The sequence below is a fragment of the Adiantum capillus-veneris genome, chromosome 3 (genome assembly GCF_014529385.1).
Source record: "Adiantum capillus-veneris isolate H3 chromosome 3, ASM1452938v2, whole genome shotgun sequence".
Classification (NCBI taxonomy): Eukaryota; Viridiplantae; Streptophyta; class Polypodiopsida; order Polypodiales; family Pteridaceae; genus Adiantum; species Adiantum capillus-veneris.
The window spans coordinates 134,636,919-134,781,097 of record NC_140933.1 but is presented as its reverse complement, the minus strand read 5'-3'; the positions used below and the strand labels follow the sequence as shown (position 1 = coordinate 134,781,097).

At 40.7% G+C, this 144,179-nt stretch overlaps 2 pseudogenes; both read left to right on the top strand.

The window, feature by feature from the left end:
* Positions 1-45,499: 45,499 nt before the first annotated feature.
* On the top strand, positions 45,500-130,912 carry LOC147461755 (uncharacterized; annotated as a pseudogene).
* Positions 130,913-132,595: 1,683 nt separating this feature from the next.
* On the top strand, positions 132,596-142,186 carry LOC147461754 (uncharacterized; annotated as a pseudogene).
* The last annotated feature ends 1,993 nt before the right edge of the window (positions 142,187-144,179 follow it).

The window sequence follows — 144,179 nt, the reverse complement described above, 5'->3', positions numbered from 1 at the left end:
AGAGCAGACATGCTTGCGGCAGCTATGTCTCCCAAGCACCAAATGGATTAGTCATCCATCTTGGAAAGATGTCGTAGGGTAAAAAGGGATCCTCTACCCGCTAAGTAAAATTGACTAATGACTAAGGCTTTATCTCTTCTACCTCATAGTCGAGGACGACTATGATTTTAAGAGAGAGGTATTGTCATAAAATCTAATATCTAACCAACCCAAATGATTTTCTCATATTAAATTGATCACTTAATGTGGGAGAATAAACGGGAACAAGTGTTAAGATATAGACATGTGCTTATAGATCTATCTCAACACAGGGCCAATGGTAAAGGGGCCCAAATGAGAGATGGTCTATCAAAGAGCAAGGCTAACAAATGGAGCATAAGACCTTAGGTTTAGCTTCATTGAAGACCTCCAATAATGTGTGTAAAAGGCCTTTGACCTTAGGTAAGCTAGGGCTGAGCTTGAGGCGCGGGAACCCGACCCAGCTCGAGGTGCTTGTCCTGCTTGTCATGCTTGATGACTAAGGTGCTTGAGGTGCTTGAGATGCTTAATTATTGAGATGCTTGAGGTGCTTGACATGCTTGAGATGCTAAGGTTGCACTTGAGGTGAGAACCCACCAACCCAAGCTTAAAGTGCTTATGAGCCAAGCTTGTGATGGGAACTGGGCCTATGCATGAGGGACTTGAGGTGTCAAAAAGTCAAAGATTCAATCCCTACAAGGAGGGGGCGAGCCCTACATGAGGGGGGATGAGAGAGAACACCCACACACTCACACAAGGCATGCATGGTACAAATAAAGCAAAAGGGACACTTGTCAAGTTCCTCCTCATGTTGCCCTCATGGTGTGCCTGAAGCCTATTGGTTGGCCACCCAAGGGGTCCAATAATAATTTAGGAGATTTAATTAAATGATTTAGCATTTATCTAGCCCTCTCTCTCAAAGGGGAAAGGAGGACACTTGTCTCAAGGCTACCCTTGCTGCTTGTAATGCCTCCTGCTTGTGATTGGCTAGGCCTGGAGGGGTCCAATGAGCTTCAAGCATGAGCTACAAGGGGGGGTCGACCCAAGCAAGCTAGGGGGTTGCTTAGGGGGTATACTCACTCACACACACTCACAAACACTCTCATTGTGTGCTATGCAAAGTGAAAGAGCTCCCTCTCCTTCTCCAAGCAAGTAGAGGTTGAGAGCCTACACCAACACTCTTGGATATGGAGTGCAAATCCAACCAAGAGCCATGCTTCAATGCTTAAGCTTGCCATCTCCTTCTTCTTCATTACTATGCTATTATGTATGCTAGCAACAAGAGTTATGATAAGTGAGGAACTAATTCTTTCTCCTATGAAATGTTTCTTCTTCCTCTTCCCTACCCTCATTCCGTGCTAGCTCTCTCCACCTTCGAAGGTGTTTGAGGTCTTGGGACTGAGGTTTGGGATAGTTGAAGCTTTCTTCAAGTTCATGTTATGTTTGTGATGCATGAAGCTTTCCATCTTCATTGCATCACCTAGGTCACAAGGAACACAAAGATTGTATTGTAACAAGTCTCTCTTAATGGGAGAAATCATAATACAAATGCCTATTGGAGGGGGGACCGACTCCACATAAATCTGGTCCTCAACTATTGTCATGTTCTCTATTGCTATGATTATGTTGCTATCTTCAATTATGTTCACCCGCTATGCTGACAAAGTCATTTCTCAAAAGTACTCTCATTAATTTCCACTACTCTCAAATTAAATAGGCCAATTCCATTACACCATCACTCAACTTCCATGTATACAAGCAATGATCCTCCTGGATCCTTTCATACCCTTGGGACTGCATGTACTTGTCAAACTTCATGTACCACTACCTTGAGCCTTGTTTGAGGCCATACAATGCCTTACGCAATCTCCACACCAATTGTACCCTTGTTGGCTTTTTAGATTAAACTTCAAAACCGTCTAGTTGTTTCATGTAGACATCCTCATCAAGATCCTCGTGAAGAAATGTTGCCTTCACATGCATCTGGACAAGTTCCATGTCCTCAATGGCTACTAGTCTAAGAACGAGACACAATGTAGAAAATATTTCATAAAAATCCATGCATTTCCTTGTACTTAGTCTTGGGATCCTCTACCATGTACTTCTTGTACACTCATTTGGAAGGCAAGGCTTGTTTTTCCTTTGGCAACTTTGTCAGTTCCCAAGTTACATTAGCCATAATCAAGTTATACCTAGATTGCATTGCCTACACCCACTTCACACTATCTTCAATCTCAATAGCCTCTTGATAGTAGGTAGTCTCTTTGCAGTCAATGACCAATATGTAGTTTAATCCTGGGCCTTTGTTGAAACCTCTCAGGGGCATGAGATACACGTATAGATCTCCTCATTTCCTGATCTTGGACTTTACACTCTCAGGAGCATTGCTAGCTCTCTTTGGAGCACTACTAGTGGTAGGTACATCGCTAGTAGACTAAGTTGTTTGGGTAATTGGACTTGAGGCTACATCCTTGAATCTCACTCTGCAATACTTAACCTCTTTCAAGGGTTGTATGTGCATCTTTGATTCATTATAGATCACTTGTGAGCTACAAATAACTCTCCCAGATTTTGGGTGCCAGAGACAATAACCCATCTCTCCATCTACACCATAGCCAACGAAGATGCATTTGTGTGACTTAGGGTGGAGCTTCTTTCCAAGATCTTAGGCACATGTGAGAATGCCTCACACCCAAACACACATAATATGTCATAATTAGGCTTCTTCCTTGTACAACGGTGTATTAGGCAACCTATTGATTATATGCAACCCTGTCATATAAGCCTCTCCCCAAAACTCTCAAGCTAAATTTTTCATAGATAGCATGGTCGTGCCCTCCCCTGAATAGTCCAATTCATGTGAACAAACTTGATTTTGATTAGGTGTGTACAATGTAGTAAATTGACTCCTAATTCCTCGTTTTTTGTAGAAGTCCTTAAATCAAAAGGATACATATTATCCTTAGTTGTCAGTACACAAGGCCTTTGGCTTCTTGCCTAGCAACTGGTTTTCTATCATAGCCAAGAACTTTTGGAAGACACTAAAGACTTCTTCTTTCCTCTTCAAGAGGTAGACCCACACCTTTAAAATAGAGTCATCTATGAAAGTTAGGAAATATAATGCCCCCTAGATTAGACTTATGCAGCATAGGCCTGCATAGATCACTAGATACTTATGCGGCATAGGCCCACATAGATCACCATCATGAACCAAGTCTAGAGGATTCCCTAACTTTGTTATCAATGTCAAAGTGGTAAGCCTAGTACGTTTTCCATATATGCAATGCTCACACAAGCTAAAACTAGAATAGTTTAACACAAAGATAAAGCCAAAATCTTGTAATTGTTTCATTCCCTTTTGACTCATATGACCAAGCCGTCTATGCCACAACTCAATGGAAGGTAGCTCAGCTACATATATAGAGTTCTCTTTCACTAAGAGACATACAAGGAATATAATGAGAGCAAGACTTTTGGCCTTTGAGCATGACCAAGCTACCTTTTTGACCATCTAGAAATATTTGCCAAACATTGTAGCGTATCCAAGATCATCAAGTTGTTGTGCTGAAACCAAGCTCTTAGTTAGCTTTGCCATATGTCGACACTTGTAGCATGAACTCAATACCATTGAGCATACAAAATTTCACATCCCCATTGCCACATCTCAAGTTGATAAGAATCACCCAGATTAATTGAACAATGTGGAAGCATAATTGGAGAACCACTCCTTGTGAGGAGAAACATTTGCGTGTAACCTTTTTAAAAAACTAACAACACCTCTGGACTCAAATTAGAAGTGAAGACTAGTATATTTGATGGATGTGGCACGTCAAGGAAAGTATCAACATGTGGAGACTCAACAACATTGAGTTTCTCTATCTTCACACTACTCTTAGGAAATGCAAAACTTGCGACAATGAACACCCTTCTCTCTCTGCAACGAGCGGCAATCTTTCTTTACATGTCCTTTCTTATGACAATGTTCGATGTTCCTTGTGTCACGTCCATGGTTCTTGCTACATCCATTCTTGCGATTTTGACAATGACCATGACTGCGACTATAAGGACATAATTTTTTGGCGAGCATTTTTCGATGAGCACTTTTTTGGAATCCGACGAGCAGATTCCAAGAAGATTCTTTCTCCCTTCTCAGCTTTATCCTCTCTTGATTCTTTGTCGGTCTCTCTCTCTCATATATGTGTGTGATTTGATGATGGTTGTATGTGTGTTAAAAAATAGGTGGTAAATGGTTCTATCACTATACCACCCAAGATTCTTCTTCTCCATCATCATCTTCTTCTTCTTCTTCTTCTTCTTCTCTCTCTCTCTCTCTCTCTCTCTCTCTCTCAAACATTCATAATTTATGAATCTGTCTCTGTCACTATCCTCTCACTCATACATGCGACTTGTCTTCTCAAATGTTGTGGGCAACAAGATAAACCACCAACATGATAAGTTTCGTTCTATTTTGTCACACTTGTGAGCACTCGTACACATGCAACAAATTAATTTCAACGGCTTATCTCCATAAGAATGAAATTCAATTTATGAACAACATTTAAAGACTGCAATAAAAACACCACAGACTGTTATTAAAAGGGTTTAATGTACGCAACTTAAAACAAAAACTACAGTAAGATAGATATGGAGAAAAAATAGTACAATATGCTAATATGGTGTCAAAGCCTTATTTCTCCAACATTAGCGAGGAAAGGTGAGATCTAGTTGTTGTGTTATTGTTGGCTCCATTGGCTATTCCATGCCCGACAATGTATGCCATCCACACTTCTACCCAAGCCTCCACGTGTTGTTCAAAGGATGCACACTCTTGTGGGGTGCAAAAACCATTGATAGCCGTTTTTCGGCTTTCCATAATTTCCATAGTAAGCAACCTCACCCTACCAAAATCACCCAAACACTATGGCTATCCCTACCATTTCACTGTAAATAGGCGTGTGTGAGTTAGGAGACTTTTCCCATATTTTCTCAAAAACCCTAAATTAGCTAGTCACTGGGCTAGTTGAGTAAAAAAATAAAAAATAATAAAAATAATAATAAATATTATGGCCCATTTGTGTGTAAATATTTCATTATATATGTGGCCTAAATATAGGGATTTTTATAATTATTTTGATATTTATGTAAATATTTATACCTAGGTGTGTGTTTTATTAAATTTACCTTCTTTCATCCTCTTGCACCATAAGTATATTTTTTGCCAATATGTACATACTCTAATCTCATATTTTTCCTTTATATAAATCACTCCCACATTTTCACCCTCACCCTCGTGAAAACAAAAAATTGATTTCTACTCATTGGTCACGTTTATTATATTATTTACTTGCATACCTTTTTCTCTTTCACCCAAAATAATTCAAAGAGGGACCATATCATATGATTCCAATATCTTTTCATATCCATAACTCCTCCATATTTTTATTATTATTTTTACTCATTATTCTAACACCATGTGCTCATTGAGCTAAAGTCCATGAATAGTCCATACACTAGTCCCACCATGTATATATTTCTTTATTCACCAATAATCCTCCTCCATGCATGGGTCAAGGGCAACTTGGATGCTTTGTATTATGATATGACAAAGGAGGGCTCACTCTTGGATGCATTGTACAAATTCAACAAAGGAGGGGGCCACTAAAAGACTTTTGCAGGCATAAAAACAGGTCTTTTGGTGAGAATTTTGGCACCTATCTCCACTCTGAATTTGGAGTGGTGGTCAAAAGAGAAAATGTAGCCCACGCTCTGAATAATTACCTCAAATTTTTTCATGATTTTTGGAGTAACCACCGGTGAGATATGATTTTTTGAGTGGATCCCAGTCTGCCCACTTTTCTCACAAGTAGCCCATAGTCTTCTCTCACCTCTTTCCACACTTCTACACACACACACACACACACACACACACACACACACATTCCTCTCAATCCCTCACTCAAACCTGCACCTTCAATGGTTTCTCTCACCTTCTTCACCATTAACCTCCCCACTTACTTCCATAGCTCTCATATGAGCTCCACATGTACATACACCATCTCTATGCCTCTCTCTATTATCTCCAAAGTACAATTCCATCTTAACCCTATATATATACATAAATTCAGCGTGTGTACCATGCTTAAACTCTGCAAATCAAGAGATCTCATCAACGGAATTACCATTTTCATCACGATGATCAACCTTGGCGGCGGTGGCGTAAAGAAGAGAAGACGAAGAAGAAGATCGATAGTCATTTTGAGAACTTACACAAGTAAGTCCAAAACTTCTTCAAGCTTCACCATCACAAGGATTTGTTCACTTCATTCAACCATCTTACTCCAACCATCCACCCCATTCTACCCATTGTAAATATATCATTAACTTTTTAGTGATTACTAGCACTAACCACTAACATACTAACACAAAATAGCATTGACCTAACCATAAAAGACACCTCACCTCAAGACATGTACAAAGTAACTCTCTCTGTCTCCCTCCCTCTCTCTCCTTTTCCTTAAAACTCTACTTTCACCTTATTCACCATCAATAATGCTCTCTTTTGAGCCCACACCCATGACTCAAGCAGACAAAGAAGGCCTACAATGTTTTGATATTCAAAAAAATCATAATCCTGATTTGTTAGCTTGTAAATTAGGATTTCCAATAATCTTAATGAGGGGTCTCCAACCTATAAATAGGCCCCTCTCCTTCTTGTAAAACAACCTCCAATATCTCACATAGCACCCCAACACTCTATGCGTGAGGAGAGACTTAGGTGTAGCAACCACTTGTGAGCTTCACTCTTGGTGTGAGAGAAGCTTTCAAGCTACACATTGCAAGTGAGAGAGCGTGAGTTCCACAAATCTCAAAACCACTATTGTATATGCTCCTTCATCATCAATAAATTGAGGTTTGGTGCATCAAAGACGCGATTCGACGTTCAAATCTTCGTCCTTTCATTTGTGCAATACGGTTTGGTGAATTCAAGGTGACTTGTGTATTTTGAGTTTTTATCGGTTGATCTTGATTCTAGAAAGTGTTTTAGTGTGTTTTTCATTGCCAGTTTTGTGTCCATTGTAAGAGGGTATTGTGGTGAGAGGTCTCCCACACCCTAAGACAGTGTGTGTGTGTTTTGGCAATGTTTAGCAATCACTAAGCATTGAGTGAGTTTTGTACAAGTTCTACGATAGCATCATAACGAACCATCTCAATTTGCAAGTCACAAATAAGGTATTACGCAAGATCCTTTCCTCTCTCTCTTCTCTTTGCTCTAGCTCTCTCTGGTCCATTTCATGTGTGTCTTGGTGTGAGGTTGCTTGTGTGTGTTGTGTGGTGCATCTTCTTGGTTGTGCCAAAATCTCTCTTGCGTCCTAGTTCGCATACCTTAACTAGGTGGTGCCCCTATCTTGTTTGTGTTTGGCTGTGGGTTTGTTGTTGTGTTGTGCTTGTGGTTGCCCCAGCCCCAATTAAGCAGCACGGGAGCCTTGAGGGGTGTTTAGAGGTCGCCTCTCTTGTTGCCCGCCCCGGACCGCCTCAATTTTGGTGCCCCCACTGAGGACTGACTTTGTGCTTATTGTTGTTGTATTGCATGAATGCTTGAATTTCAGCATAATCAAGTAGATTATATGAATCATGAAAACATGTATGACCGAGTTTAATTTCAAGGAAACAAAAATTGATCTAGAATATGGTTCGGATTATGCATAGCATAAGAAAGGAAAAAAACATTTTCACATAAGAATCTAGAATTCATGCTGAAAGACCTTTCAAAACTTTGTGTAGTTAGTTGATGATTGTTTGGAACTAATCTTTGTGTGGTTCTAGCATTGAGAGACTATGACACGCTATACCTTTGTTGATATCCCAATCTTCTTCGGAAATCCAGAAGAAGATGTTGATGATTTTCTTGCTGATTTTAGAATGGTTTGTCATATCCTTGGTAAAAGGGATGACATTGAAAAAGGGGATTTTCTATTGCTATGCCTTAGAGGCAACGTTGAGCAATGGTTTTGGAGTATGTCTTCTCAGATTGAAGATGGATATATCCAAATTTCCAAAGCTTTGAAGGCCAGATTCTCTAAAGTTCCAACAACAGAGAAAGCATGGGCTTCACTAGGGAGACTTCAACAACATGGTGAAGACTACTATGCTTATGAGGATATTTTTTCTCGTCAATGGGAAGGATGTGGATTTAGTTCTACATTTCCAGATTATGTAAAAATGGATCAATTTATTTCGGGTTTGTCTCCTTTCCTAAAGACTAAGGTTACTTGTAGTGGACCCTGTACCTTTGAAGAAGCGGTCACTATTGCCCGAAGGAAGTTTCACAAGTACTTCTACATCAAAAATGGTTTCCATCATGCTGGAAGAACCAACCATCATGAAAGTGTTTCTATCAAGGAGTCATCTCCTTTGCCATACTTGTCTCCTTCTACTCCGACAAATGTTGAAGAAGTTACTTACATGCCAACTGATTATTCAAGTGCTAAAGTGCGTGGCCAAGATTCAAATGTGGAATCTCTTTCTTCTACCTTTATCACAAACATGCAAAAATCGACACAAGATATCTCAAATGGCATTGATGATTCAATAATGGATACATCCAACCTTTTGGCAGAGGATCAATTTCTAGTATGAGCAGACGAAGCTTTTGTGCAACATGACTCTATGGAGAATGAAGACCTTGAAGGTAACCTTGATCTTATGGAATTTTCTGAGAGTGTATCTTGCCTAAAAGAAGAGAGTGAAGAAGAAGATGAAATCATAGGTGGAGAGATCATAGACCACATTGATCATAAAGAGATGATTGTGTACATGGAATGCCAACTCCAAAACAAAGTAGAAGAGTGTGAGTTGAATCCATGTGAGGATAATCTTGAAGAAGTGTTTGAGGATGTTGAAAAGCATTGGTATGACCCATGTATGTTAAGCATGGAGGAACCTATCATGCAAGAAGCCAAAGTTTTCACAAAATCAAACAGTAATCCATCAACCTTTGAGGTGGTACGATGTGAGGAGTTACAACCTTGCCAAAGGGGGGGCTTAGAAGGGGATGAAGAACATGGGAGAGTAGTAAAAGATAAAATCATAAAAGGAAACTATCAGAAGGGTATCATTCTCTCCAATGGTGTTTTAGTGGGTGGCTCTTCATTCATGGGACAATCTCTTAGCAAGGAAATCCAAGATTTTGAAGCCCCAATCATCTTCATATTGGGTTTCACCTCTTCAAGGTCAACTTCTCCTCTCTTCACATATACCTTTCATCGGGGACACCATACCTTCTTAAGCGGAAGAGGACATGAATACTTGGTGATAAACGGATGTTTCCAAATCTTCTTCATTTGGTTCTTTGGTGTATGGAGGTCGCACATTGTGATGCTTCTGGTCTTCATCATAGATGAAAAACTTGTTGATTACTACATGTGGACATTTCATCAATCAGTACCAAAATCTATTCTCTTCCAATGTGTTGGAGGCAATAGAAACCTTCCTCTGTTATCTACCTATGTGGTAAACTATTTGCAATATCTTCCAATAGCAGCCGGAAGCATGGATCAAGCTTTCCTAAATCATGAAGGTCATAGAATTTTTTACTTGTTGATGAGCCTACCCAGGTTGAATGAATTTTATGAGCTACAGTTCATGAATTTTCTCATACAAGCTCTTGAAGATCGTAGCAGATACATCAACTTTACACAGGAGAAAGAGCAATCAATCTTTTATATCACATTCATAGTGATAGATGCAATGATGGACAACAGTAAAATCTACAAGTTTCTTCAAGATCTTTGATCCTGGGGGGTGCTTATGGAAACTTTCTCAATGGAGGAGGTTTGCTCCGTCACTTCATTACATCCTGCTATTGCCTCTGAGAACCTTCCATATCACACAAGGTTTTTAATCATACAACAAAGGTTCTTCAAATATGAGAGCAGACAAAGACAGACGTTACACAATCTACAGGTTGTATGGTCAGATAAGTGGTACATGAATGTACCATTATTTAAGGGGGGGGCTAATGATAGCCGTTTTTCGGCTTTCCATAATTTCCATAGTAAGCTACCTCACCCTACCAAAATCACCCAAACACTATGGCTATCCCTACCATTTCACTGTAAATAGGCGTGTGTGAGTTAGGGAACTTTTCCCATATTTTCTTAAAAACCCTAAATTAGCTAATCACTGGGCTAGTTGAGTAAAAAAAATAAAAAAAAATAAAAAATAAAAAATATTATGGCCCATTTGTGTGTAAATATTTCATTATATATGTGGCCTAAATATAGGGATTTTTATAATTATTTTGATATTTATGTAAATATTTATACCTAGGTGTGTGTTTTATTAAATTTATCTTCTTTCATCCTCTTGCACCATAAGTATATTTTTTGCCAATATGTACATACTCTAACCTCATATTTTTCCTTTATACAAATCACTCCCACATTTTCACCCTCACCCTCGTGAAAACAAAAAATTGATTTCTACTCATTGGTCACGTTTATTATATTATTTACTACTTCTTGTTTTGAAGTACTAAAGCCATTGAGTGGCTGCTTTCCCGTGGACGTAGCCCACATTGGGTGAACCACGTATATCGTGTGTACTCTCTCTCTCTCTCTCTCTCTCTACTCTATAATCTCGTGTATATAAATTTGTCTCTCTCCATTAAGTAATCTACTCAATTATCTATTTAGCTACGTCTTATTTACTAACAACTGGTATCAGAGCAAGGTTTGCTCGTAGCTAAATTATCTCAAGGAAAGGATTCCTTGAATTGAGTGGGAGTTATGGCGGAGGAAGGGAAGCTCAAGATTGAGAAGTTCAACGGCAAAAACTACCAACATTGGAAGATGCAGATTGAAGACTATCTCTACCAGAAGGACCTCTATTTGCCACTAGGCGGTCTTGCGAAGAAGCCCGCAACAATGGCAGATGAAGCATGGATTGTCCTTGATCGAAAGGCACTGGGAACGATCCGGTTAAGCTTGGCGTCAACGGTGGCCTTCAATGTTTCGGAGATGAAGACCACGGAGGACTTGATGAAGTCACTTGACGACTTCTACGAGAAACCATCGGCATCCAATAAGGTATTTCTTATGAAACGCTTGTTCAATCTAAAGATGGCAGAGAATGGTTCAGTTGCAGAACACCTAAATGACTTTAACACAAACATAAGTCAACTTCGATCAGTGAAAATCAATTTCGATGACGAAGTGCGAGCTCTCCTTATACTATCATCTCTACCGGATAGTTGGGACAGCCTTGTGATGGCTGTAAGTAATTCTATCTCTGGCACAAATACTCTTAAGTTTGATGATGTTGTGGGTGTTCTCCTAAGCGAGGAAATGCGAAGGAGAAGCACAGGAGAATCATCAAGTGCTGCACTATCAGTGGAAACAAGAGGAAGGCTTAAGGAGAGGTTCAAAAACCAAAAGGGTCGTGATCGCTCAAGGCGGAGCAAGTCACGCACAAAGTCAGTTCTTGAATGTTGGAACTGCGGCAAGAAGAGCCACGTCAAGAAGGATTGTTGGTCCAAGAAGAAGAAGGAGACAGAGTCTCAAGACAATAAGACAACATCGGAGGCCAATGTGGCAGGTAAAGTAGAGCAAGATGCTCTAATTCTCTCATTAGACAATGTGTCTAATTCCTGGATAGTAGATTCCGGGGCTTCATTCCATGCGACACCACACAAGCAACATTTCCAAGACTACACCAAAGGTAATTTTGGGTATGTATACTTGGGAGATGATGAAACTTGTGAGATTGTCGGCAAAGGTACAGTTTCTGTCAAAACTGCTAACGGAAATGAATGGAAGCTTAAAGATGTTAGGCATGTTCCTTCTCTTCGCAAAAATTTGATCTCTACAGGACAATTGGACGATGAAGGTCACAACATTGCATTCGGAAACAAACGGTGGAAGATCTCAAAGGGATCTTTGGTGGTTGCCAAGGGTGAAAAATTTGGTACACTTTACTTGTGTACTGTTAGCACGCAACCTTCAGCTTGTGCAGCAACTACATAAGTTGACAGTGCGGTGTGGCACTACCGACATGGGCATATGAGTGCCAAAGGAATGCAAATCCTTCAAACAAAGAAGCTTCTACCAAGTTTGAAAGAAGTGGACTTAGAGTTCTGTGAAGATTGTGTTTATGGTAAACAAAAGAGGGTAAAATTTCAAAAATCAGGAAATGAAAGAAAAAATAAAAAACTTGAGTTGGTTCATTCTGATGTTTGGGGTCTTGCAAGTACACCATCACTTGGTGGCTCATTGTACTATGTAACATTCATAGACGATGCGACTAGAAAAACATGGGTTTATGTCATGAAGAATAAATCCGATGTATTTTCCATATTTCAAAGGTGGAAAGCCTTTGTGGAGAATGAAACAGGTACCAAGGTTAAATGCCTCAGATCCGACAATGGAGGCGAATATTGCAGCCTAGCTTTTGAAAGCTTTTGTGCTAGCAATGGCATTCGGAGGCAAAGGACAACCCCAAGGACACCTCAACAAAATGGGATTTCGGAAAGGATGAACAGGACAACATGGAACGAGCACGAAGCATGCGGCTACATGCAGGCCTACCGCTTGAGCTTTGGGCGGAAGCTGTAAGTACGTCTGTGTACTTAATCAATCGGTCACCCTCAACGGCATTGGATGGGGGAGTTCCAGAAGAGGCATGGACAGGTAAACCGGTGAATTATGCATTTCTCAAAGTGTTTGGGTGTGAGGCTTTCATGCACATAGATAGAAGCCTAAGATCAAAGTTAGATGCAAAGTCCAAAAAGTGTTTCTTCATTGGCTATGGAGAAGGAGACTTTGGGTATCGCCTATGGAATCCTGAAGATGGTAAAATCTTAAGGAGTAGGGATGTAATTTTTAACGAACAAAATATGTACAAAGATTACTTGGAAAGAAAACAAACAAAAGAAACAGGTGATGAGTACATGGAGCTTGAGGACGGTGAAGACTCAAGGACTGCAAACGGTGACAATGTTCAACAACGTCAACCAAATGAGGAGCCTCAACCTATTCCCCGAAGATCTACAGGAGAAAGTAGACCTCCAAAAAGGTTTGTTCCTTCCTTCAACCATCTCTTGATCTCAGATTCTGGAGAGCCGGAATCATATGAAGAAGCTATGCAACATGAATCCAAAGAAGAGTGGACGAAGAGCATGCAAGTGGAGATGGACTCACTACATCGCAACCAAACATGGGAGTTGGTTGAGTTGCCTAAAGGTAAGCGGGCACTTCAAAACAAATGGGTGTACAAGATAAAGGAAGAAGAAGGTGGGAAGAAAAGGTACAAGTCTAGGCTTGTGGTAAAAGGTTTTTGTCAAAAGAAAGGTATTGACTTCAATGAAATATTTTCTCCTGTTGTAAAAATGAACTCAATTAGGCTTGTCTTAAGCCTTGTGGCTGCTCATGATCTAAATCTCGAGCAAATGGATGTAAATACGGCATTCCCTCACGGTGACTTAGAGGAGGAAATCTACATGCTTCAACCAAAGGGGTATGAAGTAAAAGGTAAGGAGAAAATGGTTTGCAGATTAAAGAAGAGCTTGTATGGTTTAAACCAAGCATCAAGACAATGGTACTTGAAGTTTGATCGATGGATGTTGGATCATGGATTCACAAGATGCAACTCGGATCACTGCGTCTACACGAAGAATTTGGGAGATGGGAAATTTATCATCCTAATGTTGTATGTTGATGACATGTTGATTGCAAGTGCTAACATGCAGGACATCAAAGACCTAAAAGAGGAGCTGTCCAAATCTTTTTCAATGAAAGATTTAGGTGCTGCAAAGAGGATACTTGGTATGAAAATATCAAGGGACAGGACGAAGAAGACAATAAAGCTATCTCAAGAAGATTACATCAAGAAGGTACTAGAAAGGTTTGCAATGCAAAATGCAAAACCAGTTTCTACACCTTTGGCTGGTCATTTTAAACTAACGAAGGATATGTGTCCAAAGACACAAGAGGAGATAGCCTATATGTCTAAAGTTCCATATGCTGCAGCGGTAGGTTCTCTAATGTATGCTATGGTCTGGACAAGGCCAGACATTGCACATGCAGTGGGAGTTGTGAGTAGGTTCATGGACAACCCAGGTAAAGAGCATTGGCAAGCTGTGAAGTGGATACTTAGGTATCTAAAAGGGACAACAACAAATGCTTTGTATTTTGGAGGAACTGATATTTTTCTAGAAGGGTATGCTGATGCAGATATGGCAGGTGACAAAGATACTCGAAGGAGCACTACTGGCTATGTGTTCACGGTTGGAGGCACAGAGTAAGCTGGGCTTCAAAGCTGCAGAAAGTGGTTTCACTTTCTACCACGGAAGCAGAGTATGTAGCAATGACGGAGGAAAGCAAAGAAATTCTGTGGCTTCACAGATTCTTAGAAGAGCTTGGATTCAAACAAGACAATTTTGTCTTGTATAGTGATAGCCAAAGCGCTATCCATCTTGCGAAGAACTCAGCCTTTCATTCAAGGACAAAGCACATTGAGGTGAGATATCACTTCATACGCACTCTTTTGGAAGAGGGACAGCTAAAGCTAGGAAAGGTGCATACAAGTGAAAATCCTGCAGACATGTTTACAAAGGTGGTCAACAAGGAGAAGTTGAGCTTTTGCTCATCTTCAATCGGCATTCAAGGATAAGAAGCCAGAATGGAAAGCAGTCACAGGTTTGGTTTGGAGATCAGTCTCCAAGTGGGAGATTGTTAAGTATGGAGCCTGATTTACCCTTGTAATTTTCTGTGGTAAAAGCGCACATTTGTAAGGCCCCCATTATGAGGAGAAGCCATCGTGCGTGAAGGAAAATCACTCATTGAAAACCAAAATTTTCACGGACAAGAATCAGGGGCAACTTTAAAGGCCTCGGGGGCGGAGGCCCCCGAGACTTTTTTTTTTCGCCGGAATATTATGGCCGGACGGTGGCCGGAAAGTGGTCGGAAAACAACCGGTCGGTTGGCCGGTGGCCGGTAGTCAATGGCCAATGGCCGGTGGTCGGAAGTCAATGGCCGGTGGCCGGTGGCCGAATTCAAAAGCGGACTTGTCTTCTCAAGGGCGGCCACACATGGGCGGATTGGAGGGTCCGATTTGGACTTATTCGCACAAGGGCGGCTACACATGGCTGTCTCTCATAAGAGAGGGCAGCCCTTTTGGCCTATAAAAGGAGGCCATTTCTACACACATTTCATAGTGTGAAGTTGATGCAACAAGGTGAGTGTGAGGTGGTGAGAGTGAAGCAAGGCGGGAGCTCCATTAAGGGTATAATCCCTTTGTAAACTACTTCTTGTTTTGAAGTACTAAAGCCATTGAGTGGCTGCTTTCCTATGGACGTAGCCCACATTGGGTGAACCACGTATATCGTGTGTACTCTCTCTCTCTCTCTCTACTCTATAATCTCGTGTATATAAATTTGTCTCTCTCCATTAAGTAATCTACTCAATTATCTATTTAGCTACGTCTTATTTACTAACAGAATTTCTTGCATACTGGAAAGGAGTCAAGTGGTTCGGGTGGCCGAATAGAAATTGGGTGGCTGCCCTCGCTTTGTCCAGTAGCAATGGATATGATTCACTTGAGACCTCAGGATCTCAAGGCTTGGGAAGGACTAGATCTCCATCACTCCAAGTGACGTTCAGAATCACCTCGCTCATAATCTGACCTGCCACCTTCATGTTCGCTCCTTTCACTCTGAAACTCCTCCAAGAACTTTGAAAAGTCACTGATGACTGGTTGTCCTCTCTTCTTGCCTTGTTTAGGTCTGGCCAGAGCAGTTTTTGGGCTTCGACGTCCCTTAGTCATGCTAGGGGAAATGGCATCGATGGGAGGCTGATTGATGGTGACACTTCTATTTTTGCCCTTACCCTTCTTCTGCAATGCTGCAAGTCCAAAAACAGTGAGGACACTATAGCAAATTAAACACATTAGTTGAACAAGAAAAACATTATTTACCGTTGTATGCTTCAGCTTCGTCTTTGGAAAATTCGCCATCCACATAGTCCAAAAACCATGGACACTCTCTCCATGTTTCCTTACCATGGAACTTCTCTATCCAATCGTTACGATAGAGACCACTTTCCTTTCTCTCAGACTCCACCCACACATTGCTTGGGCTATGGACTGCAAAAGCCTATTTTAAGGGCGCCCAACCACCATCTACAAAAAACAAGAGGAATAACTCCACCATTCATAACACACAATTTTAATATTATATAGTTCAATAACTGTATAGCAGACATCGGATAGTACAAGAAAAATGTGGTTGCTCCTCTGTGTTGTGGTAGCTAGTATGGTTTGCTTCCATCGCACAAAAGCCTTGCCAAAGTGCTTTTGTCGAAAAGCCTACAATGCATTGCTAAGAGACATGCCACAATCACGTGCAGCGCGTGCATGTAGCTTCTTTAATGTGGAGTTCTTGGACTCCATCTTTTCGGCCACACTCAATACACCCCTGCACATTAAGTGTTAGTAATGTGGCAATACTAAATAAGACCCCACACTCTAGTGTTAGTACACTCACCTTTCAAACTGCCACCAATATACGTGGATTCTCAACCATTGTGAGAAGGGCTTCTCCTACGTCGGAATAGATGCTTCCACTAATGACACATCACCCTTGGCCAATATATCGATCAAGCGACATTTTTTGCAATTTATAATTGGATAGCATTCTGAATAAATTATGGAGAACAAATACTGCTTTCAAAAGCAAATAATACTTACTCTAAAGGACTAATTCGCACCCGTGCAACCTCAGAGACTCTGAAGGTTGTCATTTTGCAACCTTTCTCTCCCTAGCCCACAAAAGAGATGCATTTTTGGAAAAAATATGTTCCTTTTTTGGGATTGGCTATGAGTGCTATCTCTAGCCCCTTTCGCACAAAAAAATTCTCGGTCTCTTTCACAATCAAATCATAGCTTGCCTTGTAATCATCTTCATGCATGTGGTACTCTCTACTCCCCTTCACTGGTAAATTTTGTGTTTTCAGCCGATACATTGCATCCAACTCTTCCTGCAATACAAGTCGCCAAATCAAACTCATTAAAAAAAAAAATCCCATGTCCTTATCTAATGCATGTGTATTATAAATTTACAATTACCTTCCACAGTAGTTGCGCTAGCAAAGACAAAGGTAGTCTAAGCCATTTTGAACGGTTCATTGCCGTCCCACGAGGTACCCTATAAGATTTTTCCCTATCTTCTTCATTGAATTTGTCCAATAAGGATTGTGGATCCGCAAGCGCTAATTTTTGCATCACAAATATGTCGTGTGTAGTGGTGTGAGGCACATAGACTCGTGTCACCCTAGTTTTAAATGAAACATTATATTAACAATTGATAATATCAAGTGCACCAATAGAAGTTTGAAGATACTTACTTGTTGATCATGCTGAGCACCAAGAGAAATTCCGTCATCTCAGCAAGGTTGCACTTCACAATCATGCACTCAATGTTTGGTGTAGAGAATTCATCCAACCGCTCCCGCAATGCCTAATCTTTCCATGCATGGAGCCTATGGTTGCTGTCCCAAATAATGAACATTTTCTCCTCCATGTAAGAGAGCTCAAGAATGTCTCTAATTTGGTCATCAAATGTGGCCGACATCACTAACTCTCTCCCGTAAGTGCCACACATATCAAATGGTATAGGATCTTGTTCGAGAAAAACTTCGGACACAATGAAGCGAGCCATCGTGGCCTGGTAACCTCTTTTGGCTATAGAGGTCGTTAACTTAGCTACACAATCATCATTCGTTCTAATGGCCGGGTTGGCCAAAAGACGACAAAGGGGGATGTGAGGCAACAAGTGATTGTATGGCACAACATGTGCATGAATCCAAACCGATGAGATGTGGCTATCAACCATGGGTCCAAAGAAATCGGTAAGAGGACCATTACCCATGTTTTTTGCAAGGATGATCATCGACGTGACTGCACTCGTCGGAGGAGGCACTTGCATCGTCGTCAAAATGGACGCTCTAACCACAAAACCGCTCTCTTGAGTGGTGTGCATAGGATTTTCTTCTTGGGTGATTTGAATCGTCATTTCTTTTTGGCGGTCTACATCTTTGGACTATTTTATTGTTAAAATTGACATCTTGTGTTAATTAGGGTGCTTATGGCTTTCAAAGAAATGATGCAAGGTGAAAGTAATATGAGATGTTTGAAGGTGTGGAAAGAGGTTTGCTTTTCTAAAAGATATAGATCACTAATGCTTAAGGAAGAATAGAACTATGAGGAAAAATAAAGAGTAGAAGAGTAAACTTTTATAGGCATTTGAAAGGGGGGGGGGGGGGGGGGGGACGCGGGGGGAGGGAGGAACGAGGGGGGCAGGGGGCGCGCACGATAGGGGCGCGAGGGAGGTGAGGGATGCGGGGACGTGCATGACAGGGAGGCAGGGGACGATGTAGATTCATGTGGAAGTCCACGTGGACTGCCACACGGCACTCTACTGTTTGCATGGCGTACCACACAGACACCACATTGCCCGTAGTCCATGTGGACTGCCACGTGGACCCCGCAGCATCCCCTGCCTCCTTGATCCCCCTTTTCATCCCGCGCCCCCCCCCTTCTTCTTGCCGTGCGCACTTTCTCCTATGCCCCTGTCCCCCTCGCCTGGCCTGTCACCCTTCTCACCCCCCTTAACCCTTGCATCCCCCCCTTGCCGCCTTGTGCGCCCCCTACCCCCTGCGTCGCCTCCCGTCGCCCTGCCGCCGAGAGAGAGAGAGAGAGAGAGAGAGAGAGAGAGAGAGAGAGAGAGAGAGAGAGAGAGAGAGAGAGAGAGACGTATAGCGAGTAGGATAGGAAAATGAAATTAAAAAAAAGTAATTTTAATATGGATTTCGAAAATTATTAAATATTACTAATAACTACTAAGATCAATATAAAATGCTTTTAAACCCTCTAAACGCAAGTGAACACTTTCACTCTCATCTTTTCAATCTCTTGCAAGAGATTTCTACTCGACTATCATGTCATGCACTATAGTCTTCCCTTTTTTCAAAGGGATTTTCCCTTTACCAATGGGAAGATTATCTTTGGGGTTAAATATCTACAGAAGCATGTTTTGCCACAAACGTTTTCTCCTTTTCATGCAATTGTCATGGTTGGGAGTGAAGAGTTGATAATACCAATGGAGAGAACAAGCAATTACTCTTGGGAGAGGAGTTTTATGTTGTGGATGAATCTCTTTCTACAAAGTTCGTGGTGCTAGTCGAAGATGACACAGTCTCAAATTCTAGTGGCATGACTACTTCATTGGTGGATGTTCCCTACATAGACCTTACAAGTCCAATAAAAGAACAACTCTTTGGAGAGCAAGCATTAAAAACTTTATCTAGGTAAGGAGTACAAATAGTATTTTGTCATTTTTTAATGCAATGACAAAGTCCAATACTTTGACGAAGCTTCTTTCAAAGATAATGGAAATCAACTAAGTGTCGAAAATACCAAAGGTGTACAATGGTAACATGGTGTGTGAGTTTCCATCGACCTTAGGAAAGGTTCATCCAATGGATTCTATGGGACATAAGTATGATCCACACCATTGGGCCAAATCGCAAGCCTCAAATATCGCATTTCCTGGAGTGTGTCGCAAAAATGAGTGTCCAGGTGCTCTAAAATGTCTCAATGAAAGTTGTCCCAAACTGGATAGTTTTGGGAATTCAAACACAATGCATTTCAATGGTAGCATACTAAAATCACCTTACATGGGTGAGTTTTGTGAGACAGACTTGGTGGCAAGCTTACTTGCCACTATTGCGATCAACCACCCATTTGTTTCCGTACACGTGATTGCTTCATATATTATGTCATACCAAGGGATGAGAGTATGAGCAGATTATTGGTACATCAAGGAACTCACCAACATGACATGCGGGATGGGTCATTAAAAGGGCTCACCGATAAAACCAGAGAAATGGTTGCACATGTTCTCAGTATGGATAGACATGCATACGCAAGAAAGGTACAAATGTGTGTGGCAAAGAAAGTTGATGACAACTTTGATGCAAGAGGGGGGCTCTGACCATGTACTTGGTGAACAAGAATTTCTAAATGTTGCTGAGACAATGGGTCCCTTGGTGGAGGACAATTGGTGAGGAAGCTTTCGTATTTCTCTTGTTGGACATAATATTTCAAAGTAATTTAACTATGAAATACAGGTTTTGAAGGTCCATGGCTGCAACTAGGAATGGGCCAACGAAGGACGACATTGGTGTTGACTCCTTGCTGTGGCTAAAGTAGCAGTGGTTCAATACTAAGAAATGGCATAAGAGCCAAATTTTGGACTTTGATTTCAGAGGAGGCAGCTAAGAAAATTGGTCTCTTTTTGTTTAAAGATTAAGGTGATTGAAGAGAAATGTATTGTAGACAAAGCACATGAAGTCTTCAAGGTTGAGCATCACGTAGTAGATAGACATGTGGGGGTATGTGAGGTGCACATCAAGGATGAGCCCTATTGCACATTCCTTGATTTCACAGATAGGGAGGCCAAGAAAAAATCTTATTTGTCTTGCAAGCACTTGTACTTCATTTTCTTGAGAGTTATTGGATTGAGTCAAAATGAAAACATGTTCATACATCAACCCGTGTTAAGCAAAGTACATGTTTACAATGCTCTTGGCCGTAAACGCACATATCCAAACTTAGAGTGAAGGTAAAATTTTGTAACACATTTTTTGCCATGTATTGTAGCTAGCATAGTTAATATAGATTGGGTAGGAATTGGACCTTTGGCAAAGATGTTTTGGATTATTTTGGGTTATACAACTTTTAATCTCTCTTTTTGTTAGCACTAATCTTGATGTAAATTGATTTAGGTGTGTAATTCTCCTTTTGTGTGTGTGTGTGTGTGTGTGTGTGTGAGAGAGAGAGAGGAAAACGGGTTATTGGGGTAGAGAGAGAGGGAGAGCGATAGAGAGAGAGAGAGAGAGGGAGAGCGATAGAGAGATAGAGAGGCAAAAGCAATGGTGACAATGATGTGGGATGGAGGTGTATTTACCAAGGAGAAAAATCTAAGAGAGAGAGAGAGAGAGAGAGAGAGAGAGAGAGAGATGGAGGATCACGAGAGAGAATAAAGTTGAGAAGAGAGAAAAGAATCTTTTTGGAATCTGCTCGTCGGATTCCAAAAAAGCGCTCACCAAAAAATATCCCCTTGACTATAACCTCTCTACCTTTGACTGTTCCATGGCTACTTCTACTTGCCATATATGCATCACCATTCTCACTAGTGTCAAGAGACCGATGGTGAATCTCTTTCGTGAGAAAAGGACCGGTAACATCACTAAAAATAAGCATGCCCTTAGGGACGGAGTTACTAATGGTAGTGTTAAATGTGCTCCATGATGTAGGCAATGAACATAGCAAGAAAATGGTTTTCATATCATCATAAAAATTAAGCCCCTTTGATATCAATTGAGTAAACACACTGTTAAACTCATTCAGGTGTGAGAGCAAGAAGCTCTCTTACACATTTTTATTCAATAGGGTATGCTTAAATACATTTTTTTGGATCAAGATAAATGTTTTTGCAATGAAATATGAGTTACACTTTTCATTAAATTGGGCACTCAAATTACATCTGCATTTCATTGTTAATCCAAGGGTAATTTTTTTGGTGACCATTTCACGGCGAGTACTGTTTTGAAATCTGGTAAGCAAATTCCTAAAAGATTCTAGAGAGAGAATGAGAATGTGTGTGTGTGTGTGTGTGTGTGTGTGTGTGTGTGAGAGAGAGAGAGAGAGAGAGAGAGAGAGAGAGAGAGAGAGAGAGAGAGAGAATATAAGACATAGGAGGATGGGAGGGGAGGGAATGAATTCCACAAAGGTCGTTCTAATTTTTTTTAATGCGTATCCCACTATCTTTCACCCTCTTCATTGAGAGAAAATGGGATGCAAAGAGAGAGAGAGAGAGAGAGAGAGAGAGAGAGAGAGAGAGAGAGAGAGAGAGAGAGAGAGAGAGAGAGAAAGACATAGATATAGAGACATGTGGATAGACCTTGGATAAAATACAAATATATTCTATGATACATGTACATTCTTTTCAACAGAACTCATATTTCTCTATTTCGTACTAATTGTACAATTTGATCAAAACATCAAAAAAAGAACATTCATTATTCATTGAAACCATTACATTTCATATTAATTGTAGTACACGCGGCATCGCATTATATGTTGCACCTGCAATCAGTTGCTCAACAAACCTAGTTTTGTAGTGTTGATCTTTTGTGTGGGCAAGAGATTATTCACCATGCACTCTAGCTACTCCTTTAATTTCTCTACGAATTTACCCTTTTTGTTTAAGCTTTGCAAATGAGTGCATTTTGAGCTTCGTGCACATTCGATAAAGGTCATACATTTCCACCATTGTTGTAATGGAAATGGCCTATGAACTTTGAGAGTAGCAGAATTAGGGAATTAGATAAAGCACTTTTGTGAGATTACTTTGTGAGCATAGAGGGTGAACTTAATTGATGGTAGCAACATAAACATGGTACTTAGTTAACTTGGCATGAACAATACTTTTGAAAGAGAGAGAGAGAGAGGGTTTAGAGAACATGACAAGAGTTGAGGACCAGATTCATACGGAGCCGATCCCCCCTCCAATAGGCATTTGCATTATAGTTTCTCCCATCGAGAGAGACTTGGTACAATACAATTTTTGTGTATCTTGTGACCTTGGTGATGCAATGAAGATGGAAAGCTTCATTCATCACAAGCATAACATAAACTTTATAGAAAGGATTAACGATCCCAAGCCTCAGTCCCAAGGCCTCAAACACCTTCGAAGGAGGAGAGAGCTATCGGGGAATGAGGGTAGGGAAGAGGAAGAAGAAACATTCCATAAGAGAAAGAAATAGTTCCTCAGTTATCGTCACTCTTCTTGCTAGCAGACATAATAGCATAGTAATGAAGATGGAGAAGATGACAAGCTTAAGCATTGAAGCATGGCCTCTTGGTTGGATTTGCATTCCATGGCCAAGAGTATTGGTGTAGGCACTCAACTTCTCAACAAGCTTGGAGAAGGAGGTGGAGTTTCTCTACTTTCACCAAGTGAGAATACCTCAAAAAATGAGTGTGTGAGAGGTGTATACCCCCCCAACACACCCCTTCCTTGCCTGGGGCGAGTTCTACTTTTTTCTCATGCTTCAAGCTCATTGGACCCCTCTCCCCCTAGCCAATCAAATGCACCATGCATTTCAAGTACATGGGTAGTCTTTGGACAAGTGTCCTCCTTACCCCTTAGAGAGAGAGAGAGAGAGAGAGAGAGAGAGAGAGAGAGAGAGAGAGAGAGAGAGAGAGAGAGAGAGAGAGAGAGAGAGAGAGAGAGCTTGAAAATATCTAGCTATTTGTTGAATGGAACTAGAAGCTCATTGGACCCCTCTTTAGCCCAACACATAGCATTCAAGCACACCATGTGGCTAAGCATAGGGAGAGTTTGACATGTGTCCCATGTGCCCCTTGAGAAAAGGGCTGCCCTTTGGGTGAGTGGAAGGTTAAGTCAAAGATTCTCCTAACTTTGGGGATTTCCCCCTCCTTTATAGGGTCTCTTTTTGACTCAAGCACCTTACCCCCCAAGCATGGGAAGCTTCTCAAGCACCTTTCTCATCAAGCATGACAAACACCTCAAGCACCTTAGTCATCAAGCAGGACAAGCACCTCAAGCACCTCAGTCATCAAGCACGACAAGCACCTCAAGCACCTCAATCATCAAGCACGACAAGCACGACAAGCACCTCAAGCACCTCAATCATCAAACACGACAAGCACCTTATTCATCAAAGCACGACAAGCACCTCAATCTTATATCGGGTTCCCAGCTCAAGCTGAGCCCTAGCTTGCCTAAGGTCAAAGGAATTTTAATACTAACCATTGGAGATCTTTTGAAGCTAACCCTAAGGTCTTTTAAGCTCCATTAGTTAGCCTTGCTCTCTTTGACAGACCAACTCTCATTTGGACCCCTTTACCATTGGCCTCGTGTTGGGATAGATCCGTAAGCACATGTCTATATTCTAACCTTGTTCCTATTTATTTTCCACATTAAATGATTAGTTTAATATGAGAAAATCATTTGGGTTGGTTAGATATTAGATTTTATGACATTACCTCTCTCTTGAAATCATAGTCATCTTTGACTGTGAGGTAGAAGAGATAAAGCCTTAGTCATTAATCAATTTTTCTTAGCCTGTAGAGGATCCCTTTTTACCCTACGACATCATTCCAAGATGGATGACTAATCCATTTGGTGCTTGGGAGACATAGCTACCGCAAGCTTTAGTCCATTTCATCCTCCCAAGTAGAGTGACAAGTTCTACTTGGTGTTTGAGAGACGTCATCATCACAAACATGATTCTTAGTATGCATACTACTTAAATTTGTGCACAATAAAAAGGAATAGTCTTATAAGACAAAACCATTGATCATTTAAAAGAAACATGTACATTTTCTTACTCTAATGTAGCATTGTAAGCATTGGCAAGGTTCATACTATCCTTAAACTCGATTCCTTGCATCCATCTAGCATCTTCAAAAGGATAATTTTTAAATGTAATAAGATATTGTCGCATAATCTTACCATATTGTAGTACCTTGTTTTCATGCTGAAGGATAGCTTTGGATTGTAGCACCTCTTCTTGGTCTTTGATTTTGGGAGGGTCTTCAATAATTGGTTCACTTGGTGACTCTTCTTTGTAGGGCTTAAGTAGGCTCACATGAAAAGCATTGTGTATGAGCCAATGGATGGGCAACTTGAGTTGATAAGCCACCTCATTGATTGGCTTCAAAATTTGAAAAGGACCATTGTATCCTTTTGCTAGTTTAGCATAATACTTTTGATGGCCCGTAGGATTTTTCCTCGTTATTTGCCTCAATCGAGCCTTAGGAAACTTAAGTAAGACCCAATCATTTTCTTTGAATGTTAAGGCCCTTCTGTGCTTGTCAGCAATAGCTTTTTGTCTTTGTTGAGAGATGGACATAGCCTCCTTAATATTTTGCAGGTCATGGCTATACTCATCGGCAGGCGAAGATCTTCCGATGTACTTTAAGTAGCAAGGGACTTTTAGGTCTTCCCTCTATGATTTCAAAAGGTGCTTTTCCAGTAGAAGTATGGATAGTATTATTATTATACGCATACTCTACAAGAGGTAAGTACTTTTCCCATTGTGAGCGTTGATCTACTTCTGTAACATAGGTCTTTAGTAGATCAAGAATCGTAAGATTGGCTATCTCACTTTGGTCATCCGTTTGTGGGTGATAGGCCAAGGAGAAATTCAATCTTGTACCTAGATTTTCAAAGATACCTTTCCAAAAATTATTGGTCATTCCAGGATCTCTATCTGACATAATGAATGTTGGCAATCCATGGTGTTTGAAAATTTGGGATATGAAGAGAGTTGCCGTTTGGTGTGCCTTAATAGTCTTCTTGACAAGAATAAAGTGTTCTTGCTTGCTAAACCTGTCAACTATTGTCGATATTCCCCTATTCCCATGATAGACTTGGGTAATCCAAAGATAAAATCCATGGATATACTCTCCCATGGTGAATTAGGGATTGTCAATGGCTCGAGTAATCAAGGTTGCTTCCCTCTATCATACTTGGTCTTTTGGCATACCACACATTTTGAAACATACTCTAGTATATCCACTTTCATGGTAGGCCAATAAAAGTACGTCTCTACTCCTCAAAGAGTAGGTTGAATGCCTCTATGCCTCGCATAGGGAGGAGAATGGGATTCATACATGAATTTCTCATGAAGGGAGTGGGTAACATATAGTCTATTGCCATGGAGAAGATAACCATCCTTCAAGGAGAATGGTTCCTTTTTCTTCCCCAAAGAAACGGCAGACATTATGTCTTTAAAGTAAGGGTTAGTAGCATACTCATCTATCATAGAAGATAGATCATTGTGAGTTGCTATATACACATCATTAACTTTTGGTCGTCGTGAAAGTGCATCGGCCACTTGATTGTGCTTACCAGCAAAGTGAGCAATATGAAAATTAAATTGTGAAAGAAAATTTTCGCATGTCATTTGTTTGTTGGAAAGCTTTGTTTGCGTCATGAAGTACTTGAGACTTTGATGGTCTGTTCGTAAAATGAATGGAGTCCCCAATAGATAGTGCTTCCATGTGTCTAGGGCATGTAGAACTGCTAAAAGCTCTTTCTCATAAATGCCTAAGACCCGTTCATCTGTATTGAGCCTTCAAATCTTGTATGCCATGGCATGCCCTTCTTGAAGCAAGATTGCTCCAAGGCAATCACCACAAGCATCACATTGGACCTCAAATGGTTTTGAGAGATCTGAAAGCATAAAGACTCGTTGGGAGGTAAGCTTCTCTTTGAGCTTGTCAAAAGCATTTTACTCCTTAGCAGTCCATGAATACTTAACGTTCTTCTTTGTTAAGTCATGTACTGGTCCTGCTATTTGAGAGAATTATGCTATGAAGCGTCTATAGTATGCACACATAAGGATAAAGCTTCTTAGCTCATGTAGATTCCTTGGATTAGGCCATGCTTTTATTACCTCCAACTTTGATGTAGCCATACGGATACCATCTTGAGAGATAATATGACCTAAGTATTGAATCTCTTGAAGGAAAAATTCGCTTTTCTTTTGATTGAGAAAAAGCTTGTTCTCCCTCAATGCTTGAAAAATCACTTGGAGATGTTGCTTGTGTTCCTCCAAGGACTTGGAATAGATGATGATATCATCAAAGAACACTCCATTCATTTATTTACAGTAGGGTCTAAAAATTTTCTCCATTAATTGATTGAATGTAGCTGGTGCATAGTCAAGCCAAAATGCATGACTAGATATTCATAAAGACCAAACCTTGTACGAAATGCGATCTTTAAGATATCTTCATTCACTATCCTTATTTGATGGTAGCCACTTTTAAGGTCAATCCTACTAAATTAGGTAGAGCCTTGTAGCTTATCAAACAGATCTTCTACCCGAGGTACGGGAAATTTGTTTTTGATAGTGATATGGTTAGTGCGCGATAGTCCACACACATGCGATATGTACCACCTTTCTTTTGCACTAAAAGGATTGGAGAACAAAAGGGAGAGGAGCTAGGCCTCACCATCCCTTTGTCTACCAAATCTTGTACTTGCCTCATAATCTCCTCTTGTTGAGCTTGGGAAACTGGATAAAGAGGCTTGTTAAGCGGTGAGATTCATGATAGGAGCTCAATTCGATGGTCTCATCATCCCCTCCTTTTGGAGGTCAGTCCATAGGGATATCATCGTGAACACATCTTCAAATCCTTTTAAAAAGTTAGACAAGTCTATCTCTTCTTGATTCCTACCATTTACATTTGATGAAACATCAGGACCTTTTAGGGACTCTTTGACAAAAATTATGTACGCAAAAACTGAGCTCTTCATTGATTTATCAAAAGCAATAGAATTTACAAGTGGTATAGTACGACCAGACTCACTAGCATCTATATACATGCTCTTTCCCTTGTAGGTGAAGTAGATTCTTCTGTCAGGGAACTTCATGTTGGCAGCCATGCGATTGAACCATGGTGCCCCTAGGATAGCATCCTCATGTTAGAGAGGAGAGATAAAGAAGTCTTCTTTGTCGACATAGCTTTGGACATGAATACGGCCATCTCTTCAGGTAATCCCGCATAGAATTCTTACTTTTGCTCGGAAAAGTCTATCTTTTGAAAGACAGTAGCCTTGAGATGTAAACCCCAAAACTTGTCCACTTATTTGTGGATAGACTCATGAGAAAGAACTTAGAAGCCTCAAACTCTGCCATTTGGTGAGAACTTTGTCCTTTGCATTGCTTGCAACGAATTGCTTCATGATGGAAACTCGTAGAGTTTTCTATGTCTTTGGGGCTTCGTCGTTGCCACGAAGGCTAGCCCACCATTGAGACGAGCCAATTTTTGGAAGTGCATAGCTACATTGCGTAGCTTGGAGGACTCCATGAAGCCCTTGTCTCCAAAGGCCGTATCAAATTGTTGGATGAAGGCCAATACTTTGTCGGTAGCACCAGAGGTGCCTTCATAGGTGAGAAAAGATATACTCTTTCCTCCCTCTTTGAACCTATTGAGCTTTTGTGACCTTTGCCATGTAGGATAAGATTTGCGATGTCCTCCCCTCTTGTATTCTCTAGGAGAATATCCATAGCTTTCATCGGAAGAGGAGGAAGAGGGTGTCCTCTTTCTTGCCCTTTTCTTCCTTTGTCTCCTCTCTTCCCTTTTGGAGTGACAAGGAGGACTGTGGGTTAACCGTTTCCTCTTGGGAGGAGTTGGTGATTGTTTAGTCCGCCGTCTCAGTGGAGCCACATCTTCGGAGGAACTTAGGGATTCATTACTTTCTTGTTCTTTGGATTTATTCTCTCGTATGGGAGAGAGTGTTCTTTTGGGGGTCTCATCAAGAGGCCTCCTAAGCTCTCTCTCCTCTTGGAGAGGAAAGGAAATCCCATAAGCACAAAGTTGTTGAGTAACTTCGGCTTGCAAAGCAAGGTTGCCATAGCTTGTTGCAACCTAGTAACAAGATAATTAACAAACATAGGGGCATCATCATTGACACCTTTATGTGAAAAATCAAAGTTATTAATGTTCATTCTACTCTCTTGGTTATTGTTAGCCATGTTAACAAAATTTGCATGTTTATTTAGTGTATCCTTTGGCAAGTCAAAACCTTAGTTGCTACTTCTCTTAGCCTTTGAAATGTGAGGTCCCCACCCTGCCATATCAAACAGCGGATCTGATGGTGAACCTGGTGGCCACTAGATCTATAGCGGAATCAAACAAAGTGGTTTAGGGTTCAACTAGCGAACGATCTCTCATCACAAAGTAAGTCGAGCTCGAGCCTACTAGCAATGAGATCTAGCTCCACCTTGCAGGGGATGCGTACTTAAACCATCTAGCGATCCTAAGACCCACCTTCCAAGAGGAGAGAAACCCCGAGTGCCTTTTTCCCCATGTTTCAGAGGCACGTACTCTCGAGATTTCACCGCTCTAGGGGCAATGAGTATTACTAATATCGAATTGAACACTATGGGGACAAAGAGTTCTTGACCAATCGGGACCACCCTTCTCATAGGCATTGGCAACCTGAGACAAGCCCCCACTTTCCACCCCCACACTCACACTTCCTTGTGTATCCTAATTACTACCACAATGATTGTTCAACATAAACATTCCTTGATTAGATTCCGAATCACAATGTTCGTTAAGACAGCCCTTCAAACATATTGCAAATCGGCACGAAGACATATTTCTAGTAAAAGTTCTACTCAAACTTATTCATTAAAATTCCAATGTTTTGGAGGTACAACATCCCCCCTCCAACGAGAGTTTACTCCTCCCGTTGTCGCCTAGCTGCCCATACAACTAGGTATGTCCACCGCATAGAAAGCACGACATGAAAATTTCCACTGCTTAACCAGCAGACGTGGGTTCCCATCGCTTAACCAGCAGTCATGGGTATCCACCGCTTAACCAGCAGTCGTGGATTCAGGAGCCCTTAACCAGGAACTCTGCCCCCTGTGATCAGGAGGGGCATCAGGACTAGTTGAACATTGAAAATAGAATGAACATGCCAAGCTAAATTTTCCCTAGCAGACATTCTTTCCTATTGCAAACAGTATATCCATCAACCATTCTTTCCTACTTAACTTTAATATACAATTGAATTCAAATGCCGAGGTTCCGTCGGATTTCTCCAACATGTTTGGGGATATGTTCTTTCCTAGCTAAACGTGTGCAATGTTTAATTAAACAAATTGAATAAAATTGTGACCTACCTCTTCCATTTCTTCATCAATGGCCCGTGAGATGGCCGGTGCTTGCTCGTCCATGGGAGCTTTTCCTTTCCCATTCACATTGCTCGTTCCCGCCTCGCGGTCGTGGGCTCCACCAAAGCGAGTTCTCTTAACCGGGGCCATTTTACTCACTACTTTATAAACTTGAAGAAAAGAGCTAAAGTCCGAGAGCATCATAACAACCAAATGGCAGATTAGAATTATTAAAGAATCCTCTTTAGGCAAGAGATTAGATTTTTTCTTCGAGACCTAGCAATTTTATGGGTAATTCCTTACTTACCCTATGGGAAATGGCTCTAAGGTTAATTACTTGGCTTAGATGATTAAGAAATTCAGAATTTTACTAATTGATTCACGAAAGAGATGAAGTAAGCAAGCTCATTCATTTTCCTAGAGCAATATGAAGATGCAGAATTGCCGTAGGCATGTGTGACATAAAATTCTCTTCTTAATGGCCTAATGACGGATTAATTTGCAGACTTAATCACATTTTAATGTGGGAGAAGATTGATTCTAATTTAATTACAACAATATTGAGTGGTAAAAGAATGAATTTCATCAAATCTACACTATTATTGGCTGACAATTTATTAACTATGCTGCCTAGAGAGAGAATCTTTCCTAATCATGCATTAATCCTTGGTTAAGGATGATGAATGGCTGCATAATTTAGCTAATTGAATGATGATTATGTAATGGAGTATAGCTATGGAGATTTAGAGAGCAGCTATAGGGAATTATAGCCAGGATTAAGCATAGTAAACGAGGAATCTGGAGAATAATGATGAGAATTAAGAAAAGCAGGAATTAAACCATGATTACCGTGATTAGGGGCTGAGAATCCTCTTGATTTTCTGATCCAATGAATCCTCAAGATGAGAATTTCGGCAGCACCTCCCTCCTTGCTTCTCCTTCAAAAACTGTGTGTGTACCGGCAACACCTCCCCAAGGTGTGTGTAGGTGTGTGTGTGTGTGTGTACTGGGTGTGTGTGTGAGCATGGGTGTGTGTGTGTGTGTGTGTGTGCATGCCTTTAAATAGGCCTCCTCAAGCTGAAAAATCAATTTGTGCTGTTATAAGCATCTGAGTGAGCACTCAGTCCTTGCATGGCAAGTCTAGTTGCCTACCCACCAAGTGTCCAGTTGGTTTAGTTAACTGGTTCTCACACTTAGTTGCAAGCTTGGAAACTTCCCAAAGACTCCCACAAGGCAAGAGGGGGCCCCTAGCTGCTAAAGATGGTATGGAGTGGCCTGGAACCTGTTCCCACACAGCCCCTGGCCCCCGGTGCCTCCCCGGACAATTTTATGAAAAATTGGTTTTAGGCTAAAACGGGCCATACGAGTCGGATTTTGATGCCGTAAATTGCTATAATGAGCTCTAACTAAGGCGTACTGGACCGAGTACCTGCCATATTTAGCAGCCCCCGGGGTCCGAAAATGCATTTTTTTCAAATTTGGAGTATGGGTGCAGTTTTTCGAGACGGTCAAAACTAGACGGGTCGGGTGACCAAAAACTTACTATATTTGGAAAATTTTCACAAAAATTATTTTAATTCACATTTCGAAGCTTTATAACATTCTAAACATCATGGAACTGATAGAATTCAGAAAACTGCTAAAAATAGTAACTTTTTTCCATTATGATCATTTCATGGTCAAAGGGTGCTCTTTTTGGTTGGGGTCAGAGACCTTACATGAAAATAGGCACTTAAGTATCTACACCCAAGGCTCAAAGTGGTTAATTATAGAGAGTAGTGGAGTGGGTCTAACATAGCAGAGCTGCGGAGAGATAGCTCCTTTCAGACTTCTTATGGCTCAATAATGGTAAAGCCGTAGGTAAGTCTAAAAAGTCTACATTATTAAGACCAAAGCTCCCAAGGTGTGCACCATATCCCACATAGTGGGCTCAAAAAATTTGATAATAGATCCCAATCCCACATACCCTAATATAATTAACAAAATCAACCATTAATAGGCTACTAAAGGACCTCTCTTCTTAAGCAAGAAAAGAGAAACCAAATGCTCTGATACCAATGTAATGGAAATTTCCTATGAACTTTGAGAGTAGTGGAATAGGGAATTAGATAAAGAACTTTTGTGAGATTACTTTGTGAGCATAGCGGGTGAACTTAATTGATGGTAACAACATAAACATGGTACTTAGTTAACTTGGCATGAACAATACTTTTGCAAGAGAGAGAGTTTAGAGAATATTGAGAGGCAAGCAGGTTGAGAATTTTGGTAACCTGAGTCTTGTGGATATGTACACACATTATATGCAATTATATGAGCAATCAAATGCTGAAAAAATATCATTTTATGGTTCACTCCTATGTATGCCCTCTTTTTTTACTATTGAGGATGTATGCGATGGGCTTGAAAAGTTGGCCGCTCCGCAAAGCGGGAGATCTTCAAGGTATCAAGCTAGGGATGTCAAGTGGACGGGATATTCTACCCACGAGTGGATGTGTAATATGTTCAACCTTGCACTTCAACATGGTATGGTTTATGATTGTAGTACTAATTGGGTCAAGACTTTGCATAAAGGATGTGATGTAAAGAATGTAAACAACTACTGGACTATAATGGTTGGGTCTCTTATAGAAAAGTTGTTTGGGTGCATAATGGAGATGAAATTGAGTGATTAGACTGAAGAGAATGACAAGCGTGCTAAAGGAAAAGTGGTTTTTTGTCGATGCCATAGCACCATTGATCATCTTGTCACTCTTCGTGTTCTCATGAAGAAGGCAAGCGATTGTATTGTTGTTTTGTGGGCTTTAAGAAACCCTTTGATATGATTCCACGTAACAATTTTTGGAGAAGGATGGAAGAACTCCAAGTGCCAAGTGAGTTTATGTTTGCGGTTTCTCGAATCTATGAGAAGGTGATGCGTCAATCGCGCATAAGAAGAGGAATTTTAAAAGAATTTGTAAGCACTATTAGGGTCAAACAAGGATGTCCGTTGTCATCGACTCTCTTTGGTCTATGCATCAATCAATTGGAACAAATGGTACTTAACTTTATGTAGGAAGAAGGCATTGAACATGTGACTATTTGCAATGCAGTAATCATGATTTTGTTGTATGAGAATTATGTAATGCTTCTAGCACACACTTTAGAAGATGCAAAAAATATTATGGTTGTCCTTGAGAATTTTTGCTTGCATAGTGGACTGATTGTGAATGAATCCAAAACAAAATGCTTGTAAAAATCAACCATAAAGAGAAGCCATGCATTGTGTACAACAATGAGACACTTGAAGTTGTTGAGAGCTTTAAGTACCTTGACCTTGAGGTTCTGTCCAATCACAAGTGGCATGAATGTGCTATGTGTCATTTGGAAGCAGGAAAGAGAGCATATTATGCATTTGAGAACATTTGCAATGCGGGAAATACCAAGTGTTGGGTTTTCAAGGAGTACCTTTTTGATGTATTGGTGACATCGGTTCTTCTTTATGGAGTTGAAGTGTGGGGCGGGAGCATCTCAAAGTCTACTTGGAAAGAGTTTGAGAATGTCTAAAAGCATTTTCTTACAAAGTTTCTCCAAGTTAAGACACAAACACCATATATGCTCCCAATTCTTGAGTCGAGATCTCTTCCAATTGAGGTTATGGAAAGGGTTGTGGAGTACATGATAAAGATGAGTCAAAACCCCTCACATCGACTTCCTACAATTGCATGGGAAGCAAGCAAAAGAGTTCAAAAGATGCACAAAAGCAAGATCTTGAGCATACGATGGATGCAAGACATAAAGAAGTGGTTTGGGAGATTTGATGCATTACACTTGATACATGATGCTTCAATTGACTCCCAAGTGAATGAAGATTTTCTACAACGCCAATGTATTACAGCTTGGGAGAAATCTGGTGGGTCACGCTTCATACATTACACCACCCATATTGCCCCCAACTACAAAACCATGTTCTTCGCTAAAAGAGAAAACCGTACTCACACTTACATGTTTGAGCCTATCTCCTTGTTAGCGATACGTACTATCGCAGCCATTTGGGTTAGCTCCCATTCCCTTCGATGCGAGACAGGGCGTTGGGGCAATGAAGAAGAGTCAAATCAACTGTGCACATTATGCTCATTGCAAGTTTGAGAGTGTGAATACCACACACTACTAGAGTGCTCAACTTTTGGTCACATCCGAACTTGCTTCTCTCACATTTCTAGCCACCATGACTTAGACCTACACACTTTCCTCTCCCAGCCATACTGTGGGCTCTCCATTGCGACTCTCATCACCACAATTTTGGAGCATCAAGAGTCACTCATAAGCCATCACATGTAACTTTGGTCCCATAGGTCATATTTGAACTCCAAGGACGATAATAAAATGTATCTGTGTGTGTGTGTGTGTGGACTTAACCATTGGTAGCTTGGTCTGCTTGGTGCTGTATGGTGTGTTGGAGTCTTTTGAGACTTAACTTGCCATTGCTGGATTGGTCTTACGGTTTGTGGAGAAGATAAGTGCTCCTTTTTCTTCCAAACCAATTTCATGCTAGGTTTCTTGCTCGGAGATGCTCGTCTGTGTTTTAACCCTTGGAACCTTCTTTTGTTTTGTCGGTGAAGTTTAAGGCACCCACATCTGGATTGGTTTATCCTTAAGCTATGCTTTTGGTACCCAAATTTGCCTGACTCCTTGCATGCTACTTGTAGCATTTGCTTGTTAAGGGGATGGAGAGGATTGACTACTTCATGGTTTGGCCTGCTGATTACTTCCTTTCCATTCCTCTTTGCTTGGTGCAATTGGAACAATGAGTTATCCGCCTTTAAGTGATAGCTTTAGCTGATTTGTATCCCAATCTGGTACTGCTTTGTATGTTCGCATCCAGGGATTTCCAAGAATCATTGTCTCATTATGTGTTCGTCTGGTAAGCATACAAACTGATGAGGACATGAACATTCATGTACTATTACGTTCAAGTTGACTACTCCCAATGTTGAGGTTGTGAGGTCCCCAACCCGCCATATCAAACAACGGATCTGATGGTGAACCTGGTGGCCACTAGATCTATAGCGAAAGCAAACAAAGTGGTTCAGGGTTCAGCTAGTGGATGATCTCTCATCACAAAGTGAGTCGAGCTCGAGCCTACTAGCAATGAGATCTAGCTCCACCTCGCAAGGGAAGCGTACTTAAACTATATAGAGATCCTAAGACCCACCTTCCAAGAGAAGAGAAACCCCGAGTGCCTTTTTCTCCATGTTTCAGAGGCACGTACTCTCCAGATTTCACCGCTCTAGGGGCAATGAGTATTACTAATATCAAATTGAACACTATGCGGACAGAGAGTTCCCGACCAATCGGGACCACCCATCTCATAGGCATTGGGAACCTGAGCCAAGCCCCCACTTTCCACCCTCACAATCACACTTCCTTGTGTGACCTAATTACTACCACAATTATTGTTCAACATAAACATTCCTTGATTAATTCCGAATCACATTATTCGTTAAGACAACCCTTCAACCAGTATTGCAAACAACACGAAGACAATATTCTAGTAAAAATTCTACTCAAACTTATTCATTAAAATTCCAATGCTCTGGAGATACAACATCCCCCCTCCAGCGAGAGTTTACTCCTCCTGTTGTCACCTAGCTGCCCATACAACTAGGTATGTCCACCGCATAGAAAGCACGACATGGACACTCCCACCGCATAGAAAGCAAGTCGTGGGTTCAAGAGCCGTTAACGAGGAACTCTGCCCCCTGTGATCAGTAGGGGGGTCATGACTGATTCAACATTGAAAATAAAATGAACATGTCGAGCTAAATTTTCCCTAGTAGACATATTGCAAACAACATACCCATCAATCATTTCTTTCCTACTTTAGAAATGAGTTCAGTGCCGAGGTTTCCGTCGGATTTCTCCAACATGTTTTGGGGATACGTTCATTCCTAACTAAACGTGTGCAATGTTAATTCAAACGACTTGAATAAAATTATGACCTACCTCTTCCATTTCTTCGTCAATGGCCCGTGAGATGGCCGGTATTTGTTCGTCCATGGGAGCTTTTCCCTTTCCATTGACATTGCTTGTTCCCGCCTCGCGGTCGTGGGCACCACCGAAGCGAGTTCTCTTAACCGGGGCCATTTTGCTCACTACTTTAAATGAAAAACTTGAAAAAGAGCTAAAGTCCGAGAGCATAATAACAAACCAATTGGCATATTAGAATCATTAATGAATCCACCTTATGCAAGAGATTTGATTTTTCCTTCGAGACCTAGCAATTTTTTGGGTAGCTCTTTACTTGCCCTTATGGGAACTAACTCTAAGTTAATCACTTGGCTTAGATGATTAAGAAATTCAGAATTTTACTAATTGATTTACAAGAGAGATGAAATAAGCGAGTTCAATCACTTTCCTAGAGAAATTTGAAGATGCAAAATTACCGCAGGCATGTGTGATAGAAAATTCTCTTCTTAATTGCCTAATGACGATTTAATTTTCAGCCTTAATCACATTTTAATGTGAGAGAAGATTGAGTCTAATTTAATTGCAATACTATTGAATGATAAAAGAATGAATTCCATCAAATCTACTTCATTACCGACAGACAATTTATTAACTATGCGGCCTAGAGAGAGAATCTTTCCTAATCATGTATTAATCCTTGATTAAGAATGATGAATGGCTGCATAAATTAGCTAATTGAATGATGATTATATAATGGAGTATGGCTATGTAAACTTAGAGAGCAGCTATTGAAAATTATAGCTAAAAGTAGGCATAGTAAACGAGGAATTTGGAGAATAATGATGAGAATTAAGAAAAACCGTAATTAAATCATAATTACCGTGATTAGGGACTGAGAATCCTCTGATTTTTCTGATCCAATGAATCCTCAAGATGTGAATTTCGGCAGCACCTCCTCCTTGCTTCTCCTTCAAAAACTGTGTGTGTACTGGCAGCACCTCCCCAAGGTGTGTGTAGGTGTGTGTGTGTGTGTGTGTACTGGGTGTGTGTGTGAGCATGTGTGTGTGTGTGTGTGTGTGTGTGTGAGCACACCTTTAAATAGGCCTCCTCAAGCTGAAAATCGATCTGGGTTGCTATTTGCATATGGGAGCCTCTCTAGTTAAGCATGGCAAGTCTAGTTGCCTACCCACCAAGTGTCCAGTTGGCATGGATAACTGATTCTCACACTTAGTAGTAAGCTTAGAAACTCTCCCAAGACTCTCACAAGGCAAGAGGGCGCCCCCTAGCTGCTAAAGCGGAGCTGGAGTGGGCTGGAACATGTTTCCACACAGCCTCGGCCCCCCGGAGCCTCCCCGGACAATTTTGGGATAAATTGATTTTAGGCTAAAACGGGTCATACGAGTCGGAATTTGATGCCGAAAATTGCTATAGCAAGTTCTAACTAAGGCGTACCGGCCCGAGTACCTGCCATATTTAGCAGCCCCCGGGGTTCGAAAAATGCATTTTTTCAAATTCGGAAAACGGGTGCAATTTTTTGAGACGGTCAAAACTGGACGGGTCGGGTGACCAAAAACTTACTATTTTTGGAATTTTTTTACAAAACTTATTTTAATTCACATTTCGAAGCTTTAAAACATTCTAAATATCATGGCACTGACAGAATTCGGAAAACTACTAAAAATAGTAACTTTTACCATTATATTCATTTCAAGGTACAATGGTGCTCTTTTGATCGGGGTTAGAGACCTTACAACCTCCCCAACGTGAAAAATTTGAGATGTCCTCATCTCAAGAATGTGCTTGGGTAATCTTTTATGAGTGTTGGTTCGTCCTCCCAAGTTGCATCTTCTTCAGGGTAATCCTTCCACTTTACCAGATGCTCCGTGATAGTTCTGTTGCGTAACTTCCTTTCCCTTGTTTCAAGTACATAGTCAGGCTGGAGGTCGAGAACTCCTTGTGCTGGCATGACTATCTGATCTGAGTCCAAGAATTGATCAGGGTTAGGAATATAGGGTTTGAGTAAACTTACGTGGTGAACCTTCAAGTTTGCAGGTAACTTTAGCTTGTAAGCTTGGTCACTCACAACCTTAATGATCTCGAATGGTCCACAATACCTTGGGCTTAGCTTCTTATATCTACCTAGAGATAAGTTGCTTTTCTTTGGTCGGACTCGCAGAAAAATCTTATCCCCTTCTTTGAAAGTTCTTTCTGAACGGTTCTTATCTGCATAGTGCTTCTGTCTATCCTGAGCGGCCTGAATGTCCTTCCGAATAGCTCTAGTCTGTGCTTCCATATCTTCTAACATCTTCCTAGATGCTTCTACCCTGATGGTTGGATCTAAGAAGTGCAGTGGTGCCAAACAATCCTGTCCATAAAGAGCTTTGAAAGGTGACATTCCAATGCTTCTATGTTCAGAAGAGTTGTAAGTATACTCCACCAAAGGTAGATATTGTAACCATTTCTTTGGCTCTTGCGAGCAATAGGCTTTGAGAATGTCCTGGATGACTTAATTAACTCTTTCAATTTTCCCATCTGTCTATGGATGATACGCTGTACTGAAAGCTAATTGTGACCCAATAGATTGGAAAAGAGAAGTCCAAATTTTGATGTAAACTTGGCATCTCTATCACTGACGATACGCTTGGGTAGAACATGTAGCCTAAAAATCTCCTTGATGAATACGCGACTAACATCTGATGCAGTAAAGGTTGTCTTTACGGTATTAGATGAGCCACTTTTGTGAGCATATCAACAACCACAAAAACAGAACCATAACCTCTTGTAGAAGGTAATCCTGTAACAAAATCCATACTGATGCATTTCCATTTCATCTGGGGTATGTCAAGAGGTTGAAGTTGTCCTGGTAATTTGACCCTTTCAGCTTTTATCCGCTGACAAGAAAGACATTGCCTCACATAGCGAAGTATGTCTCCTTTCATTCTAGACCAAAAGTAACTCCTCTTGACAGCATGAAGAGTCTTAGCATAGCGTGGATGTCCAGATGTAGGGCTATTGTGTGCTTCATACAGAATAGTCTTCTTTAGAGCTTAGTCTCTGGGTACACAGAGTCTATGTCTGTAGTAAATACCTCCTCCCATAAGAGAGTAATCTTTAGCTTCAGGCATCTTATTCTGCTGAACTAATGATACTATACGTTGGCACTTTGGATCCACCAAGGATGCTTCCTTGATTCTATCCCAGATAGGGTTATTTGGAATAGAGATAGCGCCGAGAAAAGATTTTCGGCTAAGACTATCTGCAACTGCATTTCCCTTTCCTGGTCTATACTTTATGTCAAGGTCATATTCCTGTAATAGCTCTATCCATCGTCGTTGTCGCATGTTGAGAATAGGTTGAGTAAAAATCCATTTTAAGCTCTTGTGGTCTGTAACCAGCTGAAACTTGCGTCCAAGAAGATAATGTCTCCATAACTTCAGCGCATGTATAACTGCTAAAAGTTCCAGATGATGAGTAGGATAATTCTTCTCATGATCTCGCAGCTTTCGCGAAGTATATGCCACCAGTCTTCCTTCTTGAGTAAGAACTCCGCCTAGAGCAAATTTGCTAGCATCGGTCGCTACTTCAAATTCCTTACTGAAATCTGGAAGCTTTAAAATAGGAGTTGAGACCAAGAACTCTTTTAGCTTAGAAAAGCTAGACTCGTGCTCGGTCTTCCATTTGATCCTCATTCCTTTCTTCAGGAGTTCCGTCAAAGGTGCAGCAATACGTGCATAGTCCTTGACAAAATCCTGTACCAACCCGTTATTCCAAGAAATCCTCTTACTTCGCTGACGGTGGATGGTTGAGGCCAATCAACGATGTCCTTGACTTTGTCTGGGTCCACTGAAATCCCTTCAGCTGATATGAAAAATCCAAGATAATTGACCTTAGGTGAGCAAAAGGTGCACTTGCTCTCTTTAGCGTAAAGTTGGTGTTCCCGAAGAAGATGAAGTACTTTGCGAACATGTTCTTCGTGATCTGCCTCGTTCTTAGAATAGATCAGAATGTCATCAAAGAAAACCAAGACAAAATCATCCAGGTAAGGTCTGAAAATATCCTGCATAAGTCGATTGAAGCTTGCAGGAGCATTTGTTAGACCAAAAGACATTACTGTGAATTCGTAGTGCCCATACCTAGTATTGAAAGCTGTCTTTGGAATATCTGATTCCTTGATCCTGATTTGGTAATATCCTGACCTTAGATCAATCTTTGTAAACATTTTGGCGCCGTGGAACCTGTCCAAGAGTTCGTCAATCCTTGGAATTGGATACTTGTTCTTGACAGTTACTTGGTTTAGTCCACGGTAATCTATGCATAACCTTAAGGTTCCATCCTTCTTCTTCTGAAAAAGAACTGGTGCACCCCAAGGAGAAGTACTGGGTCGAATGAATCCTTGCTCAATGAGTTGCCTAAGTTGTTCCTTGAGTTCGATGGCCTCTGGAAGTGACATTTTATAAGGTCTTTTTGAGATAGGTTCACATCCAGGGATAGTCTCAATCTCATGATCTACCTCTCTATGTGGCGGAAGATTCATAAGATCTTCTGGGAATACATCATCATACTCCCTCAACCAGTTTGGTCGAAGTGAGGTATCTGCTTGGTCTACTTTGTTGAGCTTTACCACATAAATTTTCTATCCCTTTCTTAATCCCTTCAAAAGTCTGCTGGCCTTAACTAGAGTAGCCCTAGGTCTCCCATTTCCCCCCTGGATTAAGGCTTCATTACCCAAGTTATCTGTAAAGGTAAAATTTCCTTTTGCACAATGTGTGTGGGCCCTATTTTGCTTTAGCCAAAGAATCCTAAGGGAAGGGTTCGAAATTGGGCAGAAGTTGGATGTCCTCTTAGATCAAAGTCGATTTTTCCTGTAGAATGTTGAGATACTACTTCCTTGCCATTTGCTAACTCCAAAAGTAGCTTGCTTGTTGGATACTTATCTAGCCTTAACTTCCTCATGCATCTGGGTGAAAGAAATGAAAGAGTACTACCACAATCTATAATGAAGTTAACTTGTTCACCTCTGAGAGATCCTGGTGTATGAATGACTGCGTATTGCTCGCAACCATTGGGGTTGTCAATTGCAGCATGAAGGGTTGCTCTCTCCACTGTTTCGTCACCCACAGTTGGTTGTACCACTGCTGCGTTTAATCTGGCGGTAGCTCCACGCCCTCGCCCTCTGTTCATCCTTCCACGTCCTCCTCTTCCATTAGCTTGGCCACACCCATGGGTATTCAAGGGTATGACATTGGCGTTGGTTGCCTGAATGTTCCTGGGGCACTTGGATCTATAATGTCCATACTCGCCGTAACCATAGCATCGAACATTTGGGAACTCCATGGTTGTGGTGGTAGCCACAATAGGACGCTGGTCTTATGCTTGGTTGGCTAGTCTGTTATTCGAAGCAGTTGTCCTTGCCCTCTTTGCCCAATGATTCCTCCTGTTCTGATTAACCTTTTATACTTCAAGAGCTAGAGGTTTGGCCCTCAACAAGGCATCCTATAGTGTCGTTGGCCTGAGAGCTTCCAATCGAGTATTCAAAGGGTCGATTAGCCCTTGGCAGAACCTCGCCACCTATTGTTCCAAGGTCATCTTAGGAGCGTATCTCCAAAGAGTGAGAAACTTTGCATAATATTCTTCGACAGATGAAGTCAGCTCTACCGAAGTGAAAGGAATTCATTCATCTTCAAGGTCCTATAGGCAGGTGGTAAATAACGCCCCATTATCGCAGCTTTGATGTCTTCCCAGGATTGGGAAGATCCCTTAATATCCAGGTCCCTGCAATGTTGCTTCCACCATATCTTGGCATCGCCAGTCAAGCGGAACATCGCAAGCATGGTCTGATTTACGTGTTGGGTCGCCGCAGCTTCAAAGTAGTCGTCCATGCTTTCCATCCACACTTCCGCATCTCTCTCCACATTTGCCCCCTCGCCCTTAAAGATCGGAGGTTGGGCTTGCTTAAGGAGAAGCTTCTTCTCTTGCGTTGCCGAGTACAGAGCAACATGTGGTGCCTACATGGGTTATACGAGATTCTTGATACCATTACTTGGATTTCAAAATAGACACGAGACTTTAAATAGAATTCAAGATACTACTTTATCAAGAGATAGAGATTCAGAGACAAAAAGCACTTTATTGATGAAAATTTATTACAATTGAAACCTCTCAAGGTTTAGGATAATTGATGATCGACTTATTACATGGCTTTTTGGATTGCGTATAAAATACGCCTAGGAGATGGTATTCACATGATGCACTACTTTTTTCGTGAAATAGTTCCTGTACGCATCCTTGAGTGGATAATAAACTAAGATATCAAGCCGGAATTCCGCTTTTGGTACTCCAAAAGTTTTGACTCTGTTTGCTGGGATCACCTCAGTGACCTTTTCCAAGAGCCAGTCGTTGATGGTTTGATTGGAGTTGCCTGAATGTTCGTGAAATAGTTCCTGTACTCATCCTTGAGTGGATAATAAACTAAGATATCAAGCCGGAATTCCTCTTTTGGTACTCCAAAAGTTTTGACTATGTTTGCTGGGATCACCTCAGTGACCTTTTCCCCCGGGGGATTCACTATGGATTTCTGTATGGTATCACATGAGTGTACAAGAGGGGGGTTTTGAGAGGTCAGACATAAGCGTATACAATAGGGGTAGCCCCCATTATTTCATGCTCATACCGTATGCATAAGGGAGGGGGGACCTACCCTGCGCCGGGGGTGGGGGTGGGGGTGGGGGGGAGGGATATTAAGTGCTTATGCCATAAGACACATGCCCTTACAAGCCAATTAAAGAATACTTTACATGAGGCTGTTGTTCTTGGTATTTCAAAGGGTTAATTTACTCCACTAGCAAACTAAGATAGCTATACCAATGAGAAGTTATGGTACCTCCCTGTCCTCTCCCTTAGCTAACATCTGTAAGACTTGTTCAACAAGCTTCTAAATTTGTTGGGGGTCAATGCTACCATAAACTTGACTAATCTTCTTCTATGTAGACACTAGGCATCAATATCTTGGACATCCAAACCCTCATTAGCCTCTTCAACATCATCATCATCAATACCACCATCTGCATAGCCTTTGTCTCCACATCTACACCCTCATTTTATTTATTGTTGTCTTCTTGCACATCATCCAAGTCACTCTTCTCTTATTCTTCTTCGTATGAAAACTCAATAGCAACACCAATGGCATGATCAAGAGCTTCTCCTGCACCCACGATAGAGGGGTATTTTGGTAACGTTCTTTAAAAATATACTGCAGCTAGTTTGTAATGCATGGCCGCCCACCACCAAAAAGTGAAGGGCAGGCATGTTTTCATAGCCTAACTCTGAAGAGTTTGAGGGCATGAAAACGGTAGGTAACAATATGCGAACTCAAGACAGGGTGAGGGTTCGATCCTACTTGTTGCTCCCCTTCTGGCGATGGAAGAAGAAGGGTAATTGAAGGGAACATTCCCAATTCTAAAGCTGGGGAGATGGGTTGTAGGACTCGTAGCCGTGCATTGTCTCCTTTGAAGCTGCAATCCATCAATCTCATTCCCAACATGAAGAGTAGCACTTGTCAGAGGGAGCTACAATCTCCGAAGACATGCTCTACTTGCATCTTGTTGACCAATCCCCTGCACATAATAGCGAGATCAAACAGCTCCTTGGCTTGCTTGTTATTTGCATATCCCTCTCTTTGTCTATGGTGGACCTTCCACAGGTAAAACCTCCATTCTGCTGGTCTTTATTGCTCGTCAATACTGCTATGGTGGAGCTTTTGCCAATACTGCTCGTCTTTACTTGAACCTGCAGGCAGGAGCTTTTTGGTCATAAGGATATTGTACTTTGCCTGGATTCTTCCATTTATTCTTCAAGCATCACTTTATTGGCTTTTGGGGGGAAGAATCATTCAGTATTGCAGTTATGCGGTGCTATTTTGTGAATTTTTTGGCAGGCTAGCCAAGCCTTTTGTCATTAATGCTCAAATCGTTTTCAGGTCAGATTGTGGAATTTCAGAATAGGACATTGTGTAGCCATTGCTGAGGGACATATGGCAGCTGTAGGAGCTCTAGCTTTCTCCAAGAAGACTAAAAAGTTTCTTTTCAGTGGAAGCAGGTACTTTTAGAATTGTTTTAGTAGAATTTGTTCCGAGAAGAATGCTGATATTTTTGCACATACCAGTGATCACACCATCAAAGTCTGGAGTGCCACTGGCTTTGAAGATAGGGCCAATAAATACTGGCCAATACTACTTTCATCACTAGCAACAGTTGCTGCCCATGACAAAGACATAAACTCCATAGCTATTGCTCCAAATGAGAGCCTGGTTTGTACTGGTTCACAGGTAAGGACACAACTACTTTATGCATTGGAATGACATTGCAAATTTTCAATCGTCACCGTTTCTTTGCAAATTGTTTTAGGATAGACTGCTCGCATATGGAGGCTTCTAGAGCTAGTCCCATGTGTCACACTGCGTGGGCATAAAAAGGGTATCTGGTAAGTGAAATTTTCTCATGTGGACCAATGTGTTTTAACAGCATCTGTTGACAAAACTGTCCGCATATGGGCACTCTCGGATGGGTCTTGTCTTAAAACATTTGAAGGCCACACAGCCAGTGTACTCAAAGCATCTTTTCTCTTGGGAGGAATGCAAATCATATCTGCAGGTAGTTTCTGACATGTTTTGTGGAAGGACATCAATATTGCGCATAATCTTTTGTGGATGACCTTCAACATTACGCACCATGATAATGTTTTGTGGAAGACCATCAACATTGCACACCATGCTAAGGTCTCACTAAACCTATTTATGAACTGATTGTAGGAGCTGATGGCTTGTTAAAACTGTGGACCATCAAGGCAAATGAGTGCATAAACACGTTTGATCGTCATGAGGACAAGGTGCATGTTCGTAGTTTGAATTTTTGGGCATCACTAGTGATAAGTAATTTAGTCGAGGAAAATTAGCTTCTTATTTTCTATTGTTTTTTAGATTTGGGCTTTAGATGTTTGTGCAATTGATGAAATGCTTGCTACTGGTGGTAGTGATTCAATTATAAACTTGTGGATGTACTCTACTCAAGAGGATGAAGAGGAGGCATTGTGCAAAGAGGTGCCAAGTCATCTCAACTAAGAGTTTAGGTGGTCGTGAAGCTTTAATTTCTAATCAATTTTACTTTTCTTTAGGAAGAACAGACCTTGAAAGATCAAAATTTGTCCAATGCTCTAGCAAATACTGACTATGCAACTGCATTGCAACTTGCGTTTGAGCTGAAACGACCTTTTAAGCTCCTAAATGTCTTTACTGAGATTTTCAGGTTGGTTCATACCTGGTCTTTGATGTTGTGGCCTCATTCCTTGGTCATGAATATCTGTGTTGGCATTGCTTTGTAGGAGCAAGCAGATGGGGATATAGGTACACAATGTTCTGAAGATAGGCCTCCCCTTCTTCTTGCGACACAGTCGATTCTTTCTACAATCGATGATGATTGGCAAGTGAAGCATAGGCGATGGAGTATCAAGATTATTGTTTCTCTTGTACATTAGCTACAGGGATATGGTGACACCTGCAAGAACTTCAGTACAGAAGTAACAATAGTTTGAGTTTGTGTAAGTGAAGATGCTTGTTGCTGTTATTTTTCTACTGGCTCGTTTGCTAGATAATTATCTTGACTTCTCGCGATGCTGAAGATTATTCCCATTATTTCCTCATTGTGTATTAGTTAAGAGGAGTTTTGAATATGAAGCCTTTTTCTAGTGTGGCTTCTAGTATCATGCCTTTTGTTTGTTTTTATTTGCATGGTTGTCCTTCAACTTTGGGAGTAAATCGCAGACAAACGGAAATTGTAGAAAAGATACCGATGAAGGATAGAAGACTCAAGCCAAGAATTATCGGAACTGGAGGATCGACTGTCCAGGGTATTGAAAAGGATACAGGATGTCCATTGAAGTTGGATGACAATTTGACAGCTGGGAATGGATCCTTCTTTGTGCGGATTTTTGGGAGCAACAGGGTGATAAAGGCTGTAGATGCTGTGAAGAGATTACTTGATGATGTACAGGATGATCAGAAGCCTCTGAGTGCACGCAAGTCACACGGGTCTCATAATCGCTCGTCAGATTCTCTTGCAAGATCTCATATGCAGCACATTGCCAGTCAACAAACTCAGTATGAACCAAACATGCAGCCTTATGCAGGATAAGAAGCTTCATATTATGATGAGAAACACAACAGCATGGACCAGCTAGAAGCAAGGCGCCAGTGGGAAACAAGGTGTCAAAATGGTGCTTTTGCGATGGCATACGGACTTAAAGGAGGTAAGTAATAGGAAAGGTGTTGGCTGTGGCCGTTTGGTGATTATGCATATTGTACTTTGTGATTTTCTCTCATCTTTTGAACTCGGTTTAGGGTTTTGAAAGGCCCTCAATATGACGAGAGGCGACTTTCAAAGGGGGTTTCTAAGGAGGGTGATCATGGTCAAGATGGTGACGCGGCTTTGATCAGCAGGGAATGTCCGCGACCCTTGAGGCCCTCGAGCGAAAGTTTGTGCAAGAGACAATGCAACTGACAAAGGACCTTAATGATGCAGAGGATAATGAGAATCCTAGGCATCGCCAGGTTGGCACTTCCTGTGCTTTAATTAGTGTTGTATTAGCCAAAGCTTGGAACTTCACTCATTCTAAATTCTTTCATGGGGTATTGTAGGCTATTAGAGAGATTCAAGAACAATATCAACAAAAGATGGCATCACTGAGAGCAACACAAGGAAAGCGCTGAGAGGAGTGTTTAAGGCATGAAGCACATTTTAGGCAGCGTCAAAGGATGGGTAAACTGTACTCGATACCATACCAGGCAGCCAAGAACATGATCAAATGGTCGGGGATGTACAACAACCATGGTATATCGGGCTGAGCCGGGGGCCCAACGAGCAACTAAGACGTGTGGTGAGATATGTCGGAATGAGTGGAACAGCATGTTGGGGCAGTCTATGGATGGCCGATGGGTTCAAGGTGAGTGCCTTTAAGATCAAGGTGAGTGCCTTTAAGATCTCACTCTATCGGTCTTTATTCTATTTTATTATGCGAAAAATTGTTTCGTCATGCCTTCTTTGCCATGTCTCCGATGTTACAGTTCCATTTATGTCTGGTATAATGATCCTGTTCTGAGTTTTTTTTATATTTGACAATGTAGCTAGCCTGTGTAATTGTCTTGTTTGAAAAAAATGTTCAGATCCGTCCTCATGAAGGTTTGAAAACAATGTTCAGATCTGTCCTCAGTGAAGGTTGTCAGGTGAAATTTTCACCGTTGCTATTCTAACTTCTCTAGCTTCCTAGTATCCCCCCTCACTTGGTAGAAATTGGCTTTAGATCTATGCTCACCACTCCCAGCCAGTGCTGGATTCCAAATTTGTTTCAAGTTAGCAAGGCTTTGCCACAAACTCTTTCTTCAATTAATGTTGATCTGTGAACTGTATACTGTTTCTATGCTTGAGATGTTTGTCTATACACTATGATGCAAGCTTCTGTAGTGGCAGAAGCTTCAATGTCTTCAGCATTGTGTCATTAATCCTACCGAACTGGTTGATGGTGTCTTGTATACCTGCAACAACGGTTTTTTCTTTTTGTTATAGCTACATCTCATAGACAAGCTAGCTTGAGTTTGCGTTCTCAACGGCTTCCTTGGGCCTCATTAAGCTTCCTCTTTTCAGACTTCTTCAGCAAGGATGATGACGATGCAAGGAGTTTGTGCTGACGTTCACGATGGGAGGCCAACACCTTGCAAGTGAAGCGATTGCCAGACGTAGGGTGAGTTCTCAGCTCACTTTACTCGTGACTCATTTTCGCCTGCTCAATGCCCTTAGGCTTTAGCTATGGTGTTCGAGTCCTGACCTGCTGATCAGTGACGCTTAGTCTTGATGTCCCAACCTGCTGGAGCTGGCGTCCGAGTCTCGACTTCTTCCACTGCAATCGCCAACGCTGTTGACTCCCTGAGTCTCTTTTTGTCTATCCAATGCACTAAATTGGATTTTAGATCATAGTTGGAAGCATCTATCGGTAGTTACACTAAATCTTGTCACATTTTGTCAAATTTTTTCAAGGCAAGCTCGAAATCTAGCTTAGATTTTGCAAGTTAGTGATACTCACAATTTTGGGTGGTAGTGTTGTATTAACTCAATAAAGAATGTACTTAATCTCAAACTGGATGTGTGACATCATAGCGTTAAAGATTTTAAGATCTTTAGTTTCTTTTACATGTAGTTATAAATTCTATAGTCTCAATTTTCCACATGGTCGTATGGCTTGATTGGGTGTGTTAACTTGAGCTATAGTTTCTTTCCAAGACACGTCTAGAATACCTTGGGTCTATGTGTCACACATACGCAATGTTTTTATTTTGTATATAATTATAAAGATAGATACGTCTAGCATACCTTGGGTCTATGTGTCACACATACACAATGTCTTTATTTTGTATATAATTACAAATATAGTTTCAATTTGTCACTTGGTCATATGGCTTGATCGGGTGTGCCATCTTGAGCTATTTATTATGACCTTCAGTTCTTCTAGCTATCCATATGGCTTGACCGGGTCTCTTGAGCTAACCATTTTTACCAAATGTGTAGTTGTGTCTCTTTTTACAATAAAACACGTTAAAGATTTTAAGATCGTTATTTTCTTTTACATGTAGCTACAAATTCTATAGTCTCAATTTCCCACATGGTCATATGGCTTGACCGGGTGTGTTATCTTGAGCTATAGTTTCTTGCCAACACGTCTAGCATACCTTGGGTCTATGTGTCATATCACCACTTTGAAGTTAGATTACTTTCACTCTATTGAAAATGTGTTTGATTTTAACGTGTAAGATAATCCTTAAATCCCAAGTGGGAGCCCAAGAAAAGGGTATACTGATTTTTTTGAGAAAGAGGTCGTCGTACAAAGGAGACTCTGGCGAAATTTTTAAGATTTATATTTTATGTACAAACTCAAAATTAAATACAGATGGTACTTTTTTAAAAGTTGCATTTTTCTTAAGCATAGACGTGCATTCATATCAAATGTAATTGTTTTTGTTCAAAAAGATTAATCTTTTAATGGGTTGTTTTGTAATGTGTTTTGATTTGATGAGTGAAGTTTTTCATGGTTGTTAAAGAGTATGTATTATTTGTTAGTTAGAAAACAATCCATTTCATCTGTGTGCTTTAAATCCCATGTGGGAAGCCTACTAAGTAGGTGGCTAGTATCATATGTTTTGAGATTGAGATTTGTATCAATTTACAAGACAAATGCTATTTGTTTTTTGACTAATTACATTGAAACGTTGGTTTATTTTAATTTAGTATTCATTATATTTGTTGCTTTTCATGGTTTGTTCTCTTAACATCTACTACAAATGAAATACACTACAATGTACACTTCTCTTCATTTGCAGTTCAACATGTATTTTTGCAAAAGCATGTGCTTCTAAAATTTTTATGTTACTAGTGTACATAAAATAGTGGGTCATTACATTCCGTACAAAATCCGTATAAGGGGGGATGGCTCATTGCGAGAATGTCCGTATCTTGTTCGTATGTAGGGGGGTAGGTTAGCAAGTAAGATACCGTACATAGGGGGCTTTCTCTACTTTTGATGCACGTAGGTAACATCCCCCCATTACTAATAGTGAATCCCCCGAGCCTTTTCCAAGAGCCAATCGTTGATGGTTTATTTGGAGTCGCCTGAAACAATAAGGTCTAATCGGGCACGCAGCAAGTAGAATAACTCCACTACCCTCAACTCTTCGCCCCAACGTATCTTCTTCAAATCGGTAGCCAGGCATCCTAGCTTCCAAGCGTTGATGTAGTAAACCCCTCTTGGAAATGTCCAATCAAGTTCCCATCCTCTATCAATGCGAGTGGATTGTGGCGTATGAGCCTTCATCAGTATCTCCATGACATCTCACCTGAACTGGTAAACTGGGGATCTTCGAGCTTGCTCATAAATAGGCTCAAACACTTGGAACTTCCGATATTCTAGCACGGGGTCTTCCTGCAACACCAATGCAAGGAATTCGGATCGGCTACTTATATACTTTCAGTTCCTTTTTAAATATTCAAACAGTACGACTTTATTTCCTTGCCTAACCTAGGCTCTGATACCAGGTGTGAGGTCCCCACCCCGCCATATCAAACAGCGGATCTGATGGTGAACCTGGTGGCCACTAGATCTATAGCAGAAGCAAACAAAGTGGTTCAGGGTTCAGCTTGCGGACGATCTCTCATCACAAAGTGAGTCGAGCTTGAGCCTACTAGCAATGAGATCTAGCTCCACCTCGAAGGCGAAGCGTACTTAAACTATCTAGCGATCCTAAGACCCACCTTCCAAGAGGAGAGAAATCCCCAGTGCATTTTTTCCCATGTTTCAGAAGCACGTACTCTCGAGATTTCACCGCTCTAGGGGCAATGAGTATTACTAATATCGAATTGAACACTATGGGGACAGAGAGTTCCCAACCAATCAGGACCATCCATCTCATAGGCATTGGCAACCTGAGCCAAGTCCCCACTTTCCACCCCCACACTCACACTTGTGTGACCTAATTACTACCACAATGATTGTTCAACATAAACATTCCTTGATTAATTCCGAATCACATTGTTCGTTAAGACAACCCTTCAACCAGTATTGCAAACAACACGAAGACAATATTCTAGTAAAAATTCTACTCAAACTTATTCATTAAAATTCCAATGCTCTGGAGATACAACATCCCCCCTCCAGCGAGAGTTTACTCCTCCCGTTGTCGCCTAGCTGCCCATACAACTAGGTATGTCCACCGCATAGAAAGCACGACATGGACACTCCCACCGCATAGAAAGCAAGTCGTGGGTTCAAGAGCTGTTAACGAGGAACTCTGCTCCCTGTGATCAGTAGGGGGGTCATGACTGATTCAATATTGGAAATAAAATGAACATGTCAAGCTAAATTTTCCATAGTAGACATATTGCAAACATCATACCCATCAATCATTTCTTTCCTACTTTAGAAATGAGTTCAATGCCAAGGTTTCCGTCGGATTTCTCCAACATGTTTTGTGGATATGTTCATTCCTAACTAAACGTGTGCAATGTTAATTCAAACGACTTGAATAAAATTATGACCTACCTCTTCCATTTCTTCGTCAATGGCCCGTGAGATGGCCGGTATTTGTTCGTCCATGGGAGCTTTTCCCTTTCCATTGACATTGCTTGTTCCCGCCTCGCGGTCGTGGGCACCACCGAAGCGAGTTCTCTTAACCGGGGCCATTTTGCTCACTACTTTAAATGAAAAACTTGAAAAAGAGCTAAAGTCCGAGAGCATAATAACAAACCAATTGGCATATTAGAATCATTAATGAATCCACCTTATGCAAGAGATTTGATTTTTCCTTCGAGACCTAGCAATTTTTTGGGTAGCTCTTTACTTGCCCTTATGGGAACTAGCTCTAAGTTAATCACTTGGCTTAGATGATTAAGAAATTCAGAATTTTACTAATTGATTTACAAGAGAGATGAAATAAGCGAGTTCAATCACTTTCCTAGAGAAATTTGAAGATGCAAAATTACCGCAGGCATGTGTGATAGAAAATTCTCTTCTTAATTGCCTAATGACGATTTAATTTTCATCCTTAATCACATTTTAATGTGAGAGAAGATTGAGTCTAATTTAATTGCAATACTATTGAATGATAAAAGAATGAATTCCATCAAATCTACTTCATTACCGGCAGACAATTTATTAACTATGCGGCCTAGAGAGAGAATCTTTCCTAATCATGTATTAATCCTTGATTAAGAATGATGAATGGCTGCATAAATTAGCTAATTGAATGATGATTATGTAATGGAGTATAGCTATGTAAACTTAGAGAGCAGCTATTGAGAATTATAGCTAAAAGTAGGCATAGTAAACGAGAAATTTGGAGAATAATGATGAGAATTAAGAAAAACCGTAATTAAATCATAATTACCGTGATTAGGGATTGAGAATCCTCTGATTTTTCTGATCCAATGAATCCTCAAGATGAGAATTTCGGCAGCACCTCCCTCCTTGCTTCTCCTTCAAAAACTGTGTGTGTACTGGCAGCACCTCCCAAAGGTGTGTGTAGATGTGTGTGTGTGTGTGTACTGGGTGTGTGTGTGAGCATGTGTGTGTGTGTGTGTGTGTGAGCACACCTTTAAATTGGCCTCCTCAAGCTGAAAATCGATCTGGGTTGCTATTTGCATATGGGAGCCTCTCTAGTTAAGCATGGCAAGTCTAGTTGCCTACCCACCAAGTGTCCAGTTGGCATGGATAACTGATTCTCACACTTAGTAGTAAGCTTAGAAACTCTCCCAAGACTCTCACAAGGCAAGAGGGCGCCCCCTAGCTGCTAAAGCGGAGCTGGAGTGGGCTGGAACATGTTTCCACACAGCCTCGGCCCCCCGGAGCCTCCCCGGACAATTTTGGGATAAATTGATTTTAGGCTAAAATGGGTCATACGAGTCGGAATTTGATGCCGAAAATTGCTATAGCAAGTTCTAACTAAGGCGTACCGGCCCGAGTACCTGCCATATTTAGCAGCCCCCAGGGTCCAAAAAATGCATTTTTTCAAATTCGGGATACGGGTGCAATTTTTTGAGACGGTCAAAACTGGACGGGTCGGGTGACCAAAAACTTACTATTTTTGGAATTTTTTTACAAAACTTATTTCAATTCACATTTCGAAGCTTTAAAACATTCTAAATATCATGGCACTGACAAAATTCAGAAAACTACAAAAAATAGTAACTTTTACCATTATATTCATTTCAAGGTACAATGGTGCTCTTTTGATCGGGGTTAGAGACCTTACAACCTCCCCAACGTGAAAAATTTGAGATGTCCTCATCTCAAGAATGTGCTTGGGTAATCTTTTATGAGTGTTGGTTCGTCCTCCCAAGTTGCATCTTCTTCAGGGTAATCCTTCCACTTTACCAGATGCTCCGTGATAGTTCTGTTGCGTAACTTCCTTTCCCTTGTTTCAAGTACATAGTCAGGCTGGAGGTCGAGAACTCCTTGTGCTGGCATAACTATCTGATCTGAGTCCAAGAATTGATCAGGGTTAGGAATATAGGGTTTGAGTAAATTGACGTGGTGAACCTTCAAGTTTGCAGGTAACTTTAGCTTGTAAGCTTGGTCACTCACAACCTTAATGATCTCGAATGGTCCACAATACCTTGGGCTTAGCTTCTTATATCTGCCTAGAGATAAGTTGCTTTTCTTTGGTCGGACTCGCAGAAAAATCTTATCCCCTTCTTTGAAAGTTCTTTCTGAACGGTTCTTATCTGCATAGTGCTTCTGTCTATCCTGAGCGGCCTGAATGTCCTGCCGAATAGCTCTAGTCTGTGCTTCCATATCTTCTAACATCTTCCTAGATGCTTCTACCCTGATGGTTGGATCTAAGAAGTTCAGTGGTGCTAAACAATCCTGTCCATAAAGAGCTTTGAAAGGTGACATTCCAATGCTTCTATGTTCGGAAGAGTTGTAAGTATACTCCACCAAAGGTAGATATTGTAACCATTTCTTTGGCTCTTGCGAGCAATAGCCTCTGAGAATGTCCTGGATGACTTAATTAACTCTTTCAATTTTCCCATCTGTCTATGGATGATACGCTGTACTGAAACCTAATTGTGACCCAATAGATTGGAAAAGAGAAGTCCAAAATTTTGATGTAAACTTGGCATCTCTATCACTGACGATACGCTTGGGTAGAACATGTAGCCTAAAAATCTCCTTGATGAATACGCGGCTAACATCTGAAGCAGTAAAGGTTGTCTTTACGGGTATTAGATGAGCCACTTTTGTGAGCATATCAACAACCACAAAAACAGAATCATAACCTCTTGTAAAAGGTAATCCTGTAACAAAATCCATACTGATGCATTTCCATTTCATCTGGGGTATGTCAAGAGGTTGAAGTTGTCCTGGTAATTTGACCCTTTCAGCTTTTATCCGCTGACAAGAAAGACATTGCCTCACATAGCGAAGTATGTCTCCTTTCATTCTAGACCAAAAGTAACTCCTCTTGACAGCATGAAGAGTCTTAGCATAGCATGGATGTCCAGATGTAGGGCTATTGTGTGCTTCATACAGAATAGTCTTCTTTAGAGCTTAGTCTCTGGGTACACAGAGTCTATGTCTGTAGTAAATACCTCCTCCCATAAGAGAGTAATCTTTAGCTTCAGGCATCTTATTCTGCTGAACTAATGATACTATACGTTGGCACTTTGGATCCACCAAGGATGCTTCCTTGATTCTATCCCAGATAGGGTTATTTGGAATAGAGATAGCGCCGAGAAAAGATTTTCGGCTAAGACCATCTGCAACTGCATTTTCCTTTCCTGGTCTATACTTTATGTCAAGGTCATATTCCTGTAATAGCTCTATCCATCGTCGTTGTCGCATGTTGAGAATAGGTTGAGTAAAAATCCATTTTAAGCTCTTGTGGTCTGTAACCAGCTGAAACTTGCGTCCAAGAAGATAATGTCTCCATAACTTCAGCGCATGTATAACTGCTAAAAGTTCCAGATGATGAGTAGGATAATTCTTCTCATGATCCCGCAGCTTTCGCGAAGTATATGCCACCAGTCTTCCTTCTTGAGTAAGAACTCCGCCTAGAGCAAATTTGCTAGCATCGGTCGCTACTTCAAATTCCTTACTGAAATCTGGAAGCTTTAAAATAGGAGTTGAGACCAAGAACTCTTTTAGCTTAGAAAAGCTAGACTCGTGCTCGGTCTTCCATTTGATCCTCATTCCTTTCTTCAGGAGTTCCGTCAAAGGTGCAGCAATACGTGCATAGTCCTTGACAAAATCCTGTACCAACCCGTTATTCCAAGAAATCCTCTTACTTCGCTGACGGTGGATGGTTGAGGCCAATCAACGATGTCCTTGACTTTGTCTGGGTCCACTGAAATCCCTTCAGCTGATATGAAAAATCCAAGATAATTGACCTTAGGTGAGCAAAAGGTGCACTTGCTCTCTTTAGCGTAAAGTTGGTGTTCCCGAAGAAGATGAAGTACTTTGCGAACATGTTCTTCGTGATCTGCCTCGTTCTTAGAATAGATCAGAATGTCATCAAAGAAAACCAAGACAAAATCATCCAGGTAAGGTCTGAAAATATCCTGCATAAGTCGATTGAAGCTTGCAGGAGCATTTGTTAGACCAAAAGACATTACTGTGAATTCGTAGTGCCCATACCTAGTATTGAAAGCTGTCTTTGGAATATCTGATTCCTTGATCCTGATTTGGTAATATCCTGACCTTAGATCAATCTTTGTAAACATTTTGGCGCCGTGGAACCTGTCCAAGAGTTCGTCAATCCTTGGAATTGGATACTTGTTCTTGACAGTTACTTGGTTTAGTCCACGGTAATCTATGCATAACCTTAAGGTTCCATCCTTCTTCTTCTGAAAAAGAACTGGTGCACCCCAAGGAGAAGTACTGGGTCGAATGAATCCTTGCTCAATGAGTTGCCTAAGTTGTTCCTTGAGTTCGATGGCCTCTGGAAGTGACATTTTATAAGGTCTTTTTGAGATAGGTTCACATCCAGGGATAGTCTCAATCTCATGATCTACCTCTCTATGTGGCGGAAGATTCATAAGATCTTCTGGGAATACATCATCATACTCCCTCAACCAGTTTGGTCGAAGTGAGGTATCTGCTTGGTCTACTTTGTTGAGCTTTACCACATAAATTTTCTATCCCTTTCTTAATCCCTTCAAAAGTCTGCTGGCCTTAACTAGAGTAGCCCTAGGTCTCCCATTTCCCCCCTGGATTAAGGCTTCATTACCCAAGTTATCTGTAAAGGTAAAATTTCCTTTTGCACAATGTGTGTGGGCCCTATTTTGCTTTAGCCAAAGAATCCTAAGGGAAGGGTTCGAAATTGGGCAGAAGTTGGATGTCCTCTTAGATCAAAGTCGATTTTTCCTGTAGAATGTTGAGATACTACTTCCTTGCCATTTGCTAACTCCAAAAGTAGCTTGCTTGTTGGATACTTATCTAGCCTTAACTTCCTCATGCATCTGGGTGAAAGAAATGAAAGAGTACTACCACAATCTATAATGAAGTTAACTTGTTCACCTCTGAGAGATCCTGGTGTATGAATAACTGCGTATTGCTCGCAACCATTGGGGTTGTCAGTTGTAGCATGAAGGGTTGCTCTCTCCACTGTTTCGTCACCCACAGTTGGTTGTACCACTGCTGCGTTTAATCTGGCGGTAGCTCCACGCCCTCGCCCTCTGTTCATCCTTCCACGTCCTCCTCTTCCATTAGCTTGGCCACGTCCATGGGTATTCAAGGGTATGACATTGGCGTTGGTTGCCTGAATGTTCCTGGGGCACTTAGATCTATAATGTCCATACTCGCCGCAACCATAGCATCGAACATCTGGGAACTCCATGGTTGTGGTGGTAGCCACAATAGGACGCTGGTCATATGCTTGGTTGGCTAGTCTGTTATTCGAAGCAGTTGTCCTTGCCCTCTTTGCCCAATGATTCCTCCTGTTCTGATTAACCTTTTATACTTCAAGAGCTAGAGGTTTGGCCCTCAACAAGGCATCCTAGAGTGTCGTTGGCCTGAGAGCTTCCAATCGAGTATTCAAAGGGTCGATTAGCCCTTGGCAGAACCTCGCCACCTATTGTTCCAAGGTCATCTTAGGAGCGTATCTCCGAAGAGTGACAAACTTTGCATAATATTCTTCGACATATGAAGTCAGCTCTGCCGAAGTGAAAGGAATTCATTCATCTTCAAGGTCCTATAGGCAGGTGGTAAATAACGCCCCATTATCGCAGCTTTGATGTCTTCCCAGGATTGGGAAGATCCCTTAATATCCAGGTCCCTGCAATGTTGCTTCCACCATATCTTGGCATCGCCAGTGAAGCGGAACATCGCAAGCATGGTCTGATTTACGGGTTGGGTCTCCGCAGCTTCAAAGTAGTCGTCCATGGCTTCCATCCACACTTCCGCATCTCTTTCCACATTTGCCCCCTCGCCCTTAAAGATCGGAGGCTGGGCTTGCTTAAGGAGAAGCTTCCTCTCTTGCGCTGCCGAGTACAGAGCAACATGTGGTGCCTACATGGGTTATACGAGATTCTTGATACCATTACTTGGATTTCAAAATAGACACGAGACTTTAAATAGAATTCAAGATACTACTTTATCAAGAGATAGAGATTCAGAGACAAAAAGAACTTTATTGATGAAAATTTAGTACAATTGAAACCCCTCAAGGTTTAGGATAATTGATGATCGACTTATTACATGGCTTTTTGGATTGCTTATAAAATACGCCTAGGAGATGGTATTCACATGATGCACTACTTTGTTCCTGAAATAGTTCATGGAGCTAGCGATGTAAATGAAGGGGGTGGGAAAGTAAATTTACCATTCATGACGAATGTAGACCCCATGCTCCTGGAGAGTGTGTATGTGTATACTCCATTCACTGCACTCCCTGACTGTACAGAGCAACATGTGGTGCCTAATGGGTTATACGAGATCCTTGATACCATTACTTGGATTTCAAAATAGACACGAGACTTTAAATAGAATTCAAGATACTACTTTATCAAGCGACAGAGATTCAGAGACAAAAAGCACTTTATTGATGAAAATTTATTACAATTGAAACCCCTCAAGGTTTATGATAATTGATGATCGACTTATTACATGGCTTTTTGGATTGCATATAAAATACGCCTAGGAGATGGTATTCACATGATGCACTACTTTGTTCGTGAAATAGTTCCTGTATTCATCCTTGAGTGGATAATAAACTAAGATATCAAGCTGGAATTCCTCTTTTGGTACTCCAAAGTTTTGACTTTGTTTGCTGGGATCACCTCAGTGACCATTTCCAAGAGCCAATCGTTGATGGTTTGATTGGAGTCGCCTGAAACAATAAGGTCTAATCAGGTAGGCAGCAAGTAGAATAACTCCACTACCCTCAACTCTTCGCCCCAATGTATCTTCTTCAAATCGGTAGCCAAGCATCCTAGCTTCCGAGCGTTGATGTAGTAAACCTCTCTTGGAAATGTCCAATCAAGTTCCCATCCTCTATCAATGCGAGTGGAGTGTGGCGTATGAGCCTTCATCAGTATCTCCATGACATCTCACCTAAACTGGTAAACTGGGGATCTTCGAGCTTGCTCATAAATAAGCTCAAATACTTGGAACTTCCGATATTCTAGCACGGGGTCTTCCTGCAACACCAATGCAAGGAATTCGGATCAGCTACCTATATACTTTCAGTTCCTTTTTAAATATTCAAACAGTACGACTTTATTTCCCTGCCTAACCTAGGCTCTGATACCAGGTGTGAGGTCCCCACCCCGCCATATCAAACAGCGGATCTGATGGTGAACCTGGTGGCCACTAGATCTATAGTGGAAGCAAACAAAGTGGTTCAGGGTTCAGCTTGCGGACGATCTCTCATCACAAAGTGAATCGAGCTCGAGCCTACTAGCAATGAGATCTAGCTCCACCTCGCAGAGGAAGCGTACTTAAACTATCTAGTGATCCTAAGACTCACCTTCCAAGAGGAGAGAAACCCCGAGTGCCTTTTTCCCCATGGTTCAGAGGCACGTACTCTCGAGATTTCACCGCTCTAGGGGCAATGAGTATTACTAATATTGAATTGAACACTATGGGGACAGAGAGTTCCCGACCAATCGGTACCACCCATCTCATAGGCATTGGCAACCTGAGCCAAGCCCCCACTTTCCACCCCCACACTCACACTTCCTTGTGTGACCTAATTACTACCACAATGATTGTTCAACATAAACATTCCTTGATAAATTCCGAATCACATTGTTCGTTAAGACAACCCTTCAACCAGTATTGCAATCGGCATCAAGACATATTTCTAGTAAAAGTTCTACTCAAACTTATTCATTAAAATTCCAATGCTCTGGAGATACAACATCCCCTCTACCGCGAGAGTTTACTCCTCCCGTTGTCGCCTAGCTGCCCATACAACTAGGTATGTCCACCGCATAGAAAGCATGACATGGACACTCCCACCGCATAGAAATCAAGTCGTGGGTTCCCACCGCATAGAAAGCAAGTCGTGGGTTCGAGAGCCGTTAACGAGGAACTCTGCTCCCTGTGATCAGTAGGGGGGTCATGACTGATTCAACATTGGAAATAAAATGAACATGTCGAGCTAAATTTTCCCTAGTAGACATATTGCAAACATCATACCCATCAATCATTTCTTTCCTACTTTAGAAATGAGTTCAGTGCCGAGGTTTCCGTCGGATTTCTCCAACATGTTTTGGGGATATGTTCATTCCTAACTAAACGTGTCCAGTTGGCTTGGTTTACTGACTCTCACACTTAGTAGCAAGCTTAGAAACTCTCCCAAGACTCCCACAAGGCAAGAGGGTGCCCCCTAGCTGCTAAAGCTGAGCTGGAGTGGGCTGGAACCTGTTCCCACACAGCCTCGGGCCCCCGGAGGCTCCCTGGACAATTTTGGGAAAAAATGATTTTAGCCTAAAACGGGTCATACGAGTCGGAATTTGATGCCGAAAATTGCTATAGAAAGCTCTAACTAAGGCGTACCGGCCCGAGTACCTGCCATATTTAGCAGCCCTCGGGGTTCGAAAAATGCATTTTTTCAAATTCAGGGTACGGGTGCAGTTTTTCGAGACGGTCAAAACTGGATGGGTCGAGTGACCAAAAACTTACTATTTTTGAAAATTTTTTACAAAAATTATTTTAATTCACATTTCGAAGCTTTAAAACATTCTAAACATCATGGCACTGGGACAAAATTCGAAAAACTGCTAAAAATAGTAACTTTTTCCATTATATTCATTTCAATGTACAATGGTGCTCTTTTGATTGGGGTTAGAGACCTTACAGAGGTTGGGTTCTTATTGCATCCTTTGATTGTCACTATTCCTGTTGTCAATGCTTGACTTGTTGCCTTTTTGTACGGGAATAACTTATTTCATTTACTCTAGCTCCTGTCTTGACCAAAGCATTGGTGCTATGATTGTTGAGCTGTACTTTGATACGCAGGTCCATTCCGTCTAACCAGTCATCATCTGTTGAAACTGCATCTTTTGGTAATTCCCATTGTCGGTCATCTATTTCTAGAGTGTTGATGGGAATTGGTATCTATTGATTCTTGAGAGCAGCTTTCCACTTGAGTACCCAAAGCCGAGCTTCCTCCTGGCTTCATCAATAACCTGCTGTTGTTTAATCTTCCGTTGCTTGGCTGCATGCATTCTTTCTAGCAATTCATTGGTTAGCAGCAAATTGTATTTCTTTAAATGACATCCACTAATCCAATTAGCCACTGGTTCACCATCTAGGGTGGACAATTTTACTGATCACTTGGAGATACATCTTCAATTATAAACGGTTCGTTTCCCTTTTTCTTAAACTTGGGAATGTGTTGCTTAAGGGAATAGACTAAAACTAAGTTCCCTTTTTTGAAGATTTTTGTGGTTAAGTGGGAATCAAAAAACTGTTTTTGTTTCCGCTTTTGTGCATAGATGTGAGCTACAGCAGTTAGCCTTTGCTCATCTAGCTTTTCCAAATCTTCAATTCTTTCTGACAATTCATGTCCAGTCCACTCAAAATTCTGTGCTACCCTTAATGTCGGCAATAGAAATTCTATTGGAAGTATAGCATCAAGACCATAAACAACGTTAAAGGGTGTAGCATTTAAAGCTATTTTGAATGAAATTCGATAAGCCCATAGAGTAGCATGGAGATTCATTTCCCAATGTGTCCTTCCTGAACTAACCACTTTAGTCAGCACTGAGCTAAGAATTTTGTTCGTATGCTCAGCTTGTCCGTTTGCTTGTGGGTGATAGGGAGCTGATTTGTTATGGATGACCATAAACTCATTAAGCAAATACTCGATTACCACATTGAGGAAATGAGTTCCCCGATCACTGACAATTTATATTGGCAGTCCATATCTCGTGAATACATACTCATATAAGAATGCAACAGTGGTTCTGACATCATTCTTTTGAGTTGCTTTAGCCTCGGCCCACTTGGTCAAATAGTTCGTAGCTACAATGATATATTGAGCTTGGGTTCTATAAGCATGTGGCTATATTGGCCCAACAAAATCTATACCCCATTTTGCGACTGCTCTAGCCCCCATTATTGGTCTTAAGGGCATGCTATCTACACGTGTTGGCATTTTTGCTCGTTGACAAGCATCACATCTTCAAACATATTCTTTGGTATCTGCAAAAAGTGTTGGCCACCATATTCCTACCATCAAGATTGCTCTTACGGTGGTCTCACTAGACCTCCAGCTAATCCAGCATGTGCTTGTTCTATAATCGGAATGTACTCGTTTTCATTTGCACAAAGACGCAAATGTTGATCTTTACCTCTACAATACTATTGGTTCCCAATAAGAGCATAGTCTCGTGCTTCAGTTTCAATTGCTCTTTGATGGAGTTTACTCATATCCTCAGGAAATGTTCGGCTCGATAAGTAAGTAACTAGATAATTACTCCACTAAGGAACATGTGACATTTGAAACAATGTTACATGAGGTATGGGTGTTTGTTTTTGACATTGAGGACAATCCTTTACAAAAGATCTAGCATCTCTCCTCATAGTCAGCCAAAATATTCGAAGTCTCAAGATTCGTTGCATAGTTTGGTCTTCCGCAAAGTGAAGTCCTACTATGGTAACATGTGCTTGACTTAGATACTGTTCTTTTTCTTCAGGATTAATGCATAAGAGCAATATCCCGTCTTGATTTCTTTTGTATAGCCTACCAACTAGTAATTGATACATAGCCGATTGCTCGATTAATCTGATTGTGATAGGAAGTGGTATTTGTGAATCCACTTGAGCTATTGTCATCAATGACACAATGTTTTCCGACCACCTAGGTATCATCTCCACGGAGAACAAGTAGGCATCTGGTAGATCATCATCTACCCCTTTAGGTGATTCTCCTGAAACAATCATTGACAAATAATCTGCTCGTTGATGTGTAGTGTCCTTTTTTACAACCACAGTGAAATCAAATTCCAGAAGAATGATGAACCATCTCACTATTCTTCCTGTGCTGCATGGCTTGTTGAACAAATACAACAAAGCTTGGTGGTCCACAAAGAACATAAACTTGTTGACTAATAGGTAATCTCTATACTTTTTAACGACATAGATCATTCCTAATCCTTCCCTTTCGGTGGTGGTGTAATTATTTTCCTCCATGTTCAATTGTCTGCTAGCATAAGAAATAGGAAAGTCAATTATCCCGTCTCCTCGTTGAGCTAGTATACAACCGATAGCAAAATTGGAAGCATCTACATGTACGTGGAATACCTTATTCCAATCTGGTGCTTTCAATATTGGAGCTGAGGTGCAAGCTTGCTTTAGCTTCATGAAGGATTCTTCACATGCCTCGGTCCATTCAAAGTGTGTAATCAAGCTATACATGGGTTTTGCAATTATAGCGTATATGTAGATGAACCGTCGGTAATATCCATAATGCCCCATGAAGGCTTGTAGCCCCTTGAGTGTTGTTGGTCTAGGAAAATCAGCAATGACATGAATATTCTCAATATCAGTAGTTAGCAATGCCATTTTTAAACACTATATATCCAAGAATTTTTCCTTGTCTACCCATGAATGTGTACTTTTCAAAATTTAAGCAAATTCTATAAAGTCTACATTTTTGAATACCTTTTTGAGGTGTTCAAAATGATTAGCTTGGATTGATGAATGTACGTATAGATCATTCATATATACTTCTAAGAATTTCCTAAGATATTCTTTGAAAGCATGGCTCATCAACCTTTGAAATGTGGCTGGAGAATTCATTAACCCAAACGGCACAACCCAATAGGCAAATATACCCATTCTGTTTGCAAAAGTAGTTTTATGCTGATCTTTTGGGTCAACCAAAAGTTGATTGTATACCAAAAATTTATCTAAGAAGCTGTAATCTTCTTTCCCCACAACTCGTTCTCAAACATGCTCAATTATCGGAAGAGAAAAGTTGTCTCTAATGGTAGCTGCATTCACCTTTTTTAGATTAACACACACTCATAATTTTCCATTCTTCTTGGGTACTACTACAATTGGAGACACCCAATCTGTGTGTTCAATTTTGTAAATGAATTCGACTTCCTAGAGTTTTTCAATCTCTTCTTCTATCTTCCTGGCAAGTGTTTCATTATATGTGTATGGCCTTTGTCTACTTGGTTTCGCATCATCTCTCATGGGTATGGTATGTTGACAGATTTCTGGATCAACACCCTTGAGATCCTTGTAAGACCAAGTGAAGATATCTCGGTATTCCTTTAACAAGCTCAGCAAGAGCTCTTCTTCTTCTTTTGTTAGGTCATTTGCAATGTAAGCAGGTCTAAGCTCTTCTCCTAGTTCAACCAAGTCTATCTTTTTAGCGTTTTTAGGCTCTTCATAAGATTTGCCCTGTTTCCGTAGTTCCCTAATAGGTTGTTCAACTATGATTTTTTGATCTTGGAGAGTATACTTTTTGTAATGGGAAGAAACACTCATTACATCCTTACCATCCTCTTCCGTGGTTTCCATTTTGGTCGTGTATATCTCCTTTAGAGCTTTTTTCAACTCTTGATATTTCTTTTTTCGCTCGACTCTGGTCATGAGTGGTTTCTTATGTTGTGGGTTTGTTTGAGTACCCTTCCTTGTTTTTCTCGATGTTTGAAACATTTCTGAGTTTTTGTTTGAAGGATATCTGTTAGTGATTTTGTCACAATCATTTGCATCTATTTGCATCAGAAATTGTGTTCAACTGGAGACTGATGGCATAGGTCATGTTTTCACAATTCTGGTGTCTCTTTTTCGTCTATACCATTTTTGTCTCCTCGATTTCTGGTTTGGAAAGTCAAAAAACTTTTCCTCTCCTCCTTTTAAGAGTAGCTTAGCTCTCATATGTTCTTTTTCTGACCCCGAATCTTCTGAGGTAGCTGAGTGTTCATCTAACTCATGAGTTGCATTGAAGTAGAGGTCTGAAAAGACTTGTTGAGCTTTCATTAAGTCCTTGGGTTCCTCATCTTCGTCTTCAATGTTAAGATTTGAAATCATTTGGATGGAAATTATGTTGTAGCCATCCTCATTGCAAAATTGAGTAGGCATAGATGTATTCACACATACATCCATAGTCGCTAAAATATGAGTCCACTCGAATGGCTCAAACAAATGCTCTAGAAAGGGTTCATGTACATAGGCTTCATCTGTGCAGTCCCTTTCTAGGATACATTCTTCTCGTCTTAAACTTCCATTTTTTAAAGCTTCGCACATCCAAATAGGAATGTCCTTGTTTAACCAGGATGGAAGCTTAGTTTCAGCCGAAGAGACTGAATCAAACTCATGTATGGGTGTTTTCAAGACATCTTTGTAAGTGTGATCTTTTAGATTTACTCTTGTTATAGATCCTAGTTGCTTCAAGTACAGATAATTGTTTCCCCAATCTTGGATAAGTTGTACCCGTCGCATGAAAGGTCTTTCCAATATGATTTCATACTTGAGTTTTTTCCCAAAGCCTACTATGGCAAAAGTGTGTTGATATTCAATTCCACAGGAATTGACTATCACTTTTTCAAGCAGCCCTAATGGTCTCTCAATGTGTCTGTCAGCCAATTGCAATTTCATTCGAGTTTGTCTAATGGCTGGCTGTCCCCAGGATTCCCATACTGCTTTAGTGGCTATGGCTATGCCAGCTCCACTATCCACTATTGCCATGGTTTCAATGTCATTGTATTCCACTGGGAGGGTGGTGTTTTCTTCTTCCCCTTCGTAATATTCTTCGACTTTGTTCATGGGAACAGATCGAATCTCTTTGTTGTCCATTTTCTTTTTCAATTTTCCCAATTTTTTTGAGATTAACCCTGTTATCCCCACCTTCTCTAGGGTTTTCTGTAGATCATTCCATAAGTATGGTCTGAGTTTTAATAGTTCTCCCAATGTAAGAGTGGATTGGATGGGTGTAGACATGTTTGAATGAATGTTGTCTACTTTGAGGGTATGTTCATCTCTTTTTACTTGAGTAGTCTTACACACTATGGATTCATCTTTGTTATCTCCCAAGTAAGAGGGTAATGTTTTCAATGTCAATGGTTTCGACATTCCTGATGCTTCAGATCCACAATCCTCGTACAAGGATTGTACATCCATGTTCACATCAGAAGGTAGGTTATCCAACCAGACTTCCTCTATAGGAGCTGACTTCAGAGTTAGGCTCCCATCATTGATCTCTCTCACTTTTTCCCATAAGTGTCTTGGCCAGTCTTCCTCTACGAATGGAATTCCGTCTAAGGCATCTTCGCTGTCAGGGACTATAAGCTATGGTTCTTTTGTTTCAAGGTGGGGTTCTGCAACCACATTGGATTTTTATTTAGTGTCTCTTACCACAAGCTCTTCGGGTTTTGCAATACTTTCAAGCTTGGGTTTTTGTTTTTCCAGCATTTCTTGCGTGATTCTTACCAAATTTTGATAAGCTTCCAGCTTAGCTGCTTCCATGTCTAGAGAAGGATAGTTTTTCCATTTGTTTTTCATGTTTTGGCTTGCTTTAAGTCCTGCTTGGTAGGCTTCCAAAGCGACATTAATAGGCTAAAATTTTTTATCAACCAGAATGGATCCTCCAGATTTCACGGTTGTTTCGGGTGTCACAAAGTGATGATGTGGCAATATCCCATAATTGAAGGACTTTTTCACTGCTGAAAGCCTGGCCAATAACAGTGATGATGTGGCAGCTGGTAAAACGCTCCACAAATCCCTCCGCAAATCACGAGCTTATTCGTACAGCTTGCCGCTTAGTAGGGACATCTTCTTTGTTAAAAATATCACAATTGTCTCCTAAGTCAATAGTATCTGACACACAATCTTCTAGGGTTGTATGCTTTTTACTATAGAGTATAGCATGAAGTTCTTTGTTTAGCACTCCCTTTGTTTAGTATCTCTAGCCCTGGGCATTTGACAATGTATTGTTTCATTCGAGTTGCACAATCCCTAACAGACTCAACATGTTTCTGTTTAAAGTTGTAGATTTGAGCTACCTTATTATGTTTGATCCCCATTTTGGAACAAGCAACTACAAATCCTTGAGCTAATGTGTTCAAGTCCATGATTGACCTTGGTGGAATATTCGGAACCATGTCAATGCTTTTTCTTCTAATGTCATTCCAAACCCGTCGAATTGAGTATGGAAATCGAATATATGCTTTGCTCTTAGCACTTGCTTAAAGCTTGCTAAGTGGTCGTATGGATCTCCTGATCCACTGTATTTTCTGACCCATTTCTGAAAATCTGATGGTCTGACATGTCTGTTTGGTTCAACTCTCGGTCTCTTGGCAGTTGGTTCTGTTTCGAGTCCTTCAAACCAGTCTGTTGAAAATAGTGACTCATGTAGCCCTGGACTGGCCTTAGTGTCACCCTGTTTTTTACGTGATGAGGTGGTTTCTGGTTTCTTTACATTACTCTCAGATGATCTCTCACGGTGTTCATCTCTTGGAATGGTTTCTGGTCCTTGTCCCAATATCCAATCCCGTATCAAATACCCTTGGTATTTGGTTTGTTCTACCTCCTTCGGAGTCATCATAACAAAGTTGTTGTTATAAAAATCCCTAAACAGGTAGGTTGGTAGGTCTGCTGACCCCTTATCTTTAATCTTGAAGATATAGATGATCTTCATGGCCATTAGTTGTCCTGGTTTGGCATGCAAAGTCCACAGAAGATCTTTTATGTTTCTATCTTCCCAACAATAGACTCCGATCCTAGGATTATTCGTACTAAGCCGTTTCAAAGGCTTCAAATCTACTTGATCGTATCCCTTGAATTCTAAAGTTGTTGGTCCTTCTTTTGTTGACATATATGGGATTATGGTGTTTACTTCTAACCCCCCTTTGTCTACCACATCAGGGTTTTCGACTTGTATATGTTGAGTTTCAATTCTGTCCATGTACATGTTTCCTTGCTTGTTTGCCCTAATCTCTTCTTCGAACTCAATACCATGGTCATCGATGCGAATAGCATACTCTTTGTCAGGTTCCAAGTAAACCTGGGCTCCATGATGGTTAGTCTTGTAAAAAGAGAGTATATGCTTATAGCGCATTGTCGTTTTGGTTTCCGAGTGAGTCGAGTAAGAAGACATTTTGGATGTTGAGTCTGAAAAAGTGTTTGAGACTTCTTCAATAATTGTGTGCAAGGAATTGCCTTGATTCACGCTTTCTTTGGTGGATACTTTACTGGAGGTTTCTTCGAGTATGCCCTGACTTCCTAGTACACGACCAGATCTAAGGTTCATATAGACTTATGAAGCCCTGGATAGAGTACTCACCTTTGGATTGACTTGTCGTCAATTTCCACTTGATTTGATTGCAACTTTCTATCAAGCCACTCATTCCTCGTTTGCAACCCGATTCTTGAACAATTTTGATCAAGTTAGCTATTCTTCTATAAAGACAATAGAGTTTTTGCTAACTGTCGTCATTGGTCTATGTGTATCACTTCAAATCGAGCTATGGGAGTCAAAATTTGACTTTCAGATTCGACTTTAGCCAAAAATCAAAGGTTTAATCTGCAACGAAGTGAACATGTAGCAGTTTTGATCCGATTGAACCCAAAATTGCCCAGTGGCTTTATATTATGTTGGTCTAGCATTGTATCATTTCAAAAGTCAAAATTGATGTCGCTGGATAGCGATAGTAAATAATCATGATTATTTACTTTTGTCATTTTTTACACTTTTTTGATTGGTTTGGCAAGTATACAACTTGTTAAAGTCCCTGGACAAGCTTCAACAAGTTTGGACAAAATCTGATCAAGTTTATCACTTGTTTTGTGTCTGCAGACTCTGATTTCCAGAATTTGGCTTAAGTCTCACTTTTTTGATCCAAATTTCACGAAAATTAATTTATGAAGTCTACTTAATGTGCTCGACCTTGTGGTATACTCACATGTGCAATTTTCTCAAGTTTTGAAGCAGATGTAAATAATCGTGATTATTTACTCCAATTATATTTTTGTAACTTTTTGCTCCAACTTTGACACAGATCTGTTAGGCACCTAAAGTTAAGGTCATTAGCCAAATAATATCAAGTTTGGACAATTTTTGGTCAAATGGTCATCAATTATCTGTCCGTAGACTAACTTTGCAATTTTAGTCACAATTTTCAATCCAGTGATCCAAATCTTATCAAATTTGGTTTCTGGGTTTTTTACAACATGTTAAAATTGGTGGTATGCTGACTTGGTAAAAAAAATTGAAAATGGGGCAGATGTCAATAATTGTGATTATTACAACTGGCAACTTTTTGCATCTTTTTGGCCAACTGAGCATGTACACATGTTTATCACGTCAATATAAGCGTGTGAATCAATTTTCAACAAGTTTGGACAAATTTTTTTCCAATTTACACTCAAGATTCAAAAAGTGAGTACAAACTTTAGTTTTTACCCAGTTTTTGCCAGTTTGCTGATCCAAATCTTTTGGGCTTTACAAAAGTTGTTTGTACACATGCAATGAGTCAATGGTATGAACCTTGGTCAATTTAGAGAAAAAAGTTAATAATTGCGATTATTAACTTCAGGCTTGAAATGAACACTTTTTTGCAATTTTTTCAAAGACAGTCTTTGCATGAGCTATTTTAAGCCTATGAATCAAGTAAAAACTTAATTTGGTCTAATATGTCAAGAAAAAGTAAATAATCTGAGTTTTAGCCAACTCTTGAAATTTATACCTCGAACTGTCTTTGAGCTTACCAACTGGTTCAGACAACTTTTAAGGTTACTCTCCAGTCGGATTGAGTGGTTTCGAGTCTTTTCGAGGTATTCCTAGCTGTACACGTGAAATTTTGCAACTTCCAATAACAACACACACTTGATTCTTTTAGAGAGAGCAATGTTCTGAAATCCACCTCGAATCCTACTTACTCTATTCCTAGATTCTCATGCAATGGGGTTGTAGAAAGTGTCCACAAACACTCGTTTTCTTGTTTTTTATGTTTTTCTGAGCACTGATCTTAAGACTTGTCTCGTCTAACAATCATTCTCAAAATCCTACTCTATTTCTACAATCCTACAATCCTAAAGGCACTCAGCAAGTACGATTACTTCCAAGCTACCTCTACACAGCAAAAGACGACAATCTTAAGCTATGCGGTTTCTAAAAGAAAGTTTTGAACTCTAGGCGAGCGAACATAGAGGAAGTTCAAGAACAACTTCACAAGACGCTCATGTTTTTCCCTAGTTTAGGTCTCTTCGATCCGCGGCAATGGCGCCAAATGTGGGATGCATGTCTAGCCTCACCATCCTATCTTATTGCAGTATTAGCGAGAACCACGATTAAATTGTCAATCCATGAGATGAAGCTGACTTCACTAGTGCATAGAGGCTACAAGAGGGTGTCAATCTCTCGGAAAACAACTAACAACTTGCATCTAACTCAAGCTACACTCAAGTGACTGTAATCACCAAAAGCCAATCGCTCACCGGTAAACAAATCACATCCGTTACAGCATCAAATGAAATCCAAACATAATGAAACTTCTAGGACATATTTATAAGACCTAAGCACACATGCTTATGGTCTCAAACCCCACTTTAGGTCAAGTTCCAAAATCATGATTATTAACAACAATGCATTTTTGACCTAGTGTTTTTGACCCAGAATGCATTGCAATGATGCCCCTATACCCTGCCTATGCCTAGTTTTTAATTTGAAAGTGTAAATTCCTAGTTATGATGAAATTAGGCCATGGGTCAGCGGCACCAAAAACTACGAATTACTATGATGTGTTGATGGGGGCTTTTCACAAGCCAAGCTCCCATACCCCTCTTCTCTCGTCCCCACCCCATGAAAACCCCCTCTTAGGGAGGGAGTGATAAAAGGCATTGGAAAAAGTAAGAAAAAAATAAAGTGTGATTATGTAAATATATGAGAAAGGTAAAATAGGCCACCTCATGCCTGCGGGGCAGCCCATCCCCACCTTGCCTCCTTTTTCTTCACTGTTGCCCCGCCGTGTGTCCCTTTTCCTCTCCTCCACTCAAAAGGTCAACCCCCTCTCTCTTCTCCTTGTCCTTTCTCCTTTCTCTCTCCCCTCAAGCTACCCCACCTCTCACCAATAATGCATTCTAACTCACCAATAATGCACCCTAACTCACATGCAACTTATCCTATCTTCCAAAATAGTATACCCCACCCCCCCTTTCTCTCTCCTATCATATCCCATGACCCAAATACCCCCCCCTCTCTCTAAAGGGCGCCATGTCTCTTGTCTTGTAGCTAAATAACCTCCCCCACACTCACACACACTCAGTTTCATTGAAAAAGGTGCCCACAGACCCATCCCCACCCGGTGGTTACCTGATTTTTCTTGTGTTCACACACATCTGCACACAGATTCACCTCTGAACACACTCCCCTCTCTCCCCTCTTGTAATTACTTTATTCTCCATGTCACCTCTCACTTTTTTTCATCAACCCATCTCTCTCTCTTAGTCTCTCTCTCATGAGATTGCTGGTCTGGCACATATACACACAGCCAGACAAGTGGGGCCCACAGTCACATGGCCTATGTAGATAATGATTTCTTCATTTCTAAATTCTAGAATTTCTCTCCCCTCCTCCCCTATATAAAGAGGGGTCACCATCACACTAAACACACACACAACATCACCAAAGAGTACACTATGCACTGTGTGTGCCTAGTGCACACACACACACCCACACCATCACCATCACCGCAATCAACATGCTCGTCTTGAGCATGACCTCTACACCCTGGGGCTATGGAAGATGAAGGGCAGCTAAATGAAGGATGATGGCCATAACCTTCGTGCGAGTCTTCGCCATCAGCTCCCACCTATCAGCCATGTGCTCTACCACTCTCTCCCTTCTCTTTCCCCTACCCTATGCCCCCCATTTCATCGCCATATTCTCTAAATAAAGCTTGAGGTTTTGTGAGTATGTTTTCTTGCAATGTTTTTTCCCATGTTAGGTGTGCAGAATCGCCACCTAGTCTTGTGTTTGGAGTAGCTTGTGTATGTGTGAAGGGTGTGCGGATTCGCCATCCTTCTGTGGTGCCTAAGTACTAAGCCGCTATACTCTCTCTCTCTCTCTCTCTCTCTCTCTCTCTCTTGATCTCATTCCCCTTCCTCTTCATCATTACTCCCAAGCATCCATCTCTCTTGGATGAAAAATTTGTTATGGTGGTGTGTTGTTTGCGTCCTAGCCGCTGAAGCTAGGTGGTGCCCCCTGTTTGCTTTACCATGACAGGCTCGAAGCGCTCCATTCGGTCCTCGGTGTTTTAGAGGCCATCGGGGGTTCGGGGTTCGCTTTGCTCCTGTCATTTGGTGCCCCCACTGAGGATCTTTTCATGAAACCCTTCAGTTTACAAGACTGAAACCCCTAAACTATTGTGAATGGATGAATGGCTAGCAGGATTTGCTAATTAGACGAGAGAAGAAGAAGAGCTCCAAGCACAACTAGACGAACTCCGCATCTCCATCGAAGCTCGAGTGCCAGGCGTAACGGTAATCGATTTGTAGTGGGAGAGTCAATCAACACGCCAAACCCAGTGGATATACATAGGCCAAGTTCCAAGAAGAAGAAGGAGAAGGTCGAAACCACGTCCGCAACCTACAACCAACCCACAACAACAAAATGGAAGGAGCTCTACACAATAGAGAATCAACACTATTCTACTTTGAGAATCGGGTAACTCAAGTCACCGAGGTAATTATCACAGTCAGTTTTCAAGTCGCACCTGATGCTGCAACACAGATAACGAAATCATTGGCTCACACTCTCACTAGAGAAACTAGGGATCTACTGAGTTTGTTTCAGGAAAGAAAACCACCCTCTCCCACAAGCTTGGACAGTGACTAAGCACCTCTAAGCTTCACATGAATCAGTACAACCTACCTCAAGACAAATCACACATACCAACACGTGTACGCTCAATCAAGGTAATACAGGACTTGAAGGCTCACTACCAGCACATCATTGACACCATGCTGGGTGGGGAGTGGTTTTTTGAGGTTCTGGCATCAGATCAACCATTTGTCTTACCTTTGGTACAAAGCAATGTACCGTTTGAAGTTTTAATCTATGTCCTAGTATAAGAGGGTATACACGCCTCCTTGTAAAGAAGAAAAAAACTTTTGCAAGTTAAGCAGTGTGTCTTTCTAGCTCTCTCTCAATAATCATGGCAAGTGTAGCATTTCCAACATTTAAAGGAAAGAAGGGGGAGGATTTGGTAACAGACTTCCTAGATGACTTTGAAGTAGCATGTGTAGTGAGCAACAAAGATACATATGAATCCTGGGTTAGAATCTTTAAGCATCTCATGAAGCTAGAAGCTAGATCATGGTACAATGCACTTCCACAAGCAACCAAGGATGACTGGGAACCCTTAAAAACCGCTTTTAAGAGGCGCTTTGGGGGAGGTACCACTTTAGAAAAGTTGTGGGACAAGTTGAGAGACTTGAAGCAGGAGGGTCTTTTAGAATATGCCACCTATGAGTCCAAATTTGTGGATTTGTGAGAATGGTGGGTTGAGTCACTGGCAAGGAGGGAAGCTGCACCCGATTTCCTAAAAAAAGATTGGTTCACGCATGGCTTATGGCCGCTTCTCAAGGAGAAGGTGAAAGGTAGATTCCCGGCTACGTACGAGTTAGCCGTTGAGATTGCTCGCCTTAAGGACAAGAAGCTGCGAATGAAAGCCAAAGAAACCGAGTCAACAGAAGCAGGAACATCGCGTCGACCAACAACTACGAAAATCACCATTCCACCACCACCACCGGCTCTTGGGGTAAGAGATGACCAACAAGATATGTTGGCCCATATTACTGACCAACTGCAGAATTTGTCTGTCCACTTAATACAGCAAGGGAGGAGTCAAGAAAGAGATCAAGACTCTAGAAGAACACGACGACTAAACAGGGAGTATCATTGCTACAACTGCGGAGAAGACGGTCATGGTATGTACTACTGTCCCAAACCACGACAAAACTATAATAGAGGAGGTAGGGGGAACCAATTGTCACCCCCTAGAGAAAGAACACCCCCACCCAGAGCACCACCACCACCAACACAAATTCTACGTCCACCCCAGACACCACTACAAGCATCCATTCCACCTCTTCCACCAGCCCCACCACCTGATCGCCCTGTAAACATCATAAGGCTAGAAGAGAAAGGAAAAGCTGTAGTAGTGGATCCACCCAGAGCAAAGGAGAGGGACAAGGGTAAGGAGAAGGTAACCTTTTTAGAACCACTTGAGGCCATGACTGTGAAAAGAGCTAGGAGGGAAAAAGCTACACAATCAGATGATGAGAGAAGCATGAGAGGAGAAACTAGCAAGAGGCCATCCAGGCCACGACAGAAATTGGGCATCACCGACTTCCAGCTAGGGGAAAGTTCTAAGCCCTATGATCTAACATTGGATGTGGCAGAGCAAGGACCGAAGATTACATGGCCACAGCTGCTACATCTTGCACCAAAAGCAAGGCGACAATGGTCTAAAATGGTAAGTACAAGACGCTCGAAAACAAAGGTAGCCGGAGCAATTTCGGGATGCATCATGGATGACATCCTTCCAATTGTCGACGTAAACATAAAAGGAAAGAGGGTTGGAAACACCTACATTGATGGAGGTGCACAAATCTGTGTAATGAGCGAAGCTATGATTCTTTGATTAGGGCTCGAGGTTGATAGGCCTTCTCCATGCAAGGCAAAGATGGCAAACAACGCAAAAGTAAAGTGTGTGGGTGTGGTAAGTGCCGTGAAAATAAAAGCTTTCAACACTGAGGTAGAGGTAGATGTTTTTGTAATGCCTACTAAGGGGGAGGGCTATCCACTAATCTTGGGAAGGGCATGAAGACAAAACAGGACTGGGGTACTGGCCTTCTACGCATGACCAGTAAGAAAGGGGAGACAATCTACTATGACATGAGGATTGACAAGCAGAAGCAAATGAATCTGGAAACATCGACAGATGAAACCACTAGAGAATCTTCCAGTTTTGAGGAGGAGACCACATCCACCAACAAAAGTGACAGTTCCATTGATGTGATGGGTATCATTATGAAGGATCCACAAAGGGTAAGCACAACTGGTGATCCATCACCAAAAGGGCAACCCAATGAAGAGGAGAGCAAATCACCTGGCCTAGGAGGAAGTAGGTTGAAGGGTATGTTGTCTACGGAATTAACACTTGAGGAGAAAGATAGTTTTTTGCAAATGTTGATGGGATTTCCTAACCTGTTCATTGACAACTATGAAAGAATCACACGCATTACAGTGGTGGAACATCATATTAAGCTGAAGGAAGGGGTAAAACCAGTTGTGCAAAAGCTACGACGACTGGGGGTCATACAAGAAAAGGCACTCTTGGCCGAGGTAAGGAAACTGCTGGAGGCGGGATTCATCTATCCTGTAGAAAACTCAGAATGGGTATCACCCGTAGTGGTGACGCCTAAAAAGAATGATAAGTGGAGGGTCTGTGCTGACTACAAACCACTAAATGCAGCTACAAAGAGAGACCACTTTCCTCTCCCTTTCTTGGATGAAACTCTGAATGAAATAGCAGGTTTTGAATGCTATACCGTCTATGATGGTTATTCAGGATACTTTCAAATACGCATAGCCTTGGAAGATCAGCTAAAAACCACTTTTATCACGCCATGGGGTTGTTTTGCATACATGGTTATGCCATTTGGTCTCACAAATGCACCTGCCACATTCCAAAGATATGTCACATATGTTTTTCAACCGTTCTTTGGAACATCCATAAGAGTGTTCATTGATGATTTTTGTATATATAGCTCCCGTATTTCACATTTAGAAAAGGTAACTGAAGGTTTGGCCAGGTTGCAGAGCCTAGGTGGGCAATTAAATGTGGATAAATGCCACATTGGGGAGAGTAAAGTCATTCTACTAGGCCATGAAATTTCAGCAAAAGGTATCAACACAGACCCAAGTAAGGTGTCCGCACTCATAGCCCTACCTTCACCAACGACCGCACATCAATTGGTCTCTTTTCTACAGAAGGTGAGGTACTTAAGTAGATTCATACATCTACTATCACAACTTGTTCTACCACTGCAACAACTCACTCAAAGATCAACTTTCACTTGGGACGAGGAAAGCGAACATCACTACAACAAGGTAAAGGAGGTCTTAGCCACTCTACCAACTATCTCACCACCTAAGTGGGATGAAAAATTCTATGTCACCTCAAGTGTTGGTGATGACTCATTGGGGGCTGTGCTACTCCAAAAGGATACGACAACATCTTTCATGAGGCCAATCTACTTCTCTAGTCGAATGATGACAGCAGGAGAGAAAGGTTTCACCCATGTGGAACACTTAGTCCTAGCTCTTAGATTTGCAACTACAAAGTTTAGGTCATATTTGCTGCCTAAGAAATTTGTGATTCTAACCACGGATGAAATATTTCCCTATGTTGTACAACACATGGATGTGTCTGCTAGAATTACTAAATGGCTAGTTCGTCTGAAAGAGTTTGACTACACAGTACAGGTAGAAAGCACGACAAGGGCAAGTTTGGGGGGACTCATGACCTACCAAGTCTTTGAAGGGAAGGAGAAGCAATCTAAGGAAGGAGAAGTCCGATTACCTCCAGTACCACCGATGGTAGAAGGAGCACACTCTCTCTACTTTGATGGAGCCTACAAGCGAGCGTCCGACAAAGCAGCTGCAGGCATAGTGGTCTTTGATGACAAAGGGACAAAGGTATTTTTGTTGGGCCAATTGTTAGATTCACATTATAACAATGAAGCTGAGTATGCAGCACTAACCAAGGGTCTACAATGGTGTGTCTCGTAAGGTGTACAACGCCTTAATGTATTTGGGGATGCTCTACTTCTGGTAAGGCAAGTAAATGGAGCATGGACATGCAAGAATCCTAGTTTAAGGACTCACTTAAGTGGTGTAAAAACCTTGTTGGGTAAGTTTCAAGAAGTTCAAATACACTATATCCTAAGGGCTCAAAACCAAGAAGCAGATGCCCTAGCAAGTGAAAGACTACAGGAAGTGGTGGTTGGAGCAATAAAACTAAAGCTCCCTCTATTTCAAGGTAGTGATGCCTTGCCTGACATCATGCATTTTTTGGAAACAGGGGAATGCCCATCAGATTTAACAAAGGGACAGAAGCAATGGCTGACGCGGAAGGCCACAAGGTATCGACTCATCAATGACGGTTTGTATTGTAAGGGTAAGGACCAAATACTCAGGAAGGTCCCTCTCTCTCAGGAAATCACGGGAGTAATTGCTAGCTGTCACGACGGGGTTTGTGGTGGTCACTTTGCCCTAGACATAACAAGTAGGAAAATCTTGCAGGCAAGCTTCATATGGCCTAGCCTCAACCGTGATGTATACTGATACTGCTATAATTCTAGACTTGTACTAGTAGTACTGGTTGTACTGGTATGGGTACTTATTGGTACTACTAAACTATACTGTTAATGGTACTTGTACACACACACACACACACACACACACACACACACACACACACACACACACACACACACACACACACACACACACACACACACACACACACACACACACACACACTCATGTGGCTGGTTTTTTGTGTTGCCATTTCCTTGGTATAATTCACTCGATTTTTTGGAAGGTTGTAGCTCGAATCATGCCAATTATATTAACCAATCATCATATGTAAAGAGTGTGCACCCTTTACCCACCATTATGCATGGACACAGTACCTGCAAATCTTTGCCTATAAAATTTTAAGAAAAACACGTATTTAAAATGAAGGAGAGTATGAGAGAGTTCTAGTGATGTGTGACATCGATAACAAGCGAGAAAAGCCGCTTGGATGCCTGTCACCCATTCACTGAAGGTCAGTTCTTACTAACAATCGGTAATGGTTGGTTGACAGGCATAGGTTTTTTTCCCTTCACAAAGCTAGGAGATTCTCATCTATGTTCCCCTCCCCCCTCCCTGGTGGCTTGTAATTCCAAATGGATGACTTAAATGATTATAATTGACAATTGTACTTGTAATTTTGAAATTCAAAAACCCAAATTATGGTTCATAATTGAGGGGATTTTTATATTATACTCTCTCTCTCTCCCTATATATATATATATATATATATATATATATATATATATATATATATATATATATATATATATATATATATATATATATATATATATCTGTGTGTGTCTCTCTCTCTCTCTCTCTCTCTCTCTCTCTCTCATAACCAATGGAGAGAGTGAATAACGGCGATTGTGTTAGATTATGGAAGGTGAGGTGGAGCTATGATTTTTTCCAAAAGAAGTGTTTGCTTTCAATCATATCTTTAGACTTGCCCTTGGTTGGTCTCTCTCTCTCTCTCTCACACACACACACACACACACACTTTCTCTCTCTCCTATCATTAGTGGGCCCTCTCTCTCTCTAAATCCTCTATTCTTTCCCTCCCTCATCCTCCTCTCTCTTTAAATCCTTTATTATATCTCCTCTCATGCCCTAAGTGGGTGCTTAGCGCCCACCAATGAGACGAGAGAGAGAGAGAGAGAGAGAGAGAGAGAGAGAGAGAGAGAGAGAGAGAGAGAGACTAAAATATATTGAGCAAAAGAGAAATTTTTAAAATCTCTCTCTCTTCCTCTCCCCTTCTCTTTGTCTTGCTCAAGTCGGTGACTCTATCTCTTTATCCCTATCTCTCTCTTTCTCTAGCCGGGATGTATGCGACATGAAAAATGTATGCACAAACAAGTCTTGGGCTGATGTATGTGGTAGCAATGTTGTTTCTAATTTCTCACTCATGCAAGATATGTCTCAAACAAAGAATGTTGAGAATGTGGATGTGGAGGAGTTGAAGGAAATGGAGCGACATTCCAAGAACATTGTTATTTGTGGAATTCCCAAAGAGAACCTAGAGATACCTCCTTCTCTTTCCATTGTTATTGAAGATTTATTCAAAACCCACTTTGGCATGTCCGGAGTTATGGTCTATGGAGCACATAGAGTGGGGAAGCAAGGAGATCCTCGCTTGGGAGAACGGCCAATTGTATGCACCATGCCGGATTAGACCAAGCGAAAGATTATCCTTTATAATAGTTGGATCTATTTGAGGGATACAAAATGTTTTGTATGTGAAGATTGCACTATTAAGCAACAAAATATGCGTCGCAAGGCATATGAGGAAAAGAATAAGAAAAACAAGGAGATCTCTCATGAAGAAAATGTGCCCAAGGAGGAGGCAAGTCCCTTGAACAAACAGGGATGCGTGACCTATGAGACCGAGTTACAATTGAAAATATGATTTTGGAATTGTAATGGATACCCATGGAATGCGGGGGTTGGCATTGATGAGCTAACAATCAAAGCCGATGTTGTACTTCTTATTGAAACTTGGGAGCATGATACACAAAAGATTAACGGCTTGGAGAATTACAATGTACATTCATTGATGTGGTCAAAGAATCTTAAGCAAAGAAGAGGACAAGGAGGGGTAGCATGTATGGTTAAGAAAGGATTGGAAGATTTTGTATCAATTGTGAAAGATGACAAGTACAAACGTTATGTATGGCTGAAAATTATGACACCAAAAAGAGCACCCATTTTTGTAGCCGGTTGCTACATTCCTCATCATGATTCTCCCTTTTATGCTTGCCTGGATAGAGATCAACCATTTTTTGATTTAGAAGAGGACCATGCTTATTTCAAAGGTGAAGGTGATGTTATTGTATTTGGGAATATGAATGCTCGCACAAAAACATTGCAATATGATACTCAACATTTTGATATGCCATACATTTCAAGGGAGTTGGAGGAAGTTCACTTGTATGATCATTCTTCAATGGATGAGAAAGAGCCGGATCACTATGGAAAGTTACTTTTACACATGTGTAATAGCACGGGTATGCTCATTGCCAATGGTGTATCTTTGTGGAGTGGAACCAATGGATTTACATGTAAGAGACATAATGGGGATAGTGTGATTGACTATATGCTACTCTCCGAAGCCATCATGTATAACATAAAGAGTTTTATGTTTGGCCAATGGACCCCGGAATCTGACCATTGTACCTTATATATTGACCTTCATGTGGAGAAACAACTAAGCATGATAATCTCAGCCAAAGGAAAGAGAAATTATCACTATGTATATATTTCAAACGGGCATCAATGTACATTGAAATGGTTGAGAAAAATTTGTGGATGAAGAAGCTTCAATATGATGCACCATTGGAAACTAAAGGGGAAGTTTTCAAGAAAGTTATTTGTTCTTGTGCCGAAGAATGATTTGCTATAAAGCATCTCCATGGTATCAACAAAGATAGATCACGCAAAAGGTGGTTTGATAAAGAATGTCAAGATGCTTGAAAGTCCTTGATAAAGCTTGATGCAACTATGGACAAAGACAACTATCAAAGTCATTTTCATACATACAAGGCATTGATTCAAAAGAGGAGAAGAAGATAGGAAGTAAAGCAACATCTTTTTCAAGTCCAAGAAAAGGCACATTCATGTGGAAGATTTTGGAGAAACTTGAGGGGCAAGTGGGTTGAGAATTTTGGTAACTTGAGTCTTGTGGATATGTACACACATAGTAGGCAATTATATGAGCAAGTAAATTCTAAAAAAAAACCATTTTATGGTTCACTCCCATGTATGCCTTCTTTTTTTTTACTATTGAGGATGTATGCGGTGGGCTTGAAAAGTTGGCCACTCGCAAAGCGGGAGATCTTCAAGGTATCAAGCCGGAGATGATCAAATGGACGGGAGATTTTACCCATGAGTGGATGTGTGATATGGTCAACCTTGCACTTCAACATGGTATGCCTTATGATTGGAGTACTAATTGGGTTAAGCCTTTGCATAAAGGAGGGGATGTAAAGAATGTAAACAACTATCGGACTATAATGATTGGTTCTCTTATGGGAAAGTTGTTTGGGTGCATAATGGAGATGAAATTGAGTGATTAGACTGAAGAGAATGACAAGCATGCAAAGGGACAAGTGGGTTTTTGTCGATGCCATAGCACCATTGATCATCTTGTCACTCTCTGTGTTCTCGGTTGAAAGGCAAGCGATTGTATTGTTGTTTTGTGGACTTTAAGAAAGCCTTTGATATGATTCCACGTAACAATTCGTGGAGAAGGATGGAAGAACTCCAAGTGCCAAGTGAGTTTATGCTTGCGGTTTCTCGAATCTATGAGAAGGTGATTTGTCAATTGCGCATGGGAAGAGAAATTTCAGAAATTTTTTGTAAGCACTATTGGGGATAAATAAGGATGTCCATTGTCACCAACTCTCTTTGGTCTATGCATCAATCAATTGGAACAAATGGTACTTGACTTTATGCAAGAAGAAGGCATTGAAGAGGTCACTATTTGTAATGTGGTAATCATGCTTTTGTTGTATGCGGATGATGTAGTGCTTCTAGCACACACTTTAGAAGATGCACAAAAGCTTATGGTTGTCCTTGAGAACTTTTGCTTGCATAGTGGGATGATTGTGAACGAATCAAAGACAAAGGTTATGCTTGTGAAAACCAACCATAAGGAGAAGCCATGCATTGTGTACAACAATGAGTTACTTAGAGTTGTTGAGAGCTTTAAGTACCTTGGCCATGAGGTTCCGTCCAATCACAAGTGGCACGAATGTGCTATGCGTCGTTTGGAAGCGGGAAAGAGAGCATATTATGCATTTGAGAACATGTGTAATGCGGGAAACATCAAGTGTTGGGTTCTCAAGAAGTATTTTTTTGATGTATTGGTGACACCGGTTCTTCTTTATGGAGTTGAAGTGTGGGGCGGGAGCATCTCAAAGTCTACTTGGAAAGAGTTTGAGAATGTCCAAAAGCATTTGAGAATGTCCAAAAGCGTTTTCTCACAAACTTTCTCCAAGTGAAGACACAAACACCATATATGCTCCTACTTCTTGAGTCGGATGTCTTCCAATTGAGGTTATGGGCATGGAAAGGGTTGTGGAGTACATGATAAAGATGTGTCAAAACCCCTCACATAGACTTCCTACAATTGGAGGGAAGAAAGCAAAAAAGTTCAAAAGATGCATAAAAGCAAGATCTCGAGCACGGGATGGATGCAAGACATAAAGAAGTGGTTTGGGAGATAGGGGTGATTTCACTTGGTACGTGATGCTTCAATTGACTCCCAAGTGAATGAAGCTTTTCTACAATGCCAATGTATTACGACTTGGGAGAAATCGGGTGGGTCAAGCTTCATACATTACACCACCCATATTGCCCCCAACTACAAAACCATGTTCTTTGCTAAAAGAGAAAACCGCACTCACAGTTACATGCTTGAGCCTATCCCCTTGTCGGCGATACGCACTATCACAGCCATTCAGCTTAGCTCCCATTTCCTTCGATGCGAGATAGGGCGTTGGGGAAATGGAGAAGAGTCAAATCAATTGTGCACATTATGCTCACTGCAAGTTCGAGAGTCTGAGTACCACACACTACTAGAGTGCTCAGCTTTTGGTCACATTCGAACTTGCTTCTCTCACATTTTCAGCCATAACTTAGACCTACACACTTTCCTCTCCTAGCCAAAGTGTGGGCTCTCCATTGCAACTCTCATCACCACAATTTTGGAGCATCGAGAGTCACTCATCACCCATACACATACTACATCACATGTAACTGTTAGGAAATAAGACGTAGCTAAATAGATAATTGAGTAGATTACTTAATGGAGAGAGACAGATTTATATACACGAGATTATAGAGTAGAGAGAGAGAGAGAGAGAGAGAGAGAGAGAGAGAGAGAGAGAGAGAGAGAGAGAGAGTACACATGATATACGTGGTTCACCCAATGTGGGCTACGTCCACGGGAAAGCAGCCACTCAATGGCTTTAGTACTTCAAAACAAGAAGTAGTTTACAAAGGGATTATACCCTTAATGGAGCTCCCGCCTTGCTTCACTCTCACCACCTCACACTCACCTTGTTGCATCAACTTCACACTGTGAAATGTGTGTAGAAATGGCCTCCTTTTATAGGCCAAAAGGGCTGCCCTCTCTTATGAGAGACAGCCATGTAGCCGCCCTTGTGTGAATAAGTCCAAATCGGACCCTCCAATCCGCCCATGTGTGGCCGCCCTTGAGAAGACAAGTCCGCTTTTGAATTCGGCCACTGGCCACCGGCCATTGACTTCTGACCACCGGCCAACCGACCGGTTGTTTTCCGACCACTTTCCGGCCACCGTCCGGCCATAATATTCCGGCGAAAAAAAAGTCTCGGGGGCCTCCGCCCCCGAGGCCTTTAAAGTTGCCCCTGATTCTTGTCCGTGAAAATTTTGGTTTCCGGTGAGTGATTTTCCTTCACGCACGATGGCTTCTCCTCATAATGGGGGCCTTACAAATGTGCGCTTTTACCACAGAAAATTACAAGGGTAAATCAGGCTCTATACTTAACAATCTTCCACTTGGAGACTGATCTCCAAACCAAACCTTTGACTGCTTTCCATTCTGGCTTCTTATCCTTGAATGCCGATTGAAGATGAGCAAAAGCTCAACTTCTCCTTGTTGACCACCTTTGTAAACATGTCTGCAGGATTTTCACTTGTATGCACCTTTCCTAGCTTTAGTTGTCCCTCTTCCAAAAGAGTGCGTATGAAGTGATATCTCACCTCAATGTGCTTTGTCCTTGAATGAAAGGCTGAGTTCTTCGCAAGATGGATAGCGCTTTGGCTATCACTGTACAAGACACAATTGTCTTGTTTGAATCCAAGCTCTTCTAAGAATCTGTGAAGCCATAGAATTTCTTTGCTTGCCTCCGTCATTGCTACATACTCTGCTTCCGTGGTAGAAAGTGAAACCACTTTCTGCAGCTTTGAAGCCCAGCTTACTGCTGTGCCTTCAACCGTGAACACATTGCCAGTAGTTCTCCTTCGAGTATCTTTGTCACCTCCCATATCTGCATCAGCATACCCTTCTAGAAAAATATCAGTTCCTCCAAAATACAAAGCATTTTTTGTTGTCCCTTTTAGATACCTAAGTATCCACTTCACAGCTTGCCAATGCTCTTTACCTGGGTTGTCCATGAACCTACTCACAACTCCCACTGCATGTGCAATGTCTGGCCTTGTCCAGACCATAGCATACATTAGAGAACCTATCGCTGCAGCATATGGCACTTTAGACATATAGGCTATCTCCTCTTGTGTCTTTGGACACATATCCTTCGTTAGTTTAAAATGACCAGCCAAAGGTGTAGAAACTGGTTTTGCATTTTGCATTGCAAACCTTTCTAGTACCTTCTTGATGTAATCTTCTTGAGATAGCTTTATTGTCTTCTTCGTCCTGTCCCTTGATATTTTCATACCAAGTATCCTCTTTGCAGCACCTAAATCTTTCATTGAAAAAGATTTGGACAGCTCCTCTTTTAGGTCTTTGATGTCCTGCATGTTAGCACTTGCAATCTACATGTCATCAACATACAACATTAGGATGATGAATTTCCCATCTCCCAAATTCTCCATGTAGACGCAGTGATCCGAGTTGGATCTTGTGAATCCATGATCCAACATCCATCGATCAAACTTCAAGTACCATTGTCTTGATGCTTGCTTTAAACCATACAAGCTCTTCTTTAATCTGCAAACCGTTTTCTCCTTACCTTTTACTTCATACCCCTTTGGTTGAAGCATGTAGATTTCCTCCTCTAAGTCACCGTGAGAGAATGCCGTATTTACATCCATTTGCTCGAGATTTAGATCATGAGCAGCCACAAGGCTTAAGACAAGCCTAATTGAGTTCATTTTTACAACAGGAGAAAATATTTCATTGAAGTCAATACCTTTCTTTTGAGAAAAACCTTTTACCACAAGCCTAGACTTGTACCTTTTCTTCCCACCTTCTTCTTCCTTTAGCTTGTACACCCATTTGTTTTGAAGTGCCTGCTTATCTTTAGGCAACTCAACCAACTCCCATGTTTGGTTGCAATGTAGTGAGTCCATCTCCACTTGCATGCTCTTCGTCCATTCTTCTTTGGATTCATGTTGCATAGCTTCTTCATATGATTCCGTCTCTCCAGAATCTGAGATCAAGAGATGGTTGAAGGAAGGAACAAACCTTTTTGGAGGTCTACTTGCTCTTGTAGATCTTCGGGGAATAGGTTGAGGCTCTTCATTTGGTTGACGTTGTTGCACATTGTCACCGTTTGCAGTCCTTGAGTCTTCACCGTCCTCAAACTCCATGTACTCATCACCTGTTTCTTTTGTTTGTTTTCTTTCCAAGTAATATTTGTACATATTTTGTTCGTTAAAAATTACATCCCTACTCCTTAAGATTTTACCATCTTCAGGATTCCATAGGCGATACCCAAAGTATCCTTCTCCATAGCCAATGAAGAAACACTTTTTGGACTTTGCATCTAACTGTGATCTTAGGCTTCTATCTATGTGCATGAAAGCCTCACACCCAAACACTTGAAAAATGCATAATTCACCGGTTTACCTGTCCATGCCTCTTCTGGAACTCCCCCATCCAATGCCGTTGAGGGTGACCGATTGATTAAGTACACATACGTACTTACAGCTTCCGCCCAAAGCTCAAGCGGTAGGCCTGCATGTAGCCGCATGCTTCGTGCTCGTTCCATGATTGTCCTGTTCATCCTTTCCGAAATCCTATTTTGTTGAGGTGTCCTTGGGGTTGTCCTTTGCCTCCGAATGCCATTGCTAGCACAAAAGCTTTCAAAAGCTTGGCTGCAATATTCGCCTCCATTGTCGGATCTGAGGCATTTAACCTTGGTATCTGTTTCATTCTCCACAAAGGCTTTCCACCTTTGAAATATGGAAAATACATCGGATTTATTCTTCATGACATAAACCCATGTTTTTCTAGTCGCATCGTCTATGAATGTTACATAGTACAATGAGCCACTAAGTGATGGTGTACTTGCAGGACCCCAAACATCAGAATGAACCAACTCAAGTTTTTTATTTTTTCTTTCATTTCCTGATTTTTGAAATTTTACCCTCTTTTGTTTACCATAAACACAATCTTCACAGAACTCTAAGTCCACTTCTTTCAAACCTGGTAGAAGCTTCTTTGTTTGAAGGATTTGCATTCCTTTGGCACTCATATACCACACCGCATTGTCAACCTCTGTAGTTGCTGCACAAGCTGAAGGTTGCGTGCTAACAGTACACAAGTAAAGTGTACCGACTTTTTCACCCTTGGCAACCACCAAAGATCCCTTTGAGATCTTCCACCGTTTGTTTCCGAATGCAATGTTGTGACCTTCATCGTCCAATTGTCCTGTAGAGATCAAATTTTTGCGAAGAGAAGGAACATGCCTAACATCTTTAAGCTTCCATTCATTTCCGTTAGCAGTTTTGACAGAAACTGTACCTTTGCCGACAATCTCACAAGCTTCATCATCTCCCAAGTATACATACCCAAAATTACCTTTGGTATAGTCTTGGAAATGTTGCTTGTGTGGTGTCGCATGGAATGAAGCCCCGGAATCTACTATCCAGGAATTAAACACATTGTCTAATGAGAGAATTAGAGCATCTTGCTCTACTTTACCTGCCACATTGGCCTCCTATGTTGGCTTGTTGTCTTGAGACTCTGTCTCCTTCTTCTTCTTGGACCAGCAATCCTTCTTGACGTGGCCCTTCTTTCCGCGGTTCCAACATTCAAGAACTGACTTTGTGCGTGACTTGCTCCGCCTTGAGCGATCACGACCCTTTTGGTTTTTGAACCTCTCCTTAAGCCTTCCTCTTGTTTCCACTGATAGTGCAGCACTTGATGATTCTCCTGTGCTTCTCCTTTGCATTTCCTCGCTTAGGAGAACACCCACAACATCATCAAACTTAAGAGTATTTGTGCCAGAGATAGAATTACTTACAGCTATCACAAGGTTGTCCCAACTATCCAGTAGAGATGATAGTATAAGGAGAGCTCGCACTTCGTCATCGAAATTGATTTTCACTGATCGAAGTTGACTTATGTTTGTGTTAAAGTCATTTAGGTGTTCTGCAACTGAACCATTCTCTGCCATCTTTAGATTGAACAAGCGCTTCATAAGAAATACCTTATTGGATGCCGATGGTTTCTCGTAGAAGTCGTCAAGTGACTTCATCAAGTCCTCCGTGGTCTTCATCTCCGAAACATTGAAGGCCACCGTTGACGCCAAGCTTAACCGGATTGTTCCTAGTGCCTTTCGATCAAGGACAATCCATGCTTCATCTGCCATTGTTGCGGGCTTCTTCGCAAGACCGCCTAGTGGAAAATAGAGGTCCTTCTGGTAGAGATAGTCTTCAATCTGCATCTTCCAATGTTGGTAGTTTTTGCCGTTGAACTTCTCAATCTTGAGCTTCCCTTCCTCCGCCATAACTCCCACTCAATTCAAGGAATCCTTTCCTTGAGATAATTTAGCTATGAGCAAACCTTGCTCTGATACCAGTTGTTAGGAAATAAGACGTAGCTAAATAGATAATTGAATAGATTACTTAATGGAGAGAGACAGATTTATATACACGAGATTATAGAGTAGAGAGAGAGAGAGAGAGAGAGAGAGAGAGAGAGAGAGAGAGAGTACACACGATATACGTGGTTCACCCAATGTGGGCTACGTCCACGGGAAAGCAGCCACTCAATGGCTTTAGTACTTCAAAACAAGAAGTAGTTTACAAAGGTATTATACCCTTAATGGAGCTCCCGCCTTGCTTCACTCTCACCACCTCACACTCACCTTGTTGCATCAACTTCACACTGTGAAATGTGTGTAGAAATGGCCTCCTTTTATAGGCCAAAAGGGTTTCCCTCTATTATGAGAGACAGCCATGTGTAGCCGCCCTTGTGCGAATAAGTCCAAATCGGACCCTCCAATCCGCCCATGTGTGGCCGCCCTTGAGAAGACAAGTCCGCTTTTGAATTCGGCCACCGGCCATTGAATTGAGCCACCGGCCACTGGCCATTGACTTTCGACCAACAGTCAACCGACTGGTTGTTTTCCGACCACTTTCCAGCCGCCGCCCCCGGCCATAATATTCCGGCGAAAAAAAAAAGTCTCGAGGGTCTCCGCCCCCGAGGCCTTTAAAGTTGCCCCTGATTCTTGTCCGTGAAAATTTTGTTTCCAGTGAGTGATTTTCCTTCACGCACGATGGCTTCTCCTCATAATGGGGGCCTTACAAATGTGCGCTTTTACCACAGAAAATTACAAGGGTAAATCAGGCTCCATACTTAACAGTAACTTTGGGCCCATAGGTCATATTTGACCTCCGAGTACGATAATAAAATCTCTCTCTCTCTCTCTCTCTCTCTCTCTCTCTCTCTCTCTCTCTCTCTCTCTCTCTCTCTCTCTCTCTCTCTCTCTCTCGTGGATACTTCTTGCCTAGTCTCCACGAGCGTGCGTGAGAGAGAGAGAGAGGGATAGAGAGAGAGAAATTGTTTAACACTTAACATTGTCAATTGATGGCATTTTTTTTAAATACTGTCACTGTCTCTCTCTCCTACTCTATCTCACCTTCTCCCTCCCTCCCCCCCCCCCCCCCCCCTCTCTCTCTCTCTCTCTCTCTCTCTCTCTCTCGTGTTAGTGGGCCCACTAATGCAAGAGAGAGAGAGAGAGAGAGAGAGAGAGAGAGAGAGAGAGAGAGGGAAAGGGTGAGATAGAGTATGAGAGATAAAAAAATATCTTATAATATATAGAATAGGTAAAAATAGTTTAATTTTTCTCTCTCTACTACTCTCTCTCTCTCCTTCTCCTGGTTGCGTGTGAAAGTTGAGCGCTTAGCACCCATTGCTAGCATGCAAAGGAGCTCTCTCCTTCTCCTGGTTGCGTGTGAAAGTTGAACGCTTAGCGCCTAGCACGAGAGAGAGAGAGAGAGAGAGAGAGAGAGAGAGAGAGAGAGAGAGAGAGAGAGAGAGAGAGAGAGAGAGAGAGAGAGAGAGATGGATAGATAGTTCTATTATCATCCTCGGAGGTCAAATATGACCTATGGTACCAAATGAACATGTCATGTGGTGTGAGTGGAGGTCATAAGTGACTCTCGATGCTCAAAAATGGTTGAAATGAGAGTGGCAATAGAGAGTCCACATCATGATTGGGAGAGGAAGGTATGTAGGGAGAGCTCATTGGCTGAATACATGGGGAAAAGAGGACCTAATGTGGTCAAAAGCTGAACACTCAAGTAGTGTATGGTACTCACTCTCTCACACTTGACGAGGGCATAAGGTGCAAAGTCAACGAGACTCCTCGCCACTGCCCCAACGTCTTGTGTCACAGCATAGAGAATGGGAGCTAAGATGAATGGAGGCAATGGTGTGGATCACACTCAATGGGATGGGCTCAAGGATGTAGGGATGGGTTCGGTTACCTCGTTTGAAGAAGAAGAGAGATTTGTAGTTTGGGGCAACGTGTGTGGTGTAATGGATGAAGCGAGAACCTCCAGATTTCTCCCAAGCCCTGATACATTGGCATTTGTAAGAAGGCCTCATTAGCTTGGGAGTCAATCGACGCATCCTTGACCAAGTGACATGCATCCCATCTTCCAAACCATTTCTTGATATCAAGCATCCACCCCAAACTTAGTATTTTGCTCTTGCATGTCTTTTTGGATCTTTTGACTTGCTTCATATGCGATTCTAGGAAGTTGATGCAAAGGGATACCTTGTGTCTTAAGCATATACTCCACAACCCTTTGCATGCCCAAGACCTCAATGGGAAGTGATATGGACTCAAGAAGTAAGAGCATATAGGGTGTTTGTGTCTTGACTTGGAGAAAGTTGGTGAGCAAACGCTTTTGGACATTCTCAAACTCTTTCCAAGTAGACTTCCTGATGCTACCACCCCACACCTCCACTCCATAAAGAACCACCGGTGTCACCAATGTGTCAATGAGGTACTTTTTGAGAGCCGAGCACTTGATCTCTTTAGCATTGCACATGTTCTCAAATGCATAATAAGCCCTCTTTCCGGCTTCCAAGTGACACATTGCACAACCCTTCCATTCATGATTGGATGGAACCTCAAGGCCAAGGTACTTGAAGCTATCTACCACTTCAAGTTGCTCATTGTTGTATACAATGCATGGATTTTTGTCATTGAGGGTCTTTACAAGCATAACCTTGGTTTTGGATCCATTCACGATTAGTGCACTATCTAGGCAAAAGCGTTCCAAGACACTCATAAGCTTTTTTGCATCTTCTAAAGTATGTGCCAAGAGCACTACATCATCATCATAAAGCAAAAGCATGATCTCCGCATTTCCAATCTTGACCTCTTCTATGCCTTCTTGCTGCATAAAATCAAGAACCATGCATTCCAATTCATCAATGAGTAGCCCAAAGAGGGTTGGGGAAAGTGGGCATCCTTGTTTGACACCAATGGTGCTTGCAGAAAATTCTAAAATTCCATCTCCCATACGTAGTCGACATATCACTTTTTGGTAGATGCAAAAGACTGTATGCATAAATTCTCTCGGCACTTGAAGGCTTTGCATACGTCTCCAAAAATTTCCTCGCGGTACCATGTCAAAAGCTTTCTTGAAATCCACAAAGCAACAATACAACTTTTTTCCTTTCAATCGAGACGCTTCCATAAGAACTCGAAGAGTGACAAGGTGATCAATAGTGCTATGATGCTTTCAAAAACTTGCTTGGTGAAGTGCAGGTTTGCCGTTTTTTTCAGCCCATTCACTTATCTTCATCTCCATGATACATCCAAATAATTTTTCCATCAAAGAACCAATCATTATAGTGTGATAGTTGTTCACATTGTTTACATCTCCTCCTTTGTGCAAAGGTTTGATCCAATTGGCACTCCAATCATGAGGCATGCCATACTAAAGTGCAAGATTAAACATATTACGTATCCAATATCGTGTTTTCTTTCTTGTCCATTTAATCATTTCAGCCTTGACACCTTGAAGGTCTCCTGCCTTGCGAGATGAGTAGCAAGTTTCTCAAGCGCGCGACATACATCTTCAATGGTAAAGGAGGGAGGCATAAATGGAAGGGAGCTACAACACATCTTATCAACATTGGGTTGCTCATAGAGGTTCTTGTAATGCGTATACATATCCTCAAGAGTCAAGTCACCAAAGCTCTCAACACGCTTGCCTTTTATATTTTGCCAAAACTTGCCACATGCATGTGCTTTCTCTTGTGCTAAAAGAAGTTGTTTTTTGACTTCCCACCTTCTCCTCTTTTTTGAACAAGTGCTTTGTATGTGTGTGAACGTTCCAAGTAAACTTCCTTATCTTTGCTTGCATCCAAACTTAGCAAGTGTTTTCGGGCTTGACTACATTTCATGTCAAACCATTTCTTCTTGGTTCTACCCTTCTTAGACCTTTTGCAAGACATGTGTTTCCCCGAAAAGAATTCCCTCGCACAAGAGAAAATTACTTCTTTGAAAACTTTCCACTTGCATTCTAATGTTGGGCTCTCTTGATGCTCTATCATGCTTAACATTTGGTCCAGCATATCAACATGTATAAGTGCTCGTTTGAAGTCTAGACGTAGGTTTGAATGATTTACATCATGATTGGAGGCTACATGCTCGAGTCTTTTACCACACTTGAGGTAAATACATAACATCCTATGATCCGATTCTGGATTCCATTCACCAAGTGTAAAGCTTTGTATGCATTCTAGAGTGGCTTCTGAAAACAACATATAGTCAATCATGCTATCACCATTGTGCTTTCTACATGTAAAGTCATTGGTGCCTTGCCATAAAGATACACCATTTGCAATGAGCATTCCGGTACTATTACACATATGTAGAAGTGACTTTCCATAGTGATCCAGTTCTTTTGCATCATTAGAACTTTGATTATACATGTATTAGTCATTCATTCTTCTTGAGACATGCGGCATGTCAACTTGTTGTCTGTCGTGTTGTAACATATTTGTGCGAGTATTCATGTCTCCAAAGACAATGACTTCACCCTAGTCTTTGTAATGAACAATGTCTTCCTCTAGTTCAACAAAGGGCTAATCTTATCCATATCCAAGCGAGTATAAAGGTTGGAGTCATAGTGAGGAATGTAGCAACCAACCACAAACATGAGTTGACCATTTGGTGGACTGATTTTTAGCCATAAGTAGCGTTTATACTTATCTTCTTTGACAATGGAAACATCCTTCAAACACTTTTTGATCATACATGCTACACCTCCTTGGTGTCTACATTGCTTTGCATTTTTGGCCCACATCAAAGAATGCACATCATATTTGTCAAATCCAAGAATTCGTTGCGCATCATGCTCCCATGTTTCGACAAGAAGTATCACATCGAAGTCATTGGTAAGCTCATCAATGCCAATTCCGGAATTCCATGGATACCCGTTACAATTCCAAAAGCTTATTTTCAAGCATGAGTTGGTCTCATAGATCATGTGTCCCTATTTGTTGCCTGGACTTGCATCCTCCTCAAGTGACTTTTCTTCTTGAGATGACATCTTAAGCTTCTTGCTTCTTTCCAGATATGCGTTGCGACGTGCATTTTGTTGCATAAGAGTACGATCCTCATACACATTAGAGAGAGAGAGAGAGAGAGAGAGAGAGAGAGAGAGAGAGAGAGAGAGAGAGAGAGAGAGAGAGAGAGAGAGAGAGAGAGAGAGAGAGAGAGAGAGAGAGAGAAGTGTGCCCATATTAATTAGAATATTTTTTTAATAAAATTCACTCCCTCATCTTCTATTTAATTTGTACACACTCTCTCTCTCTCTCCCCCCCCCCCCTCCCTCTCTCTCTCTCTCTCTCTCTCTCTTCGTTGCATATGTAGAGAGAGAGTGAAATATTTCAGCCTCTTTCATCAATTAAGAGTTGTCTTTTATTCAAAAAAAATTACTCCCTCTTTTTCCTACTCTTTCTCGTCCTCTCCTTATCTATACTTCAATCTCTCTCTCTCTCTCTCTCTCTCTTACCATTAGCATCTAGCTCTAGCATGCGACACACACACACACACACACACACACACACACACACACACACACACACACACACACACACACACACACACAGAGGAAGAGAAAAAAAGTCCTAATTTTTATGAAATATGGTTTTGATTGATCATATTAAGTTTGATTGATCGTATTAAGATAATTAAAAATTCTCTCTCTCATCTTTCTCACCTCTCTTTCCCTTCCTCTTTCACTCTATCTCTCTCACTCTACTCCACTTGTAAAACAAGTCCATGAGACAGACAAAGAGAGATAGAGTGAGAGTGAAAGGGGAAAAGAGGTGAGAGAGATAGTGGAGATAAGGACCGGGGGGGGGGGGGGGGGGGGGGGGGGGGGGGGGGGGTGCCTATATAATACATGGGAGGTGTTTTTTTACAAGTATCTCTAAAAATTTGCAGAAGACATTTTCGTAAAATTTGGTCCTCTCTCTCGCTCTCTTTATGTCTCAAGCAGCCTTACAAGAAAACCGGCTACAAAAAGAATCTATTAGTATCAAGGTTCAAATTGGGAGACTCCCTGATTCACAAAGTTGGAGAAACCACGACAGGTTAGCTCAGAACCTAAACGACTAAAACCCTTGGCAGATATTCTTGCTTGAAGGATATTATGAGCCAAAGGCTTATATGCTAATTGGTGGATGCACCACACAATCCATCTGCCGACATTAACGATGAGATCTTGTGTAGGGATGAACTGTAGCATGACCTAATCGTAACCCACAAAATTGTCAAATCGTGGATCGATAACCCGCCGGCTAGGGCATGGAAGCACGAGCCTTGGATGTATAGACATAGAGGATTCAAGGGATCCTTCTTCTCATCAAAGAGAGAAGCCATGGAAAGGGCTTCCTCTAATCAAACACACATTCCTACTCACTAATCACTTGCGCACAATCATGTGGTTGAAATTAACCTCTCACACCAATCACTTTTATTCACAACTACACAAGCATGCAATTAACATACCTACATTGCATTAGTGTGTCCATTCCGGCGCAACCCCTCAATGAGACTACGTATGCACACACACTAACCGCACCTTGTAGAGAGAGAAGAAGAGAAGGAAGGCACAACCCTCACAAACCATGGCCAATGGTGTGGATAGAATAGATTAACTCAAAAAAAGGATTAGAGATCTACCATCACACTAACACAATCTCACTCCACGTAATCAAACAAAGAGACTAATAAGAAAGAAGGTGTAATTGATTATTAGAAATCAAGAGCTACATGGGCATGGAAAGCCCATGAGCCTCATGATCATCCACTCTACACAGAGGAGTCCTCACCCAAGAATGACTACTCATTAAGCATAGGGATCTTTTATAGCTTTGGGCCTCAAACCCTTCAACTATGGGATAAAGTTGAGCTCTCTAGTATAGACTCATACAACTTTGGAACTCCTACATGAGCCCAAGCCCTATACAATTAAAAAGAAATATTGTGCACTATAGCACATCCACAACTTGGTGCATAATTGGTGTAGCCTGTGTTAGCCGCTGCTAACATTCCCCCCTTCCTAATTTGGCACACGTCCTCGTGTGCCAGTGAAGCAAGATACGGTGACATGGTAGAAAGCAAGTCCATGGAAGAAATGTTGAGCTGCAAAACATAAGAACAAGTAATGAGCATCAAAAGGCCACCAAGAATGAATAAAACATGAAGCACAAATGAACAATCATTCAAAGTGATTTTTGCTTTTAAAAGATGGGTCAATCATTGTGGAAAACTAGACAACATAAAGCAAAAAAACACCTAAACTATTGTGAAGATTAAACCACTTGAAATTTCAGTTTTATGCATGAAAAACAAGCAATCAATCATGACCCTAAGCTAATGCAAGTTCAAAAACCTACTAGCCTAAAAACTATGTGAACAATCTTAATAAATCATTCAAGTCTATCACGTCTACGGGCTAAAAAAAAGCTCCTAATCTATTAGGACATTGTCAAAGCTTTTTGAAGCTCATGGAAGTTTGTTTTTGTCATTCATTGAAAAAACTAAAGCACAATCACAAGGATACCACCCCAAGGCAAGTCTAGGTGCGACTCTCGGCCCCTTGAACCCTCAAGAAGGTGTTCCAAAATCCTACTAGCCTACCAAGGCAACGGCTAACCCCTGTCAGCCCAGGGAATCGGTTTAGGGCCTTGACCAAGCAAGCCAAGGTGATTCCCCTCGCCTGCCAAGTGCCAATAAAGTGTTAGGTCTCACATAGACACAGCATAACATATAAATTTTATTTTCATATGCCTAGTAGAATTTTTGCTACATTTTTTCTTGACACTTTTTTGCTTCCGATTGATTCATTTTTTTAGCAATTTTTTTATTGCTTCCAACTTGAGATGCTAATGGCAATTGGACTAAAGGACTAAAGCCTAATCATAGCCCTAGGTTATGTTAAAAATGAATGGAGTATTAAGACCATCACTAAGAGTCTAGGACTAATGAGAAAGGAATCTAAATCAACCTAAGGTCAAGGACAATTACCTATGATTAACACACATAAAACCTAATTTTTTGATGAGTTAATTTTCACAAAGCAAAGTGTTGAAACTTTAAAATGCCTAGATTTCGAACATGAAAATGCCTAGCTTAGAAGCAAAAATTACTTAAGCCAAGCATAGAGAATGAGAAGATGAACAAAAGAGCAAAATCATGGAAGAATTACACCTCTTCATGCTCTTTTGAGCATCCTTGAGCAAGCATCCCCTTTGTGTAGAGAAACCTCTTGATCTTTTTATTTGCAAAGGAAGTTGATTTGAAGCTAAGTGTAAACACAAGCTCCAAAGCCTTTTATTGAAAAGCCACACAAAAAACATTAATGAAAACCTAAAGCTAGGGTCTTGCATACCCAAATTTGCCAAAGGGAAAAAACCCAAGGGAAAAAAATGCCTTTGGTTATGCACATGATTCTCTTTGATAGCAAATTTATGCATACCTATCAACCATGAGAGATAAAATGGGCTTTTACATAAGCAAATTTTGTAATTTTTTCCATCTCTCATGCATGATTCAAAAGTTTGATTAATTTCTAGCTCAATGAAATATGAAAAAAACAAGCCAAGAGCTAAAATTAATGCAACTTTTGAATGAAATGAAGTGACTTTTGAAAGTCGAATTTTACAATTAAAAGCTTTGCAAGAAGTTGGCTAACAACTAGCTCACATGAAATTTTACATTTTTAGAGCAATCTATGAGCTAGAGATGACTTCAACTTGATTGAGTTGAAAATGAATGGCTCTCAATAGCCAAATTTGTACTTGAAAGCTCAAAAAAGTTGGTTAAACACTAGCTCAAAATGAAAAGAAATGCATTTTTAGACCAAGCTATGAGCTAGCATTACAAATTTAATCCAAACAATTGGAATGGCTCTAAATAGCCACATTTTACAATATTGCAATGATGACCCCTTTTTGGATCAATGAAAATCACACTCCTGTCACATCCTTCAAAATGAAGCTCAATTGTTAGTGCATGAAAGCATTTTGTCATTCAAAGTAGGCACTAAAAATGCACAATCACCCTCAACCCCAAAAGTTTAATGCTCATTCCCGGCTATCAAACTTAGATCAATGTTAATGCTTGCAATCGTATGATTATTTAACACGAGCACTAAAAATGTCATGTTCAATCACAAGCCCAAAAGTTTTACTGCCCTCTCATGGTCATTCAAGAAGCCCCAATTAGTGCTATGAAATGATTTTTTATTCAATTTAAGCACCAAAAAAGTATTGAGCAATGCCAAGCCCAAGTTGAATGCACACTCTTTGACCAAGCATTAGTTTTTGATCTAATGTAGCTCCCAAGCCCCATGCATGTCACAATGATTTTTTTTCATTTAGTGCAATGATAACTTCACTCAATTCAAGCACTATCATGCACAAGACAAAATTTGGTGTGATGAAAGTTCATATGTGCATAGAAGTGCTAACACAATCAAAGTACACATGAAGAAAATTCACGACTCTTGAATAGCCTAATTTTGCAGTACTCTGTATTGTTTACTCCCCAACATGTCTAATAACATCCCAAATGTCAATAACCTTTTCATAAAATCTCAATCATTAGTACAAAAGAAGACATCCATTCATCCCCAACACTAAACGGCGTGGTTAACCATGAGTAAGATCATTGTAATCCAAAAATAAATTCATTTTCAATCAACAAAGGATGCATAAGATTGGTGGACATATGCTCTCTCATAACATACAAAGTAATAAAAGAGTGTAAAGTCATTTTCCATAACACAATTTTCTTATTTCTTGAGTTTTATCTTGACCAAACACGTTGAGATCAGTTAAAATATACACAATTGAGTGACAAGCAATGAGTTTCATCTTTGACAGTTGATTTGGGTTCACAATTGAAATAGGATGTCAAGAATGTTTGATGAGGAACACATGTTTTGCTTTCTCAAAGGGAAGGGACATGGGAGGGAAGAATTCTCGTGGGAACATCCCTTGAAGAAATCAAAACCATTTAAGGCTTCTCTTTTTATTTTTTTAGAAAAGAAGTAGTTGCAATCGATTGCATGGTGGCAGCCTGGCAGGAAATGGGAGGCATGCGTGTGTGTGTTTGTGATTTGCTAAAGTGTGAGGAGTATTGTGAGTGCGTGTGTGTGATTATACTGGCAAGGTGGGCCAAGCTAGTGCTGCAAAGGTGGGGTTAAACCTGTATCTAGCAGGGCAGCGCGTGGGTGTGTGTGGTGCGCCGACTGCAGGTAGTAGAGGTGGGCTGGATGAATACCGCCACGCCCACAACGTGTGTGTGTGTGTTATGCTCTGGAATAATCCGAGCATAGCTGCAAACCAGGGCCAAAAAGTGAGGGTTGTCACAAGCTGCGGGGACGACTCGGGCTACTAGAGAGAGAGTGTAGATCTAGAGAAGGCCTGAAACCATCCAGGGTGGGCCACTGTGCCCTCATCTATGGGCAAAGACCAGATTTGCTCAGGGGGAGACTATGCAATATGTAGCATGGGCGAGTTGGCAAGAGCGCAGCAGGTTGCCAAAATCATGGTGCTCAGTGGCGCCTAAAAATGACCAGGGAACCAAGGTGGGGTGATGCAATAATCAGCACGAATCCAGGCAGCGGATTTGGAAATTGGGAGTGTGTGTGTGCGTAAAGCCAAAGCGTGGTGGGCCATAGGCATGATTGTGTGTGTGTGTGGGTACTCTCTGTGAGAGCGCCAAGCCAAAAATGGCGGGCCAACAGGATGCACGCATGTTACAAAAAGAAAATGAGTAAGTTGATATCAATTTTGAAAAAAATCCCATTAAGGGTCTTTTCCACGAGGCAATGAGCGATAAGCATTGTGACAATGATACACACCTTCAAAAGAGGTCATATTTGTTTTTTCACGCAAACTCTGATTCATATTGCTTCAAGTTGATGATTTTCTTGTGAACACATGCATTGGAAATTCCTTATGTGCATAAAACCCACTTTCAAATTAAATCAATGCACATCCAATTGGCGTGAATCCATGCTCAGTGAATGCACAAATATCCTCATTTATTTTTCTTTTACTCCCTTGATCCCACTTTAACTTGTTTACACAAATTGAAACATAATTTACGTATGTGGTGCAATGAAGAATTTAAGCCGCTTGATCATTGATTTGTGCACTATTCAGTCACTTTTGTTCCCTCTTCCATCCAATTGAAAAGTAGTTGGTGCACACTTTGATTTGGAATATTTCTATGCACTTAAATTGGTTTCAAATCCATCAATTGGAATGCATACACATCAATGGGTGATTAAATTTTTCTTAGCCAATTTAGACCCGCTTTGTAACCATTGCAAGCCCAATTGCTCGTATTAGGTAACCTTTATCAGCCAATCCCAACTGGGTTTGTCATTTGTACAAGCATAAATGAATGCATGCATGCTTAATTTCTAAAAAAAATAGCACTATTTTTACCCAATCAAGCAAGGCACACACTAAAAAATTAAGCGCAAAATTTCAAATTTGGCTCAATTTCCAATGCATTTAGTCTTACACCTAATGATTGCACACATTTTTTTATGATCATTTCACCATCAAAAACCATATAGGTGTCCTAATTGACCATCAATTATAGTAAATCAAGTGGTCTCGAATAGACACACACACACTCAATCCCAATGGAATTTAGGCTTATCCAAGGATTAAATTAGCCTAGCATACACATCATTTACATGATTGCATACTCATAAATCATTAATTCCATCACTTTTTATGTATGCACACATTCAAGATTAGGTGCACACACACTTGAAAAATTTGACATTTTTTTTTCCCTCTTTGGTGCATGCACACACACAATGATTTTTATGCACACACATGATTTTTTCTTGGGAATTAAGCATTATCTTGACACAAACATCATTCATTAGTCAAACTTGACCATAAATTTCATCCCAAAACAATCAAATTAGGTGCAAAGTGTAGGTCAATTTGTGTTACACACCTAATTTTAGCAATAAATTAGCAACACATTGGAACACATTGGAATCAAATTAGCAACACATTGGAATCAAATTAACCACTCAAAAATTGAATGGAGTAGGTCAATGCACTTACAATTGATTGCATCCAAGCTAATCCTTGCTCCACGTGACAATTCCATCATGCACACACATGTGTGGCTCTTCCAAATTAGCCCAAAAATTGACCATTTGTAGGTCAAAAATCATACACTCAAACAAATTAGGCATGGATTAGCACAATTAACTTGATAAAAGTGTTGAATTCCACCTCTTGCAAGGGGATTTAGCATACTTTACACTTCAAATGTTAGTGGTGGTTAGGTTAGCAAGGTTAGTAAAAATTAGCATGAAATTAGTAAAAATTAGCATGGAGAGAAGAGAAATTAGTAAGGGTTAGCATGAAATTAGTGAAATTAGGGGTGGAATTGGGGGTTTGGGGTATTCATAAATCAACATTAGCATCAATTTCTTGCACATCATCATCAAATCAAAACCAAAAATTGAGTTACACACACACACACACACACACACACACTAAAAAACCAACAAAATTAGTAGTGAAACTACTTTATTCTACACATCCTAAACTCACTAGCTTAGGTTATCGATCCCCGGCAATGGTGCCAAATGTAGGGATGCGTTGTAGCATGACCTAATCGCAACCTACAAAATTGTCAAATCGTGGATCAGCAACCCGGCTAGGGCATGGAAGCACGAGCCTTGGATGTATAGACATAGAGGATTCAAGGGATCCTTCTTCTCATCATAGAGAGAAGCCATGGAAAGGGCTTCCTCTAATCAAACACATATTCCAACTCATTAATCACTTGCACACAATCATGTGGTTGAAATTAACCTCTCACATTAATCACTCTTATTCACAACTACACAAACATGCAATTAACATAACTACTCCACATTAGTGTGTCCGTTCCGGCACAACTCCTCAATGTGACTATGTATGCACACACACTAACCGCACCTTGTAGAGAGAGATGAAGAGAAGGAAGGCACAACCCTCACACACCATGGCCAATGGTGCGGATAGAATAAATTAACTCAAAAAAGGGATTAGAGATCTACCATCTCACTAATACAATCTCACTCCACATAATCAAACAAAGAGACTAACAAGAAAGAAGGTGTAATTGATTATTAGAAATCAAGAGCTACATGGGCATGGAAAGTCCATGAGCCTCATGACCCTCCACTCTACAAAGAGGAGTCCTCACCTAAGAATGACTACTCATTAAGCATAGGGCTCTTTTATAGCTTTGGGCCTCAAACCCTTCAACTATGGGATAAAATTGAGCTCTATAGTATAGAATCATACAACTTTGGAACTCCTACATGAGCCCAAGCCCTATACAATGAAAAGGAAATATTGTGCACTATAGCACATCCACAGCTTGGTGCATAATTGGTGTAGCATGTGTTAGCCACTGCTAACATCTTACAAACTTGGAATCCCTTGCATTAGCAAAAATATGAACCCCAAAAGGGCCTTTAGGGTCAAAGATGCCTTTGGAATATACTTTTTACACCAATGAGCATGGGCTTGTGGCCATGATTCCACCAATTTTTGCATTGTTTTAAATGGCCATAGCTTGAGCATTTTAACTTTTAATTTGTCGAATAAGAGTGCATTTGGATCGTATTGTCGAGCTCTTTCCATATATATGTTACATGATATATTTTTGAGGTACATAGATATGGGATATCTATGCCCCCCCTTTTATGTCCTAATGTTGAGTGAAATCTGATTGGTTTCTCTTACAAGGATCTTTTGGGGTTCATATTTTTCCTAATGGTGGAAAGAACTAAATGATGAGCTTGAGGCAAAAATAAGAGACACTTGTTGGGATGACTTGTTCGGCAAAATGTTGTACACATGGGATGGAAATTATAGGTTGGCCGCATGGATGGGAGTTCTGAAAGAGAGTAAGTCGTCTTATTGAGAGGATAATATTACTAATGTTTTTGACATGATTATGATTTGTCTATTTCTATGACTTTAGGTGCTTCTTATGAGAGGGATGTCAATCTGCACTCGAGAGTTGGAGTCAAACTAGTGACAATCGACTCCTCGAAGGAGGCAAATATGTTGAGCATAGTTATGCGTACAAATAAGTAAGCTCCTTTGCTTGTTGGTACATTTGCAACTTTGAAAGTAACTCAAAACTTATGTTTTCATATCCTTGTACATTAAACAACACAAGTTACATGGCTACCTCCTACACAGACATGTTATGGATGGTGTGGGCTATGAGATTTGCTTCAAAAGAGGCTATCATAGCAAAGATTCTGTGTGTTGTATATAGCTATGGATGCAGGACTATATTGACAAGAGAGTTAGAAAAAAATCATGGTACAATGTTCTTGTTGCTCTAATGTCGCAGCTTTTGCATCCGGTAAGTTGCATTGAAGTGTCTTACAATTTAGAAATAGATCATGCCATGTCTAGTGGTGAATTGAAGCAATCTTGGAAATCAAGTATAGGACAAGTACGCTCTTGCTTTGAAAAATATTATGGTGAAGAAGGATACAATGCTGCCCTCATAGTTTCACGCCCAATGCAAAAAGGCATTCTTTGCAATGGACTGGCCTTCTAGAAGAATGATGGAACATGCATTGGCTATTGTTGATCCAACATTGGGAGATGATTGGTAGAGGTTAGTATTAGATAATTAGTTAATAGTATTTTGATACAGCCATGGAGTATAGATATAGTTGTAGACATGCATCACATTATGTACAATCAAGTGGAACAACCGACCAAAGTGGATGTAGGGAGAATGATTGTATGGGTTGGCTTGTGCAGATGCCCCTACAAGGAAAAAGACCTACTTCCTTCGGGTGATGGCTTCAAGTGATCCTACTGATGTGAAGAGTTTGGAAATCCCTCATTCAGGTGACTCCCCTAACTCCTACAACCTTTATGAAATTTGATTAGAGTTTGAGATTTTTCAAACCATGTGATGTGTGCTTGTAACAAGAGAATTGACTATCTTTCAAGGGTGGTTGTGGATTGAGGTTTTGTGGTTGTCTATTGAAAGAGAGGTCAAAATTGTATATATCTCTCTCAAGAGTCTACATTTGAAAGTGATACCTGGTTTAGACCTTGAGTCATTCTTTGACGATGCCAAAGAGCAGCATAGGGGTAAGACATTTGCTTACAAGCTAGGTCTAATGAATAAACGACCATTGTCTAAGGTGAGCAAGGTATTGGCAAACATAAGAAAAAGATGTCTATGCAGGTATGCCTATTGTATTGTTGTGTTAAGAATGAACAAGTTCTTTTGATGCTTATGATATACTTTGTTGTGTTAGATGGTTGCGTAAGCGCAACTTCAACATTAAAAGTACAAGAAGTTTGCACGCAATTCTTGATGGTATGAAAGTAGACTGCATTTTCAACCCAATGTAGTTAGCACATAATTTCCAAAGCACCACTTATATGAGTATGCCATGGTTCTTGGAGTATGGTGAGGGGTACTTCCCTCCCAATGATGAAAAGGCACACCATGACGCTGTGAAGGATAGGGAGGATGTCACTCGTAGAGGTGCACAGTGTGTGCCACAACGTGTATCTTCCCCATGGCCACAAAATCTAGTGTGCAAGTGTCTCAAAGAGAAGAGACTGCTATTTCATTAAAAAATAAAATTTCAATTTTATTGTAAAAGTTAGTATTTGATAGAAATTGTGCAAATGGAGAATTCCCACGAGGCTACAAGATCACAAAGATCTGTTCGTGCCAAGGGAAAAAGTAGGTTGTGTTACCGTTCATAAAAAGTAGAGGAGTTTTCATTGTTGCTATCTTTTTTATGTTGTTCAAAAAAAGGAATGGAATGTCTGTGAAGGAAATAATTGACTCTGCTACAAGTCTAGAAACAAAAATATTGGTTGTTTCAGACTTGCCAATAGTTACCTACTCATAAGACTTGCCAATAGCTACCTACTCATCATCTCTTAAGAAGTGGTTTTTAATTGTTGTGTGGAATAAGGTCAAGCTTGGTATAATGACATGGAGTGGTGTTGAGGATTATTGCAGATAGAAATGGCAATCGTATCTAGATTGCTCTTTTCAGTTTAAACAAGACAGAGGAGGACATAAAGGATGATCTGCTGAGCATTTTCAAGACACACATTGTGGAAAAATGCCTTTGTTTGCTCCATAATGGGTCGGTTGTTGAGTTTGCAGTGAATGCCTCTATTTTATTTCTACCAACCAATACTCCTGGGTATGGGCTATCAAAATCTGAGGTGCCGGATTTGAACAAAATGGAAGTATGCAAATGTGGACAACTCGTTTGACTTGCACTTGCACAACGATCAAAGACAAAGGTGTGTTTGTAGTTGTTTTCCAATCTGATAATTACGCCATGTTTCATGACATCTCTAGTGTTGATGGATGGTGTGAGGACCACCTAGACGTAGTGGTCTATAAGACACCAGTTTGCAAGAAATAAAGTAGGATTATGCGCTCATTGTTAGTGTCCGTAATGAGCAAAGAGCTTACTTCACCAACAAAACCCGTAGTTGTGTGAGGAAAACACCTAGTTTGATACATTGGAGGAGGAGGACTGGACAAAACAATAAAATGGCACACCATTACGAGGTACACTCTGGCATGTTGTAACTAAAAACGCAGTTTCACAACTTTGTTTGACCTTGTTTGGTTTTGCAGGAGGTATGGAATGTGGCATTGGTTTATCTAGAAATTGCTTGCACTATACACAAATGAGCATGATGTGGTTCAGTATGGAGGAGAATGTGGGGCACTGGCTTTTTTTGGGAACCAGATGGGTCATATGGTAACAATATTTGAGAGTAGTGAGAAATTTTCCATCAAACCATGCAACGTTTAGGACATGCAAGCCCTTTTCCTTAGAGAGATGCGGGAACATGGAAAGAGGCATGCAGATGAGGTGGATCATGCAACAGGGGAAGCATCTTTGGTGGGGCCGAAGCCGAACATTGTGGAGTTAGACCCAACAGCCCATACCTTAGAGTAGACAATGAACTTTTTTGTAAACAATGAACTCAAACAATGAATTTTTTTGTAAACCGTTATAAACAGTTGCTTTTTACATGAAATTCAATGGAGATATGTTTTTGTCAAGTTGTATGCTCTTGTAATTATATGGATTTCTTGTGTTCTTTTGAGCCTTTCTGTGGATTGTGAGAAAAAGAGAGAGAGAGAGAGAGAGAGAGAGAGAGAGAGAGAGAGAGAGAGAGAGAGAGAGAGAGAGAGAGAGAGAGAGAGAGAGAGAGAGAGAGAGAGAGAGAGAGAGAGAGAAGAGGGAGGGTGGGGTAGGGATAGATAGGGAGTGTAATATCATTGACACACAACCTTTTAATATGGAATTTTTCATTTGATAAATGATTTGTACAACTGAGAAAAATAGTTGTAAAAATTGATTAGAATGGATGGACAAGTTCACATTAGCTTTTGTTAATTTTCTTTTCAAGACAAATGTTTGTCCTACTTGCAAATTGTTGCCACGTGAAGGTAACCATGCCATTGCTTGTAAATGAATTGCCTTATGAAGGCTATGAGGCGTCTTTCAAGTTGTTTGATTAATAAAAATAAAAATAAATAAATCTAAAATATTGGATGGCTAATGAGCATTTATCTAACCTTAACACCTCTCACTATCATGTTCACATGTATTAAACAAGATTTATGATATTCTAGTGATTTATACTATTCTAGTGATTTATCAGTCAAAGGATATGTTTGTAGGTGTCCATAACTCTTTCTTTTTTAACTCTGGTGTATAAATTTTATCAGCTTTTAAAATGTTAATGTGCGGTTGAATTGTTGTCGAAGAAATCACTGTTAGTGCTTTGTCTTTGAGTAATACTTTTGTAGATAACACTAAACTACATTGCCACATATCAGAGAACCCCAAGGTATGAAATATCTTGATGCATATTGATGATATCCATCTAGAAAGATCATTTGAATCATCTCTAATGAGTAATTCTCTCTCTCTATGTATCTTTACACCCAGCTGCCATATATGGTACACCACCCTAATTCTTATTCTACTCCCTTCCTTATCTTAAGATCTCCAAATTTTGCCCCACCTTTTACAACATCCCTTATATGACAATCCCCCAGTTTAATATACTCGGTTCGAACAATGCTCATTTTATTTAATTTCTTTTAAGCGTCTCTCCTTACAGATATTTCCACAACGCTATACTCAAGCAATTTTCTAACAAGCTATTGGAATTAGGGTTGCAAGAAAACATGCATGGCTTGGAGAAGACAAAGGAAGCTCAAGGCACACAATAGAGAGTGTATTAGTTAGTGTGCAAAAGATAGATAGCCCTAGAATGATGGGAGTATATACAGTGCACAGAGGAAAAAACCTCCTAGTGAGGGAAAAAATGCCCCGGCAGTCCTAAGTGTGTTCACACAGTTCACACACATCACTACCACATGTATATGGTAACAAATCCTCCCTGGAGTGATGTGGTGAACGAGAGCTGGCACATGAGTAAATAAAAGTGCCATGCCCTGAGGACATGATCAGTCCACAAAGGGGAGTAAGACCAAAGATTTGCGGAAAGCTTGAACTTTTCACGAGACAATGCCTTTGTGAAAAGGTCTGCAAGGTTGTCCCGTGTTGGCACATAAGCCAAGCTGATCTCTTCTGCTGAGAGCCTCTCCCTGACATAGTGGTAATGCACATCAATGTGCTTTGTGTGAGCATGAAAAGGTCTGCAAGGTTGTCTTGTGTTGGCACATAAGCCAAGCTGATCTCTTCTGCTGAGAGTCTCACTCTGACATAGTGGTAGTGCACCTCAATGTGCTTTGTGTGAGCATGAAAAATTTGGTTCCTTGCAACTGCCAATGTGCTTTGATTGTCAGTGTAGATAGTGTTGGCAATGTCCTATCCAACACCCAAATCAGCCATAAGGCGTTTGAGCCATGCACACTCAATCGTAGCTGTGAAGACTTCCCTGTACTCAGTCTCACAACTAGAAGTGGCCACAATAGGTTGCTTCTTGCTCAACCATGATATACATGAACTGCAAAGCATGAAACAAAAACCATTTGCATGTCAAAACAACCAGCCCAATCTGAGTTCAAAATAGCATGTAATTTTGGTGGCAATGATCCCCCCTTGGGATAAAACAAGCCAAGATGTAGAGTGCCACTCAAGTAGCAAAAAATACTCTTGATTTCTTGCCAATGCTTAGACCCTAGGCTATGCATAAATCTCCTGACCTGTGAGATTGCAAATTGAATATCCGGTCTCCTGTCGCATACATAATGAGGCAACCAACATCAGTTGGTAAAGAGTGACATCAGCAGGATCACCAGCATCATGTAGACTCAACTTCAAACCTATTTCCATGGGAGTGGCAATAGGTTTGCAATCCTCAAGCCCGAAGCTATATAGAAATGTCTCTATGTAACTTTTCTAACACCACCATCACACTACTTAAACTGTATGCCCAAGTAATGATGCAATAGCCCCAAATATTTCATCATGAAAGTAGCATTCAAATTAGCCTTAAATTCAGCAATATGTGCCTCTTTGAGACCAGTGATCAACAAATCATCCACATAAAGAACAACAATGAGAAGTGCATCGCCCTCATGCTTGACATACAATGTGCTTTCTGGTGGACTGTTACAAAAGCCTTGTTTGACCAAATGAGTGTCAGCCTTCTCATACCAAGCATGAGGAGATTGCTTCAACCCATAGAAAGCTTTGTTACATTTGCACACCTTATCCTCTTGTCCTTTCTTGACAAAACCGCGAGGTTGCGTTACATAAACTTGCTCAAATATGTCACCATTCAAGAAAGCAGTAACAATTTTTGATTGATGTACATCCCAACCAAAATGAGTTGCCAATGCACATAGAAAATGCATAGTAGTCTTACAACAAGTGGGAGAAAAGTCTCTTCATAATCTATGCGTTTTTTCTGTGCATTACCCTTTGCAATAAGTCAAGCCTTATAGCAATCAATCTCACCATCCGGCTTGCATTTCAACTTGTAAACCCACTTTGTACCAATGGTTTTTTTCCCAGGAGGCAAATCACAGAAAGTCCATGTGTCATTTTCTATAAGTGCATCATATTCTGACTACATGAATGGTAGTCATCCAATGTTTTGAATTCTGTGCTTCATCAAAAGATAGAGGTTTCTCAACATCATGTAAGCTAGACACAACCAAAGCATAACAATCTGATGCATAAGATGGATGGCGAGAGCCTGAATGACTACGACTAGACAAACACGACATAAAATGCCAGATTCAACAATTTCATCATTGAAATCGAGATCATGTACTGTACATCTATCATCCACAAATTTGACTACAAGAACAAGTCTAACAAGTGCAGATATAGACAAAAGATTCTTCTTGATCCCAGGTACATAAAGTACATCAACAAGTGTGAAAGAACTGCCATTTGCAGCAATAAGCACAATCTTTCCAGCTCCCTGAACCGGATAAGAGGCATTGTTGGCACAAGTAACTGAATTCCCATGAGGGACAGACTCGAGAGGTGAACAAATCACGATGTGAGGTAATGTTCTTTGTAGCACCATTGTCAAAATACCACACATGTGAATATATAGCAATTGACATGCATGCATCATGGACATCAGGATTATAGGTACACTCTTCACTAAAAGCCCATTCTGCATCAACATCAACATCACAGTCTCCTTTCACAGAAGACTCAAAAATAGCTGCATTTGTGGTGGAAGTAGCATTTGCAGTGGAACCACCCTCTTTCTTCTTAGCCTCTTTGGGCTTCAACTTAGGACACTGCTTGATCAAATAATCATTAGCTTTACAATAATGGTGACGCATCTTCTTTTTTCCCTTATCACCAAAATTTTCAGAGGAATTGCTGCCAGCAGAAGCATTAGGAACATGTGATTTTCCATGAGCAGAAAAACCATAAGAAGTGGCTGCATTGCTATTATCACCCTTTCTTTGAGCATCAATAAAAGCGTGTTCAACTGCACGTCTGTCTAGTCCTGTTTGCTTTTGGAAAGTGACTCTTGCAACAACAATGTGGATAATGCATCAAACTCGACAACTTCCAGATTTCCTTGGGTCATAGGTCTCCAAGTACTAGCAAAAGCCTGGTAAGAATCTGGTAAGGCATCAAGAACAGTGTGCACAAGGAAACTGTCTGAAATGACTTCACCTGCAAAAATAAGTTTCTCATTGATATCCTTGACACCAGCAAGAAAAGTGTTTATATCATCTTCCTCATGCATAATCTTCGACTCCAGATCTTTACGCAACAATGAAATTTTTGCCTCATCGCGGCTTGCATAAAGACCAACCAGAATATCCCAAGCCTGTTTTGGAGATTTTGGTAATGAATGTGAGGAGTAATGGTGCACTTCATAGACAACACAATCAATGCATGAGCCTGCACATCCTTTACATCCCAACAATCTTGTTCTACCGTAGGCAAAACAACTTTAACAACAACAACCCTTGCAGCAAGATCTGCAACATCCTCAACATCGCCTACATCCTCAGAACTAGGACGTACATCAATGCCCTGCACAATATTCTGGATGCCCTTAAACACAAGAACACGTTGCATCATGTAAGGCCACATAGGGGTAATTATCCCCATCCAATCTATCCTCAGCTGCAAACACTTGAACATATCTTTGTTGTTATCAACCATGGTGAAAATTGCACGAAAAGAGGAGAAACAAAGCGGGAACAACACATGCTATATAGCACAAACCGTAGAAGACTATAAGGGACCTATTATGCAAAAAACGTCACTGACAGAAATTTTGCACAAAATGACAAAATAGCATGTGTAGTATTGCCCGTAGTGGAAACGGAGGCCGAAACAAGCCTGAATCAGAAATTTGAGCAGACAGGGCTCTACAAGCTCACCCAAAATTTTTGTCGACCTGCGAACGCTCACCAAAGCTCACTGAAATAGGAGAAAGTGATTCGGCGTGTGCTGAGCTGCTTGATGACTAAGCTTGGGAGGATGCAACCTGCTCTGATACCAATTGTTGGAATTAGGTTTGGAGTAAAACACACACAGCTTGGAGAAGACGAAAGAAGCTCAAGGCACACAACACAAAGTGTATTACTTAGTGTGCAAAAGATAGATAGCCCTATAATGATGGGCGTATTCACAATGCACGGGGGAAGAAACCTCCTACTAAGGGGAAAAATGTCCCGACGGTCCGAAGTGTGTTCACACACATCACTACCACATGTATATGGTACCACAAGCATGAATACTTTTGGATACTTTTATAAGACAAAGCTTCTTTCACTTGTTTACATTGTGGTAATAGCTGAAAAATCAATTATTTTTAATGTCATGGCTTGTACTTACATTGATTGGAATCTCTACTAGGATGATTTTTCTTACAAACACTTACATGAGCTCAAATGATTTGGGATGATTGTCAACATTTGGTACATACTTCATCATTTCAATCTACTCCAATTTGGAACAAGACAAGTAATAAATGTTTTGTGTTCTTAATACCTTGTTCAATCCATTGGTCACATGCACACAGATTTTTCGATTTGGGAAACACGAGTTATATGTGAAGATTTGCCAATTTAGGCACCACAAGTGCAAATTTCCCAATTTAGATAGCACACCAACAACATATTCATTAATGTAAACAATATCAAGTGCGAATCCATCACTTTAGGTAGCACAAGTGTATATTTTCCGATATAAACAATACAAAACTTAATGTGGATCCATCGGTTAGGTAGCATTAGTGCAGATTTTCTCATTGGTGTAGATTTGCTAGTTGAGGCAACACCGATCAAAAAATCATGCTACAATGGTTGGCCATCATTGTCCCTAGTATGGTTCTGTTACCCGAGTATATAAAATGAAAGAGATTTGGATTTGAAATTAGTATATGATGATTTTCTATCGGCAATGTTTATGAAATTGGACTTGTGGTTTGCGAAAATTGATTTTATGAATGATGAGAGTGACTAATGATATCCTGATTCATCAGGGTATGACATATACTTCTTATTCTAGTGGTACGAGTCACTATAATATGCAATATGTGGATGATAAAAAAGCATAAGAAAATGTGTTTGTTTAATTTCATGAAGTTTTCTTTCAATATATGATATTTTTGACACAGAATACTAACCATTGTTTTTGACAAGTATGGTTTGCATATTTTTATCTTTGCAAATGAGGGTAACTGGTTTCTAACAGAGAGGTATGTAATGAAAATTGATGTATAATTATTTTACAACATCTGACAAGTGGAAAAAGCATGACCGAGCTTATTATTCAAGTGCTCTTTATGAACTATGGCCATTTATGTCCGATCGGCCAATTTGAGCATTCAAGAAATCTATAAATAAATACATGCAAGAAGAAAATGCTCACTCTTGCACAGGGAGAGGTTGTACCCAGTGCCTGTGTCTGTGTGTGTTCTTCTCCTCTCCTCTCTTCTCTCTTGTAATGTCGATGTAGCACTCCTCTCTAGGAGGTGCATCAACACGTGTTCTCTTATTCTCTCTTGCGTTCTACATCTCTCTCATCACATATAGCTATGATTATGTGCTTTTAGATTATCCAAATTTGGAGATTTATCTTTTGTATAGGTTGCGTCATGTAGTTTTTGTTATTTTGTAGTGCCTTCCCCGCTTCTGGTTGTAGCATTATGCATTGTAGGACCCTCTGAGTGATTGTTTGAGGACAAATCGAAAGGGCGCCCAATTGGTCGGACACGTAGCCAAACACCACATTTGTACTCTATTAGTTTTCTGAGCTAGTGTATAAATACTCTGTTAAATCCTGATTACAAAGTAGTGAATCAATCCCCTGCGTTGTAATGCTGTAATGATATTTGTAAAGGTCCGTGTGAGCCGGCCATTGGCCATTTAGAAATCCCTAGATATAAAGGTCAATAACCTTAATGTGGAGGGAGGATTATCTTTAGAGAAGAAAGGGCTCTGCTGTACGTACACTCAAGCTATGAAGCTACTCCACCTTGTAATCATCGCAACTAATGAATGGGTAATCAGATTTCAGTTTTGAAACTTGCATTGTGTTCCTCTCTCTTTGCTCTTTCATTCAAGTGTAATTATTGTCAGTTTTGCTGTGGTTCGCGGCTACACGTTAGTGAGACTTAATTGTAGCTTTGAGTGCTTAAATTACTATTTATACTCATTTTGACCATAGGCGAGTGTTCCTAAACCATCATGGGCAACCTTTCTAGCATGTTCTATTGCAATTTTCAGGACCTTTTTCATGATGGATCGTGATTTCGGTACCTTGTTAGATTGCGAGACTAGAGTTGGTAGGATAGTGCCCCTAGGTGTCCTAGACCTCCTCCTAAAGTTTCATTGCATCTTGAGTCCGTTTGAGTGCCGAAATGGCGTGATGACCTAGAGCTGTGAGAGAGGACATAGGCAAATTTCCCTGATCATTGAGTGTTGGTTTGCTTGTAGAGTTGTTGTGTTTGCTTGTTAAGGTTCACTTCTTGAGATTGGCAATCTCAAAGAGTCTCCATGCCCCATCCAAGGCACTTCCCTGAGTATTGACATTATGTTAGTATCAAAAAGCTATGTTGCAGACGTCCGTCGTGGCGACCCACTAACATTGGCGCCGTTGCCGGGGATACGATCCTTAGATGGTGAGTGACGTGCGTATTTAGAGCGTTCTTTTCCAAAGATTTGTCTTCCATTCCATTTACACTTTAGCAGTGAAGCAGATAGACACGGGGTTTAGTGCTTAATAGAGTTTAGAAGTCGAGGACTTTCTAGATCTATTCTTGAGAAGTAAAGAGGGTTGTGAGTGAGATAGCCAAAAGCATTTCATTCTCCGATTTTCTCTATGCTTTCAGAGTGCTGTTCCATTTTTCGTTTCGACTTTGTTTTGTACCATTCTGTTTGTTTTTGTTTCATGTTTCATTTCAGTACTTAGGAGTAGGATAAGTAGAAACTACCACCATCAAATTTGGGCTAAAAGATTGAAGAAAAAAAAGGGTGAAAACCATATTTTGGCAAAAATAACCATAACTCCAAAATTTTGAAAATTTGATGGTAGAGACCTCAAAAGTGATCCAAATTCAAAAATTTGTGAATCAAAGGCATCAACATACTCTCTAAAAGCAACCAGAAAAGTTTGGCAAGAATCTGTGGAGGAACATGGATCGCAATCTGTTTGGAGGTGATAACAACATACAAGTGTCCACCTAGCCAAGGCGCCGTTGAGTCAGCCGGCCAAAGTTTTGATGTGGTCACATTATTTTTCCGATGTTTAATACATCAAACCCTGTAAAAGTCTAATGACAATCGTCTATGTCAAGTCTGAGTTAAAGATGTAATTTTTCCAATAATGTATGTAAAGGTCCATGAGAAGTTGGCCGCCAGCCACTTTAGAAAGCCCTAGGTATATAATACACTAAGGTTAGTGGGAAATGGAGATTATTTTTTTAAGATAAGGGACTACTGCGTTACGTACAGAAAGCTACCTCTTTGCTCCAACTTGTAATCATTGCTTCTGGGGCTATGGTAATCCAAATTCAGTTTTGTTTCTTGCATTGTGTTCCTCTTACTCTGCTCTTTCATTCAAGTGTAAGCATTCAAGATTCAGTGAAGGTTTCAAACACATCTGTTTAGGTCTTAAATCGCTGTTTTGAGTGTTTATATGCGTATTTTATGTTGTTTTGACCCTAGGAGAGGCTTTAGGGACCCAAAAATGACCCTTTAGGATCATCCATTTACTGTTTTTGCGAACTGTGGGACGAACGATCGTGATCGTTGTACCTCTCCAAAATGCTATGAAAGTGATAGGATATGTTCCTGATAGTCCCCTGTAGCTTTCCTTCAAGTTTCGTGCGATTCCGATATGATTTGCATGGTGAACGGGCGTGATGACTGTAGAGCTGTGTAGAAGGACATAGGCAGATTACTTGGCTTTAGTGTGATTGATTTTCTTGTAGAGTTAGTAGTTGCATCTCTTCGAGTTCACTTCATTAGGATTGACACCCTAGTGAGTTTCCATGCCTCATCCGAGTTGCTTCCCCTGTATCGATAATTTTATGTTGATGCTTGAGAGCTATGCTATGGACATCCGTCGCGGCGACCCGCAAACATTGGCGCCGCTGCCGGGGAATGAATCTTAGGTGATGAGTGACCGAGTGCGTATTTAGAGTTTTCTTATTGTTCCAAAAGATAATTTCCATTCCATTTACATTTCAGTGAAGCATCTAGACAGGGGTTTAGTGCTTACTGGAGTCTAGGGTCGGGGGACTGGCTAGATCTACTCTTGAGAGATATAGGGAGTTGTGAGTGAGGTTGCTTTAAGCATTTTTTCTCTTCAAATTTCTTTGTATCGATTGAGTACTGATCCATCATCCGTTTTTTATCCTGGTTGTTTTGTTTGATTCATTTTCTTATGTTCTTTCATTTCTGTACTTAGGAGTAGGATAAGTAAATCACATTCCAGTCAAATTTGGGGTAAAAGTTAGAGTCGAGAAACCAGAAAACCATAACTTTGGCAAAAAGTCCATAAGACTCTGAAATTTTGAAAATCTGACCAAACAGAGCTGAAATTGATTCAAATCACAAAGTGGTAGCACCAAACACTAGGAAACACTTGTCAGAGGGAGCAGACAAAATTTCATCAGAGCCTCTGTACTACGATCGCGATCGGTGTACCTCAGTGTCAGAATTGTACAAGATTCGACATGTGCCTTCCTGATAAGATTCTAAACAAGTTTGTCTAAAGCATCCACACCCAAAAATATCAAAAATCAAGGAAATCAGGCCACTTGGGTAAAACTAGCCTGACAGACCCAAAAACTGTAAAATCTTGACTTTTGGTGATCCAAATGCAAAAAGACTTGGGGGATAGCCTTAAAACATCAGTGTCTACAAGCATGCCAAATTTGGTCTAATTTGGGCTCCAAACTACGATCGCGATCGGTGTACCTCAGTCCCAGATTTTGACCAGATTTCATATGTGGGATCCTCAGGTGTATACAAACATAAAATTCTAAAGGACCTAGGGTCAAAAACCACAAAAAACACATCAAAACCACTGAATACAGATCCAAGTCAAAAACTGCTAAACTGGCATAGAAATTGACTTTTAGTAGACCAAAACACATCAAGACTGGGAAGAAACCATGTAGAGGGATAGCATGTTCACAGGACAACCCCAGATAGCTTTCAAATGCCAAAACAAACACCAAAATCAAGTCAAATTGACAGATTCAGGAAATCAGACACTTCAGACCAAGAAACTGCAAATTCTTGACTTTTTTGAGTCCAAATACAAAAGTGTCTAGCAGGTAGTCTTATAATAGCCTAGTGAACAAGCTGGTGAAGTTTCATCCAATTTGGGCTCAGAACTACGATCGCGATCGGTGTACCTTAGTCCCAGATTTTGATCAGACTTTACCCACACATACACCTAGGTTATATAAGATACCAGGAGTTTTCAAAATGAAAAAAAAATTACCAAAATAGCCAAAAACAGCAGACAGACAGGAAACCACTGTAGCAGACCAAGATTTGGTGAAAACATGACTTTTTCTTGTCCAAATTCAAAAAGATTTGGGGAGTAGACTATACACATCATTGTCTACCATATCCACAAGTTTCATCCAATTTGGGCTCAAAAGTACGATCGCGATCGGTGTACCATACTGACATTTTGAGTTGAGACTTGGTGAGTAGGTAGCTGATGACTAGACAAACAACTTTCTCAAAAGAACCAGGGTCAAAAAACCAAAAGATAGTTGTCAAATAGGGCAAACACTGATAACTGATCCTCCAGACCAAAATTTTGAGAAAATTCAAGTTTTTGTGATCCAAATGCAAAGTGGGTTTGGGAATAGACTAATCATACCCATGTCTATCAACTCCTAAAATTTCATGCAAAAAGGAGTTGTACGATCGCGATCGGTGTACCATACTGACATTTTGGACTGAAAATTTATGAGTAGGTAGCTAACATCTAGTGCAACATATTTTCCAAAAGGAGCAAGGTCAAAAAAGCAAAAGAAAGTGGTCAAAAGTCCCATTTACACAATCAAGCCAATAACCGCAGAACCACCTGGGATTTGGGTTTTCATTGGTCAAAACATCTCCAAATTCAAAAATATAGAGACACTTGGTATCAAGACATCAAGGGCTAGCTACTGTGCAAAAATCTTCCAGATCTGTGACATGGGGTCAATGATCGCGATCGGTGTACCTCTACATAGTGGGGGTATCTGACTTCATAAGTTTGTAGACCTACTTGAGTACATCCCAAATCTCAAGTTTGAGTAAAAAATACCCTCTGGAAGCCAAGATACAAGCCAAAGTTCCTGTGTTCTGGTCCTGAGACTGTTTTGAGTGCTGTTTCAGGAGCAGTTCACCAAAAGTGCTCTAACTTTTGATAGACAACTCCAAATTGAGTCAGGTATAGCTAGGAAGAAAGCTTGCGGGCAATAGCACACACTTGGTTTTGGTTTTAGAGCTGAATTTTTCTAGGTTTCCTAATTCCAAACTTTTAGGGTACCCCAAAACCAATGTCCAGAGACCAAAAAAGTCACAAATTCCTGACTTTTTAGAGACTTGACGAGGGGCAAAAAGGGATTGTGTGCACTAAGCCAAGGTGTTCTTATCAAGGACCATCTTGAGAGTATTGAGTGAGGCTTAATCATGACAACTCATCCATCATTAGGATTCCCCACTCAACTCAGAGCTATGCCACCTACACAAACAGCCAGAAATACTGCAACACCTATAACAAAAGGGTTGAGACAAGACCATGAGGCTTATCAATCATATCAAGCCAAACCTCAAGGCATGGCTTATGGAGAAGCATCCTCTAATCAACAAACCCAACGTGAGGTTCATCAAAACCAATGAAGCCACGAGAGTTCTAACGGATTACACTTATGATGGCCTTTATAGGTTACCTATTGGGGATCAAAACAACTTCTATAGATGTTTAAATTCCATCATTGAAGAGTTGACAGACTACAAGAACCTCTATGCCTTCACATACACAAATGACCAGGGAGTGCAAGTTCTAATGGTAGATAAGTATGGACGAGAGTACAAACTTATCAGCCCAATTGAGCTAGAAATATATACATACATGGGTACTCCAATCTCTGTTTACTACTTTCAACCGAGTGTAAGCGTACCAAGGTTTTTGGAGACTGATTTGCAAGAAGCTAACATTCAAACTATGGAATCAAATGGACCTCAAACATCCAGAATAGCTATTCACGGGAGTGTAGCTCCTACCTCATTGAGTGGAATCAAGAGACCACCAATTAGACTTATAAATCCATCAACATTTCCAAAACATGTCTCAAACGGGATTCCACGAGGATTTGCTCCAAGAAGAGAAGAAGGAACGAGGGGTGTCCTTGTGAGAGACCCCAACACGCTAAGATACATGGTTGAACCAGAACCAATGAGACCATATCAATTGACCAAATGTGTCAAGAAGAAGTATGATGGGTTAAGGGATCCATACGTACATGCATCCTTGTTCAAACAAGTGTTAAGAGCCGAACAAGTATTTTATTTTCATACACAGTATGAGGGATTTGGCTTAACCTTGGAAGGGATAGCATTGAATTGGTTCCAACCATTGGACAAAAATGCCTTCTCAAACGTTGAACAACTGTTGTAAGAATTTGTTGTGGAGTTCTCTAAAAGGGGAATCAAGCATAACACAGTGTCCCAAATCTATGCATTCAAGCAAAAAGAAGATGAGAGAGTGAAGGAAGCATCGCTACGCTTCAAACAATATATAGAGAGATGTCCGGAACGTGAGTTACCGCAGGATGAAAGATTATCAATTCTCTTCATAGAGGGTTTGAAAAATGAAACTCTCAAGAAAGATTTGCACTTAAAAGGATGCACTTCCTTTGAAAAAGTCACGAGAGAAGCGTAATACCTAGTTGACAATTGTAAAGCCTATGGCGAGGAAATTGGTAATACAAAGATCACTATGGATAATGCTCCTTTAGCATCTAGTGAAACCAACACAAGGCAAGTGGTTATGTCTCAATTAATGACCAACCTAGATGAGCTAGCAGTGCAAGTAGCACAACGAATAAAATGGTGTGCCATTGAGCAAAAATGGACCAATCATGAGATGAGTGAGTGCTACTATAATCAAACCTACACAAGGGGGATACTATTTGGATATCAAATAGAAAAAAAAATTCCATTAACAAATCATCCATTATTTCAAAATAGGATTGTATCAAGGGCTTCACAAAGAGCTGAGGTATCACAACCTAGGCTAGGGAAAGAACCTATGAGAAAACTCTATTCATTGAATGAGGAAACTCTGATGTTCATAGCCAAACCAGAGACCATTCTGGCTAAGCAAGAACAACCATCAATGGTGCCGCCAGTGACTCAACAAGATGGACCATGCTACAAGTGTGGAGGTAATCATTGGGCCAAGAATTGTTCTCGTGTAGAGATAATTGGATATTGTTCGGATTGTGCCATTACACACATTGTTCCAAATTGTCCAAAACACCCAAACAAACAGGAGAAAACAACAATGAATGTTGTGGGAGTGTTACCTTCTCCAAGTGGATCAGAGGCAGAACCCAAAATTCCTGTGAAGGTAGTGACGAGAGCACAAGCAAAAGAAAATGCTGAGGACCAAGCTAATGAGGAGAGAGATCAACAACCCAAACAAGGGGAAACAACTAGTGTGTCAGTGAGGACTAGGAGAAAATCCTGGAAAGCCAAAAGAGACAGAATTAAAGCAAAAACAATTACAAATCAAACTGCACTACAAACAGAATTACAAGAGACAAAGGAGCAGTTAAAACAAGAACGGGAAAACAAAACGGTGATGAGCGATAAGAAACCAAGGAAGGCGTCTTCCGGAGGATTTGTGTTGGTAGACAAATTCCTAGAGCCATTAGATGATGCATTGGAAGCATATGAGGCTAGATTGAAACCCAACCAAACCCTAGAGCAACGAGGGATGAAATATCCTCATGTTGAGGTAGAGACTGAGAGGTTGAAAATGTGTAAGGAATTGGTAAAAACTGCACAGGCAATGATGGAGCGTGAAGCACCAATTGCACCTCCAGAAACAAAACCAAAAAATGTTGGATTTGAAATGCCTAAGACAAAGGTTGTTGAAACATTAACTCAAAGAAACATTGAGCTAGAATCACAAAAGGATATCCAAGCAAAGACTGCAACACAAGAAACCAACAACCTAGAAATTCAACTAGATGATCAAGTAGTGGCCAACACCACTAATAATTCAAGGTCAAGATCACAATTTATGGCACCTATCCCAGAGATAGATGATCCGTGGCCAAATGAATTGTGGGAAGCAATTAGAAGTGCAAAAAATGGAAGTGCGACTTTCCAATCTGCACCCATAACTGAAGTCAATACAGGGCATGAAGTCTATTAGGGAGACATTCACTCTCTAAATGGAGATGCAGGGACGGAAGTTTCAATTGAAAGCAAACCAGATTCCTTGAAGACCTTACCCTCATACATAGGAGAACATGAGGCAGACTCAAAGACTAGAGTGGTGCCATCTCAGAGGAAATCCATATCCAAGATGATGGATACAAAGAGTATGCAAGAGTTGATGTCAGCTCCAATACAGTGCACCATTACTCTATCTGAACTGCTTAAGATTAGACCACATGTATGGGATGAAGTAGGCAACAATTTGGGGAAGATGGGATTAAAGATACCTCTTCAAGATCTACCCTCAAATGAACAATCAAACAAAACTCAACAAGAAATTGCAAACGCTAAACCTGTGCCAATAAACAAGGTGGGGAAATATTGCGAAGGAGAAGAAGGAAACACCACCTTACCTATGGAATACAAAGGAGTTAAAAGATTGGCTATACTTGATAGTGGGGCTGGAGTAGCCATAGCCACAAAAGACATTTGGGAAAAATGGGGTAGACCAACGCTTAAGAAAACTAGAATGAAGCTGCAACTTGCAGATGGATACAAGGAAAAACATCTGGGTATCCTAGAGAAAATTATTGTGACTTCTTGTGGGATTGAATATGAACATACATTTGCAATAGTAGATTTTGGAAAAGGGAACAATTTTGATATCATTTTAGGAAGACCTTTCATGCGTCAACTTAAGATGGTTCAAGATTGGGGCTATGACTATATCTACTTGAGACATAAAAAGATCACCACAAAAATAAGCATAAACGACCATAGCTATAGAGATGTGAATAGAACTCCGTTAGAAGAAATTGACTCTTCTATAGTCAATGGGAAAGAGATACCTGCGTGGCTACAAACCCAACAAGAACTTTGGATGTGTGGTGCTTTGAAGTGTGGAAGCTCAGTGAAGGAGGATTGCATCCTAGAAAGATCAATGGACGATGAAGCTTACATACCGGAACCCTTTCCAGAGCAATTATTTGAGCCATTTGGATGGACTCAAATATTGGCAACCTTGGATGTGTGTGTTAATGAGGTGACCCTGACTAAATTTTGTGATGAGGAAGAGTATGATATAACTCCCGTATGTACGATAAAGGTGTTGAAGGAAGCTAACGAGATTTGTGAGTGTGAAGGGAAAAAAGGTAAAACAGATAGCTACGTCATGGAGCATGATGCCAAAGTGCACATGAAGAAAGCAGAGCAACAACAAGAATATGTCATCATTGACATACCTGAAGAATCGACAAAAGCTATTTCAAAGAAGCCGACTCCAGAAAAAGTGCAAATGAAAGTAGATGAAGGAGAAAATCTTCCAAGTTCAACGACAAATCTTCAACAAACGCAAGATCAAAAGAAGAACAGGGACAAAGAAGAAGATGGACTATTTCCAACGATGATCAAATTCAATTTATGCGGACAAACAGGGCTCAAGGTTACATGTTCGGCCGCAATTGATCCTTATGCTACTAAGAATCTAATGACTTATGGAACATGGATCATGATGGGAAAGCCACCAATCAATGAGCTAGAAGAAATTGTTTACACAAGTTCAAAAATGCCGATTCCTAGCTTTGGAATGGCAGAAGCTATACTCAAATTGAGTACCGGGGAGTATAAAGATACTTTCCACATAATCAACTCCCATCATATCAAAGAGAGTCTGGTCCTGAGAGAAAGCTAGAGGAACATATTCTTTCAACAACAATCAAAAGCTTCAACAACAACAACAACGGTGAGACTCCATGAAGCTTCTCAAATCCATGCAGAGAAGAAAACGCCAACCATCACGGAAAAAGGTAAAACAAAGGTAAACCTTGAAGTATATCAACCTCGCCAGACGACTTTACCTTCAACGAGCTTCCATCAAATTTCTCACGAAGCCTCTACATCAAGAGCCACACCATCAACAATGCAATGGAAAACAAAGCAAAAAGTCTATCAACAGAAGTTTCCATCACAAAAAAGCATCCAGAAGAAGCCGAAGAATGTCAACCAAGTGTTGGTATCCAAAGAGCACATCCAAGTCAAAGACCCAGTTTGGATACATGAAACACGAGTTCAACCCCAACAACAAAAGGTGACAGGGTGGATAGAATTGAGGTGGTCCGGGGCGGGCAACAAGAAAAGCGACCTCTAAACACCCCTCAAGGCTCTCGTGCTGCTCAATCGGGACTGGGGCAACCACAAGCACAACAAAACAACAAACCCACAGCCAAACCCAAACAAGATAGGGGCACCACCTAGTTATGGTATGCGAACTAGGACGCAAGAGAGATTTTGGCACAACCAAGAAGATGCACCACACAACACACACAAGCAACCTCACACCAAGACACACATGAAATGGACCAGAGAGAGCTAGAGCAAAGGGAAGAGAGAGAGGAAAGGATCTTGCGTAATACTTTATTTGTGACTTGCAAATGGAGATGGTTCGTTATGATGCTATCGTAGAACTTGTTCAAAACTCTCTCAATGCTTAGTGATTGGTAAACATTGCCAAAACACACACACACTGTCTTAGGGTGTGGGAGACCTCTCACCACAATACCCTCTTACAATGGACAAAAAACTGGCAATAAAAAACACACTAAAAACACTTTCTAAAATCAAGATCAACCGATAAAAACTCAAAATACACAAGTCACCTTGAATTCACCAAACCGTATTGCACAAATGGAAGGACGAAGATTTGAACGTCGAATCACGCCTTTGATGCACCAAACCTCAATTTATTGATGATGAATGAGCATATACAATAGTGGTTTTGAGATTTGTGGAACTCACGCTCTCTCACTTGCAATGTGTAGCTTGAAGGCTTTTCTCACACCAAGAGTGAAGCTCACAAGTGGTTTCTACACCTAAGTCTCTCCTCACGCATAGAGTGTTGGGGTGCTATGTGAGATGTTGAAGGTTGTTTTACAAGAAGGAGAGGGGCCTATTTATAGGTTGGAGACCCCTCATAAAGATTATTGGAAATCCTAATTTACAAGCTAACAAATCAAGATTATGATTTTTTTGAATATCAAAACATTGCGGGTCTTCTTTGTCTGCTTGAGTCATGGGTGTGGGCTCAAAAGAGAGCATTATTGATGGTAGATAAGGTGAAAGTAAGTAAGGAGAGAGAGAGAGAGAGAGAGAGAGAGAGAGAGAGAGAGAGAGAGAGAGAGAGAGTTACTATACACATGTCTTGAGGTGAGGTATCTTTTATGGTTAGGTCAATGCTATTTTGTGTTAGTATGTTAGTCGTTAGTAATCACTAGAAAGTTAATGTTACATTTACAATGGGTAGAATGAGGTGGATGGTTGAAGTAAGATGGTTGAATGAAGTGAGAAAATCCTTGTGATGGTGAAGCTTAAAGATGTTTTGGACTTACTTGTGTAGGTTCTCAAAATGACTATCGATCTTCTTCTTCGTCTTCCCTTCTTTACGCCACCGCCGCCAAGGTTGATTATCGTGATGAAAATGGTAATTCCGTTGATGAGATCCCTTGATTTGCAGAGGTTAATCATGGTACACATGCTGAATGTATGTATATATATAAGGAGTAAGATGGAATTGTACTTTGGAGATAATAGAGAGAGGCATAGAGATGGTGTATGTACATGGAGAGCTCATATGAGAGCTATGGGAGTAAGTGGGGAGGTTAATGGTGAAGAAGGTGAGAGAAACCATTGAAGGTGCAGGTTTGAGTGAGGGATTGAGAGGAATGTGTGTGTGTGCGTAGAAGTGTGGAAAAAGGTGAGAGAAGACTATGGGCTACTTGTGAGAAAAGTGGGCAGACTGGGGTCCACTCAAAAAATCATAGCTCACCGCTGGTAGCTCCAAAAATCATGAAAAAATTTCAGGTGATTATTCAGAGTGTGGGCTACATTTTCTCTTTTGACCACCGCTCCAAATTTGGAGTGGAGATGGATATTAAAAATCCCACCAAAAGACCTGTTTTTTCTTCACAAAAAGTCTTCAATGGCCCCCTCCTTTGTTGAATTTGTACAATGCATCCAAGAGTGAGCCCCTCCTTTGTCATATCATAATACAAAGCATCCAAGTTGCCTATGACAATTATGGAAAGCCGAAAAATGGCTATCATTAGCCCCCCCCTTAGATAATGGTACATTCATGTACCATTTATCCGATCATACAACATGTGGATTGTGTAACGTCTGTCTTTTTCTGCTCTCCTCTTTGAAGAACCACTGTTGTATGATTAAAAAACCTTGTGTGATATGAAAGGTTCTCGGAGCCAATAGCAGGATGTAATGAAGTGACGGAGTAAACCTCCTCCATTGAGAAAGTTTCCATAAGCACCCCCCAAGATCAAAGATCTTGAAATATCTTTCCCAAAGCGAGATGTATGGTATGGAATCACTTATTGATTTTGATTGAAGAAACTTGTAGATTTTACTGTTGTCCATCATTGCATCTATCACTATGAATGTGATATAAAGGATTGGTTGCTCTTCCTCTTGTGTAAAGTTGATGTATCTGCTACGATCTTCAAGAGCTTGTATGAGCAAATTCCTGAGCTGTAGCTCATAAAATTCATTCAACCTGTGTAGGCTCACCAAGTCAAAAATTATATAGCCTTCATGATTTAGGAAAGCTTGATCCATGCTTCCAGCTGCTATTGGAAGTTATTGCAAATAGTTTACCACATAGGTAGATAACAGAGGAAGGTTTCTATTGCCTCCAACACATTGGAAGAGAATAGATTTTGGTACTGATTGATGAAATATCCACATGTAGCAATCAACAAGTTTTTCATCTATAATGAAGACCAAAAGCATCACAATGTGCGACCTCCATACACCAAAGAACCAAATGAAGAAGGTTTGGAAACATCCGTTCATCACCAAGTATTCATGTCCTCTTCCACTTAAGAAGGTATGGTGTCCCCGATGAAAGGTATATGTGAAGAGAGGAGAAGTTGACCTTGAAGAGGTGAAACCCAATATGAAGATGATTGGGGCTTCAAAAGATTGGATTTTCTTGCTAAGAGATTGTCCCATGAATGAAGAGCCACCCACTAAAACACCATTGGAGAGAATGATACCCTTCTGATAGTTTCCTTTTATGATTTTATCTTTTACTACTCTCCCATGTTCTTCATCCCCTTCTAAGCCCCCCCTTTGGCAAGGTTGTAACTCCTCACATCGTACCACCTCAAAGGTTGATGGATTACTGTTTGATTTTGTGAAAACTTTGGCTTCTTGCATGATAGGTTCCTCCATGCTTAACATACATGGGTCATACCAATGCTTTTCAACATCCTCAAACACTTCTTCAAGATTATCCTCACATGGATTCAACTCACACTCTTCTACTTTGTTTTGGAGTTGGCATTCCATGTACACAATCATCTCTTTATGATCAATGTGGTATATGATCTCTCCACCTATGATTTCATCTTCTTCTTCACTCTCTTCTTTTAGACAAGATACACTCTCAGAACATTCCATAAGATCAAGGTTACCTTCAAGGTCTTCATTCTCCATAGAGTCATGTTGCACAAAAGCTTCGTCTGCTCGGACTAGAAATTGATCCTTCGCCAAAAGGTTGGATGTATCCATTATTGAATCATCAATGCCATTTGAGATGTCTTGTGTCGATTTTTGCATGCTTGTGATAAAGGTAGAAGAAAGAGATTCCACATTTGAATCTTGGCCACACACTTTAGCACTTGAATAATCAGTTGGCATGTAAGTAACTTATTCAACATTTGTCGGAGTAGAAGGAGACAAGTATGGCAAAGGAGATGACTCCTTGATAGAAACACTTTCATGATGGTTGGCTCTTCCAGCATGATGGAAACCATTTTTGATGTAGAAGTACTTGTGAAACTTCCTTTGGGCAATAGTGACCGCTTCTTCAAAGGTAGAGGGTCCACTACAAGTAACCTTAGTCTTTAGGAAATGAGACAAACCCGAAATAAATTGATCCATTTTTACATAATCTGGAAATGTAGAACTAAATCCACATCCTTCCCATTGACGAGAAAAAATATCCTCATAAGCATAGTAGTCTTCACCATGTTGTTGAAGTCTCCGTAGTGAAGCCCATGCTTTCTCCGTTGTTGGAACTTTAGAGAATCTGGCCTTCAAAGCTTTGGAAATTTGGGTATATCCATCTTCAATCTGAGAAGACATACTCCAAAACCATTGCTCAGCGTTGCCTCTAAGGCATAGCAATAGAAAATCCCCTTTTTCAATGTCATCCCTTTTACCAAGGATATGACAAACCATTCTAAAATCAGCAAGAAAATCATCAACATCTTCTTCTGGATTTCCGAAGAAGATTGGGATATCATCAAAGGTATAACGTGTCATAGTCTCTCAATGCTAGAACCACACAAAGATTAGTTCCAAACAATCATCAACTAACTACACAAAGTTTTGAAAGGTCTTTCAACATGAATTCTAGACTTTTATGTGAAAATGTTTTTTTCCTTTCTTATGTTATGCATAATCCGAACCATATTCTAGATCAATTTTTGTTTCCTTGAAATTAAACTCGATCATACATGTTTTCATGATTCATAAAATCTACTTGATTATGCTGAAATTCAAGCATTCATGCAATACAACAACACTAAGCACACAATCGCTCCTCAGTGGGGGCACCAAAATTGACGCGGTCTGGGGCGGGCAACAAGAAAGGCGACGTCTTAACACCCCTCAAGGCTCTCATGCTGCTCAATTGGGGCTGGGGAAACGACAAGCACAACAAAACAACAAACCCACAGCCAAACCCAAACAAGATAGGGGCACCACCTAGTTATGGTATGCGAACTACGACGCAAGAGAGATTTTGGCACAACCAAGAAGATGCACCACACAACACACATAAGCAACCTCACACCAAGACACACATGAAATGGACCAGAGAGAGCTAGAGCAAAGGGAAGAGAGAGAGGAAAGGATCTTGCGTAATACCTTATTTGTGACTTGCAAATGGAGATGGTTCGTTATGATGCTATCGTAGAACTTGTACAAAACTCACTCAATGCTTAGTGATTGGTAAACATTGCCAAAACACACACACACTGTCTTAGGGTGTGGGAGACCTCTCACCACAATACCCTCTTACAATGGACAAAAAACTGGCAATAAAAAACACACTAAAAACACTTTCTAAAATCAAGATCAACCGATAAAAACTCAAAATACACAAGTCACCTTGAATTCACCAAACCGTATTGCACAAATGGAAGGACGAAGATTTGAACGTCGAATCACGCCTTTGATGCACCAAACCTCAATTTATTGATGATGAATGAGCATATGCAATAGTGGTTTTGAGATTTGTGGAACTCACGCTCTCTCACTTGCAATGTGCAGCTTGAAGGCTTCTCTCACACCAAGAGTGAAGCTCATAAGTGGTTGCTACACCTAAGTCTCTCCTCACACATAGAGTGTTGGGGTGCTATGTGAGATGTTGGAGGTTGTTTTACAAGAAGGAGAGGGGCCTATTTATAGGTTGGAGACCCCTCATAAAGATTATTGGAAATCCTAATTTACAAGCTAACAAATCAGGATTATGATTTTTTTGAATATCAAAACATTGCGGGCCTTCTTTGTCTGCTTGAGTCATGGGTGTGGGATCAAAAGAGAGCATTGTTGATGGTAGATAAGGTGAAAGTAAGTAAGGAGAGAGAGAGAGAGAGAGAGAGAGAGAGAGAGAGAGAGAGAGAGAGTTACTATATACATGTCTTGAGGTGAGGTGTATTTTATGGTTAGGTCAATGCTATTTTGTGTTAGTATGTTAGTCGTTAGTAATCACTAGAAAGTTAATGTTACATTTACAATGGGTAGAATGAGGTGGATGGTTGAAGTAAGATGGTTGAATGAAGTGAGAAAATCCTTGTGATGGTGAAGCTTAAAGAAGTTTTGGACTTTCTTGTGTACGTTCTCAAAATGACTATCGATCTTCTTCATCGTCTTCCCTTCTTTACGCCACCGCCGCCAAGGTTGATTATCGTGATGAAAATGGTAATTCCGTTGATGAGATCTCTTGATTTGCAGAGGTTAAGCATGGTACACATGCTGAATGTATGTATATATATAAGGAGTAAGATGGAATTGTACTTTGGAGATAATAGAGAGAGGCATAGAGATGGTGTATGTACATGGAGAGCTCATATGAGAGCTATGGGAGTAAGTGGGGAGGTTAATGGTGAAGAAGGTGAGAGAAACCATTGAAGGTGCAGGTTTGAGTGAGGGATTGAGAGGAATGTGTGTGTGTGTGTGCGTAGAAGTGTGGAAAGAGGTGAGAGAAGACTATGGGCTACTTGTGAGAAAAGTGGGCAGACTGGGGTCCACTCAAAAAATCATAGCTTATCGCTGGTAGCTCCAAAAATCATGAAAAAATTTCAGGTGATTATTCGGAGCGTGGGCTACATTTTTTCTTTTGACCACCGCTCCAAATTCGGAGTGGAGATGGATATTAAAAATCCCACCAAAAGACCTGTTTTTTTTTCACAAAAAGTCTTCAGTGGCCCCCTCCTTTGTTGAATTTGTACAATGCATCCAAGAGTGAGCCCCTCCTTTGTCATATCATAATACAAAGCATCCAAGTTGCCTATGACAATTATGGAAAGCCGAAAAACGGCTATTAGCATCAAATGAGTCAATCACTGCTCAAGGCTACTTCCAAGGAAACATTAATGTTTGGGCCAAAAAGCCTAAAGTAACAGCCTGGATGTACTCACCTCAAGAAAGAATTTCTACAATGAGCGAACCAAGCTATCAACGGAATAAAAATAACTCAAGCAGGAGAAAGAACAACAAAAAAGGACAGAAAAAACGACCTTTCAAGAAAGCAACACAACAAGTATGGGTACCAAAGTCAAACTTCAATGAAGCTATCCAACACAAACAGATGCAGCAGCGGATGGTTCCCGTCAAGCTACTTGAATCATAAGGATTCTATGAAGGTAACACCCACATATGGTTACCCAAAGTAGTTGCTCAACCTAGAGCCAGTAAGACCAACCAAGTAGCAAAGGACCCCACACAAAGACAATCAACAACAACAAAGAGCCAATGGAGATCAAGCACAACCAAGGGAGAAACAACCTCAAAATGGATCCCTCATCTTCAATTACAAAAGCAAGGCTTTTACAATGGAAATCATCAGGTTTGGATACCAAAGCCTAGTGTCCATCAAATTGTAGAAGAAGATAAAATGCCAAAGACGGTCACAGAAGGACCAAAAACAAGATGGGTTCCAAAATTGCTCGTGGAAACTCAATGACAGAGAACCCACACATCTCGACAATCGCTTCTCATGGAAATTAATGCAAAGGCTACATCAAGCCCTATCAGAGCTGAAGGACTTATTTTACAAAGAAGTATCAACATACAACAAGCAAATCAAGAGGAGCCAAAATATGCCAACCTACTCGACAAAATGGTGGCATCCAAAGACCAACACAATGATAGAGGCCTTAATCTCAACAACTTATGGCATTGGGTTTTAGGCCATGAACAGGTAAGTCCAAGTCGCCATTAAAAATACATGGCATAAAAGTTAAGAGTCGGGCAACTGAGCCACTAAATGAGCAAGACATTAGTCCCAAAGCTTCAAGTAATATTCTCTATGGTCTAAGAGTCTTAGCTATTCTAGGTAATGCTCAAGGTGGAGGAGTTGAACATATTTATGTTGTGTCGCTCATGCTGGTATAGGTGAGCATAAGAGTCCAAGTCTATGTATTTTAAGTTTGGTAAAGTGAAGAAGAGAGTCCAAAAGACACTCACGCACTATGCATAGTGAGGAATGAGTGGAGAAGCTTCTACATCGAAAACCCTTCTTGAAAACGTGCAAGCTATTGAGACGTCCTTTGATGTTACATGTGCTACATTTTTTCCTTGAAGCACCCATCAACTCCATCTTTTACACTACATGCTTTTGTTTAAAAACTTCTCATAAGCATATAGAGTGTCCCATAATTGGCACTTACATTAGGCACTCTTCCTTTGTTTCTACCAAGCACTCACCTTGCATGACAGGTACTTCGAGTCAAAATGCTCAACTCCAATAAGAGCGTATACCAAAGGAACTTTTTTCCCACTAGGTTTTTCCCTTTGGTCATCCGGGTTTTAAGACCCTAATCCAGACCTCATCATCAACTTCTTGTATATATTCCTTCTACATCAACAATAAGGAAAGGGCTACCCAATCCATAAACAACAACTTGGAGCAAAAACAACAAGTCTCCATATGCTTATCAAGAGCATATTTTATCTTCAAGGGTGACAACAAAGCTCCATCCAACAATGGCAAGTCAAAGAATGGCCTACAACATCAAGCAATGAGAAAATTTAGCAAGTGAGCTATCCACAACAATAAAAAATAGCTCACACAGTGCTTCAACCTTGGTGACCTATTGCAAACAGCTCAAATTGCAGTGGACCTTGAATGAAAATCTATCATAAAGTCCACGCCACAAGGAGGATCAGTTCTACACGATCAAACACTTCAACATCCATCTCTACGGCAACTAAGATTGACAACCAAGAGGCGAATGCAATACAAAAAGAAACGTTGCCTCGATAATCAAACCTCAAATCATGTATCAACAACATGACAGCTATGCATCACTCAAGGAAGGGGGGAGCGTCATAAATGACAACGGGCTTCCCAAGATGAAGACCAACCTTCAAAACAAAGCTAAAGACAACCCTATGACAAGACTGCACAAGGTCGTGTCAAGGGACGACACGAGCTAGGAAGCGGGGAGTGTTTGGAGGTGATAACAACATACAAGTGCCCACCTAGCCAAGGCGCCGTTGAGTCAGCCGGCCAAAGTTTTGATGCGGTCACATTATTTTTCCGATGTTTAATACATCAAACCCTGTAAAAGTCTAATGACAATCGTCTATGTCAAGTCTGAGTCAAAGATGTAATTTTTCCAATGATGTATGTAAAGGTCCATGAGAAGTTGGCCGCCAGCCACTTTAGAAAGCCCTAGGTATATAATACACTAAGGTTAGTGGGAAATGGAGATTATTTTTTTAAGATAAGGGACTACTGCGTTACGTACAGAAAGCTACCTCTTTGCTCCAACTTGTAATCATCGCTTCTGGGGCTATGGTAATCCAAATCTAGTTTTGTTTCTTGCATTGTGTTCCTCTTACTCTGCTCTTTCATTCAAGTGTAAGCATTCAAGATTCGGTGAAGGTTTCAAACGCATCCGTTTAGGCCTTAAATTGATGTTTTGAGTGTTTATATGCGTATTTTATGTTGTTTTGACCTTAGGAGAGGCTTTAGGGACCCAAAAACGACCCTTTAGGATCATCCGTTTACTGTTTTTGCGAACTGTGGGACGAATGATCGCGATCTTTGTACCTCTCCAGAATGCTGTGACAGTGATAGGATATGTTTCTGATAGTCCCCTGTAGCTTCCCTTCAAGTCTCGTGCGATTCCGATATGATTTGCATGGTGAACGGGCATGATGACTGTAGAGATGTGTAGAAGGACATAGGCAGATTACTTGGCTTTAGTGTGATTGATTTTCTTGTAGAGTTATTAGTTGCATCTCTTCGAGTTCACTTCATTAGGATTGACACCCTAGTGAGTTTCCATGCCTCATCCGAGTCGCTTCCCCTGTATCGATAATTTTATGTTGATGCTTGAGAGCTATGTTATGGACGTCCGTCGCGGCGACCCGCAAACACAATCCATGAACCTCTTCGGATTACCATTTTTGGTAAAAAGTGACCAATTACAATGTACATCATTGGGAAACTGCTTTGATCAAGTTTTCTTGAAAACAAAACTAAAAAATCACATTAGAATTGACTCATAGGGCAAAAACACCAAAATAGGCAGTGTAGACACAAACTTTGAGAAATTTCAATTTTTGGGATCCAAATTCAAAAAGGGACGAGATTTGGCTCCTACAAGGAACAGAGAACTTGTAGAACAAAATTCATGAAAAAATGCTACCAAACATGGATCGCAATCCATGTACCTTTTTGACATTTGGAGCTAATATTTGACAAGTACATTCCTGATAACTAGTGGAACAACTTTGCCAAAAGGGAGCATGTCAAAAAATTGAAAAAAGTTGGTCAAAATAGCCAAATACAAAAACTAGTCAAAAACCACAGGACATATAGAAAAACTTGCTTTTGAATGACAAAACTGGTCCAAATCCAAAACTTTTGATACCATAGCATCTAGTAAACATGCTGATTCTAATGGTACCAAGAAAAGTCCATTTGGCTTCCAAACATGGATCGCGATCCATGTACCTCATTAAAAAAATGTCTAAATTTTTTGGATGAGATTTAAGCAGTGGATAGCTGACACATAGACAAACAACTTTCGCAAAAGAACTATATACAAAAAAGTTGTAAAAAGTGGTCAAAAGAGCCAGAAACAGTTCATTGTCAAAACTGTTGCAACAGAATGTAGAAGTCAATTTTGGTAGGGCGAAACTGATTCAGATTCAAAAAGATTTGTGGAGCAAGCTACAAACATCATAAGCTATCAGCACACCAAAGATTTAGATCCAAAATTGGTGGAACATGGATCGCGATCCATGTACCCCTGATAATTTTTTGGACAGAAACTTTTTTAGCATGTAGCAAAGACAATTGTGAACAAAAGTCCCCAAAGAAATTTTGTCAAAAAAGTTCAAAAAGTGGGTGAAAAGAACCAAAAGAAGTTCAAGGTGAAACCCTAAAACAAACCTTTGAATTGACTTTCTCTTGACCTAAAGTGATCCAAATCACACAAAAACCATATAGCAGGTGTTATGGAATTGATATTCTACTATTTATTACAGCTAATAGGTGGAAAAGGATTGATCAGTCTAGGCCTATATTGCAAACAAATATATATTTTGTACATTTTATTATTCAAGTGCTCTTTTATGAGCTTTGGACATTTATGACGGGCCGGCCAGTTTGTACTCACATTGACCATTCTAGATATCTATAAATCAAATACGTGCAAGATGGAAATGATCTTGCACGGGGGGAGATTGCACCCAGCGTCGTCTTATTCTTCTCTCTTCTCCTCTCTCTTGCCGTGCTAGCATAGCACTCCGCTCTAGGAGGTGCACCTGCACGTGCTCTCTCCCTCTCTTTGTCTCTCTTTGTTCGTGTGCAACGTTGGTTATGTACTCGTGGGTGTGCCAGGTATGCGGTTTCCTTTGCTTATGGCTTGCAATACGCTGTTTGATCTTTTTTGCAGGGCCTTCTGCGCTCCGGTTTGAGGCAGTGGTATCAGAGCTTTGGAAATGATCGTGGTATCGCAACTATGCAGCATGGATATCACAATGAAAGGAGCTACAATTAATAGAGCTAAGCGATCTCGACCTTTCTTTCATATATAGGAATACATGCATATTTCGTGTGAAAAATGATAATTGAAATGCGAACCTCAAATTGTCAAATGCGCACATATAAACTAATTTCTTTTAAAATGATTATTAGTAAGAATAATACAATGATTATTTTTAATTTTTGAATTGCTTATAGAGTACGTAGTTTGAGAAGTAATGGGAGGGCAAAATGAGGGTAGATTGTAAGGAGAGGAAGAAGGGAAAATCTAGAGTTGTAGGAATCAAATACTGTAGATACACGACATATCAATTTTGATCATGAAATGATGACTCCAAGGGATCCCGCCCCCAATCTTCGGTAAAATATCGTGGGAAAGATCCCTTAATAAAATGGTTCTAATACTAATAATTTATAATAAGCTTGTTGTTTTCAAAATAACAAAAAGGGGAGATAGAATGAGCCCTGTCTAGGAAGTGCAAGGTCAATGAGCACGGACATGTACAATAGCCATGAGTGAATGATTGCAGCCAAGATAGAGCAGATTGCGAATGACAGTGTGCAGTAATAGAGTTTGCAGCAGGCAGGCCGTAAACGGCAACAACTGCATGCAATAGAATTAGTGCAGGCCCTGCACAGAAACACTGATGCACATTGACTCTCATCCGACAATACTACAAGAGTAGTTGCAGCCATGCATGCCCTTCGCATGAAAACAACAACCCCACTTTTGAATCACGATGCCGACCATAACACTTGCTTTGCCCTCACCCAATCAACTTCAACTTCTTCTACCACTCTCCCCCACCAACAAAAACAACATATCATGTACCAGAGGTGGCCAAAAACTGGCCAACCACACCCACAAGAGGATGCCGAAAGCCACAGTTCTCCAACCACCACCCACAACTGTGTATGGCGACCATCCTCACAATTTTTTCCTCAACTCTCTCTTTTAACTCTCCCATGCCCGCGGCTGTCCACAATCTTTCTCTCTTATCACTAGCCAACCATTCAAATCCTTTTCTCTCTCAACCTTTCTCACTTAACCTCCCTCTCACCAACTGCAGTCGCCATTTGCATGCACAATCCTGCAAAACGACGCTTCCTAGTTGCAACCGCCATCCACCCGCTTGTCTCTGGCCTATTGGTGGACACACACACACACACACACACACACAATTCTTCTCTCACAACTCTCTCTCAATCTCTCTCTCACTCTCACCCTGGCGGCCGTTAGTGGGCTGCACTCATCAACGCCTTTCTCTATCTAGCTCTTTGCAATCCTCCAACTTGGATCTCACACTCTCTCTGTCTCTCTACATCGACCAACCCCCCACTCCCTCACTCTCTATCCCCCTTGTCTGCTACTGTGATGCCCCCCCCCTCCCAGGATTGCTTACAACAATGGACATTGACGAAACTCTACGGAGACCGCTGCAATACTTTCTCTGACAATGCCCGACGCAGGTCATTGCCGAAGATGATGTTGACTTTGGCCTGATGATTTTTACTTCATTTTACTTCATTTTTATTAACCAATCATTGGATTAGAGTCCCACTAGCATTTGGCCTTATATGTCATTTTGGCCCCAAAGAGAAAACTTGCACCTCAGCACCCCTCAAGGAGTGAAAGAGGATTTGTTCTATCATTCATTGTGGTATTTTCCACGTAGCAAGCTCTTCTTTGCACCTCAGGATGGCTCTAAATCTGACGACATTACACTCACCATCTTCTCCAAGCGTATTTGCTCCTCAGAAGCTATCAATTTTTGCCTTTTCCCTTAATGGATATCAACCTAATTGTAAACCAAGCATAAGGGCCTCACTATATTCCCCGTTTGAACCTTACTCAATTTTGCCAGTGCATCTTGCAACCTTCAGCAAAAGCACAAGAATTGTTGAAGAGTCATCTCACTCTCAAAGGTTCAGGGTCAGTCAAAATGCTTCCCCCACTGTTGAACCTACACCAGACCATTACTGTACTTATGTCTTAGTCAATCAACACTTAGTCAGTCGGACTTTGATAAGTCGGATTTTGATCAATGAACACTTAGTCGGATTTTGGTCAATCGGATGTAACTTCTATAACTGCTAGGAGTTCTTATTTAAAGGTCCTGCTGTTCACGCGAGAATGTAATTTTTGGGATTGAAATGGAAATTATCTGTGGACCAAGATGAATCAACTGTGTAGTCTCTTGCTCTATGCTTCATGCTTGTTCTGCAATCTGCTGTGTCGGAAGTTGGTGAATAATGAAAATGCTGATGAGTTGAATGCATTTGCCTTTGTTTTACTCTGTCTTTAGTGTGTGTGACATGTTGTCAACACTTTAGTTCTGTTTGTGTTGAAGAACCCCAACACTTTGGCGATCCTGCTGTTGTGAATCTGTGGAGAATCATGTATGTCACAACAAGAGAGGAGAGTAGGCAGAGTTTATTATACGAGGGCACATGCGTGAGCAGGAAACCTTGATATTGATCCTTTTCATTATGATTATGCCTCGGATGGAGAGGAGGAGTTTGGTGACAGTGAATAGGAGTTATTGAACCAAGGGGCTGAGGGTTCTATGAGAGCATATGGGAGGCACGTGAGGCAATTGGTTGGAGCACTTGCTTTGACAGGAAGACCTGCAGGGACAAGAAGAAGGCTTCAGTTTGACCCACTACAGGGGGCTACCAGGCAAAGACCTAGGAGACCACCCAGAAATCCTCCCATGGCCCATCCAAACCCTACAGTGAAAGCAGCCAAATTTAGAGGAAAGTTGAAAGAAGATGCAGACTGTCATGCTGCCCAGTTTGAAACAAAGTGGCAAGCTAGTGGTTATTAGGCCTTGCATAATGACCAAACAAAGATGGAGCAATTTGCAGCTACATTAGAAGGCAAAGCCATGAGTTGGTTTAGCCAATATGGTATAGCTCATTTTGCTACCTATAATGCTTTGAAAGCAGCTTTTTTACAAAGATTTAGAAAGAAGAAGACTCCTACAGACATTTTGAAGAAACTCAGGGTGATCAGACAAAGGGATACGTTGGTTGAAGATATTGCTCAAAAGTTCAGAGTTTTGGTTGAGAGACTTCAGGGCAATGAGAGACCCAATGATGAGATGTTGGCAGGATATTTTTTGACAGGTTTGAGGAAAGATTTAAAGAATGCTGTGGCAAGTGTGGATATAGGTACAGGTTTTGCTACACTAGTTGATGCAGCAGTCAGAGTCGAGAAAAGACTTGGCAAACCCAAAATGAAGAGCAGGTCCAAAGAGGATGAGGATTCTGATGATCAGTCAGACTCCATTGATCCCCATGAAACTGATGAAGATGCTGATTCAGATGATGACACTGAGTCAAGTGATGTTGAAGAAAAGTCAAAGAAGAAGAAGAAAAGTACAAAGAAGAAGTCCAAAAAGGATAAAGCAACACAAGAAGGGGAATTGGTGAGTAAATTAAAGAGCATTGGTTATTCAGTGTTGGCACCCAAAGCTAAGTTGTATTGTGAAATATGTGACAAAGAAGGACATGCCACCTCTAGGTGTTGGTTTAACCCCAGGAAAAGGGAGCAACCAAATACAGGAAGAGGTAGAGTTGAAGCTGCAACAAATCAGGTAGCTCCATTTAGAGAAAGACAACCATTTAATAGACCACAAAGACCTCCCAGACCTCCTTGGAGAGAGCAAAACAATAATCAGAGAAGAGGAGATAGAGTGATTCCTTGTGTCTATTGTGGATCACCAGACCATTGGGTTGGTCTTAATTGTGAATTATGGGTTAGACACAGGGGAGAAAGAGGGATGCCCATTGTGAGGCCTGGTCAGGTAGACCAACAGGGAGTGCAACAGTAACCACAGAATAATCAACCAGCTCAGGCCAATGTTATTTTGGTGGACATTTAGGAGCAGCAGGAACTAGAGCCAGTCATAGTACATCAGGCTGAGCATAAGGAACATGAAGAAGGATGGTATTGTGATTGTTACCAATGTGGTCAGGTGGAAGAAGCTGAAGCATTGGCAGTCACAAGAGCAAAAGCTAAGGGACCAATTGATTGGAGAGAGCAGAAAGATGTGAGGGATAAGGTTCATGAAAAAGTGCAGAGAGAGCAGGTTTAGTATGCAGAAGAGAAGAATGAAGAGTTGGAGGTATCCAAGAAGCAGCATAAGCTTGACAAGCCAGGTTTGATGCCAACAAAAGAAGACAAAGATTGGTTTGAGGTGCTGGTGAACTCTCCCTTGCAATTGTCATTAGATCAATTATTATGTATAGTTCTAGCCTTTAAAGAGAAATTGTTGAAGAAGCTTCAGGGTCAGCAAGACCAAGTGTTGGCAAACCAAAATCCTGAAGTAATGTTGTAGCAGATTGATCCAGCAGATGTGGATTTTGTAGTACCTGTGGTGGCAATAATGTTTCAAGGCATTCTATTTCAAGAGGTGCTTTTGGATGGAGGATCAGGGGTGAATATACTTCCTAAGGAGGTTTATAGAAGATTGAAGTTAGGAGGAACATTAGCTCCAGCACCATTTCAAGTGAAGATGGCAGACTGGAGGAGAGTCCAGCCTTTAGGAATTCTCAAGCAACAAGCAATTGAAATTGCAAGTATGGTTTTCTTTGTGAACTTTGTGGTACTTAGAATGAAGGATTCAGATTCTTCCTACAAGATGTTGTTGGGAAGACCCTGGTTTAGACAAGCTAGAGTTAAGCAGGATTGGGGAGAAAATGTGGTCATGATGAAAAAGGGGAAGCAGTCAGTAACCATATCAATGCAGGGAAGAAAACAAATCCCTCCAAAGACTAAACCATTATGTGCCCAGACCATAAACTTGGCAGATGCAGTGGAAGATGATGAAGAGGAGGAATTTTTGAGAGCTAATCCCACTATTGTGCCTCTGTTTGAGGTTGATGTAGAAGGGATAATACAGAAGGTTGAAGATCAAAGTGAGGAAGAAGTAGAAATAGTTCCAGGCCAGGAGATTGCTGAATCAGAAGTGTTGCAGATGATGGATCGAAATTCCGAGGTGCCTCAGAAAGAGTAGATTGATCAAGAGGAGAAGGAAGCAAGGGTAATGGCAGAAAAAAATCTATGATAAAAGGTTTGGTACCTCCAACAGAGTAAAAGAGGATGAAGTTAGAGAGTTTAATTTGGGAGCTGAAGAAGATCCCAGGATGGTCAGAATTAGCATCCATGCTGAAGGGAAATTTTTGAAAGGTTTGATTCAACTATTGTAGGAGTATGAAGATGTATTTTCTTGGGATTATTCACAGGTAAAGGGCATTGATCCTGAACTACATCAACATCACATTAATCTCGGAGAGGATGCTAAACCAATCATACAACAGAGATACAGAATGAACCCCAATTTTGCAAAGAAAGTAAATAAAGAAATAGATAAGTTATTGGCAGTTGGATTCATCAAGCCAGTTAATGAAGTGTCATGGTTGTCACCAATTATTGTTGTGCCAAAGAAGAATGGGAAGTTGAGGGTGTGTGTGGATTACAGGAAGTTAAATGCTGCAACTATTACTGATCCATTCCCTCTGTCATTTTGTGATGCTGTGTTGGATGCAATAGCTGGACATGAGATGTATAGCTTTCTTGATGTTTTTTCAGGTTACAATCAGATTAAGGTAGCTCTAGAAGACCAACACAAGACAGCCTTCATCACTGAGTGGGGAGCATTTGCGTATACAGTGATGAGTTTTGGTTTGAAGAATGGTCCACCTTCCTTCAACTTTGTGGCTCATAAGACATTTGAACCTTATCTTCAAGATTTTATGAGGGTTTTTGTAGATGAATTTTCAATATTTGAAAAGAAGGATCAGCATTTGGTTCACTTGAAGTTATGTTTGGAAAGATGCAGACTATTTCACATTGCCTTGAATCCATATAAAAGTGTACTTGCAGTCAGGAGTGGTATTTTATTAGGACATGTAGTATCTGTTGATGGGATGGCCATTGATGCCAAAAAGATTGAAGCAATTCAGGAAGCCAAATCACCTCAGAATGTGAAGGAGCTCAGCAGGTTTGTGGGCCAGGTGAAGTGGCACTCAAGGTATATTAGATATTTGGCTAATATATGTGCACCTTTGACTCATCTTACAAAGGAAGATGTTGCCTTTAAATGGGATGAACCACAGGAGACAACCTTTCAAATGTTAAAGAAAATGCTATCAGTAGCACCAATACTGCAGCCTCCTGATTGGACATTGCCTTTTCATGTTTTTGTTGATGCATCGGATATTGCAATTGGAGCTGTGTTGATGCATGAAAAGGTCGGGGGATGGTATAGACCATTGTATTATGCAAGTAGGATGTTGACACCAGTAGAAAAGAATTACACTGTGACTGAGAGAGAAGCTTTGGGCATGGTATATTCATTGAATAAGTTCAGGCATTACTTACTTAGTAACAGGGTGATGTTTCATGTTGATCACCAAGCTTTGTTGTACTTGGTTAAGAAGCCTATGCTTACAGGGACATTAGCAAGGTGGATGTTGCTTTTGCAGGAATTTGAGTTTGTGATTATTCATACTCCTGGGAAAGACCATGCTGTGGAAGATTATTTGAGCAGACTGGAAACAGGGGAATCTCCAACAGGTGTGGATGATCAGTTACCTGATGCATGTTTATTTGCAGTTCAGCAGAAAGTTCCAGATTCTTGGGATGATCAGATGTTGGTGTACCTAACTGATGGGGTTATGCCAGAAGGGTTTTCACCTGATCAAAGGAAGAAATTTCCATTGAAAAGTAGACCATTTTTGGTGATTGCAGGAGCATTATACAAGAAGGGTATTGATCAAGTGATAAGAAGGCGTGTTCTAGAATTTGAATAGTCAGCAGTTCTACAGGAAGCTCATTATGGACAAGCTGGTGGACATTTTTCAGGAGACATTACAGGAAAGAAAATTTTGTAGGCAGGTTTGTGGTGGCCTACTTTGTTAAAAGATGCACACGAGTATGCCAAAAGATGTGTGGTGTGTTAGAAGCTTGGTCAACCAGACAATAGGGACAGGATATCAGATCATCCTATTCTACCCCTGGAACCTTTTCAAAACTGGGGTATGGACTTTGTAGGACCAGTGAAGCCCACTAGCTCTAGGGGGAACAGGTACATTTTGGTTGCTACAGATTATTGTACTAAGTGGGTGGAAGCTGTGGCACTGAAGGATAACAAAGCAGCCAGTGTGGCAAAGTTTTTGTATCATAACATTATGACAAGATTTGGGTGTCCAGTTGAGTTGGTGAGTGATAGGGGGACACATTTTTTGAATGAGGTCATACATGAGCTGACTAAAACTCATATGATATTACACAAGAAGTCTACCCCATATCATCCCCAGGCCAATGGACAGGCAGAGAGTAGCAACAAAATTCTGGTTAAAATTCTGAAAAAGATTGTGCAGGATGATCATAAGGATTGGGACCTGAAGTTGGATTCAGCTCTGCGGTCATTCAGAACTGTTTTCAAAGTCACCACAGGGATGACACCGTTCAGGTTGGTCTATGGGTTGGAAGCTGTAGTACCTATGGAATTTGTGGTACCTAGCTTGAGAATTTCTGCTGAGAAAATGTCTCCTGCATTGTCAGTAAAGCATAGAAGTAAGTATTTGATGCAGCTAGAAGAGGACAGGCTGGTGAGTTCTTACATCACTGAGATTATCAAGAGGAGAAGACAAGCCTGGGTAGCTATGAATGTCAAGTTCAAAATGTTTAAAGTGGGAGATTGGGTGATGCTGTATAATTCTAGGCTTGGTCCATTCCCAGGGAAATTGACTTTGAGGTATAAGGGTCCTTATTAGATTGTTGAAGATTTAGGCCAAGGCACATTTATAGTTGCTGATGTGTTTGGAACCAGAGTGGAAAAACCAATTAATGGATTCAGGTTAAAGAAATTTCAAGGTAAACCACCTTGACTGGTTGACACCAAAAGTGGTAGAAGCTGCTTTGTGTGAGGCAGTTGAATTAATAGATTTTCAGAGTCAGCAAGCATTGCTATCAAGTGACTATGGTATTAGAAGTGATGTTGATAAGGGTTTCAACAGAGAACAAATGATGAAGGAAGGCAGGAGGAGTGCTTGGCAAGGTTCTGATGAGTGGAGATTCAATTCACATAAACATAATCCAGTAAGCAGTCATATAGTGTGGTTCATCGGATGTTGGTTGATAGGAATTTGGTCCATCGGAATTTGCTGGATCGGAATCATTAAACTTGGAAGTAAAAGGTTTAATGATCAACAATATTTGGGTTTGCGGGGAGATTATTCGCCACTAGAGGTAATTATTGGGGCGCGGGAGCTGTCAAAGAGGTCATTCAACGGATGCATGCAGCGTCAACAATATTTGGGTTTGCGGGGAGATTATTCGCCACTAGAGGTAATTATTGGGGCGCGGGAGCTGTCAAAGAGGTCATTCAACGGATGCATGCAGTGTCATTTTCATGAAATGTTAGTCTCTTCGCCATGCAAGTACTTAGCTGCTGATTACTTCTTGCAACCGCCTTCTTCATCTACTCCTTCATCAAGCACTATGGCCCCTAAAGCAAAGCCTGTAGCAACAGCCATGAGACCCGAGGCTGAAACTGAGTTGGCAGAGCCTGTCGCAACAAGGCTGAGGAGAAAGGGAATTAACCTGAGGGTGGATGTAAGCGATGAGGAAGAAGAAGAGTTCTCAGAGGAAGAACCGCCACCTTTGTCGGCAAATAAAATGCTGCAGAGTTTGATGGATCCGTACAAAAATCTCAAGATTGAGATGGAAGCTGATACAGAGAAGAATGAGAAGTGGCTCAGACAGTTGGGGCTTTATGAGTATGCAATGTTTCCATGGAAAGAATGGAAAGGAAATTTTTATGCAAAGTCACAGGCAGAGTTGCTGAGGAAGACCAGAGGAGCAATATCTGATAAGATTGTGTTGTGCCCAAAGGTGATTGCTGCAGTTTTCAAGTTACCATTCACAACAGTAGCTGTTCCACCTAAGTGTACAGATGATTGTTTAAAGAAGGAGTTTGGGTCTAGAGAAGGAGCAATGTTGTATTACATGCTCAAAAATGTGGAGTATGGTCGTAGGGAACAGTTAAAGTGGTATCTTGAGAGGGTGTGTTTTCTGGCTAAATTTGACTATTTGTCAAAAGAGAATTATGCTCCATTGGCATTTGCTGACCAGGGAGGTTGTTTCAGTTGGGCACATTGGGTCCATGAAAAAATTCATGCAGAAGTGTTTACTCCAGATAGGAGGAAGCGTCAGTGCAACAGTAGATTGGCTCCATTCCTAGCTGCATTATTCAAATATGCTGGGATGGTGAAAGCAGGAGAAACAGTGGTGCCAAATATCTCTGTTACTGCTACTGAGTCGGAACTTCAGAAGAACAAAAGTAAAGAGCAAGTTGATGAATTGGACAAGCTTTTTGATGGAGAACCAGCAAAGAGAAAGCAGTTTCAAGATTTGATGGAGGCTAGTTACACACAGGAGGAGGCTAGAGAAGCTGTGGATAGCCCAGATTTCTTCCAAAACTTTGGTGAGTTATCTGTTTTCTCACAAAAAGTCCCTGCAAATGTTCCAACACCAGTAAGGTTGGGCAAAACATTTACTTTGTCCAAGAAGAGAAAGGTGAGTGCTGGTGAGCAGGGTGTTGCTAAAGCTTTAGATTTTGAATTTGCTACTCCAAGTACATCTTTTAAAACTGAAGGCAGATGTGAAGATGCTGGCAGTGCTATAAGGATGCTTAAGTTGGTGCAAGAATTTGTGCTGGGTCAGCAGGTACAAATGGAGGAGCAATTGAAACAGATTGCAGATTCAGCAGTAGGTAAAGTGCAAGTAAAGTAGAAGGACATGGAGTTGGAAGCTATGACTTTGCAGTTGGCACAGATTTAGGAAGTACATCAGAAGGAGTTAGAGGATATGGTGAAAAAGCATCATGCAGAAGTTTCACAAATAAAAATGTCTTTGGGATTGTTCAGAGATTGGACAATGAAGTTAGATGCCAGATTGAATGAGGAAATGGAGCATTTGTCAAAGACTAATGCTGAGTTGCAGGTTCAGGTTCAAATGTTACATCAGAGATTGATTCCTTTGCAGGAATTGGAGAAGCAAGTAAAAGGTGAGGATGTGGATGTCAATGCAGTGCTTATGTTAGAGGGAGAAATTTTTGTCTTGAAAGAACAACTGTTGCAAGCAGTTCAGGAAGTGTGGAAGTCTATGAAGAAAAGACTTGATGTAGCAATAAAGCATCCATATGAGACAATGAAGCAAGGATTTGTAAGTGATCATGAGGGTGAATTACTGCACGAGTTAGAGGATGTTAAAAAGGACAGAGACATGTGGTTCAAAGTATCTCAGGATTTAAAGATGAAAGAATTGCAAGGGGATATGGCTGATGTTCAGTTGGAGGAACAGATTGAGAAAGGTCAAGAATTGAAGGTTGAGATGCAGAGATGAATCAACAGGTTGAACAGCAGGTTGAAGTGCTTGAAGCAGTGGAAACTGTACCTGTTGGCATAGTGGTACCTGAGTCAGTAGTTGAAGAGCAGGGTATGGCTGAGCCAGATGTGGAGGCTCAGAATGAAGTTGAACCAGTGTAAAGAGTAATGTTGGTGGTTGAGAATATGCAGATCAAGGGATTGTGAATCCAAGTTGGATTTCAAAGAAATCCACCACCGGGCTGTGCCAGGTGTTGATGAACCTACACCAGACCATTACTGTACTTATGTCTTAGTCAATCAACAATTAGTCAGTCGGACTTTGATAAGTTGGATTTTGATCAATCAACACTTAGTCGGATTTTGGTCAATCGGATGTAACTGCTATAACTGCTAGGAGTTCTTATTTAAAGGTCCTGCTGTTCACGCGAGAATGTAATTTTTGGGGTTGAAATGGAAATTATCTATGGACCAAGATGAATCAACTGTGTAGTCTCTTGCTCTATGCTTCATGCTTGTTCTGCAATCTGCTATGTCGGAAGTTGGTGAATAATGAAAATGCTGATGAGTTGAATGTATTTGCCTTTGTTTTACTCTGTCTTTAGTGTGTGTGACATGTTGTCAACACTTTAGTTCTGTTTGTGTTGAAGAACCCCAACACCCACTCTCTATCCAAGAGAGATGGCCAGTGGAGGTGAGGGAGGTGGTGATGATGTAAATAGTAATGATAATGACGGTAATGATGGTTCCAATGATGGTACAAATGGCAATGATTGAAAAGAACCGCATAGAGGCTATACCAGTGCTGGCAAGCCTTGGAAAATATATTTCCAATGTCCCTGCAGACTTCGCGTCTGCAGGTCAAGATGGCAGGATTCCAGATTGTAGCTAAATTGGGGTGCCATAGAGAAACTTTAAGTAAGGAATTGGACTTTGTGTTTGCGGATGTGGTAAAGTTTTACTCTTCAATGAGTCTTCATAAAGCTTACAAACACATGTTTTTCTCAGAAAAGATTTTCATCTAGTTGATCACCCTGTGGCACAAATGCTTGCTAGTATATTGGTTTGCTCTGTGAGTTTTACAAGTTGTAAGGTGCATAGGCAAATGTATTGCAGGTGATAAATCTTGGCACCTCCTTAAAATTTCTTTAAGTCACAACTTAGAAATATTTTAGTTTGTCTATTCTTGTTCGGGTACATGTGCCTGGCTGGACTATTTTACGTGATTTATGAAGTCTTTGGGCTCCGTAGATTTGTTTGCATCACTTGAGTGCTGTAATTCCATTAGGAACACCTGCAACACAACTCTCATAGGACAACTTTCATTGCCAAGGAGCCATGAGTATCTTTCATCGTCCATTTATTCATTTATTTATTTTAACTTTTTTTTGACATGCTGTTATTTTTGGCTGATTTGCCAAGCTTGATCGATCCCACCTAAGAGTAGCCTTTATTTTTCTCACTAGTAAGAGTGTTGAGGGAATTAGTTTTTGACCGCATTTTCTAAAGAAAACTAAGCACACTTACACACACACACACACACACTCATTTGTCAATTTGGATGATATACGTACACACACACACACACGCACACACACACACATATTGTGTGAGTGTCTCGTTAATGCGCACACCAGCATCCCTACTTGACAGATCCTTCTTATTCTATTCAAGAAAATTAGACATTTACTTCACCCTAATTTTGATTGACAGGACTATACCTTGTGTGGTCTGCATTATCTAACTTTTCAGGCATTGTTTAGATTAGTTTAGGTAATTTGTACCTACTACAAGTTTAAACGAGAAGCTTAAGTATGTGATTTTGCATTGAAAACATAGATTCTTTTATATAACTGTATGTCTAACTCGAAATGCCTATAGTAAATAGAGGCTTCTAGGAAAGAGTAGCTCAGTTTCAATGAATTTTGGCAGTTTTTCTTATTTGTTCGATCAATATCCTATTTGTAGCCTGGCTTTTATATGATATACAAGATGTATGCTTGTGATATCATGACTTTACACTAGTCCATGCCCTTTACCACAGTTTACAATATCACGAGGACTTCTCCATTTTTGCAAACAAAAACAATCAACAATTTATTACTTCCATCTAACTTTCTAATCGATCCAAGGCTAATCATAATAAATGACTGTAAGTAATCAGTGTAATTTTGTCTCTTAAATTGCACTATACAATCAAATCGGATCTGATTCCTATATTTTATGTCTATTTGTGACTCTAGTGGATCTAAGCTGTTAAAATTAAAACTAATAAGGTGGAATATGCTTTTATTTCATGGCCAGTTATTAACACCAAATTAACACATTTTGAATTTGTTAACTATACTTTGGTGTCAGTTTGCTAGTTACAGTTGTCTCCTACTTGTGCCTCTCTCCCCACACACAAATTGGTACATATTTTTAGATGCAGTATATCATTTAGAGTCTAATGATTTACAAAAAGCACACAGGTAAGTTCTCTCCACATTTTCAATTTTGGTTTTGAAAAATCTTCTTGTAAACACAAGCAATTATACACTAATAACACTCTCTCAAAATTCTATGATTTTGAAAGTTCTACACATATACCATTCCATAGAGAACAACACCGTTACATAAATTCAACGCACATGGCTTACTTATCAGCTTGATTACCATCTATTTTTTGACAGATAGTATGGCTCTTTTTACTTACCTGCATTCTCTAATATTGTGCCAATACTTGTATTAAATGAAATTGCTATTGCGATCATTTCACATTGAGCTATGCAACTAATCACACGAGCCGAGGTGGTTCTGCTAAGCATAACAATTTGTCAGTACTTTGTTACTAAACCTTACTCCAATGTGGTGTGAACGAGGTAGTACATTTTTTATGTTTTTAT